A 144,179-nucleotide genomic window follows, 5' to 3' on the forward strand; every position below is an offset into this window, starting at 1 on the left:
CTGTTGCTGTTTCTCAGAGGGAACTGCTGAACTGGAAAAGGCCCAGTACCGAAGGAACAGACTTTTAATTATATAGCTCGTCATCTCCTTTCTTCCAGGTACTTGGGTTGGTTAATGCCCTGAGCCCCACTGCAGGGAAAAGATGAGCCAGCAGGAACGGTCTGCTGATGAGAACTCTGTGCCGGAAGTGCATGGACATGGTTGACTGGGGTTAGATCAAGAGTGGGGAAGGAAAGGCAAGCCTTGCTTCCAGTCACCAGTGTCAGTGGAGCCAAGAAACCAGGATGAGATTCTATGATGAGAAAAGAGAAAAATGTCACAGCAATAAAAGTTGTACTGGTTTCTGTTACCAGAGGCCTACGTTGAAACATAATTAATACAGAAATACTAAACAGCAAACAAGACGAAGAATAACCTGTAAAATACTCACTTCTATTACTAATGGTGGAATTTTTATAAATCAGAGGCTTTCATACATATAAACTTTCATATAATTATTAAAATGTTGAACCGTTTTTTAATATTAATTTTTAACCATTAAAATAGACCATTACTCCAAAGGATCATGAAAAAGTTAGATACATAATGACACAGAAAGATGCACTGCTGAATAAACAAGCGACATGTATGTGATCACCTTCAATTTTTGTATATAAAATCTTTGTATAGAGTAAGGTGCAATTTGTATAAGAGCACACATATTGATATAAAGGTAACTTCCTGGGAAGATGCATAGAAAAGCTTTGCAATGTCTATCATCAGTTATTAGAACCAGTGGTTGGAGGAAATAAGATTTTAACTTTTTGTATCATGACCTTCTGTACCTTTTTATTGTTTCTATGCAGATATAGTACTTTTTAAAAATTTTCACTGGAGTGTAGTTGATGTACAGTATTGTGTTAGTTTCAGGTATACAGCAAAGTGAATCTGTTATACATATATCCACTCTTTTTTAAGATTCTTTTCCTAAACAGGCCATTGCAAAATATTGAGCAGACTTCCCTGTGCGATACAGTAGGTCCTTAACAGTTGTCTATTTTATATGTCGTAGTGTGTATATGGAGAAGGCAATGGCACCCACTCCAGTACTCTTGCCTGGAAAATCCCATGAACTGAGGAGCCTGGTGGGCTGCAGTTCATGGGGTCACTAAGAGTCAGACATGACTGAGCGACTTCACTTTCATGCATTGGAGAAGGAAATGGCAACCCACTCCAGTCCTCTTGCCTGGAGAATCCCTTGGATGGAGGAGCCTGGTAGGCTACAGTACATAGGGTCACAAAGAGTCAGACATGACTGAAGCAACTTAACACACATACGTGCACACAGTACTCCGTGATATATATATATATAATCTGTGAGATATACATATATATATATATATATCACATCTTCTTTATCCATTCCTTTGTTGATGGACATTTAGGTTGCTTCCATGTCCTGACTATTATAAACAGTGCTGCAGTGAATATTGGAGTGCATTTGTCTTTTCAAATTATGGAGAAAAAAAGTCTCTTCAATAAGTGATGCTGGGAAAGCTGAATAGCCACATGTAAAAAAGTGAAATTAGGACACTCCTTAACACCAGACACAAAAATAAACTCTAAATGGATTAAAAACTTAAATGTAAGGTTCTTAGAGAAAAATATAGGCAGAACAATCTTTGACATAAATTGCAGCAAGATTCTCTTTGACTCACCTCCTAGTGTAATGAAAATAAAAAGAAAATAACCAAATGAGACCTAATTAAGCTTAAAAGCTTTTGTACAGCAAAGGAAATCATAAGCAAAATGAAGACAATCCCAAGAATGGGAGAAAATATTTGCAAACAAAGCAACTGACAAGGAATTAGTCTCCAAATGTACAAACAGCTCATTCAGCTCAATATCCAAAAAACAAACAGCCCCATCAAAAAATGGGCAGAATATCTAAATACGCATAAGAAGATGTATAGATGGCCAAAAAGCACATGAAAATTGCTCAATATCACTAATTACTAGAGAAATACAAATCAAAACTACAATGAGGTACCACTTCACACGGTCAGAATGGCCATTCTCAAAGTATGCAGATGTAATATTTTTGTAACTTGTTAAAAAGACTTTTTGTTATCTCTCAACCTGTCTTCTTCTGAACAACAGTTGTGTCTCAGTCCAGAGCGTGCTGCAGTGCAGTGGGCTATACCTTAGACTTTGCAAGTAAAAGGGAGAGAATATAGCACTGTTGTGATGGAAAATGAGGGAAGTCCACCTAGACCAAAGATATGAGGAGAAGTGAGGGATGAGGACTCCTGCCAACTATTCTCTCTGAATTCACCCTGTAGCCTTCATGGCCCCATTTGCCAGTAAATTACAATGCTTTATATTCTGATTATCTTATACTCACCTGAGTGTAAAGGAAACCTTGCCAATGGTTGTTTGGCCCCCAAATAATACAGAGCACATGACGTTTAGGAAAAGGGAACCTCCCAGCCATGAGGGCCCCCAAAGGGGTTATAGGCTTTTGTGAGCACTTCCCCATTGTCACTGCTGTTGACAAAGGAGCAGAGCAGTCAGGTCACAAGAAGATTGTCCTGTGTTCTTGGAAACAATCTATTACTGCACTCCGGTCTGGATGGCCAAACTGAGAAGAACCAGCTACAGACGAAAAGGAGGCGCTTGGGGAATGCTTAGCCTGCCTGGAGTCAACATAAACTATTTGAGATCAATCTAATGCATGAAAAATAAATAAGCAAAAACGTAATATGTGGGCTTTCCAAAGTGTCAGCTGAAATGACTCACATTTTCAGCTAATAAAAATAAATGTGTTGGGTAAGTTAAACATTAAGCTATTGTAAGCATTGTTCCCAAAGCTTTTCCAGTGATGGGAAGATACGTAATTGGGTTGGAGATAAAGAGGAAAGAAACCTTTGGGGGTTGTTCTCCTGTTTGTGCATTGTTTTTCAGAGCTTTGGTGTTTTGCCAGATTTTTTCTACCAGGGAATTAAGCCTTCTGTTTTTGGATCCTGTCGTGGAGCATCATGTGCTTTATTTTCAATGATTCCTTATACATTTTACTTGATACTCATATGCTTCTTTCATCTGCATGGCTCAGAGCTCAGTTGTTTGTTTCTTCATGAAGTTCCAGGTGCTCAGTGCTCGGTAATCACAGAGTAATCACCCCTCCCATGATTTTCGCTAATACAGTCACTCCGTGCTTATAGAGAGAATGCAGAATTCTTATGAGCAAAGAGAAAAGTAAGTTCTGGATGACATGTTATTTGATGTGGTTCTGGATCAATGGAAAAAAGAGATTCAATAATTCGAATTCCTAAAGCAGTGACATTCAGATTTCCTTTTAATTTGCAAATTAACTGTAAGTTTAGTTACATGAAAAAGATATTTTGAATAGCAAAAGAAACACTTTCTGAAGTTACTTGTTTGTACCAAATTCGTTGCAATATTTATTGTGCCATCGAAATTTATAAACAAAAAATGCAAACACACATACATATATATTTGAATATATATGCATTTATATATAATGTATATATACATTATATAAATATGTATGCTATATATAAAATATATATGTAATACTTGAACTTCATAAATGGAAAGAAATTAAAAGAGAATTTAAAGTGATGCATCCTGCTGATGTTATAATAATTTAAAACTTTTAGATAAATGAACTCATCACCTATATTTGGAATATGTATAATTAAATAAAATACATTTTATTCCTGAGGAAACTTATGAACACCAGATTCAGCTCTCATGTTATGCTTCTGGAGTCAGGTTAAAATAAAAAGTAACTGGTCTTACCTTGGCCACAGTCCACACTTATAGACTTTTTAAATAAAAATAGATTTACCATTAATACGTCAAAGATTCAGCTACTTTGAGGTTTGAAACATATTTTAAAGGCCATTTAGTAAAAACTTTCTTTTTCTATATCAGGAAACCTCTAAGCTCTTTGCTTTGTTGGGGAACAATGAAAATTTTAAGTCTCAGCCTTTTAAGAAGTAATAATTAGTAAAGTCATGAATTATTGTTCTCAGAAGCCCTGGAAGATTTAAAATTCTCTTGAAGCCAGAGCTAAATATACTTTCCTCTCTCACCCACCCAGAGATGGTTGAAACCTTGTGCTTAAGTTCAATGTGTCTATTTCTAAACAGCATTTAGAAGCCTCTCAATTCTGTGCTGAAGTTTCTAGTCTGTGTTTGGTTACATACTGAATATTAATGATACAAAAGGAAATAGGGGAGAATGAGAGCTGCAGATTCAATTGTCTGAATACCACACTTTTTATCTTTTCTTAATTGAAAAAGCAAAGAACAAAGTCAGCTATGGGAACAGTATAGTGTATTGTACCATTAGTTGTACCAATTCTTTAGTCAGATTGCCTATTTCTCACCATTTAGTAGAGGAGTGACATTGAACAGGTCACTTAATTTTTTGAGCTACAGTTTTCTCACTTATCAAATGGGGAAAATACAGATAAATACACTCCAGTGCTACAAAGACAAAAATATCACCTGCCTCGCAGGTTTGTTGTGAACAGCAAATGGCTTAACCCAAGTCTGATGCTTCGGGCAGTGAAAGCCTCTAAAGTAACAAAACTTCTAGTGTCCACCTTACAGAAATGCAGTGTGTCCAACTGGTAGCAAATGTGCAGTGAAAAGAATTGAAACCTGGCAGTCTGATGATCGGATCAACCTTGGCGGTTTTCTGCTTGGTAAGTAACCTGGGGTTTCCAATACCCCACTTTATAATCATGACAACAGTGCCTGGCCCACTTTCCTCAGCTAAGGTGCCAGGGGAATCAAAGGAGACCTATTTGAAAGCATCTCACAAACTTTAAAGACCGGTCCAACTTTGCTCTTTACTGTTCGAGATCAGTGAGTGAATAAGCTCCAGACAAGTGGGAGCTTTGAATGACAAGTAACAATCTGATCATCGTTTGCTGTGTCTACCTTTCACCTTTCAAATTCTATTATTTTCTCATTTGCTAAAAATAATATCCAAACCTAACTAAAAGATAAATAATGTACGGATTTTCTAACAAATATGAGTTTAAAATAATGAAAATGAAGCAAATTATCCATTTATATGGAGCATAAGCTGTTTTTCTTGAATGAGTGTTTTATTAGAAACAAAAAAAGTTGAAATTATCCTATGCTGATGTGATAAAATCTTTCCCATTCTCATTCAGTTTGGTTCAGACTCTCAGTCGTGTCTGATGGTTGTCAAAAGGGAGGGACAGAGGAGAAGGATGGATTGAGAGTTTGGGGTTAGCAGATGCAAGCTGTTATATATAGAATGAATAAGCAAGGTCCTACTGTATAGCACAGTTCAGTTCAGTCAATCAATCATGTCCGACTCTTTGTGACTCCATGGACTGCCACATGCCAGGCTTCCCTGCCCATCACCAACTTCCAGAGCTTGCTCAAATTCAAGTCCATCAAGTTGGTGGTGCCATCCAACCATCTCATCCTCTGTTGTCCCCTTCTCTTCTTGCCTTCAATCTTTCCAAGCATCAGGGTCTTTTCCAATAAGTCAGCTTTTTACATCAGATGGCCAAAGTACTGGAGCTTCAGCTTTAGCATCAGTCCTTCCACTGAATATTTAGGACTGATTTCCTTTGGGATTGACTGGTTTCATCTCCTTGCTGTCCAAGGGACTCTCAACAGTCTTCTCCAACACCACAGTTCAAAAGCATCAATTCTTCAGCACTCAGCTTTCTTTATAATCCAGCTCTCACATCCATACATGACTACTGGAAAGACCATAGTTTTGGCTTTTGTTTTAATTGTTTGTTTTATATTAGAGTATAGCCAATGTGGTGTTGGAGAAGACTGTTGAGAGTTCCTTGGACTGCAAGGAGATCCAATCAGTCCATTCTGAAGGAGATCAGCCCTGGATTTCTTTGGAAGGAATGATGCTAAAGCTGAAACTCCAGTACTTTGGCCACCTCATGCGAAGAGTTGACTCCTTGGAAAAGACTCTGATGCTGGGAGGGATTGGGGGCAGAGGAGAAGGGGACAACAGAGGATGAGATGGCTGGATGGCATCACTGACTTGATGGACGTGAGTCTGAGTGAACTCTGGGAGTTGGTGATGGACAGGGAGGCCTGGCGTGCTGCGATTCATGGTGTCGCAAAGAGTCAGACACGACTGAGCAACTGAACTGAACTGAACTCATAGCCAATTAACAATGTTGTGATAGTTTCAGGTGGACAGCAAAGGGACTCAGCCATACATATACATGTATGCTTTCTCCCCTAAAACTTCCTTCCCATTCAGGCTGCCATGTAACATTGAGCAGAGTTCCCTGGGCTAGGTAGGTCCTTATTGGTTATCCATTTTAGATATAGCAGTGTGTACATGTCCATCCCAAACCCTCTAATTATCCCTTCCCCCATCCTTCCCCCATAATTTTCACTGGCTTTTGAAGCAAAATAATTGCACTGAATGTACTCTGTAGTATGTCCCTCAAACATATGTATTTATTAAAATGGCATTTAGAATGCATTTTAAAGGATCCTTCCTCCACATGATAAAAAATATCAAGCCAAAACGTAGAAACAAAAAGCCCTAAACTGGTTTAACCAGATTCAAAGGGCCCTTAGTGGTGCTTCACTTGAGAAGCATCAATACCCCTATTGAAAAAACTGGAGTGTGAAACAATATTTGTTCCACTGAAATGAGTCTAATGCTCTTTAGTTTAAAAAAACAAATGCTTTACCTTTAAATAGCCTTTGCAGTTGACCAAGTACTTTCACTCGCATTACTTCCTGTTCTTGATCTTGTGATCTGTAAGGTTTTGGTTTGCTCATTTTGGATGTGAGAACCTGAGGCCTGAGGAGAGAGGGGCTCACAAGCTGATGAGGGGCAACCCTTGACCACAGTCCATTCCTTATGATGTAGCTCTCTTCCATCATGTGTCTAAAGAACTAGCAGGTGGTGTTTATTATATTATCTGATAGAGTAGATAAGAATCCAAAGAGATGTCACCTGTAGCATCTGCTGCACTGTGGGGAAGAGGCCACTGCCTGCCCCACCTCCCCCCACAACTTGATAGTTGTGTGGTGGTGGTGGTGGTGGTTTAGTTGCTAAGTCACGTCTGACTCTTGTGACCCCATGAACTGTAGCCCACCAGGCTCCTCTATCCATGGGATTCTCCAGGCAAAACACCGGAGTGGGTTGGCATTTCCTTCTCCATGATAGCTGTGTACATTGGGGCAATTCACACCATTTTCCTTCATTTTTCTTGTCTGTAAAATGAAGACTTTATAAATAGTAATTCTATATTAATACCTTCTGTAAGATTTTGATCCAGATGTTCAAGCTGGTTTTAGAAAAGGCAGAGGAACCAGAGATCAAATTGCCAACATCTGCTGGATCATCGAAAAAGCAAGAGAGTTCCAGAAAAACATCTATTTCTGCTTTATTGACTATGCCAAAGCCCTCAACTGTGTGGATCACAACAAACTGTGGAAAATTCTGAAAGAGATAGGAATACCAGACCACCTGACCTGCCTCTTGAGAAACCTATATGAAGATCAGGAAGCAACAGTTAGAACTGGACATAGAACAACAGACTGGTTCCAAATAGGAAAAGGAGTACGTCAAGGCTGTATATTGTCACCCTGCTTATTTAGCTTCTATGCAGAGCACATCATGAGAAATGCTGGGCTGGGTGAAGCACAAGCTGGAATCAAGATTGCCGGGAAAAATATCAAAAACCTCAGATATGCAGAGGACACCACCCTTATGGCAGAAAGTGAAGAAGAACTAAAGAGCCTCTTGGTGAAAGTGAAAGAGGAGAGTGAAAAAGTTGGCTTAAAAATCAACATTCAGAAAACTAAGATCATGGCATCTGGTCCTATCACTTCATGGCAAATAGATGGGGAAACAATGGAAATAGTGGCTCACTTTATTTTGGGGGGGCTTCAAAATCACTGCAGATGGTGACTGCAGCCATGAAATTAAAAGACACTTACTCATTGGAAGGAAAGTTATGACCAACCTAGACAGCATATGAAAAAGCAGAGACATTACTTTGCCAACAAAGGTCCATCTAGTCAAAGCTATGGTTTTTCCAGTAGTCATGTATAGATGTGAGAGTTGGACTGTGAAGAAGGCTGAGCACCGAAGAATTGATGCTTTTGAACTGTGGTGTTGGAGAAGACTCTTGAGAGTCCCTTGGACTGCAAGGAGATCCAACCAGTCCATCTTAAGGGAAGTCAGTCCTGAATATTCATTGGAAGGACTGATGTTGTAGCTGAAACTCCAATACTCTGGCCACCTGATGTGAAAAACTGACTCATTTGAAAACACCCTGATGCTGGGAATGATTGAAGGTGGGAGAAGGGGACGACAGAGGATGAGACAGTTGGATGGCATCACCGACTCAATGGACATGAGTTTGAGTAAACTCTGGGATTTGGTGATGTATAGGGAGGCCTGGTGTGCTGCAGTCCATTGGGTTGCAAAGAGTCAGACATGACTGAGTGACTGAACTGAATTGAAGATTTTGATAAGGATTGAATGAGTCAACATATATGCATGTATTTTAGATATAGTACAATTTAATTACACATTGGAATTGCTGTCTTTTTTACATGATTCTGTGACAGGCTGGGACCTGGGACCCGGGATCCTTCACTGCAGTGCTTGCACCTGGACAAATATCTCCCAGAACAACAAAATACAAAGAAACATTAAGGGACTGAAAATAACTGCCTGCATGCAGCAGTTGGGACAAATTATGGACAAAAGATACATTAAGACCAAAACCAAACTTTCACTTCTGAAGAGCAAAGAGCAAATGCAGGGTGCTATGCATGCCCTCTGCACTCAATACCACAAACGAAGTGGGGAGACCACTAAGCCACCCCGCCAGTCCCACCCATGAACACACTCCTACTCTCATCCCATATAAGGAACCATCCCGCCTGGCACCAGCCCCAGGAGTAAGCAAAGGAACCTGTTACTTGTTCTCACTCCCTCTTGCTGCAACATGGGCCCCCATAAAGCCTTGCCTGAATTTCTTGTCTGACCTCTGATCAATTTCTAGTGATTAAAAAAGCCAGGTGGCGCTAGTGGTAAAGAACATGCCTGCCAATGCAGGAGACATAAGAGACATGGGTTCAATCCCTAGGTCAGGAATATCCCCTGGAGGAGGGCATGGCAACCACTCCAGTATTCTTGCCTGGGAAACCCCATAGACAGAGGAGCCTGATAGGCTACCACGCATAGGGTCAAAGAGTTGAACACAGCTGAAGCGACAGCACACACATGAAGCTAAGAACTTTGGTCAGTAACAATTTTCTGTCTGAATTACATGAATTTTGAACATTCTTCTTGTAAGAAGATGCCATGAAGGGGATGAGAGAATGGGATTCATAGAGCTTCTGGCCTTTGGTCTTACTGTGGACAGCTTACTAAACCTCTCAAAGTAAGACAGTCATGGAGAGGAAATGTATAATGTATGTAAAGATATATTTTGGTGCTTGACACAGGTAAATACTCCCTGAATGTGAACTTCATGATCCATTTAAGGAATGTCTTTCTACATATGTAATGTAAACACTCCATGTCCACATGTGCTGTATTTGAGATAAAGCTTACATCCCACGCTGGCATTGTAGAAAACTGGCATTATAGAAAAAGCCATGGTTTCCGCATCCTTCCCCTTATTGTCAATCCAGCCGCGCAGATAGGAGCCAACATAAGCAGAATGAAGCAGCTTTAGCCTGATGCCAATCTATTATCCTAAGTGAATGAAATTCAAGCCACCCTGGGGTATGTTTTTATGTACTATCCACCAAAATAATGGGCATTCACTTTATCAAGCTGCTTTGTTTCTTTCTTCTTGGACGTTGTTGCTTTCATTTTCATCCCTGCCAAGAAACCAATTAAAAAAAAAGACCGCAAACAATTGGCCATACTTTCCAAGGCTGTGCAAACTACATTTTTGGCTTGCTACAGAAGTCTGTGGTTTTTCCAATCTAATCTAGGTAAAGATGATTTTAGAGAAATCAAGAGTTTTCTCACATTAAAAAAAAAAATGGCATAGTAGTGTGGACTGTGAGGTGGGGAGTCCTGGGTTATGATGTGGTCCTTCCTGCATCTGCAGCATCTGGTGTGCTGTGGGGGAAAGACCACTGTCTCTCTGTTTTCCCCCACTCCAAGGCATCTGTGTCCTCATCCCCAGAGCCTGGGAATATGTCATCTTACCTGACCACAGGGGCTTCGCACACTAAGTCAAGAATACTGATATGGGGAGAGGACCCCAGATTTTCTGAGTGGGTCCAGTGTCTTCTAAGCAGAGGCAGGGGGGATCAGAGGCAGGGAAGCTGGGAGAGCAGAAGCAGAGGTCAAAGGTGTTGATGGCAGTCCTGTCGCCTGGTATATCTGTCTCTTCCCCCTGTTGGCTGTGCTCTGTGTGGTTCACACACATCCCACTGATGTACCTGATACAAGATATAGGACCCCCCACTTCAGTGGACAACCACACCCTTCTCTGAAGGAAGGGTGTTTCCCCAGGATTATAATGGATCTTGGTCTGTGCATCTCAAAATGCTGCACTACAAGCCACAGAAGTTATGCTGACTTAAAAGGAAAAGAAACATAGGAATATTGGATAACCCACAGAATCATGAGGAACACTGTGAAAATGGCAGAGGAGATGCAATTTATGTGTGAGTGAGTGAGTGAGTGAAAGCCGCTCAGTCGTGTCCGACACTTTGTGACTCCGTGGACTGTAGCCCACCAGGCTCTCCTCCGTTCATGAGATTCTCAAGGCAAGAATACTGGAGTGGGTTGCATTCCCTTCTCCAGGGCAATTTATGTGTAATTCTACTCATTTCCTCCAAGAAAAGTGACCCAAAAGAGTTAGTTGTGTTGCATCGGTTACATAAGTATGTGGATTTGGTGGGGGGAGGGGGTGACTTCTTTCAAGACATACCCTTATTTAATATTGGGGTCTCTTTGTGTTGCTAAGTACATTACAGCATCTACAGTATTTTCCTGCCTATCTTTCTACAGTTAGAAACCCTCCTTCCATCACCATCAAAATCCTTGTCTGTTTCCCAACACTAATTTTTTTTTCTTTTTTTCTCATCACATTTGAACATCAGGAATATGTAAAGGGAGGTGGTTCATCCCAGGAGTTGAGAATGTGGTCTGAGAATAAGCCAGCAGTGAACCTCGGAGGCTGGGAAAAAAGAAGAGGAGAATCAGATGAAACTCTTCATCTTAGAGGCAGAGAAAAAACCCAAAGGAAATGAGTCACATTTCAGAGATGAGCCTGGGAATACAAATCAAAACTGTGATTTATCACGGATTATGCTGAAGATACTGATTGTACAACTGAGCACAAATGCAGGAAAACCCCAGCGGGCCCCTGGGCTGGCATTTCTAGACTGATTCTCCTTCTTCATTTTTGGTTTGTGGCTGAGTGGCCTCTCTATGGCACAGATTCTTAGTGACTGTCATTTTCTCTTCCTGATGGTGCATGGTCCACCATGGACAATCTATTTCATTTGCTCTAGACTCAGGGGGCTGGAGCAGGAATATCAACTCTCTAACCTATCTAGCCTGGGAGATGGGCCCAGGAAGCTTGAGGTTCTTTTCACTTCTGTGAGTGTGGCTGTGGTCCAAGAAGTAGGGAGCTGTGGGTTTCAACGCTTACCTAGCAATCCACACGGCTGTAGCAGTGTCTGCAGTTAGCAGACTCTGCCATCCAGTGGGGAAACATTAACAGAGTTACCCAGCCTTTCGAAGGGGACTAGAGTAGGCTCCTGGAATTGAAAACTCTGATTAAAACCCCTTGAGGCATTTTTTTACAGTGCAGCTTTCTGGGCCTTGACCCTATCATTCTAATTGATGAGTCTGTGGTGGTTTGCAAGAATCTGCAACTTTAACAAGCACCCCCTTCCTCCACTGATTCTACAAAAGGGGTCCACGTTCAGACACCCCTGTCCAGTCCCCAGGGTAAGTCACATGCTCAGCCCTCCCGGCTCCCCTCCCTTGCTGTCCAGGTTGGAAAATGAACAACAGGAACTCCAGGTGGAAAACTTCAAGAGGTTCTCAAAGCAGACTGCAGTAGCTACAAGGAAGTTCTGCACAGATGACGTCCAGCCCTGGCAGTAATGAGCTTCTGTTAGCAGTCCCTTGGCAGTGTTCTTAGTGCACTTAGTCCCTGCTCTTAGTGCAAAATCCATCTGGGAAGACGCCGCCTTCCATGTGCAGCTGGCAGGTGGGAAGCCCCCAGCAGGCAAGCCCTGATTGTCCAGAGCATCTGGTTACGAGAGACCGCACCCCTCCGGGGTCCCTTTACAACCTGTACTGCAGCAGATGGACGTGACTGTACACAGCCTGTCCGTGAGAGATGTTTCCTGCCTTTGCAAGGTGATGACAAGCTCTTTGTTTGGTCATGTTCTCCCGAGGGTGCCCTACCCCCAAACTGGGAACCACCAGGCTTATAATAGATGTGTTTCATCTCTCCCTAGAGGGTTCTGGGCTCTGGTCCAGTAGGTTCCAGAGATGATGGACACAGTCCAGAGAGCACCATCTGTGGTTGTCCTAACTCGGAAGAGGCAAAGGGACATCCGACTCCCTTTGGGGAGGATCTGGTGGGTTTTGCCACATCATGATTCTCCCCCACTGTCTCCTGCTCCCAAGGTTACACTGCTTCTGGCAGCATGGATGATGAGCCTGATCTGGGCAAATCACTCAATTTCCTGGTTCTTTGGAACTTCCAGATACTATGTGGTGCGGGGTGTGGACAGGTACTGCCTGGTACCCTGGGGGGCCACAGTGAATGCTTGTGCCAGAGCTCACACTGATTACCCAAGGACCCCGCTTCTTCCTAATGTCTCTTGCAGTGAGGCTGGCCACATCCTGGAGTTCCAGCCCCATAAGAGATGTGCTCACCTCCCAGCCTGGACATAACCCACCTCACGGACTTTCCCATTTTCATTCCCATCTCCTCGATGGGAGGAGGGGACCCTCTCCCCAGGGTACATCATGGAGGAGACAGCTTTGTCTGTCAGGCCCTGAATGACTGGTTATGTGAGAAATAAATTGCTCATGTGGGCACCAAAACTCAGAGTCTGTTTGAGGATTAGCTATGTTAACACAGTACCAGCTGGCAGCCTTGCAAATGGCTCACCCTAGTGATGCCACTATTTTCTGTGCCATATACAGCCTTCCCAGGGCAGGAAGCTGAAGAAACTATTTTCCCTATACCCTGTCCATCCAAACGGAGTGGACCTGTGCTTTGCCCTCTTGTTAGGAATCCAGATTACAAACAAGATGGCTACTCCTTCTGTAAACAGAAAGCAAAGGTGTGAGTTGGAACTTTGTCTGGTCTTACAGTCATCAAGTAGATTACTCACAGTAATCAAGCTCTTGATACAAGTACCTGAGAACTGAACTCAGGGCTGTTAGAGCCTGTACTTCAGCTAGTTTTAGGATGCAAAGTGGCCACCACCATGTCATCTCCAAGAGAGATACATGCAGCTATCTCCGACCAGTATTATAGCAGAATTGTATCAAAGAAAACCTCACACGCTGGTAAAGCTCAAAATTCTCCAAGCCAGGCTTCAGCAATACGTGAACTGTGAACTTCCAGATGTTCAAGCTGGTTTTAGAAAAGGCAGAGGAACCAGAGATCAAATTGCCAACATCCGCTGGATCATCGAAAAAGCAAGAGAGTTCCAGAAAAACATCTATTTCTGCTTTATTGACTATGCCAAGCATTCAACTGTGTGGATCACAATAAACTGTGGAAAATTCTGAGAGATGGGAATACCAGACCACCTGACCTGCCTCTTGGGAAACCTATATGCAGGTCAGGAAGCAACAGTTAGAACTGGACATGGAACAACAGACTGGTTCCAAATAGGAAAAGGAGTATGTCATATTGTCACCCTGCTTATTTAACTTATATGCAGAGGACATCATGAGAAACGCTGGGCTGGAAGAAGAACAAGCTAGAATTCAGATTGCCAGGAGAAATGTCAATAACCTCAGATATGCAGATGACACCACCCTTATGGCAGAAAGTGAAGAAAAACTAAAAGGCCTCATGATGAAAGTGAAAGAGGAGAGTGAAAAAATTAGCTTAAAGCTCAACATTCAGAAAATGAAGATCATGGCATCTGGTCCCATCACTTCATGGCAAATAGATGGGGAAACAGTGGAAACAGTGTCAGACTTTATTTTGGGGGGGCTCCAAAATCACTGCAGATGGTGATTGCAGCCATAGAATTAAAAGACGCTTACTCTTTGGAAGAAAAGTTATGACCAACCTAGGTAGCATATTAAAAACAGAGACATTACTTTGCCAACAAAGGTCTGTCTAGTCAAGGCTATGGTTTTTCCAGTAGTCACGTATGGATGTGAGAGTTGGACTGTGAAGAAAGCTGAGAGCCAAAGAATTGATGCTTTTGAACTGTGGTGTTGGAGAAGACTCTTGAGAGTCCCTTGGACTGCAAGGAGATCCAACCAGTCCATTCTAAAGATCAGTCCTGGGTGTTCTTTGGAAGGACTGATGCTAAAGCTGAAACTCTAATACTTCGGCCACCTTGCGTGAAGAGTTGACTCATTGGAAAGGACTCTGATGCTGGGAGGGATTGTGGGAAGGAGGAGAAGGGGATGACAGAGGATGAGATGGTTGGATGGCATCATCGACTCGATGGACATGAGTTTGAGTGAACTCCGGGAGTTGGTGATGGACAGGGAGGTCTGGTGTGCTGCAGTTCATGGGGTTGCAAAGAGTCAGACATGACTGAGCGACTGAACTGAACTGAACTGAAACCTCACTTTATAGAACCTGTGTTCTTGACAACTACACACAGTTGTCAAGACCATGAATCAAGTCATATTTAGATGTAACAAGGGAAGAAATTTAATGCAAAAGTCCTATAGTTCATGGTAGGAATGCATTATATTTCATTGTCTTGAGAACTGAGTGTAGTTGTCAAGAACACAGGTTCTGTAAAGTGAGGTTTTCTTTGATACAATTCTGCCATAGTACTGGCCACAGATAGCTGTGTGTGTCTCTCTTGCAGATATAAGAGATGTGAGATCCCCTGGAGTAGAAAATGGCAATCCACTTCAGTATTCTTGCCTGGAAAATTCCATGGACAGAGGAGCCTGGTGGGCTACAGTCCATGGGGTCACAAAGAGTTGACTCTGACTGAGCGACTGAACACACACATACACAATATGGGAGTCTCTAGAGGAAGACTTTTGACACAGTGAACAATCCTTTTATCATAATTTTCATAGAGCAGGTTTTGCTATACTAAAGAGGTATTCAAGAATCACAGCTCTAAAACCCACAGAGCTGAAGTGATGAGGCAGTTTGGGTAGGTTTGTTACCCAGTCTGAGCTCATACTGTTGGTCACATGACAGGCCAATAAATCAAGAGACAAATTGTTGCAGTGAGGAATAGTGACTTTATTTGGAAAGCCAGCAAACCCAAGGAGGTGGTGGACTCATGTCCTAAGAAACATCTTAACCTAAGTTAGAATTCAGGCTTCTTTTATACTAAAATGGTAGGGGGTGTGGTTGGTTGTTGCAAACTTCTTGGTGTGGGAATCCCTTATTCTTGCAGCTGTTCCCTCTAGGTCAGATCACAGTGTTCCTGTAAACCTCCAACAATACAAATGCTATTCTTTGTTTTGCAACATTTAAAATAAAAGGGAGTGTTGGGAAATGCAGTGGACTGGTGAAGATTTATCAGCACAAATGATACTGTTGTGACTCAGGGACCGACATTCTTTGATGGGACAGTGATGCCAAATGTACCGAAATTCCCTAGTGATAGCTTTGCTCTAGATTATTATGCAAAATAGAAATAAAATAGTCTGATTTTTTAAAGTTAGCATCCTATGCTAACCACATCCACCTTGCAAACCAACAAGTTAGCCTGCTGCCGTCTCAAGAATGCTGATGGAAGACATGAGACTCCTGGGATAGTGGTGAGGACCACAGGTTCCTCACATCAATAGCAGTAGCCAGAGTGGCCAGTTACCCAAGTCCCAATTCTCACAGGGGGATACAAGGAGGGCCACACCATGGCTGTGCATGTAGTAAGCTGACTTACACGCAAGAGTCCTGGAGCTGAATCCTTTCTGCTAGATGGTCGGCATGCCTCCCTTTGCTTCAGAGGGAGGTGCTGTCTCTATTTCTAAGGCAGCTAACCATGTATACATCCCTGGAAAGACAGTGTGGACCAAAGGTAGTCAGAGACTCTGGTCATGAGATGGGCACAAATATGAGGGGACATAGAGAATTGCCTCCCAACAAAATCTACCCGTAGTTCTACACTATCCTGGCATTTGGTTTATTTTACAAATGTAGCACTTGGATTAATCTGATTGAAAACTGTGCCCTAATCTTTTCAGTTTGGCTTAAGCTTCAAGTTCATCTCAGTCATGTGCCCCCATGGACTGTAGCCCACCAGTCTCCTCTGTCCATGGGATTTCTCAGGCAAGAATATTGAAGTGGTTTGCCCTTTCCTCCTCCAGGGGATCTTCCCAACCCAGGGATCAAACCAGGGTCTCCTGCCTTGGTAGGCAAATTGTTTACCATCTGACTCCAAGTGGCAGTGAAACCACCCTGCAGGATTGACCCTAACCATGCCTGACCCCCAGGACTCTGGACCCAGCCAGCATTACAAGTCCATCAACCACCAGGCCTGTCTTACAGAGCCCAGCCCTCTTCAAACTGGTCCTGTTAGTGATGGCTCAGTCTCCACCACGACCTCAAGGAGAAAATCCAGGCAATTTTATCATCATTCCTAAGGTCCCTGAACACTGAGCTGAGTCTGAGTGCAGTGTCTTCAGGACCTGGGTGGTGTCTCTGACTTCAGCAGCCAAAGGCATCCATTCTGCACAAGAAAAGGCTAAGGAGCCACTACAGGAGAGAGTGGGAAGACAGGCAGTTGTGCAGGAGTTGCAGGAGCTGGAGCCAGGCCCTGCGGTGCTGATGGAATCAGTCAGTTTAAGGGAAACAGTGATTAGATCACAGTCAGGGTTGTCTGGCAGGAAATGGCAGGCCCAAGAATCAATACAATTTAAGGCATTTAAAACAGTTTGGAGGGCTGCACACACGGGGCCTGTTCCTTCATGAGAAAGGTTCTGGCATCTCTGGTGGACAAAGACCAAGAATATTCTTCCTCTGCTGATCTGTGGTCAAGGTGGCCCCTCCCTAGGGACCAGGATCATGGCCCCCTTCTACCATCATGAACCTATGACCTATTTCAATAGCTATGACTTCAGCCTTTTCCCAGTTCTCTCCTAATTTAGCCCATACCATTCATCTGGAAAACTCAGGTACAGGAAGGACAAAGGTATGTTTTTTAATAAAACTTAGAGACATGAGTTCTATTCCCCACTCAGGCCTGGGTGAGCCACTGAGCAGGGAATGGACCAGAAGATGCTCCACCAAAAGCTCTTCATCCCTGTGATCTGGAACCTGTCACTCTGGCAAGGGGACCCAAGCAGCTGAACCAAAGCTAAAATTGAACTTTCTAGGCCTTCTTGTTAATATCTGGGCTGCCAACAGATTGAAGTATAATAGATTGACAATGCTGTGTTAGTTTCAGCATTGCGTGTGTACAGCGCAGTGATTCAGATACATACACACATATATTCCTTTTTCAGATTGTTTTCCCTTGTAGTTTACTGCGGAATACTGAGTATAGTTCCCTGTGCTATACAGTTCAGTTCAGTTCAGTCGCTCAGTTGTGTCCGACTCTTTGCGACCCCATGAATCGCAGCAAGCCAGGCCTCCCTGTCCATCACCAGCTCCCAGAGTTCACTCAGACTCACGTCCATCGAGTCCATGATGCCATCCAGCCATCTCATCCTCTGTCGTCCCCTTCTCCTCCTGCCCTCAATCTCTCCTAGCATCAGAGTCTTTTCCAATGAGTCAACTCTTCGCATGAGGTGGCCAAAGTACTGGAGCTTCAGCTTTAGCATCATTCCTTCCAAAGAAATCCCAGGGCTGATCTCCTTCAGAATGGACTGGTTGGATCTCCTTGCAGTCCAAGGGACTCTCAAGAGTCTTCTCCAACACCACACACAGTAGGTCCTTATTATTTATCTATTTACATACAGTAGTGTGTATCTGCTAATCCCAATCTCCTAATTTATCCCTCCCCAACCCCCTTTCCCCTTTGGTAACCACAGATCTGTTCTCTAGATCTGTGAGTCCGTTTCTGTTTCATAGGTAAGTTCATTTGTGTCATATTTGAGAATCCATATATAAGTGATATCATATGATATTTGTCATTCTCTTCCTGACTTACTTCACTTAGTATGATAATCTCTTGGTCCATCCATGTTGCCATAAATGACATTATTTCATTCTTTTTGTGGCTGAGTAATATCCCATTGTATAAATATGCCATCTCTTCTTTATTCATTCATTTGTCTATGGACATTTAGGTGGCTTCCATGTCTTGGCTATTGTAAACCATGCTGCTGTGAACATTGGGATGCAGATGCATATATATTTTTGGAGTATGGTCTTCTCCAGATATATGCCCAGGAGTGGGATTATATGGTAGCTCTACTTTTAGTTATTCTTTTCATCCTATTCATTACCCAGGAAGCAGCCCAGAGGAGGTGATTACTTTCTTTAACCAACTGAAGTCAGTAACATACTTCTTTATTAAGGTGTGTAAATCAGGAGAGGTGATGGGGGTGGAGCCAACAGAAATTTTAGTCTATTTTTGAGAAGCCCGCTCCCATGGTCTGCAGTCCTAGGTGTTTGTGGGTGACAGGAAGCATGGAAAGTCAGCTAAATAACTTGACCATTAGCACAATTCTGCAATAAAACTACACCATTGTTAGATTATAAATGTTCCCCAAGCCTGAAAACAGAATATAGCTTCTTTTCAAGGGCTATAATAACATGACTTCAGTGAGCTGATCTGCTTGGAACTTCAGGATCATGACCTAAAAAGTTGTCAGCACTGGTGGTGTCAAAGTCTGATGTGGCCTGTCTGCCAGGACTGGGGGAGGGGTGATGCTCTGAGCCAGTAGGCAGTCTCACCAGGAGACACGTGGGTCTACCTTTGGCAGGAGTCCCAAGCCTAGTAGGTGGGGGGAATCTCTGAATCTGAGCTGTGCTGGGGCCTGACCTACAATAGCGACTGTGTTGTGTTCAGTACAATGACACATCCAAGTGGTAATGGTGGGAATCTGAGTGATCCAGACTCATTCATCCCCAGGAGTCCTGTCACTGTCCTTGGAAAGCAGGTCCTTAGTGTAGGCATTTACACGAACATCAACAATTCATTTCCACAGTCAGGAAACAACATCATGATTCATTTCCACAGTCAGGACCCCAAATAAAGGAGCCTTTAGCCTGTGGGTGTATAGTTTTTGAAGGACATAGGACATTAGTATAACCCAAGAATAAGCAAAAATAGAGTAGGACCCTGGGTTTCAGCTCGGCCAATCTGTCAGCAAACCAGGCCCAGACAAGTTAGAGGTCTCTGTGCACCAAGGGCTCCGCTGAGCCAGTAGCTTTGGGGGGAATAATGATGCCCCCAATTCTACAGCTGCTGCCTTTTCCTGTGAAGCTGAGATGATGCAGGGTTAGGCAACTGCATTCTTAAACCGTTTCCACTTACTGAGTGAGGCTGTGGGTGCTTCCCACCTCGTTAATCATTGAGACTGAGTCAGGCTGTCCCCAGATGGAAGAGCAGGCTGGAGACACCAGCACAGTCCTTCTGGTCAGGCATTCGGTTTTGACCAAAGCCTCAGAACAGCCAGTTAGGCTAGACGGTGGCGGGGTAAGGAGGGTGGTGGGAGAAGGCGTTCATCACTGTGAGGGAGGTGACAGGTCTAAACCCCAAGAGGGACCTCTGGTGAAGGCTGATTCCCTCTGCCAGGGGCTCTAGTCACCAAAATGATCAGCCCAGAGTACTGCAGCCTGAAGACTTCAGCTCCTGGGGTCATGGGTGCCTGTTTGGTCAGGAGCATCTCCTCAACACCAGGAATCAAGGAAGTGGGAAAACAGAAAGGTCACTTCCAAGTGGACACTCAGTTGTAACAACAGTAGTGAATTAGCCTGCTGCTGCTGCTGCTAAGTCGCTTCAGTCGTGTCCGACTCTGTGTGACCCCATAGACGGCAGCCCACCAGGCTCCCCTGTCCCTGGGATTCTCCAGGCAAGAACATTGGAGTGGGTTGCCATTTCCTTCCCCAATGCATGAAAGTGAAAAGTGAAAGTAAAGTTGCTCAGTCATGCCTGACTCTTAGTGACTCCATGGACTGCAGCCTACCAGGCTCCTCCGTCCATGGGATGTGGATTAGCCTAAAAGGTCCCAAACACATTGCTTCCCTTGTCCACTATGCGCGCGTGTGTGTGCTAAATCGCTCTCATGTCCAACTCTTTGCGACCCTATGGGCTTAGCCCGTCAGGCTCCTCTGGTCATGGGATTTTCCAGGCAAGAATACTGGAGTGGGTTGCCATGCTCTCCTCCAGGGGATCTTCCCGACCCAGGGATCAAACCTATATCTCCCATATCTCCTGCATTGGCAGGCGGGTTCTTTACCACTAGCGCCACCTAGCCTAAATCCCATTAATGTAATTCACATGCCCCATCTCACCAGGGAATGAGCTAGGATGTGACTTGTAAACATAACATTTCAGTTCCCTCCTCCCTTCCCACTCCTCCTACCCAATATTCAGGTGAGTGCTCATGACCTGTGATCCCATCCCAGACAGAGAGACCTTGACCTCATCCCTGTCTTTCTCCTTAAAGCCGCTGAGGCCTGAGTAGGAGTGGTCAGGAAACGCAGGGTAGGGGGCAGGTGAGCACACTCCACTGGCTAAGTGAGGAGCCTTCACATTTAATTTGGAGGCAGCTCATGGCTCAGCAAAGTGAACGTCCAATGTTGGGGCCCAACACCCTGGGGCAGAAGTTGGGGTCCTTGAACTCACACTGTCCATCTCAGCCTGGGGACCGTGGGCTTGGCAGCCTTTGCAACATTGAATTCCAGCTGGGGGTGTGGGGCTCACTCACTCCAGCTGATGAGAGCACCACTTGCAAAGCAGCAACTTCTTTTTAAGGAGATTAATCTAGGGCACGTGTTGCCCTGTTTCCAAGAAAATGTCCTTAAATTCTTGCCCAGCTGACATGTGAGGCCTAGAGTGTCTTCCAGGGTGTGAGTGTCCCTTCCATCACTTGTCGGTGTCAGTCTCTCCAGTCACATTAATCAGCACTGTAACCCAATTGAGGGCCCAAAAGGTTCAAACACACGACCAAGGCCACTTGAGTTTTCTGGGGCTGCTGCCAAAACAAGTATCCAGGTGCTTAACAGCAGAGATTTACTGTCTCCCAGCCCAGGAGATGAGAAGTCCAAGACCAAGGTGTCAGCAGCTTGGTTCCTGCTGACAGCTGTGAGAACTACCTGTTCCCGTGCCTCTCACATAGCCTCTGTGATTCTGGCAATAATCTGTAGTCTTTGACTTGTAAAAGCATCACTTCAATCTCTGCTTTCATACTCATATGGGTTCTCCTAGTGTCTCTCTGTCCAGATTTCTCCTTTCTCTAAGAACACCAGTCCTGTTGGATTAGGGGTCTAGTCTATCTGCCCCATGTGACCTCATCACAGCTAGTTACACCTGCTCTGACCCTATTCCCAAATAGGGACCAGGGACTTCAACATATGGATTTTGGGAGGACACAGTTCACCCCACAGCAATGCCTTCTCGGTGGTTTCCATGCGAGTTTGTGTGGTTTCCATGAGATTTCTCAGGGAAATCTCCCCCAAAGAACCAAGCTCACTTGTGGCAGCCAGGACTACTGAAAAATTTCATCGAAACCCTGATTGCCATTTCTGCAAAGATCTGAGGTTCAAGTGAAAGTCTGTCAGGAGAGCTAAGCCTAGGAGTTCCCAGGAGTTGCATTCTTCCCTAACAGGCACGATGCTTCCAACATAGCACAGGCACCTCACAAGTGAACTAGCCAGTATTTCAGGGATTCATCTGGTTTCCGCTCACAGGGCATGTGGATGGTCTTCCTTTGTGTTGAGTGTGAACGTCCATTTCCATGAATGTGGTCTGAAGAGGCTGGAACCTTGCTCTAGTCCAGCACTGTTCTTAGTACTGGTTATGGTGACCATGTGGATTTGAGCTGGCAGCCTGACTGGGGAGAAAGTTCCCACCCAGAGGACTGTTGCAACAACCAAGTCACTGTTGAGACAACTGAACTTGAACCTCCTGCCTGGTACTTGACATGAAACTCCCCATGAGCCTTCCTCACTAGCTGACAAAACAAACGCTTATCACCTTGTGGGACATACAACTTGGTCACCATCATTGCTACCACATCCCACGGACTCTCCCTTCAACCCCATTGAGCAGCCCATAAGACCCTCATCTACCCTCTTCCAGGAAGCCACATTTTCCATCAGCCTAACTGCCAAACTGTCAAGACTACAAAGAGTGAGATTTTACTCTACTTGTGAGTTAACAGGTTAAACTGCCATAGTTTCATGAATTCTGGAAGAAGACACATGCATTCTCTGGGTCAGGGACAGAAGACTTCATGGCTCACAGCGATGCCAGCAGACAAAGAGAATCAGAGTGTCTTGTACTGGCTTCCTGCCCCCAACCCCATTTCCACAAGACAATGTGATCTCTGCATACAGTGGTTTGAGTTATAGGACAGAAACCGCAGCTTAGGAACACAAATGTTTTATAATGGGTAGTAACTGTGCCTGCCTTTTGCTCTGCAGGAAGGCATTATTGCTATTTTCTAAGGCGCTTGTTGTGCAAACATCCTTGAAAAGGTCATGTAGAATGAAGGCAGTCAGTCCTATTTCTCTACAAAATGCAAGAGAGTGATGGAAAAACATCTAGCGGCATGCGGCCAGGACAAACTGACCCAGAGCTGGTGTTACTAACCGTTACATTGCACTTGAATAAGCTGAGCATAGTTCTAGTCTTAAATTTAAGGTTTTTCTCTTTAAAAAAATATTTTATTTGTGACTTGAAAAACTTGAATATGAGTTTTGTCAGAAATAGGAGTTTTACATACCTAAAGAAATATATTTCAGTCATACTAGTAGTATGGGGGGGGGGTTCCTCTGTCTGAAATGGCAAGACCCACAAGAAAACAAAAGTATTAAATGTTGTTTTTGCTTAAATCGACAGTTCATTTTCTTTTTAAACAGAACTCATTTAACATTTTAAGATTTTTATTTAACACTTTTATTACAATATTTATGTGGCAGCAATATTTAACAAGCTTCTGAGACACAGGATAAATTTCTGATAGATTTTGCAACTCTGCCAGAAGTAGAACTCAAAATAAATGCGTTATTTAAAACAACTGTGAAAGTAATAATAAAAGAAGTGTTGTTAGTATTAAGGAGGTTTTCAGTGCAAGGCTCAGTGGCTCTCCTATTTCACATAGAGGAACAATGAAAAGAAATACTTAATCCTGAAAAAAATTGCTAGATACTTAGAGCAATGCAGTTACCAAAAGCTTGAGAAAATACACTGAGAGATATGTTTAATATTTGCTAAGAAGAAAACTTTAGTTGCTCATATGTGAAGCCCCACGAATCATTCCACAGAACCAGGAGTGAAAGAACTTATTCCCTTTGTACTTCACAAATCAACTGGTCACATCTAAGCCAAAATTCACAGACTTCTTCTGATTCTTCATTCTCCTCTCATTCCAAATAGGACTTGCTGTTTCCTCCCTTCTAGGTAACAAGTTCTTGGTCTGAGGGTCTCTGCTACCCCACTGGGGTGGCCCAGGAGTAGATTCCAAGGAATCCCCAAACCTCTGGAAATTCATATCAGTCTTGGGGCATAAGAGCATGCGCATATGCTTGGGAGGGTGATGGTCTTATCTTCTATCTTTTATCCAGTTCTCAAAGTGATCTGCGACTCAAAGTGGAGACCCACCAGTCTGTTTTAACAGTTTCCAGAGTAAAATATAAAGACAATTCACTAGGGTAAGTGAAGAAAATACTATAATTTCTATTTATTTTCATGCTCTCTTAAAGATAAGCTTCTTACTATATTGTAGTATATCAGATTGAGAACAGCATATTATATTAATCATAAATAATAATACATATATGATAACATGTATTTGATGGATTCATAACATATTGTCAGTTTACTAAAAATTTTATTACTACTAATGGTGTGCAGAATCCAGAAGGTTGGAGAACACTGCTTGAAATTAGTGGTTATCAAGCTGTGTCATAGGATTCTGCAGGGCATCTTTAACTTACATGTGGGAGGAGGTGAAGAAACAGAACATTCTCAAATACTAATATATTTTTATCCACTTCAATTTTCCAAGATACAATTTATTTGGGGAAGCAGGCAGCTCACTGTGATTGAACAACTTCACCAGCTACCAGTGCTTCCAGAGGCACAGAATTTCTTGAGTGTCATCTCTGTGACTTCCCAAAAGCCTTCAGCTTTACCTTCTTCTTGGGTATGTAATGTGTTGGAGTGTCCAACTTCTACAACAGCATCTTTGTTTTGCTTTGCTTTGTTTTAGTTTCCCCCAAGACTACCTCACTGCTCTTTCTTCAGTACAGATGGGTTTGGCAACATTTCAGACTAAACAAACATCTTAGCTGCCAGTTTTAAGATTTGGGCATTATGCAAAGTCCTTTTTTGCCAAATGATTTTCTTCCCAATCTATAAGGTTTAGTTGCAATTTAATATTTTCACATGAAATACTTGAAAAAAACTGAAAGGCAGCAGACCTTTATCGCAAATCTTCTACCAAAATTTCTGAGATTAAGTCCTAGACCTGCAACTTAAATGTCATCCCAATTTCTATCCCATCTTCCTGACACTAAATTTATTATGATGAAAAAGAATTTGCATTGATAAAAAAAGAAGACTGGCTTTTAGGATATCTTTTTTTTTTCTCTCTCTTTTGCTTAGGTTTGTGTTTTTTTAAAAAAAATTTGGAATCTATGGATTTATGAAACCTATTTTTTGCAGGCACTGAATGCAAGAAGAATAGTTTTAGAGGTAAGAGTGTGTGGATTGTGTGAGCTGGTCAAAACAGATGCATGTGTGACAGGTCAAGGGCAAAGCTGCTTCAGGAGAAATATAGGTGGCACGAAAATGTAGAATGTTGCAAGAGTGCACGTCACCAAGTCAGTGCACATCACCAACACCATAAAAGAAGTATTTAAAGGGAGCCATACTTCGCCTACAATCTGGAACCAAACACGCAAAGAGCAGAAGGAAACTGAAGGCAACCGGCCTGCAAAGGGCTAATCACTTCCAGAAGCTGCCTGCCTCTCACACTGGGAGGGATCCTCCCCCTTCTCAGGAGAGAACAGTTTTCCCAGGATTGGAGCCGAATTCCAACAGAGACTGTACACTGCGACACTATAAAGTCTGCTGAATAAAGCAAGCTGTCCCTGCTTTTAGCCTGTGTTTAGACCCAGGGGATTGCACTTCCCTAGCATCTCTGCAGCAGTCTCTGCAGGTTTGGTTTTGCAGGAGATGATAAGTCCTTCTTGACAGGCTTTGCAAGGCCTCTGGCCAGACTCCCCCCATCCACCGCCCTCCCCCTTCACGTGCGCCACATCTGTCATCCTTTACCCTGCGAACCCTCCTTTACCTAACTGTCCCCGAGGGAAACGCACCCAGGCCCACAATCAGACACACAAGCTCCTTGTTTCATGGTTCAGGGAAGGGCAGTGCCCTGTGACGCCACCCTGACAAATACCCCTGAGAGTCCTTTCCTCTGAGGAATAAATAACAACTTATCCAGGTAAAACCCACGCACTTACAGCCAGGATAATCCACTAACCCATTCTCTTTGGGATGGTTACCTGTCACTTTAGCAGAGACGTGAACATGTCTTTCGAGCATTACATAGCCTAGACAGCATTCAGGCTTTGCTCTAGTACTCTCAGGGTGGGGATGGGGGCGTGCGTGCCCCACAGTCACTCCTCCCTTCATTCCCCCTTACCTTGCCCAGCAGCCTACCCTGTGTCCACAACTGCTCCTTACCTCACCATAGCTGCCCCGGAGGGTCTGGCCAAGTCACGGATGGGTAATTTGGAGAAAAGGTTAGTAGTGAAAAAATAAAAAACTACTGGAGCAACCATTTCTTCTTTCCCACCAAAGGGTGTGAAGGACAAGTGAGCGTGACATGAAATTTCCAGGCCAGGCATCCCAGCTTTGTGTCCATACTTATTGTCCTGCATCATTTTCTTCTGAGATACAGATGGATGCTCATTTAGTCATCTGCACAGGTAAATTCCATCCTCATCCACGCTGCTCTTGGCATGCTTGCACAGACTCACATCTCAGCATCACATTCCTTCCTTTTGCGCTTGAAGTGGTTTGAAAACTGTTGGGGAGGGAGGCAGAAGCCAACGGTCTGCTTGTTTTGCTTCTTTCTTTCCTTTTTAAGCCATTTTGAACAAAGGGCTCCATGGAAATGAATAATAACTAATGATAACAATGATTAACAATCATAGTCACTCTGACAAATGGCCTTTCTGTCCTTTTTCTCCTCCCCCCACCACCGCTCATTCCAGGCATCTGAGGATGCAGAGTGCATCCTGCACCCCAAGCCTCTGTGTCTGTGTGCACAGGTACACTTGCCTGGCAGTCCTTCCCCTTGGCCTGATGAGCTACTTCCTCGAAGACTAAGACCCTTCTGCAGGCACTCCACCTTCAGGTTCCACGGCATTTTGTGATTATCTTTCTTACGTTCACCTTCCAATTTTCTTTCTTAATAAAAGAGGCCTTACTTAGAATTCCAAAAACAGCATTATATGTTTCTGGCACATAGTAGTCATTCAGTAAAAGATGAACAAACACATGAAATGAGTTTCTTCAGTGCTAGGTCAAAAACTTTGTATTTTCTTACGAAGTCCAGATGGAAGTAGAAAGAGAAGGGAAAACGGGAACAGATCTTTGAACTCTATGCATTTCACTTTGCAGATATCTCTGGGAGACTTCAAGGGAACTCTATGCTCACTTGAGAACTATATGTGACAAGTCAATTTATTCTGCGTACTGGACTCAAAATAATGGGACAAGAAGTCATGGGAACAACAGAACAGAAGAACAGCTTCTGGAATTCTCAGGAGGAATAGGCATCTGGGGACTCAAATTGTATTACAGAACAGCTGACTTGGCGGTAAGATTCAGCCCTCAACCCTGTCAGAGACCTTCTGTGTCCACTCTTTCTCCATTCTCAACTCCACGCCAGTCTCAAGCCTCTGTCTTGGTCCTTCAGTTTCCTTGTGAACTTACCCTCAGGCTCTGTCCCTGGGCACCTTCAGTGACCCAGACCTGAATGTGTCTCTGACAAGTACATACTCTAGAATTGATAAGGCAGAGATGAGAAAGGGATTCCTCCAAGTGTTTAGCATCCAAGTTGCAGATTTTGAGTGCATTCCATCATGGAAATGTTGTGCGTCCATCTGGCTACGTAGCATCCCATAGTTAAGAAGCCTTTGCTAGGTAATCTATAACAAGTGATTGAATATTTTTGAGAAAACATATTTTAATAACTTTTTCTTTGGATAAAACATCAAACTTATGGAAAGATTGCAGGAATAGTACAAGGAATTCCCATGTAGCTTTCACTCAGATTGCTTACATTTCCCTCAGATTGTTTCCAACAGAGTCTGGTCAACAGAAAATGCTGGTCATAGCAAATACCCTCATCCAACAACACAAGAGACAACTCTATACCTGGACATCACCAGATGGTAAATACCGCAATCAGATTGAGTATATTCTTTGCAGCCAAAGATGAAGAAGCTCTGTAACAGTCAGCAAAGACAAGAAAGACCTTGGGCTGTTTGTGGCTCAGATCATGAGCTCCATATTGCAAAATTCAGTCATAAACTGAAGAAAGTAGGGAAAACCACTAGGCCATTCAGGTATGACCTAAATCAAATTCTTTATGATGATACAGTGGAGGTGATGAATAGATACAAGAGATTAGACCTGGTAGACAGAGTACCTAAAGAACTGTGGATGGAAGTTCGTAACGTTGTAGAGGAGGCAGTGACCAAAATCATCCCAAAGAAAAGGAAATGCAAGCAGACAAAGTGGTTGTCTGAGGATTCTTTACAAAAATAGCCAAGGAAACAAGAGAAGCAAATAGCAAGGGAGAAAGGGAAAGATATTCCCAACTGAATGCAGAGTTTCAGAGGATAGCAAGGAGAGATAAGAAGGCCTATTTAAATGAACAATGCAAAGAAATAGAGGAAAACAATAGAGTAGGAAAGACTAGAGATCTCTTCAAGAAAATTAGAGATATCAAGGAAACATTTCATGCAAGGATGGGCACAATAAAAGACAGAAACAGTAAGGACCTAACAGAAGCATAAGAGATTAAGAAGAGGTAGCAAAAATACACAGGAAAACTATGCAAAAAAAAAAAAAAAAAAGATCTTAATGACTCAGATAACCATGATGGTGGGATCACTCACCTAGAGTCAGACATCCTGGAGTGTGAAGTCAAGTGGGACTTAGGAAGTAATAGTACGAACAAAGCTAGTAGAGGTGATGGAATTCCAGCTGAACGTTTCAAATCCTAAAAGACGTTGCTGTGAAAATGCTGCGCTCAATATGTCAGTAAATTTGGAAAACTCAGCAGTAGCCACAGGACTGGAAAAGGTCAGTTCTCATTCCAATCCCAAAGAAAGGCAATGCCAAAGAATGTTCAAAGCTATGATGGTGAAGCTGAAGCTGAAGCTCCAATACTTTGGCCACCTGATGCAATAAGCCAACTCATTGGAAAAGACCCTACTGCTGGGAAAGATTGAAGGCAAAAGGAGAAGAGGGCAGCAGAGGATGAGATGATTGGAGAGCATCACTGACTCAATGAACATGAATTTGAGCAAATTCCAGGAGATAATGGAGGACAGAGGAACGTGGCATGTTGCAGTCCATGGGGCTGTAAAGAGTTGGACATGACTTTGCGACTGAACAACAGATTGTTTATATTTTCCTTCGCTGGTTCTGTGTGTGTACATGTATTTATACACACACAGAGAGAATATTTTTTGAATTCCAATTAACTTACAACTTTTGGAACGTAAATTATTAGCAAATTTGGGTCTGCTTAAACAGATGATAAATAACACACATTTTATGCTTTTTAATTTTCCTTAATTTCTAATATTTTCCTTGTAATAAGGGCTCAGTTCCAGAAAGAAAAATATATTTAAGTCTTTATTTTACTTTTAAATTCTTTTATTAATTTCATATACTTGAAAGATTATAACTATATTTTTCCAAGTCCTGTGGTAGTCCCCAATAATAGGATTGGCATTTAATGAGCCACATCAGTGCTTCAAGACACAGGATCATTATTGAGTAAATAATAATTATTGTAATATATATAGTAATACACAGGGATGCTAAGAGACCTATCAGAAATTACTGGTATTCCTGAGGTCACCATGGACTAGCCTGGGGACCAATGGATGTAATTTTTAAATTTTTAAGCTGAATTACTTCTCAGATCCACAAATAAGAGTTTGCTCTATCTATAACTCTGCTAATAGTGACTTAAACACTTTTATGTTCCTCTTCTCTAGCTTTGAAGCTGTATTCATTTAAAAATCAGATCTTATCTCCAACCAAACTCTGTATGTTATTTAGTTCAGCAGAGATCTTAGACTAACATAACTAAAAATAAAAGTTTATGTTCCAGAAAAATGTTTTGAAAGTTCCAGAATGAAATCACAGCATCATTTTCTTCATCGACATTAACATTCCCTTTAAAAATATCATTGAGTTATTTCACTAGAATAAAATATTCACAGATGTGTACTTAAGACAAAAGCTTGATTCTGAGGACATATATACACACCAAAGTGCTCAACACAAATACTTAAAAATAAGCTATCAGCAAAAAGAACAAGTCTTATTTCCGACTTCTGAACTTAGATTTTCCTAATGCAACTTTCTGTGGCTCAGCCTGGCAATGGAGGGTGTCTGCTGAAATAGGTCCAAGTTACTCCTGTGTGTGTAAGCACTTCACTTCTGACTTCAGGGCTCGCTTCCTGAATGCTGCCTTTACTCCATGTTGCTTCAGTTAAAGTAAATCATAATGATATTATTGCATTTTAATATAGGCCATAACCCTCTTTTACCCTGAAGATGACACAAAAATGAATTAATAGAAATGAAATTGCTATTATGAATTAAAAGAGCCTTTACCATGTATAGACTTTTACAAATGTCAAAAAAGGAAATACTTATTTTTATGACATATTATGTTGCAGAGAATATTTTTATAAAATCATCTTGATATTTACAGGAGAACTACTTTAGATTCATATTGCATCTAACCCATAATGGCTTATTTTCTTTAAGAAAAGGAAAGAGAAAAAAGTGCAACAGGAAAAAAAAAACAAAACCTCAGTCTATCTTATTATATAGGCTAACTGTTAAATGAGGAAACATAACAAAATGTACAGTTGAAAGGTTCAAAGAACTTATGGTTTCAAGACTATCGTTTCTATTCAAAAAGCATTTTTAAGGCAATCAACACTACCACAAGCACTTTGATAACCAGGGCATTCAGCCAGGGCAGAGTACGCAGACAGCTCACCAGGTGGTACAGGTCACTACATTACCTGATTTATGTACAAGGTGCTGAGTTCTGAGTACAGGTAATAAGTGATTCTTATATAACAGAAATATCCCCTCAAAGTCACTTTTTGAGGTTTCTTTGTTTTTCACTGAAAAATTGAATATTGAAGTGAATACATTTTTGTCATGTTAAGTGGAAGAAAAAGTAGATGGTGACTTGGCTCCTGAAATGTTAGTACTGATCCTCAGCTCACCACCATGCCAGTGTGCTCTCAGAGGGTCCACTCACGTTCCAAGGAGTCAAACCCCAAAGGCTAACCATCAGGTGTGTGTTTGGTTAATCTATTCCTGAGGCTTTGCCTAAAAAATTGGCATTGGCTTCCTCAACATCTCTTTTCTGGAACCATGGCTTTGAAGTTGTTCCTTGCTGATACGCTTCCAGAAAATGACAGATCCCAGGAATGTCACTAGGAAAGTTTGGTGGAAGTTCTTCCCTTGATCGAGGTGTAAACACAAAACCAGGACAGTCCTTGAGTAATCTGGAAAGATTAAAAGGCAGATATTGATCATAAAACTCAACATTGACGTAACTGTCTAGTCAAGAAAAGGCAACATAACTAAGGGAACATTCCTGAGAATGTTGATAAACCCACCATCTTCAGTGTGATTGACAGAAAAATCCTAATGATATTTACAAACACATTGTTCTTCACAGAAGAACAATGAAGAATCAATTCACAATAACAGAAAGTTCCACCAGATAAAAGATTTCACTCATATTGGGAAAAATTACTATAAAATATTTTTGTAAAGATATCATCCATAATCTATACAACAGTGCAATTCATAGTAGTGGAAAAAACCCAAATGATGCAAAGTCTAATAATATAAGAAAATAATATTACAGAACTGAAGGAGTTGAAAGATATAAGACACTATATCCATTCATTTTGTAAATATTACCGAGAAATAATCATGGGCAAGAACTTTTGAAAGAAAAGTTCTATATAATATATACACACACATATATATATATGAAAGTGAAAGTCGCTCAGTTGTGTCCACCTCTTTGTGATCCCATGAACTATACAGTTCATGGAATTTTCCAAGCCAGAATAGTGGAGCAGGTAGCTGTTCCCTTCTCCAGGGGATCTTCCCAACCCAAGAATCGAACCAGGATCTCCTGCATTGCAGGCAGATTCTTTACCAGCTTAGCTACCAGGGAAGCCCTATCTATCTATCTATCTATCTATCTATATATATATATATATATATGTATACATACAGACATACAGACATACAGACATACAGACATACATACACACACATATAATGCGAGAATGGGGCTTTCCCAGGGACTCAGTGGTAAAGAATCTGCCTGCAATGCAGGAGATGCAGGTTCAGTCCTTGGTCTGGGAAGATCCCTTGGAGGAGGGCATGACAACCCACTCCAGTATTCCTGCCAGAAATACTCCATGGAGAGAGGAGCCTGGTGGCCTACGGTCCACGGAGTCACAAAGAGTCAGGCACAACCAAAGCAACTGAGTGCACACACAAAATGGGGAAATAACTTTGGGATCTCTTTGGATAAAGTTTTTATGAATTCTAGGTTAGTAGGACTAAAGTGCGGTTTAGTTGCATACATGGATACTCTACTTACTATCTGATATTTGCAATATGTTTTCTTCTTAAATTCTTAAGAATTAAATTTCCTCTTAAATTCAGATGTTCTACCAGCTTTTATTATTTGCTTCATTGGTCCATGAGGATAAACTTATTTTAAATTCTAATCACACTGATTAAGTTACTGGCTCCTCTTCCCATTTGCTTCCCGAGGTCTCTGTCAAATGTAAACTTAATAAGCATCTCTCTGATCTATTATTCAGGCCATGGATGAGAACAAGCTCTAAACCAGCTTCTACAGAAAATTACTCATATCTTCCCTTCCACTCCCTAGCTTGCAATGGGACATCTAAATGAAAAGAGTGATGATATCATGCTAAAGTTCAGAACTGTGATGCTCTATATGTACTGAGGAAACTGCTATATAGACATGAAGATCTCAAGGATTACAGACCTCAGACAGAATACACAAGAGTGTTCAATTAACTAATTTTATAAGCGTATCAATAAATATCTGGTCTGCAAAAGAATAAAACAAGTGAAATGATGTTTTAGTCATGGATTTGTAAATATTTCAAGTACCTATTATTTATAAGGCATAGTAGTTGGTAATATATAGTGAAACATTACAGAATTCCACAGTATTGAAAGTGTAAGCTTCAAAGTGTGGTAGATCTAAGTTTGAATAACAGCAAAGATGTCAGATTTCTAGCCTTTGAAAAGGAACTATAATAATACACAGGGCTTCCCTCGTGGCTCAAATGGTAAAGAATTCGCCTGCAATGCAGGAGACCTGGGTTCAGTCCCTGGGTTGAGAAGATCCCCTGGAGATGGAACCCCATCTCTAGCTTCCTCTCTCCCATCCTTTGGAGAAGGGCATGGCAACCCACTCCAGTATTCCTGCCTGGATAATTCCATGGACAGAGGAGCCTGGCAGGCTACCATCCATGGGGTTGCAAAGAGTCAAACACGACTGAGTGACTAACACTTTCACTTTCACTTTCATAATAATACAGGTCTCTTAGGACAGTTATGAAGATTAAATAAATTGTTTAAACAAGATTCACTAATCATCAATTGGATGTCACATAACACCTGCCATATTGGTAACAATAAATTTGATAATATCAGGCATTGGGAAATAGAAACCTTCAGACACAATGGAACACAGATGGGTTTGGACAGCTGAGTGATGCTGTGTAAAGCTGAAACTGAGTAATGAAGCTCACGATCTGGGAATATCATTCATAGGTATGTTATCTAGAGACATGTATATAAGTATATTTATCAAATCACTTTGCATAATAATGAAAAACTGGCTATCCTGAAATTAACCATGGAGAGAAAACAGAGTGGCTTACTTATATCCTAGAATACATATTATATCACAGTGACATGTTAGATTTATCTCTGACCTGCCTGGGAGAACCAACTGTTAGATACTCAGGAATCTGCAAGCCAATTAAACCATGGATAGGCTGAAACCAGCCACAGTGTAGTGTTTATACTTTAGAAATGGTAAATGCTAGAAGTCAGGGAGTATCTACTTCACTCCCCAAGCTGGTTGACCAGCTTACCACTGCATTTGGAATACTTTAACTAAGTGAACTAGATTTATATGAACTGGATTTACATTTTATCAAGAAAAAAAATCTCAAAAACATAATATTGAATGGATTCAAGGCAAGTGGCCAAAGAATATGGACAGGTTGAGTGGGAGTCTATTTTTCTCTGGTTTTATTTTTGTATCTGGCGCATTTAGAAGTGGCTTTAAAGCAAATCATTAGAACGTATTAAGAGCCTTTCTTAAGATCACACAGCTGGTAAGCCCTGTACTGGGGACCCATAAGACATGTCTTCTGACTACAAATCCCATGCTTTTTGAAGAAACTTACAGATAAACACAGTGTCATGGAATTAGAAATGTTCATTAAATCATCTTTTTTAAAAGATCCAGACTTATAAGAAAAACAGGTTGGAAATATAAAGCCATTTAGACAAAAACTTGAGGGGAGAAAGATCCAGGATTAGCAGCAACAGTCCCAGGGCGGATGCTCACATGCAGAAGGCGGTTTTCTTACTCCCCCAGACTGGACACCATGTCCTCCAAGCGGCTGCATCAACTCTCTTAATTCCGTCATCTGCCTTTTACACTCCTTGTTCCCTCATGGAATCCAAGTCCTGCTTCCGTGTCACCTCAGGAGTTCCTAGGTCAACCTTTCCACCCACAGGGGTGGCTCCATTATGCCCCATCTGCCAGTTTTGTCTGTAATGATCTTGGATCATCACACACCCTTCTCGTCAATCCACTGAACCAAAACTCAAACAATACCAAACCTAGTCTCTGTGAGTTCTCTGCACTTCCGTAAAAACAAATAAAAATGCAGAATATTGTCCCCGAGAATAAAACTCCGCATGACATTTAAAAGAAAGGAATGTATAACTGCTATTACATTGCTACTTTCTAAATTACTGATTAGAATTTGGAAACAGAAGTTTGAAGGTAGTGGATATTTTGGGCTGTGGGGATGTAGTCTGCATCCTAACTGTACATGTTTCATAAATATTTCAAGGAAGGTAAGCTTCCTAATATTATTGTGTTGAGAAATACCATTCCAGGATTTAACATTCGATCATTAAAACTCTGCAAAGAAACAATCACCTTTTATATCTGCATAAATTCTCATAAAATCTACCCTTGTCCTGAACTTAACCATTTCAGGCACAGGGATGAGCTGAGATGACCACGCGAGGCTATGTCCAGGGCAGGTGAGGAATGTGTCCCTGAAGAGGAGACATCTGACTTAAGGTCAGATCACGAGAAGGAGGAAAACAGGAGATGACCCAGGAGAGAAAGGGAAAGCAGTCATCCTCCATTCAGGAATCAGTTTAGCAAGTCTGATGGATAAAAATGAGGCTGGGGTTGCAGGATCCATGAAATGAGAAAGTGGAAGAAAATGAGGTGGTAAGAGCTGATGTGACTATGACCAGAGATACCACTTGAGTCTGTGGTTACGAGTCTGATTTTACCCTGGTGGCAGTGGAGGACACTGGAGGGCTTGTAGGGCAGGGATGACAGATCTGCTTATGCTTTAGGAAGAGAACTTGGCTCTTGTGTGGAGGATGAGCCAAGGAGGAGGTACACGAGATACAAGAGTGAGGGTGATGCTGGGCTGGGGTGGTAGCACTGGAGGAGGTGAGAAAGGCTATGTGCAGGACACACATGTGGAGGCAGGGCTGGGGCATGATGGGGAGAAGGGACGGATCACCAGGTCCCTGGTTTGAGTAACTAGGTAGACACTGCTGCTCTTTAAAGAGACTGATGGAGTTTCGCTGGGTGGAAAGTAGATTTTATCCACATGGAAAGTAGAATTGGAAATCAGTTGTTCTAATATGATCACATTAGCCATCTAATAGGTCAATTAGTCATCCGAGGAGAAATACAGGACAGAGTTATATGAGTCTAGCTCAGTGGAGAATCATGAGTCAGGCTAGAGATAAAAGTGGTAAACCATAAAATTTTGGAAAAGTGAGAATACAGACATGGCCCTGGGCAGGACAATTTTCCAAAGTTTGGTGGTTTTGAGACAGCCTGGGACCTGGGGATCCTTTGCTGCAATGCTTGCACCTGGACAAACTTCTCCTCCAGCAACGAAACACAAAGAAACTGTGGGAGTGGAAATAATTATGTGCATAAGCAGCTGGAGCAAATTTTGGACCAAAAAATACAAAAAGACTAAAAACCCAACTGCCACTTCTGAGGAGCAAAAGCAGGGGATTGGAAGCAAAAGTAGGGTACTGCACAGGCCCCCGCACTCAACACCACCAGAGGGATGGGGAATCCACCTAAGCCACCCCTTCAGCCAGACCCCTGGACACACCTTACCCTCACCCCATCAAAGCAACTAGCTTATCCTCCACTCCAGGAGCAAGCAAGGGAAACTTGTTGTTACTTGTTCTCACTCCCTCCTGCTGCAGCAGGGGCCCCAATAAAGCCTTGCCTAAACTTTCTATCTGGCCTCTAGTCAGTTTCTACTGATTAAGGATGCCAATAACCTGGCGGGGAACGGTTTTGTGGAGACAGCAGCAACCAAGACAAGGAGAAGGCGCAGCCACAAGGGAACCTGGTGAATCCATTGTCACAAAAGCCTGAAGAAGAAGATATTCAAAACATCCTGAGATGGTGAGGAAGTAAGGCGAGAGAACTGACCCTGAGTTTAGCAAGAGGTGCCCATGACCCTGCTGGGATCCACTGGAGTGGCCTGTGAGGGACAAACACTGACCAGAGTGAGCTGAAGAGCAAGGGAGGCCCTGAGCATAGACGACCTGTGTGCAGAGTTTTTCTGGAAAAGGAGCAGGAACACAAGGAGACAGCAGAGATAGTATTGGAAACAAAACAAAGACGTTACCTTTAAAGAGGTAAGTAAACAGATATGGCTGTATTTTAATGGGAAGAATCATTTCATTGGAGGAACTGATCATAGAGAAGGCTGATATTTTCAAAAGAAAATGTTTGAAAGGACAGCAAATCCGGAGCAGGGCTGTCGGTCCCCAGGACAAGAACCACACACAGTTAAGGGTGCCAGGGAGCCAGGTGCACTGGATCTGAGCATGAAGCTGGCGTGGTTCTTAGCAGGTTTCAACCTTTCTTGTGCAAAACAAAGCAAGGTTTTCAACTTAGAATCAGGGCTGGAAAGGAAAGTTGTTTGGAGTAGAAAGAAGATGTAATGAAACCATCTTAGCAGTTCACTTGTTTAGATCTGGAAAACCTTTTTGTTCTTCAAGGATTTCCATTATAATTTGATTTTTCAAAGCAGATAAAATGTATACACACCTGGCACATGAATTAAGGGCATTCTTTTCAGGGACCATGCCCATCAGCTTGTGTGGTCTCTGTAACTCTGGTCAGTGTTAGAATACCTTCCAAGCCCGTGAGAAGGAATACATTATTACCCTTTGCTTAAAGGGTAGTAATGGGGGAGACAGGATATACATTGAGGATGTCAGCCAGGCTACAGGTATCTCAGGAGGGTCATTCCCATAGACTAACAAGTAGTTTAAAAACAGTTAAAATGAGGATGACACAATTATGGCTTTTCTCTAATATTATCTAAGCAAGAAAATGTTACAAAGAATGAGACAAATCAATGAACAAAAATGACAAGAGTACATTTCAGGTGCTCAGTGGGGTCATACCTGTAAGTGGTTGGGCTGACGTTGATTTTCCGGGGGACACTGCACGATTCAAATTTGTTAGCCAGGGTGACATTGTTTCCAAAAAGGCAGTAGCGAGGCATTTTAACTCCAACAACTCCAGCAAAAACTGACCCAGAATGCAGCCCAATGCGCATCTGAAAGCGAAAAGTCAGTCAGTGTTCTCGCCACTGGAAAACCACTCCTGCTTGTCAGTGCTGTTTGTGGACCTGTTGAAATTATTATACTCTTCGCTCTTCCCACACCTCCTCCTTCCTCCAAACCTCCAGCTGATGCTCCTCTACTCCTCCCTTCCAAGGAAGAACCACTAGTGGGCCATCAGTCACCCCTCTTCGCTTCTCCATGGATGCACTTGGGTTTATCACACAATGTGTATTTCACCCGTCTTTCCAATCTGAATCAAAGCCCCCCACGAACCTACCGCAGTCGCCACGGTGACCAGACGAAGTCTCTGCAGGCTATGTGAACCTGCTCTGTCCACTGGGTGAGAGAGACAGGACTTCTGGAGCCCAGAAGCTGTTTCCCAAAACATGGTCACTTCTCAGGATATAAAGTGTGGGTGTTTAGGTATTTTGCTCACAAGAACTTTATGCCAGACACTACCTCACTATTCAAATGACCAACCCGGGGAGACAAAGGATTGTAATATTGAAGCAGAAAATGACAGAGGAAGCAGAAAGCTGGCATTGCTGAGCCTGGATCGCAGCGACGATAAACACTTCAGTCAACAACATCTGGATCCATGGAAAATAAGAGTCGTGCCGTATCCGGGTACAAGAGGCAGTCAGCATACACTGAGGTGAATGTTTAGGAATTCTGAAAGCTATCAATAATTTGGAGAGCAGTTAAGACAATGTTTTAAACTGGGATCTTTTAGACTGAAAACTGGCTGATCTTAGAGGAGGCACAGATTTTTAAATCACTGCTACAATGAAGCAAGTGAGAGTAAGGATGTTTAAGATGATAATCAGACACCATGTTTGCTATTTTCAAATTCTATGTTCAGTTGACCATTTAAAACAAGTTCCATTAGATCCCTGTATTGTACACAGAGGCTAAGGACTTAGTCACTTAGAATACAGGAGACTCCAGTAATTTAGTAATTTAGTAATTTAGAATACAGGAGACTCCAGACTTCCCAAGTTTTATGGCTAATTTCAGACCTCTTCTAGAAACTTCTGAGAATCATTTGTTAAACCATGTATTCTACAACATTTTTAAACAAAAGCACTACATCATAAATCAGGGGATTTGTACTAGAAACTAAAATTCTGCTAATAGCTGGCAGTCTGACTTTTTTAATCGAAGTATACTTGACTTACGTTATTATTTTCAGATGTACAATATAATTGTTCAAGATTTTACAGATCATGCCCCACACAAAGTTATTATAGAATGTTAGCTCCTTTTCCTGCACTGTACATTACATCCTGTAACTTATTTCATGCCTAGTGGTCTGCATCTCTGACCCCCACTCCCTGCCCTCTCCCTCTACCTGCTTCTCACTGGTGACCACTGGCTTGTTCTCTGCGTCTGGTTGTCTGACTTTCTCTAAATCTCCACATTTCCCTTGAACTCTTTCCTCACCTAAAAAATTCAAGATTGGATTACTTTTAAAGCCTCTTCTTCATCAGTTTTACTTTAAGCACAAAAACAAATTTCTATTGCATCCGGCTCTTTCTTCCTTAGGAGAATATGGTTCTATACATAAACAATTAACAAAGAACAATTTAAACAAACCAAGAAAAGGTGACAAAAGGCTACCTTCTGCTTATAAATACCAGGCATATTTTCATAAGTTTTTATTTTCTTTGGGCACTCTTCTCACTAAACCAGTTTCTCCCTTGTACCTAGTTATTCTAGCTTTTAATAGGACAAGCTCATTATAGGACAAGAAACACACAGCTTCAAATCCAGTAGAGTCTTGACTGCCCTTGTCTATCACTGAATTGTGGATTCCTCAACAATGTGGTTCATGTAACTATACGTTACATATACTATATATATACTAAGCAAAATGTTTAAGTCACAACTGCTCCCGTGACACACATTAGTGTTTTTTTCTCACTACTAAAAACAGTCTGCACTTTTGGTAATTCATGAGTAACCCCTAAGGCCATCAGAAGTTTCCTAGGTCAGTACAAATAAAAAGGCATGTTTAAACTTGAATTTATAGGTCAGTAAAACTTGCCTGGAGAATCCCAGGGACAGAGGAGCCTGATGGGCTACTGTCTATGGGGTCACTCAGAGTCAGACATGACTGAAGCGACTTAGCAGCAGCAGCAGCAGCAAAGCTAAATTATTATCACCTGGGTAACCATCTTTGAAATTAGCTATAAAAAATTCTTACAATTGCAATACTGTAAAAGTACATTTCTACAAATGTCAAAAATCATGGCATTAAACCCCTTCCCCAAACATACACATCTTAATTATAGAACCCATTTAAGTGGAGATCACTGGGTTTATTATTAATCCGGATATTTTATGTATTCACTTTGATGCCATGAGATTCCTCATCAAAAAAACGAAACAAAATATAATTATTTTCTAAAAAATTATAGAAATTAACCATCTGGAAAATTCAGACACTGTGATGCTTTTAAAACACTGCGGAGAATTGTTTCACACTCTTCCTGTTGTGACCTGGCATCTATGTCTTCTCCCTTCTGGGCAGGCTTAAGGTTGGTTTGACCAATACAATGGACGTGTCACCATGTATCTCTTAAGCCCAAGGTATAAAAGGCCACGCAGCAGATACCGACTTTGTTCAGTGGACACCCACCCCCAGGAAAGAAGTGTGACTATCCCAAGGCTGTCCAGACAGAGCAGGACGTGTAAGCACTGGGCTGACAATCTCAGCTTGGGTCCACCCTCTGCCATGCCCAACCATAACCAGGCAGGTGAGGCATCTTGAAATGGTGCTCTGGTTCAAGTGATGTAATCCCAGCTACTCTGCATGCCCTCAACCACTGAGATTTCCCAGTGGAGGCACCAGATACTGTGTGAAATGACAAGGTATTCGTGCTACGCCTCATCCAAATTCCACTGCACAGAATCAATGCATCACAAAAGCTCTGTGGTTTTACACCACTAACTTTAGGGAAGCATGTCACACATCAGTATATAACTAGGACAACCATTCTCTTAAAAAATAGTTGTGAAGGCTTACACATACAGCTTCTATTAATATTAACATTGGAGAGAAAAAGAAAGTGAAAGTTAATGGCTCAGTCATGTCTGACTCTTTGTGACACCATGGACTGTAGCCTGCCAGGCTCCTCTGTCCTTCACATTCTCCAGGCACGATGCTGGAGTGGGTAGCCGTTCCCTTCTCCAGAGGATCTTTCCAACTGAGGGACTGAACCTGGGTCTCCTGCATTGCAGGCAGGTTCTTTATGGTATAAGCAAGAGCTCTGGCTAAACTTCTTTTTCTTCCTTCTCTCTGTATTTTATACCATGCCAGATAGGATTCCATATTATTTCAAAGGCCCATTTCTGAAGGTCATCAATTGAGGACTGTTCTATAAAAGTTAAGTGACTGATTCACTTCAAGTGGGACAAATAAAGATATCTGTTCATGTGTTATCTATTAAATCTAAGCCAGGCACGTGAATTTTATTTTATCATCTGCAATAAGATATTATTATTCTGGGATCTGGCTTATTTAGAAATTTTGGAATTTTATGTGTCCCGGAAAATATTACTAGATTACCAGTCCACATTCATTTGGGTTAAATTCCTCCCCTGCCAGGCTCAGAAAACCCAAACCTACATTTTTCAAACTCCCTTGAAGTTTCTAGATGTACTGAGGTTTTGGTGAATCAGACGCCCTTGCATGAGCTCTGGGAACCTGGATTTCTGCCTACAACTTCCCTTGTGAGCACAGCAGAAGCCCGCGTGCTCCCTCTCCCAGGCTGAGCAGGGAGCGCGGTTTCCAGTCGTTCAATCTGTGAGAGTCATGATGCAGTATTTCCACGTTGCTGATGCAATTACAGTGGGTGCAACTCTGCTGTGCAGCCAGTAGTGGAGACAGCTACTTTCTGAGCACAATGGTTTCCTGCCTGGCTGTGGCTGTGTGGTTCTAGAACCAGCTTCCAGATCACAGAGGAAGCCATGGTTCTGAGGCATGGCTTTAGGATCCACTCTTGGAGAGCTCAAGTCATGGATGGCTTTCTTGGTCCTAGTGATCTGTAAGCCACTTACAGATCTGCTGCTGCTTCAACGAGCTGGAGATCTACTCTATGCAACTAAACCCTGATGGATGTACCATTCTACTGAAAACTAACTGTAGGGAAAAAGCTAATTAGCCAAGCTGGTGGTAGCGGTCAGGCTCTCTCACCCCATGGCCTCTCACTCTGGCCCCATGTGTTGTAAATACGTGGTTATGTAACAGCTGAGCTAACTTATAGCACTGTGCATGCATCTCATAATGTACCCACTTGGGCATGGGCCACTTCTGTTCTGTAAACATATAGAAGTTCCACCTGAAAAACCCTTGAGGCTGCATTACGGCTACGGTTATGGCTGCGTCCACTGGGTCAACCATGAGAAAATACAGCTTATCTGCTGCTACGGCTGCTGTGCCAGTCAGGAGAGAATAAACATGTCTGCAGTTCCTACAGCTCCTTGCCTTTTCTTCCAGCTTTCCCGCTGGCACCTTGCCTACCCTGGGTTCAGAGAACAGTGAGATACAGCAAGACTAACTAACCAGCATTTACTCTCACGACATCTCCTGAACAACACATAAACAGCCTCACCTTGATGGGTTCTCCGTGGGGAGACACGACTTCATGAGAGAGCTCCATCATCTTGAGGGCCATGAGCGCGATCTGAACAGCGTGGGTGTCACTCTCTTTGTGTAAACCCCCAGCCACACAGTACGCATCGCCAATCGTCTCCACCTATGCACAACAGATTCTCCACATTACAAAAAAAAAAAAAACAAAAAAACAAAAAACAAAAGCCCAAGAAGCACCACAGTGTACATCATAGAGCAGAAATTACATCATTAAGCAGAAATCTCACCTTCATGGGCCAATGGAACATCAGAGTCAATCACAGACTCTTGGAAAAGGTTTTTCTTTCCAGGAAACTCACAAGGTTTCTAAGCTGAGAGGTAGCACCCTGCTGTGAATAGTGTCAGGAGGGGTGTCTGCTCCCAGACTTGCCACTGATTCCCCCGCATCATTGCACCTCTTTCTTCCTGCACCATGTAAAATGGACTTTGTAGAAGCAACTGACGTACTTTGAATCTATTATAATATGTTTGAGATATTGGGTGATATAGTCTCTCAGCATAAAATACAGTGCTTTGAACAAAGTCACTATTGAATCAAGGTCCTATGAATACATTTAAGGTTAAAACTGACATTGCAACTTTTCAAAGAACTTTTGGTGCTGCCATAGCAATGATAAACTGTCTACATGAATATTAACCATAAAGTACAGAGACTAAGATGTCAAGTAGGAGGCAGAGACAATGGTGATTGGAAAGCTATCGGAAATCAATCTCTTCTGTGAATTTCATGTATTGATCAGTTATTATCATTGTCATGATTGCTGTTGTTACGAGTGATTTTCATTTGTCATGCTGAATATAGAAAGCTAACAGTTCATTTAAATCCACAAATAAGCTACCAAACTGTAATAGGTGCATTTTTCTCCTCCAAATTCTTATTATAACCTAGATCATATCACTGTTCTGATCCAAAGCTGGCAATCTGGAGGGCTGAAGGTGGGAGAGAAGAGAAAGGGGGACAGCATCAGCAATTGCTTATTTCACTCAGAATAAATGCCAGAGCCCTTAAGCTGCCCCAAAGTTCTTGTCCTGCCTTTCTGCTGCCCCTGATCCTAATCCTTCTCCTTATTCTCTTTCTTGCTCACTTTGTCCCAAGCTGCTGGCCTCCTGTTTTCCCTCAAACATAGCAAACGTTTGTTATTCCTTTGTCTGAATCAGTATTCCTGCAGGTGACCACTAGGCACGTCCTTGGTTTCCTCAGGCTTTGCTAAAACTCACCTTGCAAGGAAGGTGATTCCGGCCACTTCTGTGAAATCCCCTCACCTGGCTCTCCTGCACCTGCTCTATTTCCTTCCAGAGAGAGCACACCAACTGGGGTGCTGTGAATTCATGCTTTTGTTGTCTGTTTTCCTGGTGGAAAGCAAGCTCCCTGAGTCTGCTGTCTCATCAACTCCTCCACCACTGGGGCCCAGGATATTCACCAGTGAGCGAGCATGGCACCCGACAGCATCACCTCGGCCACGCACACGGAGATGCACTCAGCCTAGGGGCTAACCTGTCACAGGGCTCAAAGAGCTACTCAGTAGGGGTAGAGGCCCCTCAGCTCTGCTGGCAAGCGTGGCATGCCATCCCCGGTGTCACAGGGAGTCTATCCTGTCCTCTGTCTGTGTGTCCCACCCTTGCCCTCTCCTTGCTCTGGGACGCTTATCACAGGGACTGGACTCCACCCCCCACCACACTGGCAAACTCTGGAGGACCAGTAAGGATATGCTAAACCACTAGATAAATAATCAAACAAGCAGGAAAATGACCAAAAGAATGAAAGAGAGGAAATGAAACCGAATGGGGTCCTGGTCCAATTGGGGACTGGGATAAACAAGCCATGCTGTTCCCCAGAAGCCAGCCAGGCACAGGTGAGCCAGTGATGGAACACGCTCTGTATCGTAAGTGTATTCTGAGGGGAGGCCCCCTCCCCGTTTATTCACAGCATCTCCAGTGTTTCCACACAGCGTCGATGTGAACAGCAGGTGAAACGAGGACACAGACTCACTGGCTGGGACAGCAGCTGGGTCCCCAGGGGACTCTGCGCCCCATCCTCGCCATGAGGAGTACGGTTCTAAACGCTAGAGAGGAGTGACATTTTTAAACATTTCAGCAGGGAGCACCGTGCAGCAGTGGGTGGCTTCTGGGAGCCGCTGGGCAGTTTGCAGAGGAGAGCGAGACCTCCTCACAGTTCTGAGAGGAGACCTTCTCAAGACATCAGCTGTCTACAAATAAATACACTGAATTCCACAAGAGGCCATCAGGCTTAACCTAACTGAAGCCAATTATTTTATCTGTAATTATACATGGACCTCTTTTTTCCCAAGGGAAACACAGCTCTGTCTGGAATTTCCTGTTAGAAATGTTTTAAAGAGAAAGTTTCACCATGAGCATCTAGACTGGAACCAAGCAGGGCTTACGTTGTCCCATAAATACTTTTTGTTTCCTCTTTAATCATTTATTTATTTCATGTTAGGTTAAGCTCTGAAATGTCAGGTTTTTTATGTGGCAAATTAAAGCATGATTCAAGCCACATAAATGAGAAGCATGCTTTATTCTTCAAGCCAATGCTGAGAACTATGTAAAAAACATTAAATCAGTAAGAAAATGTTTTACTTCTAAAGAAACAGGCAGAATCTATTCATTGATTCTCTTATTAACAATGCGTGCTAAGTCACTTCAGTCTAGTCCAACTCTGTGCGACCCCATGGACTGTAGCCCGCCAGGCTCCTCTGTCTATGGGATTCTCCAGGCAAGAATACTAGAGTGAGTTGCCATTTCCTCCTCCAGAGGATCTTCCCAACCCAGGGATCAAACCTGCATCTCTTATGTCTCCTGCATTGGCAAGCAGGTTCTTTACCACTAGCGCCATCTGGGAAGCCCCTTAATAACAATAGTTACATTACAAATAGTTTATTATGTTTCAGGGACAATCTCTGTGCATCCCCAGAGCCTAGAATAATGCCTGGTACCCTTCAGGCACTCAGTAAACCCTGCTAACTGATGAATAACAGATATTTTTTTTACCGTAATCTTTATAAGAGCTCCGTTCATGAAGATTACAGGACATAAAGCATGTTATTCATGCATATAAACTCTGTGAATGGATATTATATCCTCTGTTTCAGAAATGGGAAAGATTGTTTAACTTTCTCTGCTTACAAAGCAAACAAGGCAGAAAACGAGATTTGAAGATAGGCCATCTCCTGCCCTTGGTCACCAGACAAGCAGTTGGGTTTCTATTCCCTGGCCGTTAAAAGCATCCTGTTACTCTATACTGAATGAATCTGTTGTAAGACAATTCATGTAATCCTCTTGCTTCTTTACTTTTGCAGATGGAAAGGCTACATCCTCCCTCTTTGAAACATCTCAGGCTTAACAGTCCGTCTTGGTATTTCCCTGGTGGTCTACTGGCTATGACTCCAAGTTCCCAATCCAGGGGGCTCAGGTTCAATCCCTGATCAGGGAACTAGATCCCGAATGCTGCAAATAAGATCCAGAGCAGCCAAAAAAAAAAAAAAAAAATCAATACTTAAAAAAAAAAAAAAAAACAGAAAACAAACCCCAAACCAATTCATCTCAGTTTTCACAGTCCAAGTGTCAGGCTCACTGACTAAAATGTCACCTTTCTGAGGGTCTGGCAGCCCACTCCCTTGCTGTCACCCTGCATTCTGTGAAAAGACACAGTGGCTGTCCTTTCTGGAATAATCATCTCTGAGCAGATTCAGAGCCAGAAGACACCCATACAACGAAGGCAAGATGCCTGCTCCCAGGACAGGCTCCTGGCCCACTGCCCAACGTTCCCCGTCCAAGGCCTGGCCCCCTACCTTGTAGACATCCAGTTCTCCACACTGCCGGTCAAAGCGGGTGTAGAGTGCATTGAGCATGGTGATGACCTGCAGCGGGGAGCACTGGGAACAGATGGCCGTGAACCCCACGATGTCCGAGAAGAGCATGGTGACATTGCCAAAGCGCTTGGCCTGTACGGCATGGCCCTGCCACAGCTGCCGCGCCACCTCGCTGGGGAAAATGGAACAGAGTAGGTCCACCGTCTTCCGCTTCTCCTCCTCCAGGGCCTGGTGGGCCTGCTCCAGCGTGGCCTTCAGCTTGCCCAGCCTCTTCTTCAGGCCGTCCTGGGCCCTGGCCTGCTCCCCGATCAGCACCACATCCCGCAGTGCGTTGTGGATGGGGATGTCAGAGAGGTACAGCCCTCGGCCCGTGAAGTCTTCCAGTCTGTCCACGCAGGGCGAGCCCAGGAACAGGATGGAGCTGGACTCCACCATGTAGATCATCTGGCCTTTGAGGTCCATCACCTGTGTAAAAGGAGGACCAAGCTTTGTGGCTTATTCACGTTCCCAACAGACAAAAAGTGAGGAAACAGGTACAGTGATAATCCTTTTTTTTTTTAAACAAGTCACCACCTTGCAGGATCTTAGTCCCGCCACCCCACCTTTGTCTTTAAACTTGAGCTCTTTCTACTTGTTGACGAAAACAATAGGCTCTCTTATGGTCTCAATTTACTATGAGCTCTAAAATGCATGCATACATCTGGTGAATATACTGGAGAATTGTTGCTGTTCAGCTGCTAAGCCGTGTCCAACTCTTTGTGACCCCCTGGACTGCAGCACACCAGGCTTCCTTGTCCTCTACTGTCTCCTAGAGTTTGGTCAAACTCACGTCTACTGAGTTGGTGATGCCTTCCAACCATCTCATCCTCTGTTGCCCCCTTCTTCTCCTGCCCTAAATATTTCCCAGGATCATAGGTTACACAGAAATCATGATTTTTCAATCAACAACACCCCAAATTCTTGCTTCAAGGCTTTCTCACTGCGTGCCACACTGATGCTTCTGCTCCAACATTCTCTCAGCAGCAGCTATCAGCAGAAGGGTGCACAGGACCCCTGGGCGAGGGGGCTTCACATGTTCATTCCGGGTCACAAGCTCACGTGGGTGAAGGAGACAGATATGTACATATGTGTTAACGAAACAGAGCCACAAAAGCAGCCTGGACGTCCTTCAACAGTGAATGGTTAACCAAAGTACAGGACGACCACACAATGGGATATGACATGGCCTTATCCCATCATGAAAGAGACCAGTGTCTAATGACATGGAAGGACACACAAAGATATCATTTACTGATAAAAAAAGAACTGTAACAAGTAGCTTTTTTGTTTTAAACAAAAATGTACATAATGTTTTTGATTTTGCAATGGACATCTTAAAGTAGCACCTTTTTAAAAACATTTAGTTGTACTGTGTTTATGATAAAAAGTAATAAAGCTGTTTCCATCTGGGAGGACAGATAGTTTGTCTTCTGGGTTAACTTGTCCAGAAGAGAGGTGCATTGTGAGCCTTTCTATGAGGTCAGCTATACTACTGACTGTGGTTTTCAAACTTCTTTTCTCAATCATGCACGGTTCTGTACTATGAGATGAGAGCAGAACACTTTCCCCCACATTTTCCAACAGTTAATCAAACAAGTTATTGATTTTTTCCAAATCTATTAAATATTGACTTAAGAATCCATTTAGTTGCCTCCTCTAAGAAACAAGTCATTTTGTTTCTTTGTTGTATAATTCTTCTTATTATCCAAATTAAGTCAGCTATTTCATGATGATCGAAGCCATATTTTTATGTAAGTATTTTTGTAATTCAGCTATAAAATACTCCATAAATATTTTCCAGGTGACGCTAGTGGTAAAAAACCAACCTACCAACACAGGAGATGTAAGAGACGTGGGTTCCATCCCTGGGTCGGGAAGATCCCGTTGGAGGAGGGCACGGCAACCCACTCCAGTACTCTCGCTTGGAGAATCTCATGGAGAGAGGAGCCTGGCAGGGTACAGTCTATAGGGTTGCAAAGAGTCGGACACGACTGAAATGACTTAGCACAGGAAAGCACACAAAGATTTTAAAATGTAGACTGCATTCAAAAATATTTGTGAAGTAATGCCTTAAGTGAGCAAGCAAATGAATGCACAAAGAATCTTGTTTTAACCCTTCCAAGTATTTTGGAATTATTTTAAACAGAAATATTTTATTAAAAATTCTGGGGACTTCCCTGGCAGTCCAGTGGTTAAGACTCGGCAAATTTGACCCCTGGTCAGGGAACTAAGATCCCACATTCCCTTCACACAAAAAGCCAAAAAACAAAAGGTAGAAGCAACACTGTAACAAATTCAATAAAGACTTTAAAAATGGTCCACATTAAAAAATGTTTAAAATATTCTGAAGTGATACAGTATATTTTTACATTTTTCACACCCAGTCTTTAAAAGTGAAATTATTGATTCCATATCACAACAGGACAACTGTTCTTCTTACCCTGGAAGATTTCTTCGCGGAGTTGTCCCACCTCCTCACTCGCACCAGGAACTGCATGTTTAGCATGGTCATAATGCCGCTGAACGTCTGGCTGATTTTGGGGGTCAGGATCTCAAAGTACTCGTCAAAATGAGGCTTCCCTTGCACGTCTCTCCTGCTCATCAGCCGCCTGATGCCATGGCCGAGCTGCAGGATGCTCATATCTCTGTCCAGCATAAAGTGGAAAGGGAAGGTCTTGCAGAAGAGCGAGGCGGGGATGACCAGCGAGGACACGGGTTTCCCAGGGGGCGGGTGCGGCCGGGCGCTCCTGACGTGGACGGAGTAGAGTTCGCAGGGCTGGTCCACGAACTCACGGCAGTCCTGGTGGAAGCGAGACGGCGTCGAGGAAACCTCCACTTCTGTCTCATACAGTATGCGAGCAGCTGCCTTAATGATGCCAGGGAGAATCAGGGAAGTGATCCTCTTGGGGAAGAAATAGTAAACATATAAGACATCGGGATCTTTATCCAGGCATAGGATGGACGCGTCCTCAAACCTGCCCTTCTTTTCTGCTTCTTGACAGTGGCTGCTCTGTTTCAGGAGGGTGCTGAAGCTATTTAAAAAATCTTTCAGGGTTCCTCCAACCACACCTAGGATGTATTCATCTTCTTCATAACATATTTTAAAAAGCTCCTCACCAAGAGATTCTTTGATGATCTCCACTGGAACTCCTGAAAGCACAGAACACATCTTCTGCCGTATCATATGCATCATCTTGGCAGATCTGTATTTTACCTTATCTGACAATTTAGCTTGCTTTATATCTGCTAATAAGAGTTCCAACCAAAATTAATCATTTTTGTTCAAATTATCTGCATAAATTCATTTCTAAAATTCAAGTAACTCCAAATATAAACCCAAATTGGTTAATTATGAAAGAATGATCAATTGAGTATAAGATATGACATTTTATCACCCTGAAACTTAACTATAAAAGAGCAATTGGAATCACAGGGTTAAGTCTCTTTCAAAAGAAGTTTTCCCACCTTGTTAACATCAGAAACAGTGGCACATGTTGTGAAGGGGTACTAGCTAGCCCCCTTGGAATATAAGCATCAGATATAGAATTAATTTATATCACTAGCGGTAAAATTCAATTTTGTCATTTTTCCTGAGGTGATATAAAGTAATATATTATAATAGTAGTAAATATTATTATTTTTTGAGCAAAATAGCATTCTTGTTGTTTAATGTTACCTGAATGAAAATGTGTTGGGAATTTATCATTTACTTTCCACAACTTTTCCTTCACTAGTCTCCTTTATTCTTTAAACTCTTTGTAGCACATTCTTCTCATCTATAACTTAGGAGAAAGATGGATGCCCTGTTCACAGCACTTCTGTGGTGTTTGTGGGCCATGTTAGAATTGTGCCTGACCCAGAGAGAGGGTTCAGTGCAAGTCAGCCATCAGCAGCAGCAGCAGAAGCAAAGTCTTCAAATCTTCTACTTCAAAAAAAACCTCACCAGTTGGTCCATGTACTCAAACTTTGAAAGGGACAGTATGACAAAGTCACTCATCTGCTTGATTCTTCCAAACTAAGTATTAATATGTGAGCACTGCTCATACATTTCTCATAATTACTTTCAACCTTTAAAAAATTACTTATGTTACTATGTTGAGTAGAACTTTTCATGCATAAATGAAGGACACTTAGTTACTAAGTTCAAGACCAAAGCATATGAATGTCTATGAATCAGCCTGCCAGGTAGCTTTACCTGCTTCTCAGCAAATAAACATTGTAAGAAGAAATGTTTGAGGTCAAACAAAGGTATAAGTATGAAAAAGAGTTATTCTTTACATTAACAAAAAAACATGGTATTTAACATTTCACATTGGATGTTACCAACAAATAAACATGAATATTTTTAAGAAAATATTAGTTCTCCAGGTAAATATTTTCTAGGAATAGAAAATTTTACTTTACAGGTAAAATAGTTCTATAAGCAAATTATTTTCTAATTTCATATACTTAATTCTATTACCTGCTGCAATTGCTTGGTCTGCAATTATTTTTTCGAAGTCTTCTCTTTCCAAAGATTTCCTGAAATTATTTCAACATCTTAAATTATAAACTGACAAATGAATGCTAAAATTTCAGATTATAACATACAGAAATGATGACAAAAAATAATTTAAATTACCTTCTCTGTAGAGGCAAATCTTGACTGTCGAGTTTAAAGGAAAGGAGCAGTGACATGTACAAACCAAATCAATGTTGGAAAACCCCCAAATATACATGACCTAGACTATTTCATCACTTTTCATAAAGTATATCTACCTTTGAAACTAACTTCATATAAGCTAATAGTACAGAGGTTTGTACTGGCAGAAAACCCAATGGTACAAAATGGCCAAGGATGATAATAAATCAGGATGGGCTTTTCTGATAAACCAGCTAAGAAGAAAAACCTACCTACTGATGGATTTCACTTCTAAGTAAGTCCTTATTTATTTTCTAAAGCAAATAAACAGTATATGCTACTTTTAGGTTTTAGGTTCTATATATTTAACTATCAGGCATCATCACATTAAACTTTTATCCTTCATCTAATATAAAATTTATTCCTTATTCAATTACTGAACTGGTTTAAGTAACACATAAGTTTATAATATACTTATATATTAATAATAATTAACATAATTTAATATATGATTAATTATATATGATAACAGCATACATTTTGACTGATAGAAAGTTGTTGTAATTTCAGCTGGACAACTTGTTGATTCATGTTTGCTTAATTGTTTTTTTGATGATTTCTGACAGTGGTAACTGATTAAAATCAAATTTGCAAAACTACTAAAGCATATTAAAAGATATCCAAGTTATTTTGTGGTTCAGTTTGCTATTAGACAAGCCAAGATCACAAATAGGCATAAGTTGAAAATACTATATCAAACAGATTTCAATAAAGCATGATACATGTAGAGAAATTTCAAAAGAAAAAATTCTTGACAAGGAAAATCACCCCACTGGCTACTTGATCACATAGAGGCATACTGCTTATAACATGGGACAACGGACTGTTCAAAATTGGGAAACAAGTATGTCAAGGCTGTACGTTGTCACCCTGCTTATTTAACTTATGTGTAGAGTACAACATGTGAAATGCTGGGCTGGATGAATCACAAGCTGGAATCAAGATTGCTGGGAGAAATATCAACAACCTCCAATATGCAAATGATACCACTCCATGGTGGAAAGTAAAGAGGAACTAAAGAGCCTCTTGATTAGGGTGAAAGAGGAAAGTGAAAAATCTGGCTTAAAACTCAACATTCAAAAAACTAATATCATAACATCTAGTTCCATCACTTCATGGCAAATAGATGGGGGAAAAGTGAAAACAATGGCAAATTTTATTTTCTTGGGCTCCAAAATCACTGCAGATAGTGAATGCAGCCATGAAATTAAAAGATGCTTGCTCCTTGAAAGAAAAGTCATGACAAACCTAGACAACATGCTAAAAAGCAGAGACATCACTTTGCCGACAAAGATCCATATGGTCAAAGCTATGGTTTTTCCAGTAGTCATGTTTGGATATGAGAGTTTCACCATAAAGAAGGCTGAGCACCAAAGAATTAATGCATTCAAATTGTGGTGCTGGAGAAGATTCTTGAGAGTCCCTTGGACTACAAGGAGATCAAACCAGTCAATCCTAAAGGAAAGCAACCTTAGATATTCATTGGAAGGACTGATGCTGAAGTTGAAGCTCCAATACTTTGGCCACTTGATGCAAAGAGCCAACTCATTGGAATAAGACTCTGATGCTGGGAAAGATTGAGGGCAGGAGGAGAAGGTGGGCAACAGAGGATGAGATGGTTGGATGGCATCACCGACTCAATGGACATGAGTTTGAGCAAAGTCTGGGAGATAGTGAGGGAGAGGGAAGCCTGGAGTGCTTCAGTCCATGGGGTCACAGAGAGTTGGATATGACTTAGCAACCGAACAACAACAGTCAGAAATATATTCTTATCTAAATAACTTGGAGATCAGGCTATGATATTACACCTAGTTTGAATTAGATACCCTCAACCCCTTGTAATATACTATATTAGTCGGTCTTCAGATTTGTTCCTTCTTCTCATTTAAGCAATTTCTTTTTTTTTTTTTTTTGAAGAATTAACCCAAAGCTGCTCAGAGGATTCTTCTGCCAATTCCCAGCAAAGCTTAGCTAAATCAAACATCACACAGTGCCATTCAAAATAAGTTCCCTAACTTTACCTTCAAAAAATTTAAAAATAAGGTATATGTCTGCATGTGCACCAGCAAATGTAAGTGTGTTATACACACAGGCACACATACACCAGCCATGAATTCACACATGATGTAATCAAAAGGTCCTAGGAAAAGATAAAAGCAAAAGCTCAAAACCAACCCCAAAGGGTATCATAATGACTGTATAAAACTCATTCACTTAAAAATGGTGGTGGGTATGCTGTATGACTCAGGGAACTCAAATCAGGGCTCTGTAACAACTTAAAGGGGTGGGATAGGGAGGAAGATGGTTCAAGATGGAGGGGACATACGTATACCTATGGCTAATACATGTTGTTTGGCAGAAACCAACACAATTCTGTAAAGCAGTTATTCTTCAATTTAAAGATAAATAAATTTAAAATTTTAAAAATGGTGGTGGGTGGGGAAGTGAAGTTCCCTTCAGCAGTCAGCATACTGACCTCAGTAGAAATGGCAGCTGACCTGTCAGAAAGATGGGGGAAAAGGCCCAGCATAGCCAAGAACTAAAGAAACAAAGCAGAGAAAAGCCATTTGGCAGTATCAGCAGGCAGTCTCATAAGAGAAAAAGTCCCTCTTCTTATTTCAACAGTGGTATAATCATTAGGACAGTTTAACAGTATGATCAGCTCTTTAAGAAGTCAAAGAAGAGGTTAAAAGATTTTTCAAAATTTCAAATAAAATCATTTTTTTAAGTTTTGAGTTTTTTTTTTTTTTTTTTTAAGAGTTCCATATCTGGGAACACATCCTAATTGAATATCAGCATTGAGCTTAGGCATATTTCAGGACACCAAGCCCTGGGAATAAATTCTGAGTCAACTGGCTGCCAAGGCCTCAGGCAGACAGACACAGTAGCACAGCTCCAGGACTTGCTGGCTATCTTATCAGCCGGACTGAGAATTAAGGTCAGAGGCTTCTGGAATGCTGTCCATATCACTCTGCAAACACAGCTTCTGTCAGACACACAGATTCACACTCTCTTTTTGGACCTGTCTCTGACCCCTTCTTGGCTTGCCTGCTGCCTGCAGCCTGGGACCAGTTAGTCAGCGAGTGAAATTAAGCCCAGAAAACGCACAGAGCAGATGATCTCCTCCTGAGCAGCAGACAGATGGATGAATGTATAAAATATTCCCGACAAGGGTACTGGTTTGCAAAAGTTGCAAATTCAATTCTGAAATCTGAACGCAAGTGTTTATTGTAGTATTTACACAGCAAATAATCCTTCAATTTCCGGGAAACCAAAACAAAGCCAAATCAAGTTGTCCACCAGCAGTAAATGTGCCAAGATGTATTTGTAAAATGAACTCTAAAAACCAGGGTTTGTTTGGGTTTTTTCAATTCACCTTATATATGAAACTGCTACAGAAAGCTTTCTTAAAGAAAGTTTCAAAGACAGAGTAGAAGAGAAAGTATGAATGGAACAGGTATTTGAATATCAGTATAATCAGTATAACCAAGCTAGTTAGGAAAATACCAAAACACACCTCCCTAAGGACTGATCCAGCTGCTGCCCCACTCCTGAGTTGCCCACCTCTTGCTCCCACATCCTTCCCTCCTGATGCGGGAGCTAAAAATTTAACCTGTGCAATATTGTAAAGTAATCAATTTTAAAAAACGGTGGCTCAGGCTGGGGCAAAGGGACAGGCAGGCTGCACTGGGACCTAGCCCCAGATTCTTGGCACTGTTCTTCAAGCAGGAGTTTGCTCTGATCTATGCCTTAACTTTGTTAAGTATTTCAGAAATTACACCCTAGCAGAAAAGAATAGGCCTTTTGGGAGTTTACAAAATGGAGAAGCACAGAGTAATAGGGTTAAAATCATGGGCTCTGAAAACCCAGGCTTGAAACTCCATTCTGCCATTTCCTAAACAGCTATAAAATTCTAGACATTTTATAGAAACCTGAGCTTAGTGACATATGAAATGTGAAAAATGAACACACTTCCTTTCAGATTCGTGGCAGCTAAACTGCTTAGCCCAGTTCCTGGCATAGCAAAGTGATTCATATATGCAAGACACCACTAAGCGCTGGTTATTAGTAGCTGTGTCAGTGATCGTAACAGGAGATTCATGCAACTGAAATGATTCAATTTACCTGTCTTCCTTTATTTTGTGTTTTGCCAATGTTCTCTGAAGGGCAAGGTTCAGACGCTCAAACTGAAAATTGAAAAGAAAAAGTTTTAAACACTCACTTAAATAATCATTTTCTTGAAGATACGTACTTCACAAAAATTTCTTTTGAGTGCTTGTCAGGAAGTAGCAGAAGCATTGCTACTTTAATGACAAGCGTGGTTGAACTACCCCTGGGGAAAAGAGGACTGATTTTCAACGGCTCTCACATTTGGGAAGAAGCCAAGCACTCAGACTGACTTGAATCTGGATGTGGGCTGTGTCCCTGGTGGGTGGCTCCGACAGCCACCAAGCTGGAATCACACAAGAGACTCAGTTTGGTGAAGTCAGGCACCCCTTCCTCCAGGTCAGGAAATCCCTTGAATGTGCAGCCAGGATGTCAGTCTCAACGGGGCTCAAGCCAGGAGACCCTCATTCCTTCCACAGACCCATTGCAGCCCCCTACCCCGCGCTGAGATCCTCCACCCTCCCACAATCTCACATTCTGCTCATGTATCATTTGTCTCTTCCTGCTTTAGAAACTCCGAGCATCTGTCTCTTCCCTTTCTCTTATCCCTTAAATCCAATCTGTCACCGAGTTCAGTTGATTACTGATTGAAACAAATCTTGGATTTCCCCAAACTTGTACTCATTTCTTTTCCTTGAACAAACAATCTTCATAAAATACTTACAGTGTACTTCTCTTTTACTGATTTCTGAGTATCTCATGAATCTTCCTAGATTGCAAAATACTTGTATGTAAGCCTGCATAGTTTTAAATATTGGTTGACAATTAATATCTCTTAGCAGCTTGCTCTCCCTAACCAGTTAATAAGTGGAAAGTAAATCATTGGTAACTTCTTTACATTCCATAAAAAAAAAAAATTCTATGTATCTGCATGTGTATACAGCCGCCTTCTGTAGTTTATCCAGAGGACAGTGGAGAATTCTCTGGCTTTGTCCCAAGTTGTGAAATTCCTTTTTCCTTAAGAACTATTTATATCCCTCTTGGACTTTCCACTGATCAAGTAAGACAGTAAAGTTAAGCAAAATCGACCAAGCTTCTGTTTTAATGAAATTATGAAAAGAACTTTCAGTTTCTAAAGAGCATATATTAATAGAACTTAAATGTGAAATTTCTTGAAAGACAATACAAGTGCTGAAAAGAAATAAAATAGAACTTAAATTTACCCATATAACAATTTTTCTGATGGTTTAGATAAGGTGAGAGAGAAAGAAGGGCTGGAGGGTGCCGGGCCAGCAGGCAGATTCTGAGCAAGGGCCCAGCACCCTGTGGCAAAGGGTGATTGCCTGGCAGGCAGAGAGCAGGTTTAGGAAAGGAAATGCAACCATGTTCTTTTAAATCAGGGAAGGAAGAAGGAAACGTTAGACTTGAGACCCTAAAGGAGGCAGGAGCGGACAGCCTAGTGTGCTTAAGAAGGCTTCAATATCTTAAGGGCATTTTTTTGTTGTTTTTTTCTTATTCTTATGTATTGCTTTTTATTTCTACAGGTTATATTCTTTTAAGTGGAATCCTTAAAATCTATGGATTTTCAGTAGCTCAATTTTCAGTAGCTCTTTCGAGATCAATTTCATAAAAGTTTGTAGCCATTGGCACTCCCATCAGTTATATATAAGACTGCCAGGATCAGCTTCACCCCATCAAGGGTCTTTGACTTCACAGAGAGTGACTCTGGAATCACAAACACCAGCAAGTCTTTGCGGATGAAAACCCATGAAACTCTGGGTTGCGGGGAGTTTTGTCCTTCTCTAAAACCTATTCAGACAGAAAGTGCATGCGTGCGTGCTCAGTCGCATCTGACTCTTTGCGACCCGACGGACTGTAGCCGGGCAGGTTCCTCTGTCCATGAGATTTCCCAAGAAAGAATACTGGAGTGCGTTGCCACCTCCTCCTCCAGGGGATCTTCCCCACCCAGGGATAGAAGCTGTGTCTCCCACAACTCTCGCGATGGCAGGCAGATTTTTTACAACCGAGCCACCTAGAAGAGGGGTCATCAGTGGCATGATGGCCACCGCCTGCACAGAAGATCTTGATTGTCCTTCAAGCATTTGCATCCTGACATTTTTTTTTCTTTATTTTCTGTCTTCTCCGCTAGAACAGAGACTCCAAAAGGGCAAGGAAGATCTGTTTAGCTCACCACCGCATGTCAGGCACCTAGAAAATACCTGGTCACAGGAGATGCTACCTCCATACTGATGGAATGAAGGAAGAAAGGAGCGAAGGCACATCATCTCCCTTGCCAGCCGTTCCAAGTCCTGAAGGCTTAGTCTGTGACATCCGCATCAGTGAAGCAATGCAACCCAGTACAGAGATGCTACCAGTGCAGCTTGCTCAAAAACACAATTTATATTATTTCCAAGTTAAAATAATTCAAATTACATTTGCCTATGTATGGCTCTGACCAGGAACTTGGGATGGGCAACAAGGAAAGAAAATCCATCCATTTCTGCCCCTGAAGACTTTCTCCTTCCTCACCTCGAGTACTGGTGGAAATACCACCATCCTCTCTCCTCTTGACCTTTTGGTTAAACACTAGCTCATGTTTTTACCATTCTCAGTCTGTATTCTTCCTGGTCTTTCATTTCCTTCCCACTGCCACCAGGAGCTTCTTTTTCTTGTCCTTTCCTCCTAACATATATGCTGTCATTGTAAGAAAGGACAAATGGTCCCTCTCTCATTGCTGGAGTTCCTAGAACAGGTGTCTTCCTGACTTTCTATGCTGAATCAGAACTTAGGACCCACTGTAGAGCTTAGGGCCCTCTACTCATATTCTGCAATAGCCTATAAGGGGAAAGAATCTGAAAAAAGAATGAATATGAGTATATGTATAACTGACTCACTTTTCTATACCATCTGAAACTAGCACAACATTGTAAGTCAACTCTACTCCAATAAAACTTTTTTAAAAAAAGAATTTGCTTTTTTTAAGTAAAAAGTTCTGAAGTCCTAGCCAAGCTGTAGCAGCATACGTTAGTGATACTACAGCTTAACAGGCTTTGGTGTCTGCTTTCATCATACACCATTGCTGCTCTGGAAAACTGTTATAAATTCAAAACAAGACAAAACAAAACCCACAAGTTTTTCAGACAAAACATTTATTGGTAAAGGCTGCCGGTGCCTAGAGCTTCCTACCTTGGCGCTAAGGCTTCTCGAACACATCCTGAGCCTACACCCTGAGACGATGCAGATCACAAGAAAGTCAGGAGCAGGACTCAACTTCCCTGAGATCTCACGCCTTATGACACAGAATCAACGACTGCAGGATGCCCCTGGAGGATACCAGTATATTAACGCTTCAGCCACAACTGCCGCTTGATCCAGTATTGCTGGGAACACTCTGAACGGAATTTCATAGGTCTGGTTTATGGATTAGTTGCTATTTCAGATGATTTTTAACTTTTCTGCATTTTTTCTTTTTGCCTAGAGGCTACATTAAGAAAGTTTATTTTTATGTAAGAGCAAAGAAAAGTCATTGAAAGGTTTTAAGTCTGGCAGGACCTGGGATGGGATGTTTTCTATAGTTCTTCATGTTCTTCTAGACCAAGGAAATTTTAGCTCATAAGGATAATGGAATACTACTTCTTTTTTCCTTCTTGCAACCCAATATTCCACAACACATTCAGAGACTTCAGGAGTTCCTTCAGATCCCTTTAATCTCACAAGGTGTTTGATTTGGGATAATATCCTTCATATAAGCGTGTGCTGCTGTGTGTTGTGCTGTTGCTGCAGCCACGTGTCTGACTCTTTGCGACCCTATGAACTGCAGCCCATCAGGCTCCTCTGTCCATGGGATTCTCCAGGCAAGAACACTAGAGTGGGTTAGCCATGTTCTCCTCCAGGGGATCTTCCCAACCCAGGGATCGAACCCGCATCTGTTATGTGTCCTGCACTGGCAGGTGGGTTCTCTATCACTAGTGCCACCTGAGAAGCCCTCATATAAGCAAATGTGACTCGATTTAGTTCAGGAAATGGGTTCTGATTTGCTACAACTATAGCTAAGATCATGATGCAGTTATTTTAAAAACACTCTGCTTGAGGAGCTTACAGGATTATTGGGGAGAATTTCCATGAAAAATCAGCTAATAATATAATAGAAGAGCAACAGATTATGAATGAGGTGCAGAGACCTTTCCATCTCCCCTAGTTATCTTAAAGCAAGTGATCTAAATTTTATGTGTCTTAATTTCTTCAAACAAATGAAAAGTTTGCACTGGATGAGCTATAAGACCTTTGTAACCTATGATTCCACAACTCTGGAATGCCATCTCCCACTCTAAATCTGCTAAGGATAATGAACTATAATACTTGTCCCCCATAAAACATAACTGGAGTTTACATCTAATTATCAAAAACAAGAATGAGCATGCCATCAAATGTTATCTGGAGTCTCTTCTTTGGGGCTACCGATGGGACTGAAACTGAACAGTAGGCTAAGCATTAAATCTGTCCACTTAAAAAAGATCAGTTTTTTAAAAAGCCCTATTTAATCAAAGACATCTCGATGTTTGAATAGTTGATGAAGTAATCTAGTTTGGTTGCTATTCAGCATGAATGTATCCAGCCCTGGGATGTTCACTAAAATGTGAATGAAAATGGCCTCAGTTGTGGGAAAGAGTCCTGGTTCTTCAGGTCAAGGGCAGCCCTCTTGCCTCCTGGAACTCCTCAGCCTGGCTTTCTCTATTCCATGACAGCACACTCAAAGCTATGAGCCCACAAACAACCAACACAGATTATCCTAAATAAGGGAAAATAAGAACGCATATATTTGATATTCTGAATGTTTTTAAAAGAGATTCCAATATGTGCATGACTTCCATTGTAGGAATTCAGAATTTATCAAACAAAATAATGAAGCCAACAGGGTAATGACAGGACCTGGGGAAAGCATGGCCGCTCTCCAGCTTCCCAGCCTCACCATCTGCTCATCCATGTGCTCTGCCCTTGGAAATGAGGGTGCCAACCACTTCCCAGATTGACACCAACCAACTGCCTGGGAAGAGTTGCATCCCTCATCCTAGCCAATGCTGGCCGCTGGTGACTGGAGCAGGGAGACAGTAATTAAATATTTCCATCTCAAAGGCCACTAGCCAGTCTACTACTGTGCTTATCTTATATTTGAAATAAGTTCCCTCAACTTCCTGCCAATTCTAATTTATCCATTCTTCAAGCTTCAAGTCTCTTCTTTGCCAGTTGAGCCCATATTGCTGGCAGCAGTAATTGCTATATCCTTCAAAAGCTGTGTGACTTTGCCCAAGTCACTTAGCCTCTCAGGTCCTTCTTGGGAATGAAACAAGGTTACCTCTGAAGTTCCTTCCAGTCCTAAAAGTCAGCAGCCTGTGGTCCTTCAGTGTTTCTCACAAGGCAAAGGGTTGGTGTGGAGTCAATTAAAAATCATCAATAAATTATGAGAGCCAGAATCTGATTTTTTCAATGCCCAATCTTCTAGGCTAAGTGAATCTGCATAAAACTGTGAATACTAACAGAAGGAGGAAGACACGCCATGAAGACTTTCAGCGGCTCTTCTCTTAGGCCCATGGGGTGAGGAGCTCTCCACATGCCCTGTCTATTCCAAACATAGTTTACCTAATTAGCTCTATGGCCTGTCCCCAGCGTTCTGTTTTCTCTTTTTCCCCCAGTTTTATTGAGAAATAATTGACATACATCACTGTTTAAGTTTACGCATACAGCATGACACCTTGATTTATATATAGTGTGAAATGATGGCCCCAATCGGCTCAGCTAACATCCATCTTCTCATACAGATGCAGCACAAAGAAAAGAAAGGAAAACAAAAAACTTTCTCTTTGTGATGAGAACCCAGAGGATGTACCTGGTAACTTTCCTACACACCACACAGGATGGCAGGGTCACCATGAGTTACACCCATGGTACTCATTTATCTTATCTTCCAGCATCTCTGGACCACCTTCCTCTAATCCCCTTCCCTACCCTCTGCCTCTGGGGACCATATGTATGATCTCTTTTTCTATGAGTTGTTATTTTTTAATAATCCACATATGAGACCATACAGTGTTTGTCCTTCCTGAATCCCTTTAAGGGTGGTGCTCCAGATTCCAAAACAGCATTAGGCTGTGCACCCCACAGGCCAAGACATGTCCAAACTGATGACAGGGGTGTCATGAACAGGCCTGTGACCCTGACCAACCCAGCAGAATAAGGAGGAGGGGGGGGTCTTCCCACCTCAGCAAGTTGGCAGGAACAGATGATGCTCTTAGGAACTAGATGAGGGAAACCCAGCAGAGAATAAGTTATTCTCCAAGGAACTTAGCTCTAAACAAATAGCTAATGAATCCATAAAAAAAAAAAAAAAATAGCTTGCCATCCATAAGTAACTAATGGGTCCTGGTGGGTGGTGAGAGCTGTGGATTAGTTCACCTAATGCTTGTGCAGAGCTTCCCTGGTGGCTCAGTGGGTAAAGCATCTGCCTCCAATGTGGGAGACCTGGGTTCGATCCCTGGGTTGGGAAGATCCCCTGGAGAAAGAAATGGCACTCCACTCCAGTACTCTTGCCTGGAAAATCCCATGGACTGAGAAGCCTGGTAGGCTATAGTCCGTGGGGTCGCAAAGAGTCGGACACGACTGAGCGACTTCACTTCACTTCACTTCACTTCACTTCAATGCTTGTGCAAACTCTAGGGACCCAGGACTGTGAGCATGTCTATTTTCAGATAAGGATGCTGAGGCCAAGAGGATGAAACAGCTGCTCAAAGTCATAAAGCTTGTCAGAGTGCAGGATGCTTTGGAAAAGAATGCAAGACTAAACATTTTAAGATTAAACACAATTTAAGAAAATGATTGCTTTTTAAAAATGTTTTTAAACGTTTTCAGAAAATTGTCAAATTGTCTACATCTACTATAGCCTTGAAAGTGAGAAAGCGAGTGTTCACATTTTCCTTAGGAAAACACCCTATTACCATTTTCAAAATGTCAGTAAGATCTTGAAAGGGCAGGCACTCACCTCTGGGAAAATCAGTTTGCAAATACTCTCTGCCAAAGTGTGAAGATAGACTCGGCTGCGGCTGGTCTTCCTCCGGGGAAGCCTTCCAGGCGGGTTCTTGTCAGGGACACCTGGACAGACGCTCGGCTGCCCTGGGGTAGCTGCTGGCCCACTCCCTGTGGCTTCCCCCAAGGGCTCTCTGGGGACCTGCCCCGGGGCCAGCAGGGAGAAGGGGCAGTCCCCTGTGATCTGCAGGTCCTTCAGCTTCGCGCAGAACATGGTGATCGCTCCTGGGCTTGGTTCTTCTTACCAGGATGGACACACAGAAGCCACTAGTGGACCAGAGATGCTGGTGACCAGGGAGTCCAGGGGCTGCAGAAGGTCAGAGGAGAAAGAGGAGTGACTCCGTATTTCTATGGAAAGAGAAAAATACAGGTATGAGAAAGTGAAGACCATACAGTCCTATGTCATTTTCAAGTAAAAAAAAGAAAATCTGGTGCAAATGTCCATTATAAAATGGATGGAACATTTAGTAAAGATCTTATTTTCTATGTGTGCATTCTAGTATACTAGAAAAATACTTGCTTTTAGTATTTTAATATTTTTCAAATGGAATATAATTTTCTCCAAAATGTCTTTAGCACAAACTACTGATTCCCATTTTTATAGCCCATTTGGTCTAATTTGATTCCACAAGGGTGAAATATTGTGGTTTTATGACAGAAGCTGGGTCTCAAACTATGTCATATCACTGCTCATACTACTAAATTCTCATTAGTCTGTATTTTCTAAAAAATCAGAATGGCATGCATAATGTCTCCTAAACATACCCAAAGAAAAGATATTTATAGTATGGTGCCCAAGTATACGTTATTAGATCTGCAACATTGTCTTTTACATGAAAAAAATTAATTGAAATGATTATTGCCAAAGAGACTTATCTCTATAAATAGTAAAATATGTTTAAAATATCACCAAAATGAAAAACAAATAATATTTTTTAAAAAGACTCCTGATTCCTAAGAATAGGCCATTGGATTTACTGGAGACTTTGAATCCAAATCCAGATGACACTGGAGTAATCCAAGAAGGCCTCTCTTCCTAGGAGTCCCCAAAGTTAGGAGCATGACCCTTCTGGCCAATTTTCCCCTGCACTTTTATTTTTGTTGATATTGTAATGGAGTCTTCACACAATTCACAACCCATGTCTCATTAGTTAACTTTTCAGTGGAACCATCTGGTTGTAAATTCAGCTTGTCAGCAATACAATGATGTTGATTAACTGGATCCACCAAGTATTTCCATACTTGGAAAATCAAAAAAGAGGGGAAAAGAACACATGGTCTGGTACAGTGCTAAGAGCCCTGTATTTACATTTAAGCTTCACAGCAACCACTTGAAATAGGTATTCTTATCACCAGTGGGTCAGAGGCTCAACGTTTGTGTCATCTTTGATTTGAAATGCTAAAAGTGCAAGAGCTATGGTTCAAACATAGGTCCATCTGATTCCATAGCCAATGGGTTTCAATTAACTCAAATTCATATATTACCAAATTACACTTGTTTCTAAACAATCGGGCTTAGTTTATACACTGGAATTAATTTATCTTGAAGATATGGTTTATAAGTTTACATTAGAAAGCAAACAAGAATGTAATTATCCTGCTCGCTGGCTGGTGGTACTTGAATCATCCAGGATAAAGGATTATAGTTCAGTCTTTGGAATTGGAGTTCAATTACTTTGTGTCTTTTCTATGCACCTCTGTGCTCTCAGTATGTTTCTAATGTATATAACATCAGCTTATAATTTGTCACAGATAAATTACTGATAGGCTTAGAACAATGGACAATTCATTTTCCAAACTGGGACAAACAAGGAAGCTGAATTCACACCTGACAGCCCCTGGGGTGTTGCTGGGTTACCAGGTTTGGGGAAGATGATGGATGCTGACACGCCAGAAGAAACTGCTGGAACTCTGTTTCTTTTTATTTTTTAATTTTTATTTTATATTGGAGTACAGTTGATTTACAGTGTTGTGTTAGTTTCAGGTGTACAGCAAAATAGTTCAGTTTTACATATGCATGTATCTATTCTTTTTCAGATTCTTTTCCCTTAGGGTGTATCTTTTTTTTAATTTTATTTTTTTAATTGAAGCATAGATGCTTTACAGAATTTTGTTGTTTTTTGTCAAATCTCAACATGAATCAGCTATAGGTATACATTTAATCCAAACTCCTAATTTATCCCTCCCCCTTTACCCCTTGGTAACCATAAGTTTGTTTTCTATGTCTGTGAGTCTGTTTCTGTTTTGTAAATAAGTTCATTTGTGTCATTTTCAAAGATTTCACCTACGTGACTCTGTTTCTTAAAGTCAAACCCCAAATCTGTGTTCATACATAATTTATGAATCTTTAGGAAGGTACAAAGGGAGATCCTTTCAGCATTAAGGAGCAGAAACCATATTCTGCCAGCAGAGAAGAGGGCACGGTCTGTCTCAGAGGCTGCTGGGTGCCTAGAGGTGATCTGGTGATAGAGGACCGGTTCCTGGATTCTGAAAGACCTGCAGATCTATAGCTCTCCTCCAAGATCTGTTTAAGATTCAGTTCTACAAGTAGCTGTTTCTTAGTCTTTAATGTTTCTCAACAACACTATTGAGCATGCATGCTAAGTCCTGTCCGAGTCTTTGTGACCCTATGGACTGTAGCCTGCCAGGCTTCTTTGTCTTTGAGATTCTCCAGCCAAGAATACTGGAGTCGATTGCCATTTCTTACTTGAGGGGATCTTCCTGTCTAGGGATCAAACCCACGTCTCATATGTTTCCTGCATTGGCAGGAGCGCCACCTATTACTATTTATTAACTCCTGTCCTCTGGCGTGGTGTAGATCAGGGGTCCAACCTCCCCATAAAGGCAGAGTGGGTCACTTCAGCATGTGGTCAATGCCTCAACTCTGCCACTGCAGCAGATACACAGAGGAGAGAGCATGGACATGGTCCCATGAAAACAGGCTGCGCAGGCCATAGTACTGACTCGTGTTTGCAAAAAGCTAAGCAAATTAGATGAAGCATTTTAATACAAATATAATTTTAACCATGGGGTTAGAGTTACTTCCTCATCACCTCTTCCCACTCCCAAAATAGAGAACCTCTCTGTATTCGGTTTTGCACAACTTGAAAGTAATTAAGAAGAGTCTAGTAGATAATTCTGAAAAAATATTTATTAATAAAAATCAAAATGCCATTATTTTATGTGAATTTTTAGGAAGAAAAATTGTATTAATTGAATTTCATAGTTTCAGTTACATAAAAATATGATACAATAACTAGAAAAGAGGGCACTTTAAAAAAAGGCCATAAAAATAGAAGATTATACGTTGGAGCTGATGCAGATCTGGAATTTCTTCCTAAAATCAGTTATTCTGGTACATATTATAATTTTAGTATTGAACCACAGGATTCCAATATAATGTAGTTTATGAAAATTCTTCCATTATGCTTAATCTTCTATTTAAATTGGATTTCAACCCTTGTTCTCAAACCCAATATTTTATCCTCTTCTCTTTAATCTCATTAGAGCAGGACACAACTGACCAGTCAGACTTCCTGGAAATTCTTTTTTCTCCAAGATGACACAGTGCTCTAATTTCCAGCCAATGTGCCTAACATGTTTGTTGTGTTTTTTTTTTTAATTAAAGTAAAAACAGCAACAGGAAACAAACTCTGCCTACTTCAAGATCAGTTAAGTGTTTAGTCTCATTAAATCACATATGTATCAACAAACTAATTAGCATCCCTCGTCTGTGCAGCTGATGAAATTACACTACGAACAGATGCAGCCGATGCCAACACCTTGGAAACTCGTGTTTGTCAGTCATTTGCCAGGTTGCCAGGAAGAGAGACTATGCTCTTCAAGGGAACCGGCGATGATTCTTTCGTATAACATCAGCAGCAACTTCAGAAATGGTTGGGTCAGTTCCTGAATGCAGAACAGAGCTGGGTGTAGATGTGGTAGTGACATGGGAGGGAAAAAACAAGTGAATTGAAGTGATAAATTTGGTGACAAGGCCTTGGCAGGCAGTGGGAGAGATATTCTCAGAAATTCACAGAGGTATTTGCCATCCCCCAGGCTGATGATTAAACAGCCTCCAAATCGACTGAATGCTTTCTCCCTTTACTGGTAAGTGATTAATTCCTCTAGAGTGACAATAAAGACTCATCTATTGACCTCATCGGAGAAGGCAATGGCACCTCACTCCAGTTCTCTTGCCTGGAAAATCCCATGGACGGAGGAGCCTGGTAGGGTGCAGTCCATGGGGTCGCGAAGAGTTAGACATGACTGAGCAAATTCACTTTCACTTTTTACTTTCATGCATTGGAGAAGGAAATGGCAACCCACTCCAGTGTTCTTGCCTGAAGAATCCCAGGGATGGGGGAATCTGGCGGGCTTCCATCTATGGGGTCGCACAGAGTCGGACACGACTGAAGCGACTTAGCAGCAGCAGCAGCAGCACTGACCTCATATCAATAACCAGGATGCAAAAACAGTATATCTATGTATATGCATAACTGTTCACTGGCTGTACACCTGAAACTAACACAGCATTATAAATCAACTATACTCCAATATAAAAAATTTTAAAGTAACCAGGATGCATTGCTGTGTAGTTAATGAGATACTCCATCGTTAATCTCTAAGGAAAGAATTAAGCACAAACCCTTGTTTTCCACATGTGGAAATCCTGGGGAGGGGGGATAGGAAAGCACCTCATACGTACTCTCTCACACAGAAAGCCTGTTTTACAATAGCAGGTCACATGCCAGGCTTAGCACCCAGCCATACCGAAATCTGTGATTCAAGAAATATGTATTTTAAGATTAAATTCCAAAGTCCACATTTAGAAGAGTAGCTGAAAGAAGAGAGAACTTCAAAACAAACTCCATCCATAGGGATAAAGTGTGCATGCCCCACCCAAATTGTAACAATCATCTTCATAAACAAATGTCAAGAAGGCAGCTTAACATTCAGAACATCAAACGTTTTCATTCCTCCAAAGCTGAAAAATTGTTCAATAAAATTTCAAAAATCAGGCCTTGAAGATGTGTTTCTTTTCACTTGGCAGGAAGCAATATTTACAGAACAGTCCCCTGGGACAGACCAGGGAAGCTGGACAAAGTAGTAGAAAAACTGTGCCTCCCTGAGTGGAGGGAAAGGGCAAGGGAGGGCTGGCTTCCTTCATGACGCCCCTGCTCCCAGCTCCAATGCCAGCTCTGCTTCTTTTTGCAGTCACAGCCCCGTGCAGCACTCAGCCCGTTTACACAAGATGTATTCTTTCACCGACCAGGCTCTGGCTTTGCTTTCACCGTGTCACCCAAACCTCCTTGCTAAATTCAGCCATGAGCTCCTGAAAGTTAAAGCTCCAAACACACCTGAACTTCCCCTGGCATTTTGCTTTTCGTAAGCTCCATTCCCACAGATTCTCTGATGCACTGGCTTGCATCTTGCTTCCTGCTTCATCCCTTCATTTGCTCACATTCCAGTCTACTCAACAAGCATTTATGAGTGGCCTACTGTATGTGGGACATTCTTCCAGGTGCAAGGGCAGAGCCATGGGCAAAAGTCATCATAGTCAGGCGGAGCTTACAATCTAACAGGAAGATTAGACTATTTTTAATTTTTTACTCCTAACTTATCCCCCCTCCCATCCTTTTTCCCCTTTGGCAGTGATAAGTCTGTTCTCTATGTCTGTGAGTCTGTTTCTGCTTTGCAAATAAGTTCATGTGTATCATATTGTAGGTTCCACATATAAGTGATATCATATGGTATTTGTCTTTCTCTGACTTACTTCACTTAGTATCATAATATCTAGGTCCATCCATGTTGCTGCAAATGAAATTATCTCATTCCTTTTTATGGCCAAGTAATATGCCATTGTATAAAAGCACATTTCTTTTATCCATTCTTTGGTTGATGGACATTTAGGTTGTTTCCATGTCCTGGCTATTGTAAAGAGTGCTGCTGTGAATAACTGGGAGGCATGATCTTTTTGAATTATGGTTTTCCCCAGATATATGCCCAGAAGTGGGGTTACTAGATCATATGGTACTTCTATTTTTAGTTTTTAAAGGAAGCATCTCTACACTGTTCATAGTGGCTGTCCATAGTGGCTGTCCATAGTGGCTGTCCCAGTTGAAATTCCTAGCAACAGTGTAAGAGGATTCCTTTAGGAAAACTACTTCTGACACGCAGCTCCACGTGTGACGTGTGCTATCAAAGGGGGTGCACAGTGCACTCCAAGAGTGACACCAGGGATCCCAATCCAGCCCCAGGAGGAAGAGACAACCAAGCTGAATGGTGACCGTGAGCTGAGAAAGCCAGCCCCAGAGAAAACAGCAAGTATGCTTGGAGGCGAGGACAGACCAGGGCACATGCCAGGAAATGAACGGGCCCAGCCTGGCTAGAGCATGCGGCCAGCAAGAACCTGGGGAGGGTGATGCAGATGAGCCAGCGGAGGTCAGGACGTACAGATTGGGGGGCGTGTAAACCATGCTACCTAAGCCACCACTCTCTTCTAAAGGCTGGGTGACTAAGAAGTGAGAATACCATTGTATTTTCAAGAGATTATCTGAAATGCAGGATGAGGGACAGGTCGGAGTTGGACAGGCGGCTGATCTGGGTTGGGTCAGAGAGTGGCCCTGCGGATAAAAAGCAGATCAATCCCGAAGCATCTCCGAGAGAGAACCCACAGGCTTCGTCTCCTAGTGGGACGTGAGGCTGAAGGAAAGGGAGCCCACAGGCTCCCGACTCACCTTATCAATAAACCATAGCCCAGGGGAGGCCAGGATCCAGAAGAGCACCCTTTAAATTTGTCCACAGCTCACTTTCCAAGACCAGGTTATTCAGTCATAACCAAGCCCAGATGTGGGGTTTGCAATATTACATGACCATTCATGGGGACTGGGCTGCTCCAATTCTCCTCTGAAGCCTTCTTTAAGGCAGCAGCTCCTCCTTATTCCAAAGCCCAGACATGGGCAAGCCGACAGCAGTTCAGATTCCAGGCCGGCTACTGATCTCCACAGTGCAAGGCAGTTTCAGCTCTCTGCACAAGCGGAAGATGCTTAATTTAAATTTTTGTTACTAAGAGCCCATGCTGGTCACCCTCCACAGAACAAGGAAGTTACCTCTAAAGGTCATGGCAACCTCAGTCCTGGGGACCCAAAACACAAGGAACTCTCTCCTTTTCCTGAAAATAACTGCCTTGCTAAAGCTACAGCACCGGACACAAATGCTTAACACACTACGTTAATTCTTTCTTAAAAAATAAGGTGGGCGTGATCCATACCTTTCTTAGATTCAGCAGGCAATTCAGTGACAACTTTGAAATAAGAGTAATGTTGATACTTTAGAGCTGGGAGATTTTAACTTTAAGAATTATCACTTTTTGATTCTCAATTTTTATAGCAAACTGTTACAGGATGCTTTATGACTAATTAAAGAGCAAAACTTTGGGAACTATAAATTCTAAATATCTGTGCTTTTAAACCTCTCTACCAGGATTATCACTGAAATCTGAGTACATACAGTTAGTATCTCCTCAAATTAAATATCATTCCCTCTTAATGGCAGGTCACAAGGAAATCAGATAAATGTTTCAATATTTTGTTCCAGAAATATGTGGAATACTTTCCAGCTCTTCCTAGAATCCACATCACATTTATACTGCTCAAATAGTTTCTTACAATGACTTCATCTTTTTATGAATATATTTACGGAAAATATGGTGATTCTTCTGCAGAGTTACAAGAGACAAGTGATTCCTTTTTATCCTATAAAAAGCCATTTCGTTTTCATCTACTTGCAGATAAATACTGTGTATTTCTGTGATGTGGTTTGGCTCATATTCACTAATGGAAGATAATGTCAGTGTAAAATAGGGGTCACCTAGACCCCCATTCACCCCTGCAAGTCCGCTCAGCTCAGCATGAATACAAGCCCTGTCTTGTTACAGTTTCCTTGTTTACTTCCCTTTCTCAATAACTCATCAGGCTCTTTACTTTCCTATAGTTCCTTCCCGTCAAGCTACCTCTTCCCCTTAAACCAGTCCTATAATTACTGTAGTGTGGTATTCATCAGAATTCAGCTTGTCTTTTTAACTAAGCTTGTATGTTTGTTAGGACTGTTATAGCTTTAGCTAGTGCCGTAAGTGTTGATTGGTTTCACTTCAACACGTTTTCTTCCCATAAGTCCGTTTATTTTTAGTGCATAATTTTGCAGCACACAGAGATTTTTAGGAACACTTGTATCATGTTGTATGAGAAATGCCTGTATTTCAACAGTGTTTGATTGAAATTTACAAGTAAGGTGAAATCCTACTTAATTACTTAGGGAAAAAAACAATAAAGTCACATTCTCTAAGACTATATATAGATTTCATTACTATTTAGGTAGTAAACACTGATGAAACTTTCAAAACGGACCAGGTGTGTGGACCCAAGTCAGGTTCCAGGACCAAAGGCTGAGTTAGGTTCTGGCACCAAAGGCTGTGTGTTTACCTCTTGACTCTACCCTTTATCAATTCTGTGATTTTAGTCAAATTCCTAAGCTAATTCACCCCAACTCTCTCCATATGGAAATAGGAATCCTAATAACTATTTCCTTCATGTGCTGTGAAGTCAACCATCCCAATTACTTCTCAGCAATAGAGTGATATTGAATCATTTTCTTCACTTCACTGAGCTTCTGTCACCTTGCCCCAAAAATGATGAGGAAACAGGGGTATATGAATGATTAGGGAAAAGTTACGCAAAGGCATTCCACAGAACAGTCAGGCTCACAGAAGTAACTAAATAAATGATTGACAAATGTATTCTATCTTCTCAGAAAGACAGGTAATATGTTAAACCTATGCCACTTTTAATCATCACTTTTCAAAGCCAAGTAAACTCATTTATAGCAGATGCTTGCTGCTGCTGCTGCTACTAAGTCGCTTCAGTCGTGTCCGACCCTGTGCGACCCCACAGACGGCAGTCCACCAGGATCCCCCCTCCCTGGGATTCTCCAGGCAAGAACGCTGGAGTGGGTTGCCATTTCCTCCTCCAATGCATGAAAGTGAAAAGTGAAAGTGAAGTCGCTCAGTCGTGTCCAACTCTTAGCAACCCCATGGACTGCAGCCTACCAGGCTCCTCCGTCCATGGGATTTTCCAGGCAAGAGTACTGGAGTGGGGTGCCATTGCCTTCTTCATAGCAGGTACTTAGTGTACCACAAATACAGAAAACATTCTCCACTTGAAGAACATTACAGCATACCAAGAAAGTCGTATCTATGTCAATAGTTAGGGTTCTGTTTATTGAATTACAACATAATGGAGTATACAGCATAACCCAGAGCATTAAGATTCTATTTTGGTTTCATCTTATGTAATTCTATTAACTAATAAGTTGCATGCCAAATTTCTTTAATAAAATATTAGAATAAACATTGAAGAACTATGCTAGATTTTAAATCTCTTTTTCCACTCATTAAACCAAACTTGTTATATCAATCAAGCAAATCTTATGTCATTGCAGTGCATACTACTTTCAATAAATCCAAATTATTTCCAATGTGGAACATTTTAAAATTAAAACCAAGCTAAAACAGGAATCCCATGGTATCTGATTTTCTTTTCCTAGAATGCTAGATTGACAAATGGTTCATGTTTATTATACAAAGAATCTTACTATACAAAAGAATCTTATTATACAAAGTCCATCTCCGGCTTTTGCTTTTATAAGTTTACCTGTTCTTCTCAAAATTGATTCAGTGGTAACCCTTTTATCTATTTACCTCTCAAAGTTTGTTTATTTTGTAGAAAGGTTTAGGTGATGAGGAGGGAGAGGTGAGACACTTAGCAAAATGTTTAAGATACTTGTGAAATCAAGATAAGCCACCCAACATCTGACTAAAATGGGTTTCTGAGAAGAGTAAAGTCAGTTCTGGTATTGACTGTCACATCTGTGGAGCATCTGATTTAATATTTTGAACAATGAGGAGGCATCCAAGTGACTTCTTGATGGGAAAGAAGAGTGACCTCATGAGCATGGATTCACTCTACAGTGGAAAAAGTCAAATTATCTGAGCTGTAACCTATCACATTTGGAAGGAAGATTCTGGAAGAAGACACAATAGTGAGTCTTGATTCTTCTAGTCCAGCCCTTGGAACTTTTACCAAGATCCTTGAGAAAAAAGGACCACAAACTAACAGTCATAAAAACCTAAGACTTGTACGCTCTGCTGGAGACGGAACCTTCTCCAGCCTAACCAAGAACAAATTAATCAAGACATATAGGCCTGGCCACGTGGAAACCAGCAAAGAGCAAAACAAGGAGACCAGGAAGAAATGCATCATGACAGAGGTGTGGGTGGTGGAGGAGATGCTGGTCCTGGAATAGTGCAAGGGTCAGAGGAAGGTAAACCAGCCCCGAGGAAGACCCGGAAACTCAGGGGGCTGGCAGACCATGGCCTGTGGGTCAAATCCAGCTTGATGCCTGTTTTTGTCCAGCCCTTGTGCTGAGAATGGTCTTCATATGCTGAAGTGAAGGAAAACCAAAAGAATATTTCATGATAAATGAGCACAACATGAAATTCAAATTTCCATGTCCATAAATACAGTCTCACTGGAACACGGCCATGTTGTGCCATAATAAGAAATATATATCTGGTCTCTGCCCACTCTTGCTCTTTTCTGTTTCCTGGCACACAGCTCCCAAAACCCTCGGAATCTCCAGAGTGATGGTCTTTTTTTAATGCTAATGAGGTAGCTGGTGGCCAGGGCCCCTGGGTCGCTTAGGACACAGCAAGCAACCTGGGATTAGAGGGTTGGAACTTTACATCCCACCCAGATCTCTGGCGGGTAGGGGAAGGAGAGGCTGAAGTTTGAGTTAATCACTAATAGCCAATGCTTTTTCTTTTTTTGCGCTTTTATTTTTTGATTAATTTTTATTGGGGTATAGTTGCTTTACAATGCTGTGTTAGTTTCTGCTGTACAGCAAAGTGAATCAGCCATATCTATACGTACATCCTCCATTTTTGGATTTGCTTCCCATTTTGGTCACCACAGAGCACTGAGTTCCCCACGCTATACAGTAGGTTCCCATTTGTTATCTATTCTATACACAGTAGTGTGCATATGTCAATCTCAATCTCCCAGTTCATCCCACCCACCCCTACCCCTTGGTATCCACGTGTGTCTCTCTTTGTGCTTTGCAAACAGGTTGATTTGTACCATTGTTCTAGATCCCATGTTTAAGTAATATTACATCGCATTTGTTTTACTCTGATTTATTTCACTCTGTGTGGGTCTCTAAGTCCATCCATGTCTCTGCAAATGATGACCAATGATTTAACCATCATGCCTACATAATGAAGCCTCCATAGAAAACCCCAACTGTGGTGGCAAGCTCCTGGGCTGGGGAACATGTGGAGGTGCTAGGAGGGTGGGGCGCCCAGAGCCCATGAAGTTCCAGGTCCTTCCCCACACCTTCCCTGTGTGTCTCTTCCATCTGACTGTTCTTGAATTGTATCCTTTTATAATAAATGCGTATACAGTAAGCAAGCTATTTTCCTGAATTCTGTGAGCGCATCTAGCTATTATAGAACACAAAGAGGGGAGATGTGAGGACCTTTCATTCATGGTTAGTTGGTCAGAAGCACCAGAGGCATGAATGTGAGATTAGGATCTGAAGCTGGGGCAGTCTTGTGGGACTGTGCCCTCAACCTAAGGGATCTAACACTAACTCTAGGGATATGGTCTCAGAACTGAATTAAACTGTAGGACACCCAGCTGGTGTCACAATTTCTGGGGAGAGGAAACACACACATTCAGTGTTGGAAGTGAAGTACTGATAATACAGGGGAAACAGGGGTTTTCATGTTTACAAGTTCATTCATTTATACATGGCCTAAGGCTGCAACTTTGGAACAACAGTGGCAGAACCAAGTAACTGCAAGAGACCCCCAAGGCCACCAAAGCCTACACTATTTACTGTCTGATCATTTATAGAATCAGTTTGCTGATCTTATAAAACACCATATAAATTGTCTCCTTGAATCATCACTACCATCCTATGGGGAGTGTGCGTTTATATCTTTTACATAAAAGGAATCTAAAACAGATTATTTATCCTTGATCATTGCTAGTGAGTGGCAGAAACAGGAAGTGAACCCAGGCCCATCTGATTATAAACCCAATGTGCTAGGGTGCCTTTGATAAATGGGGAACCTTTTCTATATCACAGGGGTTATTCCTCAAATTCCTCCACCAGTACATACAGTACATACAGTCTCCACCAGTACATACCCGCCATTGGGCCTCTAGACTGAAGGAATGAAGCCGGGACATCCCAGAAATGCAAGTGTGAGATCCCCTCTCAGGGCCCCGTGAACTCTCATGAGACCCCCTTGTGCAAAATTTTACTCTTATCTCTATGGTTTGGGGAAGCAAGTAGAGTCAGAAGACAACTAGAAAGTCTGTGGGTGTCTCTGACACACTCAAGGGGTCTTTATAGTAAAGCAGAGGAATAAATTATGGGAAAGTATATTTTTCTGAGAAATTTTCCTTTAAAATCCTAAGGAAAAGACTAAAAAAAGGTGAAAAAATAGAGGTGGATTGAAGTAACACTGACACAAAAGAGAGGTTTTGAGTAAGACTCCCTCCCCTTCCCTACCATTCAACCAGGGCTCTGTCCTGGCAACACTGGAGGAGAGTCTCTCTGGTAGGTCCACGGGGCACAGGCCACCGACTGTTTAGAGGCCACTGGGCAGGAAGGGGCCTTCTCAAGTGTTCTGTTCAGCTCTTTTTTAGTCTTGAGACAGAAAACAGTCTTTTGTCATTAACACTGACACGCAATGCTTGAAGCTTATGCTGGAACCAGGTCAGCCAAAGAAATGCAGCAAATTCCAACCGAAATTCAATTCTTTCTGAATTTTTACATTATGATTGAAAGTGTTAGACAGCTCAGCTGTGTCTGACTCTTTGAGACCCCATGGACTATCACCCACCAGGCTCATCCGTCCATGGGATTCTCCAGGCAAGAATACTGGAGTGGCTTGCCATGCCCTCCTCCAGGAGATCTTCCCGACCCAGGGATCAAACCCGGGTCTCCTGCATTGCAGGGAGATTCTCTGTGACCATCTGAGCCACATTGGTTCAAAAGAAATCATTACCAGAAATGACACTTGGCTTCTGAGCATGGGTTGGCAGGTATATATCTGGATACTGCAAAGGACATGTTGAGAGAGTGAGTCCTTTTCCATTAAATCCAAAACCACAACAACATTGTTCTAAGGCCTTCTCATCTCTAACTGCCTGCAAACAGGGAAAGTTCCAAGAAACTTTCCTGTTCACAGTGAACCCAAACAATGCTTCTCCTTCATTTCTGTATCGTTTACACAAAGACACAGCATTTACATAACACGAGCTCAGAGCCTGAAGAGACATTAGAGATTATTTACTGCAATCCTTCCCACTCACAGATGGCAGAACTGAAATCCAGATTCTTGTGACTTGGCCCAAACCCAAAGCTGCTGAGGGTCAGAGGTTACTCTTAAAGGGAAGCTATTTGACCTGGAGTCCAGAGTTCACTCCCATGCACTCTGATCGCCTCCTCAACTGAAAGGCTGGGAAGCCCCCGCTTTCTGTGGGCCCCCCACCACAGCTGCAAAGGCTTCAAGAACTTCACACTTGGTACTCTGAGCTCAAGTTTCACACCTGAAAGTTACTGTACACGCTACACTTCGTCTTCATACCACACCAATATGAACGCACACTATAAAACTGTTTTGGCATCTACAGCTTCTAAAACATTTCCCCAGGCTCTTTTTCATGATTTTCTCATCACCTTTTGCACTTTCTCAAGAAGCTATCTTTAGTCTTTCTTTAATTCTCCAAACATATTTTCTAAATAGCCTGACTTATTCATTACCCTGTCTCTGCCACTTAATTGAAAGTTAAGTATGTTTCCAGCCTTAATCTAACAAGCCAGTGCAGGTCACAATTTATCCAGCTGTAGGCTTCTAGTAAGTTATTTTATGCTGAAATTAAAAGACAAGACTATCAGCTTGGAGTCATCTGGTATAAACATGGAAGGGATATAGAGGTATTAAGTCCTTATTATATGGGTGACTCCATCTTTTCCCTTTATTTTCCCTAGGTCCTTCTGGACATGCAACTCAAACACAAATATGTAACAACTGGAGAAGAAATTATTTTGAAAATGTTTTCCTATATATTTTCCTTTCCTATTTTATTGTTTTGTATGAGCTGTCCTATTCATTTTTATTATATTTGTCAATTATCTTCCTTTTCCGTTTTATTATTTAATGTCTACCTTTTGGGGAAGGGAAAAAAATCTCACTGCACATAGAAATGCATGAAGTTCACTAAGGTCATTTGAAACTGACGAGAGATTGGACGTGAAGTCCTGAGCAGAAGGGCATGCTGCGGAAGGACAGTGTGGGTGAACGGAGGGGATACAGGAAGTTGTGGGGAGTGCAGGAAAGGACGGTGCCAGAGATAGTCCAAAATTAAAGTTGGCATCAGTGGCAACTGACTAGGTCCGAGGAGCAGGATGACTCAAGTTCTGCCTGGGAGGATGATGTGCCATGAATAGAAACTGGCAGCAGAAGCCAGGTTGAGAGAAGGATGGTCCACTGTGTTTTGTACACATGGATCGTGAACTGTTAAGTGGGACATATGGATAGAGATACATCTAAAAATTCAAGTCTTTAATTAAATAGCGTAAAACAGATTAAAGATATGAATCTGTGGTTCTCCACACACAGGAAGTCATTCAAATCAGGACTTTAACTCAAACTGTTCAATGTTAAAGGGCAACAAAAGAAATAGAGAAGAGCCAAATGGAAGATTCTAGGGAATATTCATACTTAAGGGTGTTATGGTTCAGATGGAGAAGCAGAAATAAGAAAAGTGTGCTGAGAAGGAAAAAGAAGAGGGCACTATACAAAAAGAGGTGTTGAGTGTCTGAAGACAGTCACAGTATGGTGGTCAGACAGGCTGCCATAACACAGCACCATACTGGGTAACTGGGTGGCCTGAGCAATATTAACACATTTTCTCAGGTTCTACACATGTGAGACCAACGTCATGGCGTGAGTATGGATGAGTTTTGGTGAAAGCTGTCTTTTTGGCTTGCAGATGCCTACCTTCTCACAGTGCCTTCACAAGAAGGGGAGAGAAAGAGAGACAGAGAGAATGATAATTCTTGGGTGTCTCTTGTCTCTATCACAAGTTACTGTAACAGGGAAGAACACATCTGACTCCATATTGGAACTGCTTCTTTTTCTCTACCCTTTGTGTTCTATTGCTTTTGCTACAAATGAATTACTAAAGAGATGGAAGTGTACAGTAGCTGGAATATCTATTCTAGTAGCTGGAAGTGTACAAAATGGACTCTCTCTGGGAACAATGCTTCCCATGCCTGAGCATTAAGTTAAAATACCTTTGTTCAACTCACAAGAAACATTCTGAGGAGGCCCACATGTGAATGGCTGCAAGAAAGAAAAAGTTACCCATCTTCTCCAGGGTCTGGCTGGAACCACAAAATATTTGGAATAATTTATTAATCGTGTCCAACTCTTTGCAACCCCATGAATCACAGCACGCGAGGCCTCCCTGTCCATCACCAACTCCCGGAGTTCACTCAGACTCACGGCCATCGAGTCAGTGATGCCATCCAGCCATCTCATCCTCTGTCGTCTCCTTCTTCTCCTGCCCCCAATCCCTCCCAGCATCAGAGTCTTTTCCAATGAGTCAACTCTTCGCATGAGGTGGCCAAAGGACTGGAGTTTCAGCTTTAGCATCATTCCTTCCAAAGAAATCCCAGGACTGATCTCCTTCAGAATGGACTGGTTGGATCTCCTTGCAGTCCATGAAATAGTCGCATCACTTCATGGCAAATAGATGGAGAAACAATGGAAACAGTGACAGACTTTATTTTTTTGGGCTCCAAAATCACTGTGGATGGTGACTGCAGCCATGAAATTAAAAGACACTTGTTTCTTGGAAGAAAAGCTATGACAAATTCAGACAGTGTATTAAAAAACAGAGACATTACTTTGCCAACAAAGGTCCATATAGTCAAAGCTATGGTTTTTCTAGTAATCATGTATGGATATGAGAGTTAGACCACAAAGAAGGCTGAGCACCAAAGAATTGATGCTTTCAAACTGTGGTGTTGGAGAAGACTCTTGAGAGTCCCTTGGACAGCAAGGAGATCAAACCAAACAATCCTAAAGGAAACCAATCCTGAATATTCATTGGAAGGACTGATGATGAAGCTGAAGCTCCAATACTTTGGCCACAGACTTATTCTATTCTATTAGAATAGACCTTGATGCTTGAAAAGATTGAAGGCAGGAAGAGAAGGGGATGACAAGAGGATGAGATGGTTGGATGGCATCATGGACTCAATGGACACATTGGAGCAAACTCCAGGAGATGGTGAAAGATAGGGAAACCTGGCATGCTGCAACCCATGAGGTCGCAAACAGTAGGACATGACTAAGCAACTGAATAACAACAACAACAACAAAAATCACGCTTTATACCTTACTGCCTCACCTCCCTTTCTTTGCTTTACGAAAGAAACTAGAATCCAAACCCAGGGAAGATGGTTCTTTGAATCCACCATCTTCTTGATGTGGTCGCTTTCTGAATAAAGCCAATATTCCTCGTCCCAACAACTCATCACTGGATTTATTGGCCTGTCATGCAGCAAGCTGTATGAGCTTGTACTCCCACACTATGATTTCACCTAAACCTAATACTAACCAATAAACATCTCTTTATGTCAATAATATTAGTCATGAGACAAAAACCCATTAGAATGTATAAAATTTAAAAGTGACAATGTAAAGATTTTATGATGATACGAAATAACTGGAATTTTTCATAAACTGCTGGTGGGAATGAAAAAATGAACAACCACTTTGGAAAGTAGTTTGGTTGTTTCTGAAAATGCTGACATAACCTATCATGCTGCTGCTGCTGCTGCTAAGTCGCTTCAGTCGTGTCCGACTCTGTGCGACCCCATAGATGGCAGCCCGTCAGGCTCCCTCTTTCCTGGGATTCTCCAGGCAAGAACACTGGAGTGGGTTGCCATTTCCTTCTTCAATCATACCACCCAGCTATTCCATTTCTAGGTAATTACTCATGAGGAAGGTAAATATATATACAAACAAAGGCTTGAACACAGATATTCATGAAGCAGCTTTACTTGCAATAGTCAAACACTGGAAACAATTGAGATGTCTTGAAGCACGGGAGTGAATGAAAAAGATGCTGAATAGCCATACAGTGAAAAGGACTACTATCCAGAAGACACATACAACAAAGATAAATCTCAAAACCATTATGTGAGTGAATGGGACTGCACACATGCGTCCACACTGAAATATTACTTTGTATAAAATCTAAGCCCTGCAAGCAAACCTATACCTACAGACAATGATTTCCTGCAAATAGAGGACAGGGTGCTGATTGGAAAAGGACACAGGAGAAATGACAGAAGTGATTTTTATCTGGATTGTGGTGGTGGTTTCATGCGTGTGTACAGCTGTCAAATCTTATCTAATTGTTGTCTGTTTTTTTGTATTTGAGGTTGTTTGTATTAATATATGTTGTACCTTAGCCAAGTTTAAGGGAAAAAAACTCAGTGGAGGACTACAAGAAACCTAAATGAACTAAATTCCAAAGTAAATAGACAAGAAGCCCCAGGAGAGATGAGACCTGTGCTATTTTCATCCCAGAAGAAGTAGTGGAAGATGCAAAATCTCCCAAAGGTCAGAGGCTTTTTATCAGACTTTTAGCAGCTGCAGGAGAGACCAGAACACCAAGAACCCCTCAGCTAAGATGCATATGTGGTATATGACACACACACCTGATATATGACGTGAGGAGAGGAAGAAAAAAGTGACCCACAACCAAGAGAAAACAGTCAACAGAAAGAGACCAAAAAACGGCCCAGATGTTGTTATCAGACAGAACTTTAAAACAATCATGAGAAATATACATTAGAATCCAGTGGTATAGTTGAATAGCAGCCATAAGAGGGGTTTCCATTAAGAAACAGAATGCAAAGAAAAAGAAACAATTGGAAATGCTAAAAATCACAGAAATAAAGAATTCCATTTAACATCAAAGGAAAGGATCAGTGAACATGAAGTCAAGTTAACAGAAATAACTCCAACAAAGCCACAAAGAGAACAAAGAGTGATCAAATAGATCTGAAATCTGTAAGACAACATCTAAAGGCCTAACATATATGCATTTAGAGTCCAGAAAAAAAAGAGAGGAAATGGAAGTAGAAAAAAATTTGAACAAATAATGGCTGGAAACATTCCTTATTTAATGATAGTATCAAACACAGATCCAAGAAGTTCATTAAAACCCACACATGATAAACACAAAGAAAACTACACCTAGACATAATGGTATCAGCCCTCTGAAATTCAAAGATAAAAAGAAAACTTTAAAAAAAAATATCCAGAGGTTAAAAAAGAAACAGAGAGGAAATGATATGATCTGAACTTACTTTTCACTAAAGCAATAAAGACTAGCAGATAGTGCAACAAAAATGTATGGGCTGAAAGAAGAAAAAACTCTTTACCTTAAGTTGTAAATCCAACAAAATATTCTTTAAGAGTTACTATGAAAACAATTTCCTGAACATCACAGTCATAACTTTAGACTGGTGAAGAATTTAATGATACTTTTATTTTAATTAAACAATATTTCTATCATTTGTATTAAATGTATTAATTTTTCTTGTCTTATGTATTTTATTTGGAAGTTCATAAACCATCAAAATCCAACTCTAAAGCTCATTATGCTACAGAGTCTAATCTGACTATTTTAAAAACAAACACTATTGATTATATGCAAGCCATCAGAAACACTTATATGTAAGTAGTTAAGGTGGTAAACATAGTTTTTAAAAGATGCTTGGCTAAAAAGACTGGTTCCACCACTAATTTGATGTATGATATTTAGGCAAATTACTTTTCTGCTCTTGACTTTGCTTCCGCATCTTAAATTAAATGATGAGGGTAGAACAATTCCTGAGGGGTTCAAGAAGGGTAATTCGGTTTTACCAGTGCTTGGAATATAGTATGTACTTAATGAATGTTGACTATTATTCCCTGAAATTAGGTTTACATCTTTCTAGCCCCTTGATGTTTCTTTGTTCAAGGCTTGGTTACCAAAGCAGTAGTTGTCAAAGTGTGCAAAGTTCTGCACACCCTGGGGGAAGTCTCAAGAGTCACTCACAGAACATGCACAGCTGCCTTCATGCCAGCGCTCAGATACCCTGTGTCCTTCTCATTCTCTCCCAAGGGCACTGTGCAGCTTCCTGGAAGTCACATGACAGCTGCAATGCCATCATTCTACAACTAATGAAATGCCGCCTGTGTAGACTTTTCTAGGGTAGGAGCTTTAAGGTTTGAATGTTATAAATGTATGTATTTGGGGGAGGTAAACTTGGTTTGTTCTCAGAACTTCTACTGTGCTCCTTCTCCCTATCATTGGCTGTACTTGCTCTGATCTCTGTTAACTTCATTATTGTCCAATAAATCATTATTCTGAAATTCCCGAGTTGTTCTTACACCTACATGTAAACACAAGAAGTAACCACTCTTGTGGGTTTTGTTTTGCAGTGATGTTAAATTATAGTAACTTTTCTTAATTTGAAATTTTCAGCTTAACAGTTATTATTCTAAAATTTAATAATATTCATTCTAATTTAAAGAATAATTTATTTATAGTTTTCCTCTATTTAAGGACAGATTTTTGGCTTGAAAAGAGAGAACTGGAAAACTTCCTCAACCCACAGCTGCACCATGTACATCTACCATGGTTGTTGGACAGCTTCCCAATACTTCAAGTTTTCTTGATGAGATCATGGTGATATTAATTAATGTGATTATTCTCCTATTCTATAATAAAGTGTAGTTTGTCAACATCTGGAAGATCTGCAAAACAAGGGACCAGAATTTTCCAGTGACCATGATGTTCCAAACTCATGCAGGAATAAAGGCTCCATTCACAGAAGGATGGATTTTAATGGCTTCAGATCCCATATGACAAGCAACCTTTATGAAATGATCACTCCTCAAATTTCAAAATTTTTATACCAAAAGAGTATCTATAGCTGTATTAAGACACATGAAACCACTCCTCTCTTATCAGTTGTGCTTCAGGGTAAGGCTGGATTTTTTCATACACTTCAACTGGAACAACCTGAATGTGTTAAATATTGAAAATATATTCCTTTTTAGTTCAAACAATTATATACTGATTGTGAGTTATTTTACCAAATGCATAGTTACTGCTCACAGATGAAAAACTTGAAGTCTCACTAACTGTGTGGCTATACCACCACTGTACCCTCATCTTACACTCACTCTCCATCGACCAAGGATGCACGCTTCTCTCCAATCCTGGACGAGACTCTAACTTTCCTCTTAAAGCTCATATTCTGCCCTGGAATTCATCACAAGTGCCTTCTTTGTGTTCAGTCATTCAGTTGTGTCCAACTCTTTGTGGCCCTATGGACTGTAGCCCACCAGGCTCCTCTGTCCATAGGATTTTCCAAGCAAGAATACTGGAGTGGTTGCCTTTTCCTACTCTAGGGGATCTTCCAGACCCAGGGAACAAACCTGCTTCTCTTGCATCTCCTGCTTTGGCAGGCAGATTCTTTACTACTGAGCCCCCTGGGGAGCCCATGCTTTCTTTAAGACCTTTCTTTATAATTATTCTACCTACATAATATCTTTAATCTTTCTGTCTCTCTGAACTCCTGGATTTACCCATCCATCGAACCATTCATTTATTCATTTGTTCATACATCCTGCAAGTTATTTATTAAGCACCTATTATTGCATTCTAAAGGACGAGGTTTCAGGAATTAAAAACAAAACCAAACGAAAACAAGCCAACACTAGATCATAAAGGAGAGTCTCATGTAGGAGTATGGACAGAATAAAAACACAAATTTAGTGAAGTGTGCTCTATTATGAGGTGTTCTGTGCCATGGGGACACAGAAAAGCCTGTTTTAACCCAGACACAGTACTTTGGTAAGTGCTTCCTCAAATAAATGACTTAAGATGAGCCTTGTTGAGTAAGTAAGAACAACAAAGCATAGGAAACAAGAAAAAGGATTCCAAGGAGCAGAAAAATTTGTGCAAAGGAAAAAGGCAAGACAAGAAAGAGTCTGGTGACAAACTGCAGCTAAGACAATATAGCTGTAACACAAATTCAAGTAGGAACATGATTGAAACATGGGACTAGAGTTAGTCGTAAACTGTGCTGTCAGATTATCCACTTGATGCTCTGAGTGCCACAGGGTTTCTACACCACTTAAAAGGGTGTGTGACACCTAGCATGCAGCAAAAATTCTTGGTACTCACGCAATGACCAGTGTTTTTTATCAAGGACAGCTACTGCAAAAAAAAAAAAAAAAAAAGCCAAATGCCATTTTACTGGGTGTAAAACACATTGACAGCACCCCAGCTCCCAACATCTACCATGCACTGAAACAGAGCCAATATTAAGACAAGAAGAACTAAACAGATTTTACTTGGTTTGATTTAGATAGATAATCAAAGCAGGTGAGCAAAAATGTTCTAGCCACCTCCAGTTAGGACATTCCTTCGCCAGCAAAGAAGAAAACTAATAGGGAAGAAAGATATAGAACAGTTACCCTGTGTCCACTCCAAAGGAATGGATCAATCCAAAAGAGTTGACCGTGGGGCAGGACCAATAGTAGAGAAACTTTTGTAGAGTGTGACCTTATGACACCTGTGATAGCCAGCCTTCTTGTTCCTGGACAAGCCGTCAGGTGAGTTGTAGGGATAATCCAGCCTAAGTAAAATAAACTAGGACAGAGGTGGAGAGAGATAGTGACTTCAGCTAGGATGGCCTGCTACCCTCAGACTCTATCCTAAACTATCACACCTTGCTCCAGTGGGAAAATTCTTTAGCATAAGATGACACAGTAAGAGCTTAAGAACATTATTCTAAACAGTCCCCACAAAAAAGACCCAGAAATAGAGGCTGTGGCATATTAAACTGTTATTTGCTGTGGAGATAAACAAAGAATGTTAATTATCATTAGTGACTGCAAATATTTTAAGACATTGAAAAAAATGAATTTTTCCCCAGAATTTTCATGGGGAGGACTGCCTTTTGCTGATCACACTTGGAAACATACAGTGCTAATCCAGCATAAAAATCTGTTGCCTCAAATCTTGACACATCAAGTCTCAATAGTGTTAGTATATTTATCCAAGTGTCTTCCACATTACATTTGTAATCCATGGTGAAGAATTAACTGAGATGGCTGGATGGCATCACCGACTCGATGGACGTGAGTTTGAGTGAACTCCAGGAGTTGGTGATGGACAGGGAGGCCTGGCGTGCTGCCATTCATGGGATTGTAGAGTCGGACACGACTTAGCGACTGAACTGAACTGAACTGAAGCTTTATATTCACAAACACATCACTTAAAAGTTCATATTATACTAATGAAACAGTGAAATTGTGTCCCATGTTTACTTAATCATATGAGCTACATATCATTTAACTACTTATAATTGAGCATATCTAAAGTTGCAAAATGGTTGAAAATTGAGAATAAGGAGCTAACAATTCCAGTGCATACATATAAAATTAGACTAGTAACACAACAAAGCTAATAAAAATACACAGCACTAGAACTTTGCTGGTGGTCCAGGGGTTAAGAATCCGCCTTGCAATGCAGGGCACACAGGTTTGATCCCTTGTTGGGAAATGAGGAACCCCCATACTAAGCCCATGCGCCAAAGTTAGAGAGTCTGTGCACTGCAACAAAAGATACGATGCAGCCAAGTAAGTAAACAAATCTTTTTAAAAGACAGAGTATTAAAGTTCTAAGCTTTGTCAACCTCATGGATGGAAACACCCGGTGCAAGGTGAGGAGCCACCCAATTTCCTTGTTACGTCTAGAGATGCATTCCAAACTCTGAAGTGTTCAAACTGATATATGAAAGTCTAATTAAAAGTGGTGTCTAAGCCACACAGCCCTTCCTCAAAACTTTAAAAAAAAACCCAAAATGGTTTCACATAACCTAAGAAAGAAAGGTTCAGTGTCTATCCTGATCTTGTAACCTAACCCCATTTTACTGTAAATCTTTTTACCAATATTCTCCAACACTCACTGCTCCCAGCTGCCCATTTCACATCATACAACTTCAATCGAATGTTCATGATTTCTGGAGCACTTCTATTACATGTCTGTGAACAGAATGGGAACTAACCTGAGATGGTAACTCCTCCCACTGTAGACAGTTCAGGAAGCCATTGCAGCAGAGGATGAGACAGAGAAACACAAACGCCATATGACATTGTTTATACGGGAGATCTAAAAATGGTGCAAATGAACTTGTTTACAAAACAGAAACAGACCCGCAGACATAGAAAGCAAACTTATGGCTACCAAAGGGGAAAGGGAGGGAGAGATAAATCAGGAGTTTGGGATGAACATAAACACACTATTATATATAAAATAGATAAACAAGGACCTACTGTATAGCACAGGGAACTATACTCAATATTTTGTAATAATGTATAAGGGTGAAGAATGTGAAGAGAATAGATATATGTGTATGTATATGTATAACCGATTCGCTTTCCTGTATACCTAAAACTAACACACCATGTAAATCAACTATAGTCTAATAAATAAATTATTGCAGAGAATAATGATAGGATGGGGAGTGAACAGGGAGGTGCAGAGAAACATAACAAGCTCTTGCAGATGTGGAAGAGCAACTAAGGTTCTGGGAAGCAGAGCCCAGACTGAGATGTAAAGGCTGAGTAGGTACCAGCCCCCCTGAAACCCAGAGAGGGGCAGGGAATCTAGAAAAGGATGGGATATCATCCTGTTTCCTGCAAAGGGGCACTACAGAGCTGCAGGGTGTGAAGAACTGCCTATGCAGTTCTCCGCCCATAAATGGTTTCACACATTCACATTCACAGCCTCACACACCCTCTCACACTCACACACCTACAATGCCACACACCCGCTCACCCACACACCCTCTCACCCTAACATACTCTCACCCTCATATATCCTCACACACACACACATACCTTCACACACTCTCATCCACACATACCTCACACACTCACACACACTTGCACACCTCTCACACCTACACACTCAGCTGCATCCTGCATGGCCCCTTCCTTTCGTCTGCCTCCGACGCTCTCCATCCTCCCATATATTTATACTCCACAGGTCCTCCAACATCCAGCAACCTCATCCTGCTGTAAAGCCTCCCCTAAGCACCAGCCCTTGCCCAGAAAGCCTTCTTCAGCACCTCCCTCCTGTGGGACTATGGCTTCTGAGGTTCTTGAGAACTCACACAGCTGCAGCACAAATATCAGTCTCCCGGTTGAGTGCTGCTGTGTAATTCTGGGACTGTTCTGGTGCTGGTATCTTCCACGGACTTTAACTTCTGGCAAGCAGGACTGTCATAAACTTAGCATCCTCCTCAGTGACATACATCAGTGACATACATACTCCATAATACACTTCATCGTGGGGTACAAAAGAGTGGCTAACCTCTGAAAAGTGTGTCCTAAAACATAAAGTAAGCTGAAGCTTTTGAAAAATCATGTGTTTTGAAAAATCACAAATTCAAAATATGTTCTTTCAATTCTCATTCTTATTGCCAGATACAGAAGTGCTAACCGTGTTCTTTAGCTGTGGGAAGAGCACACTGATTACTGGTGGCAAAGATATTCAAACGATGCTACCTGACTGGACAGGCAGCACTACCAGATGCTGGTATAGTCTCATCTCAGCTCTTCAAGAAAATAGCATGATCTTGGCAAAAGCAAGACAAAAACCTAAGTAACAAATTTAAGGTCCAAGCAAGAGTATGAAGTTAAATATTCCAAAAGAGTTTAAATCCATTAATTTGGAAAAATCTCACCACAAAGTACTGAGAGCATGTGTGGATGGATGTGTACAGTTAAAATCATCTTTTAAAACATTATGATGAAGGAAGGGTTGATAGAGAGCAAGGAATCTGGCCATGGTCTCAATTCTCAAAACACAGAAGGTGGATTCCACCAACTTTATAGTCAAGAGCACTTGACACTGATTCCAGGCTCTACTCCCACGAGATTCTCAACATTATGGTCTGTACACACTCAAAATGTGAAGCATCGTTACCTACCAGCTAGGGAGACACAGGAACCCATCATTACAGAGGAGCCTAGGATTATTTCCTTCTGTTTTTACAGGTTTACTTGATAGCTAGTCTGCAGAAAGTGGAAATGCATACCAGCAAGGAATCTGATCAAGTCTGTCACAGAATATACCCACTCGGGCCACACAAAGGAATGTAAACTCTGAGGAATGAGTTACTTGACCATAACACAACATGAACAGCCTTCTAAAGATGGCTGATTAATTCAGGGACTCGTGAGGGGAGGCATCTGGGGTTAAATGTTCTGCCCATTCTCCATTCTGTACAGGTATTGGAAGAACGTATTAATTGATCCTGATTAAATCTGCTGATGCCTCTAAATGAAGAATAGCTAGCCTGTCTCATTGAATTAAAATCTGAAAATATCCTGACCCTCTGGAACAATAGGCTAACTAAAGGTAAAGATTATATTTAGCTGCAGTAAGTATTTTTTAAAGTCCCACATTTAGTGGCTAAACGTGCAAACTGAGGAAAAGAAGTATACTTGCAGAGGAGAATGCAAAACGATGCCTAATTAAACAGTGTAGTATGGATGCAAAACATACAGTGGAATAGAGGGCAGATTTGATTTTAGGATGATTTACCATATGGTATTCAGAGGAGATTAATTATGTTAGTCCTTTCCTCTTGCTTCAGCTCTCAGGACCACACTTTCAGAAAAACAGGAATGTATCCAAAAGAGAAATTCCCTAATGATAATAAGATACTCAAACTATGCCCATTAAGGGTGAGTTGAAGAAAATGAACATTACCATAGAGATCTCATGTCCGATTCTTTGTGACCCCATGGACTATACAATCCATGGAATGCTCCAGGCCAGAATACTGTTCCCTTCTCTAGGGGATCTTCCCAACCCAGGTCTCCCACATTGCAGGTGGATTCTTTTGCCATCTGAGCCACCAGGGAAGCCCAGGAATACTGGAGTGGGTAGCCTATCCCTTCTCCAGCAGATCTTCCTGGCCCATGAATTGAACCAGGGTCTTCTGCATTGCAGGCGGATTCTTTACCAACTGAGTTATCAGAGAAGCCATACATGTCTCAAATATTATATATAAAAGCTTTCTGTATAAGTACTCCAAAAGGTAAAAATTTGGATATGAATATCATAAAGGCAAATAGTATTGCTCAATATAAGAAAAGAATTATTATGCTCAGAACAGGTCACATAAAGGAATGCCTTCCACATTCAAGATAAATTTTGATAAGTAGCTTACTAAATCAATCTTAATATTCACCTTGAATTTGGAAATAAGGTCACCTGCTAAGAATGGAAAAACTAAAGATAATTTGGACTGGAAAACTCTGCCACATGTCTCATGGAGAAATTGATAGGAATTATCCAAGAAAGAATAAAATAACTGCCTGGAGCTATTAACCACCCCTGAAGCTGAAGTTGGAGGGAATCAGAAGCTAAGAGGTTTAGCAGCAAGAGAGCAGAGGGATGGAGCACAGCTGACATTTCTTGCCAAAATCATTGCACTGAGTAAAGACAGGAAAACCTGAGAAAATTGGAAATGGCTAAGGAGTAGTCACCAGAGAGGAGGGTATAAGTGGTTTTGAGTAAAGGGGTTTATCAGAAGGACAAGGGGTTGAGGTCAGAAAAAGAATCTGAAATGCTCAGCTTCTTCAGCTGGGCAGAAAGGCCCAGTGAGGTGGACTGCAGTCCTGTGGATCCAATGCTTAGATGTTGAATTAAGTTATAGGCGATTACAGTTGGTCAAAGTATAGAAAACAAATCCTTTGTTAGTGTAGATTCCCCAGGCAAGTGGAATGTTCAGGAAGTCAATAAGCACAGATCATGGGGAGAGGGTAAATGGTGTAAACTTAGAAAGACAAAAGGTAGCTGGACAGTGGTGGATGAGCGGTTACAAGCAGCTCTGAACCAGCAGCAAGCCCCACGGGAAAAAAGCACAGCAGTGTTCTTTCCTGCAGGCTTCTCACAAAACAGATGCTAATCCAGAGACAGTATTCCCAAACCAAATACCCACAGCACCAAGGCATCAAAAAACCTGAATCGATAACTATGAAGAAGAAAAAATTATTATGAAGATAACACAATTAAGCTTATTAGGCACCCACCATGTGCCAGGCATCTTGAATCCAAGGATGAATAGCCTGAGGGTGATTTGAGTTTGGTAGTGATGAAGATATATGAACAGGTATTTTTTTAATTGGAGTATAGTTTATTTGCAAAGCTGTCTCCACTTCAGGTGTATAGCACAGTGATCAGTTACACACACACACACACACACACACACACACACACATAGGTATATTCCTTTTCAGACTCTTTTCCCATTATAATTTATTACAAAACATTGAGTATAATTCCCTGTGCTATACAGTAGGTCCCCATTGTTTACCTACTTTATATATATATATATATATAATATAATATATAATATATTATATTATATATATAGTAGTTTTGTATGTTAATCCTAAACTCTAATTTATCCTTTCCCTTCTCTGCTTTGGTAACCATAAGTTTGTTTTCTGTGTCTGCGGGCCTATTTCTGGTTTGTAAATAAGTTCCTTTGTACCAGTTTTTTAGATTTCATATATAAGTGACATCATATGATAAATGTCTTTCTCTGTCTGGGTTACCTGTCTGAATGGGTATTTTTGATGTAAGGCAGGCAGCATAGCGAAAGGGCAAGCAGAATTACGTCAGACCTGGAAAAAATTCAGAATGAAGAAGCTTTCCCTGGTCTGCCCAGACCCCTTTCCAGGAGTGCTCGCTCCCAAAGCCATTGTCTTCTTTGGGCTTCTTACTAATTCCTACTGTGGTGAGAAGGAGGAGGTGGTGAGTGAATTAACTTGAGTTGCCTTTGATTTTCTGCAAGGGAGGTTTTATTTTAAAAATAATAATAAGATTATTAACAAAGAATTCCAGGAAAGCAACTACAAGCAGTTGATAATCACATTTGTGTGTGGGGGTGGGGGGCAGGGGGGTGGGGTATGCCCACAAGGGTATATGGCCCAGAGTCCCTCCAGTTTTATAACCTATTACTGCTGGTGGTGACTGGCCTAAAACCCCTCACTCCTAGCAAATACTTCTGTTCATACTCTATAAGCCTCAAGGCTATAGGAAGCACAAGCCTATTGGCCTACACTCAGGGGACAGAGAAATAAACTAGGTCAGACACTTCCAAACTGTTTGAGAAAAACAGAAGAAGCATATGTAAGTCAGGAAAGCCAAAAAATTACTCTAGTGTCAAATGAGTCAACTAGTCTATGAGTGGCTAAATTTATTCATCTAAAGACCTAAAATTGCCAAAAAACTCTTCTTGTATCAAGAGGGAGAGACCGAACCAAAACTACTGCCCAGCCACCTAACAAATGCTTACTGAAAACATCTAGATGGCTAGAGATGAAAAACCAGTTAAATTACTGATATTTTAGAAATAAAAATGTTTCCACAAATATGCAAAAAGTAATAAATAGTAACATTTAACAAAAGTTGCTTGGGTAAATATTTATAATTAAGTGGTATAAAAATCAATGACATAAAAGTTTTATTTCCTAGCAAATAAAAGGAAGCTAAGCAACTTCCTGGCAAATCTGACATTCATAATGGAAATAACGATTTGAATTCACTTACTTCTTTACTTATTAATCCAATATTGGATTAAATCCAATTTTAATTAATGCAATTAATTCCAATTAATTAATCCAATTTTAATTCAATCTTGATTAATTTAAAGTTTTTCAAAATAATGTCTTAACATAAGATCATAGTTATAAGAGACATGAGGACCAAGCCTTGTGAAGCCGCATCTCCTTCTATGTTCTCAAGAATGACAAAAAGGTGCCTTGAACATGTTATTTTATACCCAGGTACCTTGTAGCAGACCTTTAAGGTGCTTCTTATATTCATACATTACAAAACATTATACCATGCATAAGTACTTTCCATTATATTTATGTTGGATTTCAATGAGAGAAAAATAAAATTCCTTTTTCCTCTGTCATGTACTGAAAAAAAGATCTTACAGCACAAGAAGCAGCAGAAGGTAGCCACCTATTAATTACAAATTTCTATTAAATAAAGTTAAGCTACTTACATTTCCTAACAGATACACTTTAAAACATACAAGTGGGTCTGTTTTATGTGAGATGCTTAATTACTGTAACAATATTTAATTATTCTAGAATTTTCCTACACAGGCTTTATGCAAAAAGCCTGCTATTTTGACATGAAAAGAATAGTTTATTTAACTCTGTGGTTTTTATTTTTCTATTGGGCCAAAAATCATTTTAAATTATCTGAGAACCCTGGATTATCTCCCTTAAAATGCAGTGACCGAAATGTTTAAGTAAAATTTCTAGACCCCTGGAAGCAATCCACAAACCAAGCTGTGTAATAACTGAACAGAGTGCAGACTACACCAGCAAATGCCTAATGCCTAAATCACCAAATGCCTAATAAAGTTTGCATGGCTTTTTGACAAATTAAGATTTGCTTTGACATTTTAGACATTCATATTTTTGTTATATTGTTGCCATTATTTACTTTTACCACTCTTCATAATATAGTACCGGAAATGACAACTCCTTAAGAAACAAAAACAAAAGCCGTTTTAGGAAAAGCAACAGATTAGTATTACACTATGAACCAAGATATAAAAATTTACATCCATCACTTGAAGACTCCAACGCTTACCCATGTGTCATCAGAGGATCAAAGATGTTCCTCCTAAGAGCAGTTCTAGTGAAGAGGTAAACATTTAATAAAATCACCATCATGCAACAGACTCTGATACGTTATAAATGAAGCTCTAATTTAGAACTATGTTTTATGACCTGTTCTTAAAATTCCGAAGGAGTTCAGTATTTTGGAAACCAGGATGCACTAGTCACAATTAAGCGACACGTTCAACCTTCTGGTTTTCTTCGGAAGATACACACTGTTCACCAAGTGTAAAAGGAAGGCACAATCCTGTGAAGTGAGGGAGCAAAAGAAGACGCAGGGAATCCATAGCCTGAAACCACGTGACCACAGTGCAAAGCAGCCTCCACACAAGTGCCCCCGCGAGGCTGCTCAGCCCATCCAAGACGGGCTCCGGGCACAGAGACGCAGACCCCTGCTCACTGCTCCCCCAAATCACAGTGGGAATCACACACCCCATGCAGCAATTAACACACGCGCGAGCGGGCACCCCGACACAGACACGCGCGCTCACAAACACACGCGAACACACACCCCGACACACATGCACAGACACACACGCGCGCAAGCACATTCACTCCTCGGTAGAGCCCCGGCAGCCTCCGTGGAAGTTTGAGGGCGGCCCCGCTAAGCTATACCGGATTGCCGCCGCCCGCCCCGTAGGAGCGCGAACCGAGCACCGGCGCAGCGCGGCCTCCCTCTGCGGGCTCCGACCCCCCGGCGCCCGGGCCGTGGGAGAGCATCGTCCAGCTCCCCGCGTTCTCACGCCAGGGCCCCTGGAGCGCAGCCGCCAGTTCGGCGCGGCTCGGCGCCCACCCACAGCTGGCCTTCCGCCCTCGGCCGCCGCGGGTCCCTCGGGCCCTGAGCTGCCCCGGGCGCCGTCTTCTTTGCGCCCTCGCTCCTCCCTGGCGTGGGAACCCGGCCGGCCCCAGGGCTGGACAGCTGGGAGCTCAGGAAGTCTTCCCGGAGGGGAGGGGGATAGGCCTGGGCAGGGGGCCGCGGAGAGGGCCGCTCCCCTGGCAGCCCTGACCCGCGCGGGCACACGGCGACCACTTACTCGGCTGCGTCCCAGACCTCGGGGCTGCGTTCTGGGATCGCCGGTAGCTCCCGGGCGCACCTAGCAGATCCGCGCTGCCAACGCAGAAGGCGAGGGGGCGGCAGGGGTGGGGGATGAGGGGGCGGTGGGCGGGAGAGGAGACCCGGCGGCGGCACCTGCGGGTCCCTGCACCGGTTTCCCCACAGCCAGCGCTTACTCGGCTCCTGCTCAACAGGCGCGGCAGGCGCAAAGCGCTGCAGACCCGGTTCCCGCGCTGCGCCCACGCTCAGCCAGCTCCAGCCTGGGTCTCTCCCAGCGTCTCCATCTCTTTCTCTCTCTCTCTCCCCCCGCCCCAAGGATCCCTTACAGCCTCTCCCTGCTGCCTTTGACTTCTTTTTGGAACCCCTCCCCTTCCCTGCAACGAAAGACTGAAAAAGAAAGTAGAGGCTGAAACGCACCATGGTGAGGTCACTCGAGGCCTCTGTCGGCTCGCGGCGCGCCCTCCTCGCAGGAGTCGGTCGGTCGCCTTGGGTTGGGGTGGGAGGGTTCCCCAAGGCGACTCCCTGCTTTTTGCCCGGAGTCTAGCAGCCGGAGTGGAGAAAAACTGCAGTGAAACCAGATCGTGGAAAATCAGCTCGGTACTGAGTCCCACCCACCACGACGACCCGACTAGGGCCGGGGAACTGAGTCCTCCAGCCGCCCAATCGCTTTCCCAGCAGTTCCTGTGTGGTGACAGACACCAGGGGACGGGGACAAACGAGGGGAAAGGAAAAAGAGGGAGGGAACGCAAGGAAAATTTGGCCCACTTAAAAATATATATTTTCTGCTGTGCACTGGGCCGGAAAAACTGTAGTTCTCCGTAGTTAGAAACTCCAGCATTTCTGCTGGAAATTGGTGTCTGCGTGGATGGAAGACTCCAGCATTTCTGCTGGAAATCGATGTCTGCGTGGATGGTTTTCGTGCCCTGGTTCTCAGGTTAACGCCAATCTACTGCTTTGTAAATGCAGTTCTACGGTTGCAGAGTATTTACATCTTTCCAGTAAGGTCCTGATTCTGCTTGGTTTGGTACATTTAGCTCTGTTTGGTGGGTGTGCAGGGTGTGTGTGTGTATGTATTCCAGCACAGAAAAATAAAGTCTTATATAAATGTTTTTAGTCACCTTTCTGACTAAAAAAAACTCATTATGCTGTTTCATTTTGAATTCATAATTAATCATGATTATTATGCGATCTTTCTTCAAACCCAGGAACTCTGAGATAGATTGTTTATGGTTATCTCCAGTTGTTATATTAATATTTCTCCCCAAACTTACCCACCTAGTCCATCCGTTTTAGACGCATCTCCCAACCTTGACAACTATGCTGTTCTCATGGCAAACATCAGTCAACTAAGAAGACATTTAAATTAGAAAAAATGCATTTAACTAAAATTTGTCTTAGTATTGGGGGAAAGTCCAGACTGTAAGTTTGTGTTTTTTGGTTCTGCTGTCTCTGAAACCTTCTATTTCTCTGCTTGCAACACTTGATAATCTCTTGGGTCAAAATAGCTTTTATCCTCAGAGTACTTAGAATTTAAGACCTAGGAGGAAACATAAGAAGTACCCAGTAACACGTAGTTGAAAGGGGAGCTCATGCTATTTTAGGAAAGATAAAGTTAATGATTTGAAAACTCAGGAAGAAGAGAGAGCTTCTGACAGGAGAAATACTTTGCAACAGAACACTATTAGAGATAGGACCTACAGGGTAGGTCATATTCGAGAAAAGATAAACTAAAGAAAGTTTTGTCTTTTGTGTTTTTCAGGCAGAGGCAAACTTGTGAATGAAGGCCTGGAGGTGGGAAGACAGGACCCCGATGTTCAAAAAGAGAACAATGAACACACTGGCCAGAACGGCCATCATTTAAAAAGTCTATAAAAATTAGATGCTGGAGAGGGTGTAAAGAAAAGGGAATCCTCCTACACTGTTGGTGGGAATATAAATTGGTAGAGCCACTTTGAAGAACAAACTCCATATGGAGTTTCCCTAAAAAACTAAAAATAGAACTACTATATGATCCAGCTATTCCATTCCTGGGCATATATCCAAACAAAACTATAATTCAAAAAGATACGTGCACCCCAGTGTTCATTGCAGCACTGTTTACAATAGCCAAGACAGGGAAACAACCTAGATGTTCTAGATGAGTGGATAAAGAAGATGTGGTACATATATACAATAGGATATTACTCACCATAAAAAAGAATGAAATAATGCCATCTGCAGCAACATGGAGGCAACTAGCGATTATCATACTAGGTGAAGTAAGTCAAACAGAGAAAGATAAATACCATATGATAGCACTTATATGTAGAATCTAGAATATGACACAAATGAACTTATCTGTAAAACACAAACAGACTCAAGGACATAGAAAACAGACTTGTGATTGCCAAAGGCGGGGGAGAGGGAAAGGATGGACTAGGAGTTGGGGATTAGCAAGCATATACAAACTATTACATGTATAATGGATAAACAACAAGGTCCAACTCTTTAGCACAGGGAACTATATTCAGTATCCTGTGATAAACCATCATGGAAAATAATATGAAAAAAATATAATATTATATATATATATATATGAAAAAAGTCAAAGTGTTAGTTGCTCAGTTGTGTCCAACATTTTGTGACTCTGTGGACTGTAGCTGGCCAGGCTCCTCTGTCTGAGGAATTCTCTAGACAACACCAAAGTGGATTACCATTCCCTTCTCCAGGGGATCTTCTCCAGGTCTCCCACATTGCAGGCAGATTCTTTACCATCTGAGCCACTATGTACATATAACACTGAATCACTTTGCTGTATAGCAGAAATTAACACAAAATTGTAAACCAACTTCAATTGAAAAAAATTTTTTTAATAAGAAGGAAGTGGTGCCATTTCCAGAGTACACCAAAAAGAAAGAAAGTATAGGCAAATGAGGTGGAAGAATAAGTTGAATCCAAATGGTCTCATTTGTCCACCTCTAGTTGTCATACATTGTAGGGTTGTATAAAACCTGGTTTTCTTGTTGTTTGTTATCTTCTACTGGCGTTACTTTTCTCAACATGCCTTCATCTTGGATTCAGTTCAGTTCAGTTGCTCAGTCGTATCCAACTCTTTGCAACCCCATGGACTGCAGCATGCCAGGCTTCCCTGTCCATCACCAACTCCCGAGCTTGCTCAAACTCCATCGAGTCGGTGATGCCATCCAACCATCTCATCCTCTGTCATACCCTTCTTCTCCTGCCTTCAATCTTTCCCAGAACCAGGGTCTTTTCCAATGAGTCAGTTCTTTGCATCAGGTGGCCAAAGATTGGAGTTTCAGCTTTAGCATCAGTCCTTCCAATGAATATTCAGGACTGATTTCCTTTAGGATTGCCTGGTTTAATCTCCTTGCAGTCCAAGGGACTCTCAAGAGTCTTTTCCAACACCACAGTTCAAAAGCTTCAATTCTTCAGCACTCAGCTTTCTTTATAGTCCAACTCTCACATCCATACATGAATACTGGAAAAACCATAGCTTTGACTAGAAGGACCTTTATTTGCAAAGCAATGCCTCTGTATCTTGGATTATGACTTGCTTAACTCATTCACTCATGCCTTTACCATCTTAAGACACAAACACTTTAGGAAGGACTACATTTACCTCAGTCCTTTCTACCAGGACCTACTCAGCTTCACCAAGGTTAGCTCTCAGCTAGACAGTGTCCTGTGCAGGCAGTTCCTCAGACATTCTAGATTCAGTTCCAGGCCACCAAAATAAAGCAAATATCACTATAAAGAGAGTCACATGAATTTTTTTCCTAATGTATATAAAATATGATGCTGTTAAAGTGCTGCACTCAGTATGCTAGCAAATTTGAAATATTCAGCAGTTGCCACAGGACTGGAAAATGTCAGTGTTCATTCCAATCCCAGAGAAAAACAATGCCAAAGAATGTTCAAATTACTGTACAGTTGCACTCATTTCACATGCCAGCAAGATTATGCTCAAAATCCCTCAAGCTAGGCTTCAGCAGTACATGAACCAAGAACTTCCAAATAAATATAAAAGCTGGATTTAGAAAAGGCAGAGGAACCAGAGATCAAATTACCAATATCTGTTGGATCATAGAAAAAGGAAAATAATTTTTTTTTAAATCTACTTCTGCTTCATTGACTAAGCTAAATCCCTTGACTGTGTAGATAACAATAAACTGTGGAATATTCTTAAAGAGATGGGACTGCCAGACCACCTTCCCTAATAGCTCAGTTGCTAAAGAATCTGCCTGCAATGCAGGAGACTCCAGTTCGATTCCTGGGTTGGGAAGATCAGCTGGAGAAGGGATAGGCTACCCACTCCAGTATTCTGGCTGGGAGAATTCTACGGACTGTATAGTCCCTGGGGTCACAGAGAGTCGGACACAACTGAGTGACTTTCACTTTCACTTTACCTGCCTCCTGATAAAACCTGTATACGGATTAAGAAGCAACAGTTAGAACCAGACACAGAACAACTGGCTGGTTCCAAACTGGGGAAGGAGTATGTCAAGGCTGTATATTATCATCCTGCTTATTTAATTATATGCAAAGTACATATAATGTACTTTGAAAAGTGAAATGCTGGGTTGGATGAATCACAAGCTGGAATCAAGTTTGCCCAGAGAAATTTCAACAACCTCAGATATGCAGATGATACCATTTTAACAGCAGAAAGTGAAGAGGAACTAAAGAGCCTCTTGATGAAGGTGAAAGAGGAGAGTGAAAAAGCTGGCCTAAAACTCAACATTCAAAAAATGAAAATCGTGACATCCAGTTCCATCACTTTATGGCAAATAGATAGGGAAACAATGGAAACAATGACAGACTTTATTTTCTTGGTCTCCAAAATCACTGCAAATGGTGACCACAGCCATGAAAATTAAAAGATGCTTGCTTCTTGGAAGAAAAGCTATGACAAATTTAGACAGTGTATTAAAAAGTAGAGACATCATTTTGCCAACAAATGTTCTTATAGTCAAAGCTATGGTTTTTCCACTAGTCATGTAGGGACGTGAGAGTTGGACCATAAAGAAGGTTGAGCACTGAAGAACTGATGCTTTCAAATTGTGGTGCTGGAGAAGACTCTCGAGAGTCCCTTGGACTGCAAGATCAAACCAGCCAATCCTAAAGGAAGTCAATCCTGAATATTTATAGGAAGCTGAAGCTGAAGCTCCAATACTTTGGCCACCTGATGCAAAGAGCCGACTTACAGGAAAAGATCCTGATGCTGGAAAAGACTGAGGGCAAAAGGAGAAGGGGGCGTCAAAGGATGAGATGGTTGGATGGTATCACTGACTCAGTGAACGTGAATTTGAGCAAACTCAGGGAGATCATGAAGAACAGGGAAGCCTGGCATGCTGCATTTCACGGGGTTACAGAGAGTTGGACACAACTGAGTGACTGAACAACAGTGCATATAAGTGCTAGGTGTACACTACGCAGTAATCTACGAAGTGTGCAATAGCAATGTGTCTAAACACAATGTATCTGCCTTGACTAAAAAAATGCTTTGTCGCTAAAAAATGCCAACCATCAGTCAGTCTTCTGCAAATCTTAGTAGTAAAATCAAAGATCACTAAGGGACTTCCCTGGCAGCCCAGCTGTTAAGACTTCTTCCAGTGCAGGGGGTAGGGGTTCCATCCTTAGCCAGGGAGCTTTGGGACCAAAATCCCACATGCTTTAGGGCCAAAAGACCAAAACATAAATCAGAAGCAATGTTGTAACAAATTCAATAAAGATTTTCAAAATGGTTCACATAAAAAATATCTTTTAAAAAATCACCATAACAAATAAAATAATCAGGAAAATCTTTGAAATCACCAAAATGTGACATAGACATGAAACGAGTAAATACTGTTGGGGAAATGGCTCAGATGGACTTGCCTGATGCAGAGTTGTCACAAACCTTCAAGTTGTAGAAAAAAAGGCAGTAAAGGGAAGTGTAACAAAAGGAAGTCTGCTTGTGGTCCCTATCCTCTTTGTGGCCCTATTCTCTGCGGGTTGTGTGAAAAAGCAAAAGGTACAGGAACCACGGAAGGGTGATGAAAGACATTCTCTAATCTGAATGACTGATATGCCCTGGAAACTTACCAAAAATTCCTTGATGTTAAGGAAGACATCTTTTCAGCCTAAGTGCCCAGAAATGAACATGAATTGCAGTAGGGATTCAGTAAAATGATCCTTAAGTGGATAAATGAACACCTGAATATTTCATCATCTTTGAGATCAGTTCTTTCTTATAGATGATGTGTAGTTTAAAACCTACTTGTTTTCACTTTATTGAGCACAGGAAAGTCATCATGACAACTTCATCAAAATAGTAACAAGGGCAAGTATTCGATTTAAAACAACTTCCCTGTAACTTTGTCTCTCAGGCAGAAAAGATCAAAATTTTCTTCTCAAGGTGCTTTGTTTCCCCTGTTTGCACAATTGGCAACAGCACACAAGCATTCAACTGTGTATTCTTTTCACACTCGCAAATGACAATGACAGAGATGCCGTCTAACTCCTTGCTACTCAGAGTGTGGTCTGTGAATCAGCAGCCACACCATGACCTGTGATCTTGTCAGAAATACAGGCTTCAGGGGCTTCCCTGGTGATCCAGAGGCTAAGGCTCCACTCCGTCAATGAAGGGGCCTAGGTTCAATCCCTGGCCAGGGAACTAGATCCCATATGGCACAGCTAAGACTCAATGCAGCCAAATAAATAAATGAATAAATAAATACTCAAAAATAGACAAAATAAAACTTGGCTCAAACAAACAAACAAACAAAAAGAAATATAGTCCCCAGGCCTCACTCCAAACCTGAATCAGAACTTTTATTGAACAAATCCTAGTTAACTCATATGCATATTACAGTTTTGGAAGCATTGGTCTGCAGTCAGCTCATTAAGTGTGCTCGACCTGGAAATGGGTTTCATGAATCTGTTTAAACCTGGGCATTTTTATAACCAATGTCTTTCCTTTTTATCTGGGACATTTTTCAGTTCAAATTAAGAGACTGAAGAAATTCATCTCTTTGGCTTCTTGGTCTAGTTCACAAACCAGAACCACAAGTTCACAAAGCGAGGGAGATTTAGAGAAAAGCAGGTGGGGGCAAGAGGGAGAAATGTGAGGAAACTGGATACTAGGGCACATGTACTTTTTAAAAATATTTCAGAAGCAGAACTTCTCTTTATTTTTTAGCAAGCAAAGCACTGGCTGTACTGTTTATCAAGGTAAATTGTCGAACTTCATTATATGTTTTTTTCTCTCTATTATTCTTCTTTCCTCCTTAAGGTCCTTTACCTTCAATTTGTTTGAAATGCACCTGGTTAGATACCAGGTAACTTGTGATGGTTGGGACCATGTTAGCATCCATGTCACTTTTGCAATGTGAGGTTTTAATTAAGGAAAGTGGAAGAGCATGAGGTCAGAGTCCCTAAGTTTCTGGCCCTGTTATAGACATTCAGGAAGCAACGTGGGTTTGGGGATTCCAAAAGTTAAAAAATGAAGTGTTGATCTCTCAGTTGCGTCCGATTCTTTATGACCCCATGGTCTGTAGAATTCTGTCTATGGAATTCTCCAGGCTAAGATACTGGAGTGGGTTGTCATTTCCTACTCCAGGGGATCTTCAAAGGTGATAGAAATATAGTTCATTCTACTTTTTCAAAACAATGGTGTTTGTAAGCATTAGAGTGATCTGGTCAGCAGAATAATGCACCCCATACCTGCCACTCTGGTCTTGGCCCCAAAACACCACCTCCTGATCCCTGAACCCTGTGAATAGATTATGGCACTTGGCAAGGGGGAGTTTTGTTGCTGTTGTTCAGTCGCTAAGTCATGTCCAACTCTTGTGAACCCATGGACTGCAGCCTGCCAGGCTCCCTTGTCCTTCACTAGCTCCCCAATTTGCTCAGATTCATGTCCATTATGTAGGAGATGCTATCTAACCATCTCATCCTCTGCCGCCCCCTTCTCCCTAAGGTTGCACATAGAATTAGGATTGTAACCAACTGACCTTGAGATGGGAAGATCACACACAAGTGTCCTTACAAATGAAAGATGGAGGCAAATGTGTCAGTGTCCTCATCAGAAAGAGTCAGAGGGAAGCAGTGTGAGAAAGTCTTGACCAGAATGACTGGCTTTGCAGGTGGAGAGGAGTGAGTAGCCAAGAGATGTGTCCAGCCTCTGGACAAGGATGAGGCTGGAAAACCCTTTCTCCCCAAGAGCCTCCAGAGAAGCAGCAGCCACATACGCACTTTGATTCTAGCCCAGTGAGACCCGTTTCAGACTTCTGACTTCCAGAAATATTAGGTAATACATGCCCATTCTTTTCGGAGAAGGCAATGGCACCCCACTCCAGTATTCTTGCCTGGAAAATCTCATGGATGGAGGAGCCTGGTAGGCTGCAGTCCATGGGGTCGCTAAGAGTCGGACACGACTGAGCAACTTCACTTTCACTTTTCACTTTCATGCATTGGAGAAGAAAATGGTAACCCACTCCAGTATTCTTGCCTGGAGAACCCCAGGGACGGGGGATCCTTGTGGGCTGCCGTCTATGGGGTCGCACAGAGTTGGACACGACTGAAGCAACACGACTGAAGCAGCAGCCCATTCTTTTAAATAACTAGGTTTGTGGCTTTTCATTATAGCAGCAACAGGAAACTAATACCGAATTGGGATCCTGCTGTAACAAATCCCCCAAATGTAAAGTAGCTTTGGAGTGGAGCAAAACTGGAAGAATTTTGTGGAGAATGATTTTTTAAAAAGCCTAGGTTGCTTGGAATGTCTTGAGAAGTGGAATATTACCTGGAATGTCAGTAAACAAAGGTTGTCACAGGACTCAGTGATTGCAGTCACCATAGCTGGTGAGCCCAGAGGAAAGCGCAGGATGCAGGCCCCAGATAGCTGAGGTGCCCCAGACAGCTCACTGAATGATTTCAGTGAAGCCAGGCTCTTGCATCTTCCCATACATAGAAAAGCACTAAATCCCTTAACTTGGGATATCTGGTTTTCTTTCATTAGCAATAATCTTTTGATGTTCAGACTACCTGCCCTTTCTTGCCAAACCTCTATATAACCTGGTTCCTCCCCTCGCCTCCTCAGAGATGTTCTCTCGGGGTTTCTTGAGATGCTGCTTCCCGGGCTCAAGTCCTAAAAATTTCTGTTGAATATAGTATAGCTCTGTCCTAGGCTGTGAATATTTTTAAGCTTACATTACTGTTAGTAAACATATGACTGTTAACTCTGCTAGTGAGGAGTCAGAAGCAGGGCAGAGAAAGCCTCCATAATCTGAGAGAATTCCTAACACATCATGAATAGTCTGCTGGCAAAAGTACTGCCAGGGAAGGCACAGATGGAAATGAACCCGTTACCAGAAAATGGAGGAAAGGAAATCCTTATACAGTGGCAGACAGCAGCAGCATTGTCGTCTGCAGTTTATGTGGCAACGATGAATGTGGATATTCACCAAAGGCAATTTCTAAGCAATGTGTTGAAGAAACAGGCTGGTTTCTTCTTGCTGCTTATCAGAAAATGTGAAAGGAAAGAGACAACTTGAAGGAAGAAGCATTAAGCAGAAAGGAACCAGGACTTGGTGATTTGGGAAATCCTCAGCTTATCCAGATGCCACGCCATTCTCTTCTAGGTAAACAGTGATGTCCTCGTACTTTGGCAATCCTGAGAGGTTTTGTTCATTCTCATATTTGAAAAATCTGCTAAATGTATTAACACAACAGATCCCTGTATTTTAATTTTATGTCCCAGAGTATTAATTATATTGACTCTTTTAGCCCTGATATCATTACATAACACTGCTATTCATAAATTGTTTGTGCTCCAAAAGGAGGCCAAAATGTTCTTTTATGGATCTCAACATATTTAATGCTGCTTTTAAAATGCTTCCCTCACAGGAATAACTTACCACTGCTCTGGCTTCAGGAAACTGAGAGGAAAACATAAGATAGAAAGAGTAACAGAAAAAGGTCCTAAGATAAATGGGCTAATGGATACTGCAAAATAAATTTTGCAAACTAGTTCAAAAGTATTTATTGAGCGTAACTATGTTGGATCGCAGAGTCAGACATGACTAAGCGACTAAGCACAGCACATGTTATGTAAAGATATTTGTAAAAAATATGTAAAAGATATTTCATATGAGCAAACTTGTTTAAAAAGAACAGTTCAGTCACACAAAGATATGTTGTCCGTCAAGAAAAAAAAAGAGTCCACAGCTAAGGTAAAGCTTTTATTCTAACTTAGTTTAAAAATACACTTAGGGAAATTACAGTGGTTAAGACTCTGCCCTTTCACTGCCAAGAGACTGGGTTCGATCCCTGGTTGGAGAACTAAGATCCCACATGCTGCATGATGTGGCCACATAAATTAAAAAAAAAAATTTAATACACTTAGTTTTCCATGTTGCTCTTTCTTCCCCAGCTTAGTCCCTCACACCACACCATGCTCTTACAAGTCTTCAAGGTTTCCCAAAGTTGATCATGTGACGACAGACTATTTTCTGAGTCCTTGACTTTAGTCTTTTTTAAATAGAAAAATGAAACCAGCTGCCAACAAAAAGGTTACTTGAGTTCCTTATAGTAACCCCAAATAGGAAACAACTCAAATGCCCAGTAACAAATGGGTGGATGAGCAACTTATCAGTTCAGTTCAGTTCAGTCGCTCAGTCGTGTCCAACTCTTTGCGATCCCATGAATCGCAGCACGCCAGGCCTCCCTGTCCATCACCAACTCCCGGAGTTCATTCAGACTCACGGCCATCAAGTCCGTGATGCCATCCAGCCATCTCATCCTCGGTCGTCCCCTTCTCCTCCTGCCCCCAATCCCTCCCAGCATCAGAGTCTTTTCCAATGAGTCAACTCTTCACATGAGGTGTCCAAACTACTGGAGTTTCAGCTTTAGCATCATTCCTTCCAAAGAAATCCCAGGGCTGATCTCCTTCAGAATGGACTGGTTGGATCTCCTTGCAGTCCAAGGGACTCTCAAGAGTCTTCTCCAACACCACAGTTCAAAAGCATCTTATAGTACATCCATAAATGAAACACAGCTCAGTAGCAGAAAAGAAACGACTAATCTAGACAGCAACACAGATGAATCACAGAAATGATGCTGAGGAAAAAAAGAAGAAAAACAGGCAAAAAAGAGTACACATGTCATGTTTCCATTGATATGAAATTCTAGGAAAGGTAAAAGCAATCTATAGAGACAGAGAGCAGACCCTGGTTGCCTAGACCCAGGGTTTGGAATTACCAGTAAAGGGGCAGAAGGTACTTTCTGGCTGATGGAAATGTTCCATATCATGATTGTGGTGGGGATGATGAGGGTGTATGTATTTATCAAAATTCATCGAATTTTGCACTAAAAATGGGTGTTTTATTGTAGGTACAGGTGGTGCTAGTAGTAAAGAAACTAGTTGCCAGTGCAGGAGATGTAAGAGATGTGGGTTCAGTCTCTGAGTCTGGAAGATTTCCCCGGAGGAGGACACAGCAACCCACTCCAGCATTCTTGCCTGGAGAATCCCATGGACAGAGGAGCATGGGTGGCTACCGTCCCTAGGGTCACAAAGAATTGCGCATGACTGAAGTCACTTAGCATGCACGCATACTTATTTCAATAAAGCTGGCTTTAAAATGAGAGCTGAAAACAACATCAACAACTTTCAAAGTTATTTAAAGAGGGATGAATGAATTATTTTCTGAGGTTGTAAATGTTAATTGTCAGGAAAGAATCATAGTAGATTGCACTGTAGGGTGTAATTATATATTAGACACTGTTCCAAGCACTCTATCTGTTAGGTCATTCCTTTCCTCCAGGAATCCTTTGAGGTGAGTACTATTATTATATCTGCTTTACATACAAGAAAATTGAAGTATAGGGAAATTAACCAATTTCCCCTAAATCCATAGGTAGCAAGTGTCAAAAGCAGGGCTCAGACTCAAGTGGCCTAGTTCTAAAACCAGAGTGTGAATCCTTCTGCCCATCTTGCAAAGAGCTTGCTAATTGTGCCCAGCACAGGCTGATGAAATCTGATTCTCTGGGTACTTGCAGGTCCCAGGAACCTACACTTTAACAAGCACCTATAGATCATTCTGATGTTGAGGGTCACAATCAGAAACACTGAATATTTCATGGTAGTAAAGATGTCTTAGTGAAGAAGTCCCTTGGTGGGTACACATTCCTAACACTGTTATGCAATAGGATTTTCAACATTGGCACTTCAAACTGTTTATTATACTCCCTTAATTTCCTTGACTCTAGTTTAAGCTGCATGTGAGCAGTGGAGACATCTTTAACAAGCTTTATGTCCTAATGGAACAGTTAACTAAATTGATGTAATAATGAGTTTCCATTTATTTATGCACTTATAGAATGAAAGAGAGGAGACACTGATTCAGACACAGAGGGAAGAAAGAAAGGAAGGAAGGGAGGGAGGGAGGGAGGGAGGAAGGAGAGAAAGGAAGATTCATTGGAAGTATATTAATAAAGCTGCTTATACTAATAAAGCTGCTTATAAAAGAAAATATTAAGGCAATCACACTCAGGTAATCTTATCCCAGTTATTTAAATGTTACCAAAATTTGACTTGTCCCAGCTTCCTTTCATGGCAAGGCATATTTGAAAATAAGCCTTTGACAAAAAGCTGAAAATTCCTTAGCATCTGCCATATCTGGTCAGTGGTCTTTGAAAAAAACCCCAGAACTCCTACAGGTGAAGCATCTTCCTTACCAGGCTGAGCATCTCCCGATTTCAGGGCGTCCTGCAAAGCTGAATTGAAATAGAGCTTTAAAAAAATCACAGCCTTAAAAGAATAACTCTTTTAGAGGAATGCATTTAATCCAAATGAGGAGAGGTTTTATATGTAAATATGAATACAGGAGAATCTTTGAGCCCTTCAGTTTTTTTAATTTATTTATTTTTAATTGAAGGATAATTGCTTTAGGGTATTGTATTGGTTTCTGCCAAGCATCAACATGAATCAGCCGTAGGTATACATATGTCCCCTCCCTCCTTACAACTCCCTCCCGATTCCCTCTCCATCCCACCCCTCTAGGTTGTCACAGAGCCCTGGTTTGAGTTCCCTGAGTCATACAGCAAATTCCCATTGGCTGTCCATTTTACATATGGTAATGTATATGTTTCCATGCCACTCTCTCCATTCATTCCATCCTCTCCTCCCCACCTCACCCCACATCCATAAGTCTCTTCTCTAAGTCCGCATCTCCATTTGAGCCCTTAAGTTTTAAGAGGAACATTCCAAACCTATATGACATACTGACCTACAGGAAAGAGAGCCATCTATGTAGAAAAACATGTTTTCAACATTGTTTTTTGGTAAAAGGAACAAAAGGAATATTCTAGTCAGTAACATGCCCTGTATCCTTTCAAATATTGTAACATAAAACTTTCTCTGCTTTCACAGTATGGAGATGCCTTTTAAAACTAGGACTAAAACTATCATATGACCCAGAAATCCCACTCCTAGGCATATACCTTGAGGAACACAATAGCTAGGACATGGAAGCAACCTAGAAGTCCATCAACAGATGAGTGGATAAAGAAGCTGTGGTACATATACACGATGGAGTATTATTCAGCCATGAAAAGGACCACATTTGAGTCAGTTCTGATGAGGTGAATGAACCTAGAGCCTGTTATACAGAGTGAAGTAAGTCAGAAAGAGAAAATAGCATACACTAACACATACATATGGCATCTAGAAAGATGGTACTGATGAACCTATTTGCAGAGCAGCAGTGGAGACACAGACATAGAGAACAGACTTATGGATATGGGTTAGGGGAAGAAAGGAGAGGGTGGGGCAAATGGACAGAATAACATGAAAACATACACACTACCATATGTAAAACAGATGGCCAGTGGGAATTTGCTGTATGACTCAGGGAACTCTAACCAGGACTCTGTGACAACCTAAAGGGGTGGGATGGGGAGGAAGGTGGGAGGGAGGTTAAAGAGGGAGGGGACATATGTATACCTATGGCTGATTCAAGTTGATGTTTGGCAGAAACCAACACAATATTGTAAAGCAATTATCCTTCAATTAAAAATAAATTTAATTAAAAAATTTTTTAAACTTTTTTTGCTTCCTATATTTTATTTTATAATTTAGAACCACAAAATATGGCATGACAAAAATAATATGCTTCTCCCTGAACAGTCTCATGGGAGTATGCCTTGATCATTATTCCAACACAAGAGCCTCACCCTGAGGATGTATTGAACCAGTGAGCTGATGAGTTTATGCCAGAAATATCTAAGGAATGGATATCACTGTTGCTTTTGGTTTTCACTTTACTTGCAAAGACAAGATGTTTCCTTTGAGTCTCACTCATAAATGTTTGCTTCTTCTTCTGGGAAACAAGAAAGACATAGATCTCAAAGCTACAAAAGGCATCCAAGGATACTAAGATGCTCTTAAGGGATCATCTTGCTGGATGGGGCCCAAAGGCATATCTTGAGCCCTGGTTCAAAACAAGAAAATGATCTGAGTTTCAGAGTAAAGAGAGCTCTGTTTTGACATAAAGAAAAGGCGGATTATGCAGAGGCAGACTTGTTGAAATCTCATTTTATGAAAATGACAGTTATGGCTGCTGCCCTTATATTTATAAAATACAGTGTTTAAACAGTTGACAATATTACCTATGGGAAGTAGTGTCTTACCAGATTCTTCTTCCTTTCTAGAGGATCTATTTTGGTCTGATTATAGGAATAATGCAAGCAATAAAAAGGGCCTCCCCTTTCCAACACGGGAGCAGACATGCAGAGAAGCCCTCCCTGGTAGAGAACCGCTGATGACGCTGAGTAAAATTAAAATGGGATTTTAGGGTTTAAGCAGGCTAGATGTTTAGAAAGGGTAACAAGCTAAAGCAAGGAATAGAGAGGGGGAAAAAGGGCCTCAGTGGTAGCAAGCACAGTAGCAGGATTTCCTGGGAGCTCATCACCTGAAGCTGTCGGCAAGGGCCTGGGAGCTCGGTCGGGGGACAAGACAGAACCAGCGCAGATAGGAAGTGATGCCACAATAGAAGTCTTGTACGGTGGGGGTGCATTTTCTCCTCAGTGTTGCCTCAGAACCTAGAGAAGACAGTCTCTCCTGAGTTTTCCTGATCTGAAGCCTGCAAGTCCACGGTTTCAGCTCAGAAATTCATGCATATTCAGTGGCTTGAAACTCCGCAGGTGGAACCTTGAATTTAAAAGTGATCCTGTGTTGAGAAGACTGCAGGAGCCTGGCAGAAGCAAACACAAATTCTCTCCGGAATAAAAAGTGTTCCCTCAGAATCACCCATTCATTAAAATATTTTAGTAGAAAAACAATCACACAGCAGGCACTGTTCTAGAAACTGGAGACTTAACAATGTGTAAAACAAAGACCTTTGTTGTCATGGTGCTTCCACAATGAGGGACAATTAAAATTATTAACAAAAAATGTAGGTCGTCAGATGGTGGTGTGTAGTGTGAGAAAAATAAAGCAGAGAAAGGTGATGGACACAGGGTGGAGAGGTGGGAGGGAAGAGAAGTCACTGTCTAACCAATGTCATCACTTTAATATCTCAGGTATAAAATATATGTTTTATTATGAACACTATGTCAGATTGTTTCATTTCAGGAAAACAGAAATCTCCTGATGCATTTTAGACAGAGCTGTATGAAGACCTTGGTGAGGAGTGTGGGGATCAGAGGAAGGTGCTGGTGATGCCAGCTGCCTGCACGTGGGGGGCATAAGTCCCTCTGTGTCTGCTGCTGCCCAGGGGACCAGAGATGCTCCTTCTCTCTGCTGGCTAAACCTCCAGTGAACTCAGAATCCAATCTCAAGCCCGTTGAAAAAGGATTCTGAGATCCGTAGTTTCTAAGTTCCCTTCTTGTCGTGCTAAAGAGATGGTAGCAAAGGGCAGGACTGATGACAAACCATCTGGCGTAACAACATAGCTTGAAACATTATTGCAAACACCACACCAGTATGTTTTGGGCCTTTTCCCACATACAATATATTTTATAGGATATTGACTTTGCTCATCTAAGTTGTAAAGAAGTCCACCAGTTCTGAGTTTGGCCATAGAGAGATGGTATTAGAAAAAGAGCAGGTTGCAGAAGAACACGGTGGGGAAGTGAGTGAGAGGAAAGACAGCTCTGGGGGGGTCCCCTTTGGGCTGATTGGTAGACTAAGAAACCTCCAGACATTGAGAGTGATAGGCACATTAGTTCACCAATTACATTAGTTCAATCAATTACATCTCATATTTATTAATTAAGTTCACATATTTAAACATATAGTCTACCGTTTCATGAGGCAACAAATGCCACTTAAAGGTAATGCTTCAATTAATTAGTTAATTATTTCACTTGATTCAATAATATTTTAGTCGCCTAGTAACCCAACTGCTGTGAATTTTAAGAGGTATTATCTAATTATAGTCCCTCCTGGAGTTCACAGTCTATGGGCTGAAAAGACATTGAAAAATAATTGCAAAATAGATATACAGAATGTAATAGAAATACTTGGACGGTGTGTAGGAACCCACAGAGGGACATGAGTCATTTCAGAGAGTTGATAAGATTAATTTGGGATTTCCAGGTTGCCTAATAATTTTCTGTGGAAGTTAAATTATAATTCCAATTTTATGGACTAGGAAATTGCAGCTCAGAGAGGTTGGGTAACCTTGTAGAGTCATGTGGCACCCAGCACAGTGCCTGACACAGAACAGGGCTCCCAGATATTTGCTGAGCAGGTGGCTGGGTGAGAGGTGACTTGGTGTCGAGAGAAATGAAGATGAAGATATCATTGCATTCTCTGGTGTTTTCTAAGGTAGATATTATCAAATTTCAGAAAATAAAGAGCTTAGTGCTTGATTCAGATTCCTTTTTTGACTCATGATGTTCTTTAAAAGAAAAAGAAGTAAACTTCTTATTGTAATAACAACCAACCAAACAATACTGACAGTGAAAACACACACACAGACACACACACACACAGAAACTGCTTAAAGGGTCACACATAATTGTTAGATAATTATAACAAAGGGAATCAGGAAGACAAGAAAAAAGCTTATAAGAAAGTTCACATCTATATTCATATTCTTTAATAATGGTTTTATATTATCTTTACTAATTCAACAAACGCTATAAAGAATACCCAAGTACTTTGTATCTGCTCTTGTTGTGCATTTTTAATCTAATCTAAGATTGAAAGATATAAGAATCTTCTAAGACTGATGGCTTTTGCATGACAATAATTTTAGCCTAGAAGCCATATCCAAGCACTTTTAATAAGTTAGTTATCAAGTCAAGTTAATTATTTTCATCATAGTGCAGCAGCAGGAACCTTGTTATATTTACTTATGTGCTTTCTCTCTTCCTTTCTGCACATTAGGATTGTAATCTTTGGGGAGTTAAAATGAGTAAATTAAAGTAACTAGAAATGTGATATACTAGAACATTGTTGCTAGATGGGAAAACAGAATCATAACGGTAAAGTTGCTGTGTCTCAATTTTCCTTTCTTCATGCAAGGTGAGACTGGTGCATAGATTGGGCTAATTTTAAAGATGTTAGGCACTGTCAGCTAAAATATGGAAATAATTTACAAGGAAAAATAATTTAACATATTTGATATAAACTTAAGTATGGGAAAGTAGTAAAATAAGGCAGGCATCATTAGTAGACGAAAAATCTTGGCTGCATCAAGTTACTCGAAAACTGAGACTTGGTGACTGATCCTAGGCTGACAGAATGATTTATTGTCTAAACTACATCATTTATGAGAAGGGAGAGTGTGCTAATAATAATGATGTTGGGAGAGCAAGCATGGAACAAGAATTCCTCCTGGCAAATTGTCTCTGACTGTTTCGTTCTCCATCAAGACCGCTCCTCCTGCACCCTCCACCCTCCTGCACTCACACATGTGTTCTCAGTAAAAAGAACTGTACTGAACACAGAGCCTCCGCTCACCTCACCCATAGGCTCTTCTGCACTGTCGGTTGCTGCACATCTTTTCTCAATGTGTTTTCCCTCAAGTTTTATCATGAGGGGCCTCTATTCCTCTTTACAAGGTCAGAGTCATGATGTGCAGTGGGAACAGTGGTCTCTGAAGAGCAGACTTTTGTGTGTTTGGAGCCATAATTGTGGGTCAGTGAAAGGAGAGAGAGACATTGAGAGGATATAGGACTTTTCCCTAATATTAAGGAAGAGAAGTTATCAATACCAGTCATTTCTATAGATATCAGGGAAGCAATAACAAAGAACATGAGCAACTAACACGGCCGTGTGCTTGAGTAAGTGGAACAGCAGCCACAGTCCTGGTGAATCACATGCAGCAGATTAACTGTTAACATATGATCAGTGTTTCCAGTTTACATGTTTTACTTGATTGTAATTTTTCCTTTTGTTGAGTCAGTAGTATTTGTTGATGTTTAGTCTCTAAGTCGTGTCCAACTCTTTTGTGACCCCATGGACTGTAGCCTGACAGGCTCCTCTGTCCATAGGATTTCCCAGGCAAGAATACTGGAATACTGGAGTGGGTCACCATTTCCTCTTCCAGGGGATCTTCCTGACTCAGGGATCGAGACCATGTCTCATGTATTGGCAGGCAGATTCCTTACCGTTGAGCCACCAGGGAAGCTTCAGTAGTAAGATTGCTCTAATTTGGAATGCTGCAGGCTATTACCTTTCTCAGAAGCTCATTAGCTTCCAATAAATAATTTGTGCTTGAAGTGAGTTTTCAGAAAACTCTTAATTTTCCTTGTGAGCCCTTATTTACACCTATTTTATGGTTATCAGCTTGACATGCAGCAGTCACACCATTTGTTGAGGAGATTCTGTTTGCAGATTATAAGCTTTCTAATATCTCTTTCTAAGCTTCCCTTCCATATGGGGTGTGGGTGAGGCTAGCTCATCTCTTTCATTCTTGCTGTTATAACCTGAGATCATATTAATGTCATAGGGAGCTCAGAGGGTGGGATAAAATTTAGAAAAGAATCTTCTCTTTCACTTCTTCCATATGTGATAGAAATATTCTTCCATAAACTTAAGGATGGGGTCATCCATTAAGTAGAAATTAAAATTCTAAATTCAAATACTTACTTTTGTATAACTTAACCCTGATTAAAGTTAGGTTGAGAAAAAAGGGTAAAACTCCAGAAACAGACACTTTCAGCACTTGTGCTAGTTCTCTGAGCACAAGTAAAGAAAGCACGGGGTAAACATCGCCTTTTGTTTAGGCTAGAAAATATTTCTATATCTGTGTGCATAAAACAAGTTTAATTTATACTTATTCCATATTTTATGTCAATAACCTATTTTATTTTAATCCTATTTCCTAAAAGAGGCAAAGAACATTCCTATTATGTGAATTTCTTTTCAGTATTTTCAAGGGCTTTGAGCTACACCACTTAAGTCCTTTTCGCTATCTTCATTCTTTCACTCTTTCTTTTTTTTTTTTCTGCCATTCTGATAGAATGAGTTCCATTGCCCTGTCTTCCAGTTCACTGGCCCTTCCTTCTGTTTTACCTGCTTTGCTGTTGAGCCCTCTACTGCGTTTTCCAGTTCAAATATTGTATTCTCCAGCTCTGTGCCTTCAAGTTGGTATTTTCCTTTGTTGTCTATCTCTTTGCTGAAGTTCTCACTTTGTTCACCCATTGTTCTCCTGAACTTGGTGACAATCTTTGTAACATTTATATTGTACTCTTTTATTTTTCATTTGAGACATAATTGACATGTAGCAGTATATTAGTTTCAGGTGTACAACATAATGCTTTTGTTTTCAAACTTTAAACGTTTTATTTTGTATTGGGGTATATTCAATTAACAATGTTGTGGTAGTTTCAGATGAACGGTGAAGAAACTCAATCATACATATTCATGTATTCATTTTCCCACAAGCCCCCTTCCCATCCAAGCTGGCACATAACATTGAGTAGAGTTCCATGTGTTATACAATAGATCCTTCTTGATTTTCCATTTTGAATATACCAGTGTGTACATGACTTCCCCAAACTCCCTAACTGTCCCGTCCCCTCAGGCAACCATAAGTTCACTTTCTAAGTCTGTGAGTCTCTTTCTGTTTTGTAAGTAAGACCATTTGTATCATTTCTTTTTAGATTCCACGTATAAGAGATGTCATACAATATGTCTCCTCTAGCTGACTTATTTCACTCAGTACAACACTCTCTAGGTCCATCTATGTTGCTGCAAATTGTATTATTTTATTCTTTTTAATGAGTGAGTAATATTCTACTGTATATATGTACAACATCTTCTTTATCCAGTCCTCTGTCGATGGATATTTAGGTTACTTCCATGTCTTGGCTATTGTAAATAGTGCTGCAATGAATACTAGGATGCATGTAAGCTTTCAGATCATGTTTTTCTCTGGATATATGCCCAGGAGTGAAATTGCAGGGTTATATTTTATGCTGTGAAAGTGCTGCACTCAATATGCCAGCAAATTTGGAAAACTCAGCAGTGGCCATAGGACTGGAAAAGGTCAGTTTTCATTCCAATCCCAAAGAAAGGCAATGCCAAAGAATGCTCAAACTACTGCACAATTGCACTCATCTCACATGCTAGTAAAGTAGCACTCAAAATTCTCCAAGCCAGGCTTCAGCAATATGTGAACTGTGAACTTCCTGATGTTCAAGCTGGTTTTAGAAAAGGCAGAGCAACCAGAGATCAAATTGCCAACATCCACTGGATCATGGAAAAAGCAAGAGAGTTCCAGAAAAACATCTATTTCTGCTTTCTTGACTATGCCAAAGCCTTTGACTGTGTGGATCACAATCAACTGTGGACAATTTTCAAAGAGATGGGAATACCAGACCACCTGACCTGCCTCTTGAGATATCTGTATGCAGGTCAGGAAGCAACAGTTAGAACTGGTCATGAAACAACAGACTGGTTCCAAATAGGAAAAGGAGTACATCAAGGCTGTATATTGTCACCCTGCTTATTTAAATTCTATGCAGAGTACATCATGAGAAACGCTGGACTGGAAGAAACACAAGCTGGAATCAAGATTGCCGGGAGAAATATCAATAACCTCAGATATGCAGATGACACCACCCTTATGGCAGAAAGTGAAGAGGAGCTAAAAAGCCTCTTGATGAAAGTGAAAGAAGAGAGTGAACAAGTTGGTTTAAAGCTCAACCAACATTCAGAAAATGAAGATCATAGCATCTGGTCCCATCACTTCATGGGAAATAGATGGGGAAACAGTGGAAACAGTGTCAGACTTTATTTTTGAGGCTCCAAAATCACTGCAAATGGTGATTGCAGCCATGAAATTAAAGACACTTACTCCTTGGAAGAAAAATTATGACCAACCTAGATAGCATATTGAAAAGCAGAGACATTACTTTGCCGACTAAGGTCCTTCTAGTCAAGGCTATGGTTTTTCCTGTGGTCATGTATGGATGTGAGAGTTGGACTGGGAAGAAGGCTGAGTGCTGAAGAATTGATGCTTTTGAAGCGTGGTGTTGGAGAAGACTCTTGAGAGTCCCTTGGACTGCAAGGAGATCCAACCAGTCCATTCTGAAGGAGATCAGCCCTAGGATTTCTTTGGAAGGAATGATGCTAAAGCTGAAACTCCAGTACTCTGGCCACCTTATGTGAAGAGTTGACTCATTGGAAAAGACTCTGAGGCTGAGAGGGATTGGGGGCAGGAGGATAAGGGGACAACAGAAGATGAGATGGCTGGATGGCATCACTGACTTGATGGATGTGAGTCTGAGTGAATTCCGGGAGATGGTGATGGACAGGGAGGCCTGGCGTGCTGCAATTCATGGGGTCACAGAGTCGGACACTATTGAGCAAGTGAACTGAACTGATGGTAGCTCTATTTTTAGTTTTTTAAGGAACCTCCATATTGTTCTCCATAGTGGCTGTATCAATTTATACAACATAATATTTTTATAATAATATTTGATATTTGTATATATCTCGAGAGTATCACCACAAGAACTCTAGTTAACATGAATCACCTCACAGTTACACATTTTTTCTTGTGTTGAGAACTTTTAAATCTTACTCTCTTGAAAGTGAAAGTGAAGTCACTCGGTCATGTCTGACTCTTTGAGACCCCATGGACTGTAGCCTACCAGGTTCCTCTGTCCATGGGATTTTCCAGGCAATAGTACTGGAGTGGATTGCCATTTCCTTCTCCAGGGGATATTCCCAACCCAGGGATCGAACCCAGTTCTCTCACATTGTAGACAGACACTTAACCATCTGAGCCACCAGGGAAGTCCCACTCTCTTGGCACCTTTCAAATACAAAAGACAGAATTACTAACTATAGTAACTCTGCAATACATTGTGACATTCATTTTGTAAATACTAGACGTTTGCACCTTTTGAACAATTTATCAGGTAAATCACTTATCTCCACTTCAGTAATGTCTTTTTCTGAGGTTTTATCTGTTCTTTCATTTGAAATATATTCCTCTGTTTCTTCATTTTCCTTCACTCTCTGTGTTGAATGTAATTTTTTTAAAAAAGTTTACGTGTTCACTTATAGTTATAAACCATGTTTGTCATAAGAAGTAAATATACTCACCTGTTTACTCTCTTAATATTCTTTTGTAGAGTGAAATTTTATTTTTAAATACTTTTATTTTTAAAAACAGTTTTATATTTATAGAAAAATTCAAATTAGAACACAGAGTTTCTATATACTCCACATTCAGTTTCTCCTATGATTTTACATCTTACATTAATATCATACATTTGATATAATTAATAAGCCAATTATGGAATCAGTGACAGGCTTTATTTTCTTAGGCTCTAAAATCACTGTGGACAGTGACTGCAGCCATGAAATTAAAAAAGATGCTCCTTGGAAGAAAAGCTATGACAAACCTAGACTGTGCATTGAAAAGCAGAGACATCACTTTGCCAACAAAGATTCCTCTCATCAAAGCTATGGTTTTTCCGGTAGTCATGTATGGATGTGCGAGTTGGACCATAAAAAAGGCTGAACGCTGAAAATTTGACACTTTCAAAACATGAAAAAAAATAAAAATAAAAATAAATGACAGCAAAAAAAATAATAATAATAAAATAAAATCCAATTCAGTGTGACTACTGAGATTGTAGTTAAAAATAACTACAACTAACTGAAACTTATGATTATGTGGTTTTATTTCAAGTAAAATGAGCAATAATAAAAAAATTTAATTTGTAAAATTATAAAAAAAAAAAAAACAAAAAAAAAAACTGTGGTGCTGGAGAAGACTCTTGAGCGTCCCTTGGACAGCAAAGAGATCAAAGCAGTCAAAAACCCCAAAGGAAATCAAGCCTGAATATTCATTGGAAGGACTGATGCTGAAGCTCCAATACTTTGGCCACCTGATGCAAAGAGCCAATTCACTGGAAAAGACCCTGATGCTGGGAAAGATTGAAGGCAGGAGGATAAGGGGATGACAGAGGATGGGATGGTTGTATGGGCATCACCAACTCAATGGATATGATTTTGAGCAAACTTTGGGAGATAGTGAAGGACAGGGAAGGCTGGCATGCTATAGTTCACGGGATTGCAAAGAGTGGGACATGACTGAACAACAACAATGGTAAGTCAACATTGATAAATTATTATGTAATTCCATAGTGTGTTCATATTCCCTTAGTTTTTATATCTTATTTTTTCCCCAGTATCCCATCACTCAGCCTCTTCCTTTCCATACTATACACTTTAGTCTGTAGTTTTCCTTTTTTGTAACGTCTACCTGGTTTTAATATTACGTTAATATTGGCTTCATAGGATGAATTAGGAGATGTTCCTTCTCCTCCTATTTTCTGAAAAAGTTATATAGAATATTATCACTTATTCCTTAAATGTTTGGTACAAATCACTAGTGAAACCATCAGGGCCTGCTGATTTATTTTCTCAAAAGTTATTCATTTTTTAATTTGATTTATTTGATACCTATAAGTCTATTCAGCTCATCTATTTTTCCTTGTGTGAATTTTGGTAATTTGTCTTTCAAGGAATTTCACCTAAGTTATCACCTAATTTATGGGCATAGAATTGTTCATAACATTCTTTTATCACTCTTTAATGTCCATGAAAGCAATAATGATAGCCCTTCTCTCATTTCTGATGTGTGTAATATGTGTCTTCTCCATTCTTTTATTTATTAGACTGACTGAGAGATTGATCAATTTTCTTTATATTTTCAAATGACCAGCTTTTGATTTGATTTTCTCTACTTTCCCTCCTTTCAAGTTCATTGCAATATGCACTACTTTTTGATATTCACTTTCTTACGCTTGTCAAAATCCACCCTAGATACTTGATAGTTTTCCTCATGCTGAAGTCGGCTTGCTCTTAGATTAATTCAGCTGCTGCAGTTTTCTGTTGATTGGTGTTACCATGGTATTTCTTTTCCTCATTACTTTGTTTTTAGCATCAATTTTTTATATTTAAAGTGGGTTTCTCATAGATAATGTATAATTGAGTCTTTTTTAATCCACTATACAATCTGTGTGTTATATCTATACAATTTATACTTAAGGTGTTTATTGATATAGTTGGATTAATATCCACCAAATTTGTAACTGTTTTCTATTCATTGCATGCATTCATTGTTCCTTTCCTTCTCCTGTTTTCTGTCTTCTCTGGCTTAATGAACATTTTTACATGACTTCATTTTATCTCTTATCTTAGTGCATCAGTTATACTTGCCTTTATAAAAATGAGTGCTGTCCTAAAGGTTTTTTTTGTTTGTTTTACTACTTTTAAAGTAATCTATTATCCTTCAAATAATACTACACTGATTCATATGTGGTGTAGGTAACTTATAACAAAATATTTCCAATTCTCCTTCCCATCTCTATGACATTATATCATTCATGTCACTTACATTATACATGTTATAAATACTCAATATATCCTACTATAGTTCCTTTAAAAAGCAGTGCTATTTTAAATAAATTAAACTAAGAAAAAGAAAAAATGTTTATTCTTTCTCCAGTGAGGGTTGGACTGTGAAGAAAGCTGAGCGCCAAAGAATTGATGCTTTTGAACTGTGGTGTTGGAGAAGACTCTTGAGAGTCCCTTGGACTGCAAGGAGATCCAACCAGTCCATTCTAAAGGAGATCGGCCCTGGGTGTTCTTTGGAAGGAATGATGCTAAAGGTGAAACTCCAGTCCTTTGGCCACCTCATGCTAAGAGTTGACTGATTGGAAAAGACTCTGATGCTGGGAGGGATTGGGGGCAGGAGGAAAGGGGGACAACAGAGGATGAGATGGCTGGATGGCATCACCGACTCGATAGACATGTTTGAGTGAACTCCGGGAGATGGTGATGGACAGGGAGGCCTGGTGTGCTGTGATTCATGGGGTCGCAAAGAGTGGAACATGATTGAGCGACTGAACTGAACTGAACTGAACTGAAGTTTCTGACCTTAGAATTTTCTTTCTTTCTGAAAAATTTCTTTTCACATTTTTTACTGGCCAGGTCTGTTTGCAGTGGATATCTTCAGTTTGTGTTTGTCCTTTTTCCTTCACTTACAAAAGTTAATTTTGCTGGATGTATAATTCTAGCTTAGAGGATTTTGTTTTTCTTTTAACATGTTATCTTGCTCCTGTTTCTTCTTGCAGTTTCTCATGAGAAGTGCAATGTGATTCCTACCCTATTCTTTTTCAGAGAGCATTCCCTCCCTTCCTCCAATGTCTTTAAGATTTTTTCTTTTTCTTTGTATTTTTGTGGCTTGAGTATTATGTGTCTAAGTGGCACCTTTTTGGAATTTCTTCTGCTTGGTGTTCTCCAAACTTTCTGTATCAGTGCTTTAGTGTCTGTCATTAATTTTAGGAAGTTCTCCCCCATTATTACTTATATATTTATTCTGTTCTGCTCTCTTTTTTTCTCCTTCTGGTATTTCAATTATACATATGTTTTACATTCTTAAATTTCCCCATAGTTCTTAAGTATTCTATTCTTTTTGTTGTTGTTGTTCTTCCTTTGTCTTTGCATTTTGGCTTTAAAGATCCCACTGATATATCTTCATATTTCCTGATTCGTTCCTTGACTGAGTCATATTCTACTAAAAAAAAATAAATCAATCAAAAGCATTCATTTCTGTTGTACTTTTTTTGACTTCTACAATTTCTTTTTAAAAAAATCTTTACTGGAGTATGATTGATTGCAATGTTGTGCTATATACAGTATACTAGTATGTGCTAGTATACTTTCAGGTGTATAGCAGTGTGAATCAATTATATGTATGCATATATCAACTCTTTTTCTAATTCTTTTCCCATATAGGTCATTACAGAGCACTGAGTTGAGTTCCCTGCACTATACAGCAGGTCTTTATTAGTTATCTATTTTATATATAGTAGTGTGTATATGTCAAGATTTCCCAGGTGGCTCATTGGTAAGGAATTCACCTGCCAATGTGGGAAACCACAGGAGACATGGTTTAGATCCCTGGGTCAGGAAGATCCCTGGGAGGAGGAGATGGCAACCCACTCCAGTATTCTTGCTTGAAAAATCCCATGGACAAAGGAGCCTGGAGGGCTACAGTCCATGGGGTCACCAGAGCCAGACATGACGGAGCAAGCACATGTGTATACGTCAACCCCAGTCTCCCAATTTATCCCTCTCCCTGCTTATCCCTGCTTACCCTTGGTGACCACAGATGTTTTCTACATCCTTGCCTCTATTTCTGTTTTGTAGATAAGTTAATTTGTATCCCTTTTTGACTCTGTCTTAGAGTTCCCATCTTTCTGCTTACATTACCCATCTGTTCTTACACATTGTCCTCTCTTCATTAGAGACCCAAACTTACTAATTTTACTTACTTTAAATTCCTTGCCTGATGATTCCAACATCTGCGTCATATCTGAGTCTGCTTCTGATGCTTCGTTTGTTTCTTCAGGTCATGTCTCTTCTTGCCTTTGGCATGCCTTGTAATTTTCTGGAGAAAGATGGACATTTCGTATTGACCAGTAGAAATAGAAAGAAATAGGCCTTTAATCTGAGAAGTTTTGTTATGAGAAGCATTGGGAAGCATTTCTTGATGTTTACTTGAGCTGTAGGGGCAAGAGGCTTCAAATTCCTTCAGTGTTCTTGTTTTTATCTCTTGATTCTGGGCTTCAGAGAGAGTTTGCATTTTGCAGCAAATTTCAGCTATACAAGAGCCCTGTTGGTTTTGTGGTAACATGGAGAGGAGGAGTGCTCTATGACCTCAGGTCCAGGAAGATCCCACATGCTGTGGAACAACTAAGTCCATGTGCTGTAACTACTGAGGCTGTGCAACACAACTGCTGAAGCCTGTGATTCCTACAGCCCATGCTCTGCAACAAAAGAAGCCACTGCAATGAGAAGCCCAGGCACTGCAGCTAGAGAGTAGTTTCTGCTTGCCACAACTAGAGAAAGCTCACGTGCAGCAACAAAGACCCAGCACAGCCAAAATTAATTAATTAGTTACTTAAAAAAGAAAATAGACATATTTTTTTAATGCATGTCTCCATAATATACTACTGCTGTCTTATCTGAAAAAATAAACATGTCAAAAGTTGCATAATTTCAGTTACTTGTAGTATTTTCTGTACTCTCAGAAATTCTGGTTTAGACTATAAGTTACATGGGAAGACTCAGGCAGCTACAGTTTGACTTGGATAAGTGTTTGACTTCAAGGCCGTCATTTCATCTATAGAGACTCACTATTATCGTTACAAGATTCAGATATTTGATAAACATAAAATCATGTTCTTACATTACCAGCAAATGGTATTTCCTATCAATAATTAAATTATGCTTATCTGTCTTGTGTACAAACTGCAAATATTCCCATCAAGTTGATGAGAATGTGGTTTGACCTCTGTTTCTCTAGATGAAGCAAATCTGTTTCTGTGATGAGGAATTTTCTTGGATTTATATTAAATTCCTTTTATTCCTAGGTGGGAATAGATGTTAACAATAATAATTTTCTTAGAAGTTGTGGAAAAGGAAACATCTGACTTCCTCTGTTTATAACAGAAATTTCCTATGCCCCACATTAAAAGGGCCAGCAGTTCAGAGCACTTTTCTTTCTCAGAAGAAAATTTTTATAACTGTCAAGTTAGATATATCAAAAGAATAGCAAAGATGAAAAGTGGACACTAAGGGTTTTTCCCTTAAGTCTTACTCTTAAAAAAGCTAAGATTATTTTTCTTTGGATTGCTTGAGACTATGGAAGAGAAGGTGCAATGGAAAATGAATAAAACATCTGGTTGAGAATTTCATGCTGAGGTTCAGATATGGGGGATATCACAGAAATAAACACAAGAGGGTAGGGAGGTGTTCTCAAAGAAGACCTTTTCAGATGGATTTAATAATACTTTTATTTATTAAATAGAGTCTAGCTACATATTAACAAAATACCGTGGTGAGCAAAACAGTTTAAGATTTTGCCCACAGCCCCATAGTCAGAAACAAGCCAAGTGCTATAAAAGGAAAGCACAGAGAAATATGAGAACCTGATCTTTGCAGGTGCAGGTGAGAGGGGAGATGTGGTCAGAGGGAGTGAAGCTGGGGTTGAGATATGGAGGGTGCATGGGAGCTGGATGGAGTGTCAGGGAAGGAAGAGGGTTTCCTACAGAAGGAACAATATACGCAAGATCCCTGAGGACAGGAAACAGCAAGTCAGAAGGACTGAAAGCAGATGAGTGTAGCTGATGTGGAGACTGAAAGGAATAAAGAAGAGATTAGAATGAAGTAAAGAATAGATTTAAAAGACCAAGTAGAGAAATGGTGGCCTTGGCAATGCACGAGAACAAATTCCTCTGTCTCTGATCTGTGGTCCAGGGAGAGATCAGAGGCCACATTCTGTTTTCTGTGTATCCGTTCGGGACCCCTGCTGCACTGGACTCTCCTATACATCCATTCTCCCCAGGAGGCATCTCCAGCTCCGGGATGCAGGTAAATTGGCTCTGTTGTGAGCAAGCTCCAGCCTCAGCACCTTGCAGACCCTTCCATGGAGATTTTTTCTTACCCTTGAGATTAGAGAAGCCAAGAGTGGTCTTGGCACTGTCCTGGATCCCACCCCTCCCCTTGCCTGCTTTCACTCCCTCTCATGTGAGAGGTCTTCCCTTCCCATGCCCAAATGCTGAATGCAATTTGAGTTTTGTCTGTTTTGTTCACATGAATTTTTCGGACTTAGATACTTTATTGTAGTATTTTGTGTACACCTGTCTACTCCTGAGGCTTCCCTGGTGGCTCAGAAGGTAAAAGAATCTGCCTGCAATGCAGGAGACCCAGGTTCAATCCCTGGGTTGGGGAGATTCCCTGGAGAAGGGAATGGCTACCCACTTCAGTATTCTTGCTGGAGAATCCCATGGACAGAAGAGCCTGGGGAGCTACAGTTCATGGGGTCAGAAAGAGTAGGACACAACTGAGTGGCTTAGCATGCACATACTCCTTGACTATAAGTTCTCTGAGGTCTGAGCTTCCTTGACTGGTCTGAAATTGAGGGTCCAATTCATTCTTCAGAGTAAAGATGGTTTTCCTTTTCTGCCCCACACAGAGAATGATGTGCCCCAAGCCACTCATTGTCATGAGTCTAGCAGGAAGGAGGTTCAGACCAGAGAGAGTGCCAGCTCACAGGGCCTTAAGATGCTCACTCTGATGTCATTCTTCACCTCCTACTCAAGGAAACACTGCAATGCTATAGGGAGAAATTTGACTCTAGGATCTACTGCCATATATTTTTCACATTCTTGATTGCTCTGCTGAAAACTAAAATTTTGAAAACACTTCAAAACTGATCTTGACTCACAAACTATTACGTATAGAATGTATAAACAACAAGGAACTATTGCATGGCACAGGGAACTCTATTCAATACCCTGTAATAAACCATAATGGAAAAGAATGTGAAAAAGAATGTATACATATATGTATAACTGAATCACCTTGCTATACAGTAGAAATCAGCACAGCATTGTAAATCAACTATACATCAAAAAAATTTTTAATTTAAAAATTTTTTAAAAACTGGATCTTGACAAATCATGGCTTGAATAAAACTGAGGAAATCTTAACAAACTGAGGGACAATCTTGACATAAAGTCAAGAGTCATATCATGGTTATACTGTCTCTTTTTCTGTCATCAAAACTACTGATCAAAGCATTGATATCAAGCCTTTTTTTCAGGTGCTCAGAGCTGCTAAGTGTTGTCAAGTTGCAAGACCCCCAGACTCTCAGTCATATGTGCCCTTTAAATGTACATTTTACCTCAAGGTCACAGAGTCTCTGTGACTTCATGGGGGTATTATGTGACATGTCAGTACCAAGTTACTGGTCACTGCTTTGCCAATATTGGATTCCAGATGGTTCTAAGTTCATTCAGGAGATTAGTTTTCTATTATTTTTGATAACAATATTCTTTTTTGAAATTTTCTTTGTTTATTTTTGGCTGTACTACATAGGTTTTTCTCTAGTTGTGGCAAGCAGGGGTCGCTCCCTAGTTTCAGTGCGTGGGCTTCCCCTTGGAGAGGCTTCTATTGGGTTCTAGGGCACGTGGCTCAGTAGTGGCAGCTTCTGGGCTCCAGAGCACAGGCTCAGTAGTTGTGGTGCACAGGCTTACTTGATCTGTGGCATGTGGGATCTTTCTGGATCGGAGACTGAACCTGTGTCTCCTGCAGTGGCAGACAGATTCTTAACCACTGAGCCACCAGGGAAGCCCCTGATGAAAACGTTCTTGAGAGGAACTCAACTTGTCAACTGCGGTCTACTTGTCTATATCTGTGAACATATTAAAACTTTTACATTTTAAATAGCTCTTTGTTTAAATGGACTGACATTTCACTAGTTCTGTTGTCATCTAATAAAATCTTAACAACATATCATATAATTAACTTAGAAAACCTCAAATCATTGATTTCTGGTTCAAAGAGCAGGAATACTCATTTCCCCCCACCTCCCCATCAATATGCTTCAGTCATGGAAATTAGACCTCTTAGGCTCTCTGGTAATTATCAAGGCCACACAATAACAGCATAAGCCATTTTAATTCTCATTTGAGCATGTGGTTATTCAGGGGAGACTGACAATGCTGTGATGTAACCCATGAATTATGAGACTTTTTGAAGCAACAGAGTACTTTCTATGGTAGAAAATATGATTATCCAGTGTAAGTAGTATGACTAGTGATTTGTGCAGTCTTAAGTATATTTTAATGAGTATACAATCACAATTATACCCCAGCAAAAATACACAATAAAAATCAACAAATAGCAATTTATGTTATTTTTTTTTACATAAAGAACGTTTTATAATTAACCATCAAAGACTTATTAAGTTGATTCAAAGTGAGTTTTAAGTGTGGGCTGTCTACAAAGAGACATACTATGTGCTGATACCAGACACACTTCTGAAGACAATATTTTTGGATGTGTTTTTACCTGAACTGTATTTTTAAGATCTCTTTGTTGTGCTATAGACAATGATATATTATTGCATTTTCCTTGAGTGAGGTGAGTGAAGTCACTCAGTCGTGTCCGACTCTTTGCGACCCCATGGACTGTAGCCTACCAGGCGCCTCCCTCCATGGGATTCTCCAGGCAAGAGTACTGGAGTGAGTTGCCATTTCCTTCTCCAGGGGATGTTCCCGACCCAGGGATCAAACCCAGGTCTCCCACATTGCAGGCACCAGGGATTATTGCATTTTCCTTAGCACTTGGAAATTGATTTCATGCCATCAGGTAAGAACTGTGCACTACATTCAGTTAAGTTCAGTCGCTCAGTCATGTCTGACTCTTTGCGACCCCATGAATCGCAGCATGCCAGGCCTCCCTGTCCATCACCAACTCCCGGAGTTCACTCAGACTCACGTCCATCAAGTCAGAGATGCCATCATTAAAGTTGCCAAAAGCTCCCCACCAGGGGTACAGGGTAAAACTCATCAACTAGTTTTTTACAAGTCTCATAACAGTACCAAACCAAACAGATGAATGACTAAGATGAATCTGTTGAAGATTTGACTTAAAAAGGGGACAGATAGAAAATGTGGTCCAACAGATGGAATGTATAAAACAGGAACAGCTGCTTACTGTCACTTGTTTTCGTGAACAAATCTCCTTTCCTAGTCATTAAAACACTGTTTTTAAGGCCATGCACAAAGTTTGAAGTAACTATTTTGTCAACACACATCTGCATGATCTCAAGAGCTACATGGTGCAATTTTACAATGCAGTTAGGGGACTTTCATTTGGAAGAGCCCAATGGAATGTGAAAAAGGAAAATGCCTCTCAATAAGAGGCATAGGATGTGCTCTGGAAGAATAATGATAACTTTCCACATTAGTGCACAATAAATGTCCATTTTATTACTGCTTTACAAACAGTAATGAGAAGATTAGCTGAGGTTTGATAAAATAGACTGTAGTCATGGAAGTGATAAAACAAAAGTTTGCATAAGATTTAAAATCAACTTACTCTTTCCTTCCTAAATTCACAGTTTATTTGAAATGAGTGTAGGAATGATTGCTAAATAGTCATTAGTGATTAACAATTAGCAAATACTTCATCATTTTGGGATGGTAGCAAAGAGTGACAGAGATAGTAGTAGTAGGAGAGTCATAATTCATTATTCCATAAGTAGTGTTCAGTTCAGTTCAGTTCAGTTCAGTTGCTCAGTCGTGTCTGACTCTTTGCGACCCCATGAATCGCAGGACACCAGGCCTCCCTGTCCATCACCAACTCCCGGAGTTCACTCAGACTCGCATCCATCAAGTCAGTGATGCCATCCAGCCATCTCATCCTCTGTCGTCCCCTTCTTCTCCTGCCCTCAATCCCTCCCAGCATCAGAGTCTTTTCCAATCAGTCAACTCTTCGCATGAGGTGGCCAAAGGACTGGAGTTTCAGCTTTAGCATCATTCCTTCCAAAGAAATCCCAGGGCTGATCTCCTTCAGGATGGACTGGTTGGATCTCCTTGCAGTCCAAGGGACTCTCAAGAGTCTTGTCCAATACCACACTTCAAAAGCATCAATTCTTCGGTGCTCAGCCTTCTTCACAGTCCAACTCTCACATCCATACATGACCACTGGAAAACCATAGCCTTGACTAGATGGACCTTAGTCGGCAAAGTAATGTCTCTGCTTTTCAATATGCTATCTAGGTTGGTCATAACTTTCCTTCCAAGGAGTAAGCGTCTTTTAATTTCATGGCTGCAATCAACCATCTGCAGTGATTTTGGAGCCCCAAAAATAAAGTCTGACACTGTTTCCACTGTTTCCCCATCTATTTCCCATGAAGTGATGGGACTGGATGCCATGATCTTCGTTTTCTGAATGTTGAGCTTTAAGCCAACTTTTTCACTCTCCTCTTCTACTTTCATCAAGAGGCTTTTAGCTCCTCTTCACTCTCTGCCATAAGAGTGGTGTCATCTACATATCTGAGGTTATTGTTATTTCTCCCGGCAATCTTGATTCCAGCTTGTGCTTCTTCCAGCCCAGCATTTCTCATGAGGTACTCTGCATAGAAGTTAAATAAGCAGGGTGACAATATACAGCCTTGATGTACTCCTTTTCCTATTTGGAGCCAGTCTGTTGTGCCATGTCCAGGTCTAACTGCTGCTTCCTGGCCTGCATACAGATTTCTCAAGAGGCAGGTCAGGTGGTCTGATATTCATTCCCACCTCTTTCAGAATTTTCCACAGTTTATTATGATCCACACAGTCAAAAGCTTTGGCATACCTGTAAAAAGAAATAGGTAGTTGCCTATAGCTTTAATGCTTATAGCATAGGTTAAGTTCTATGGCAGATTTTTTATATTCAAAGATAAAATTTACATACATGATACATCTACTGTAGATAAAGTAGGATGAAATACCTTTGACTATTGGTATTTATCACCTGTGAAGACTGCTGGCCTCAGGGTGGCAAACAGGTAAGTGACTGGACGTGGCTTCCCAGAGCATTGTGTTGAGAAAAATTCTAAGGACTGACTGAGAACATATAAAATGCTAATGATGTTTGGGGTGAGTGTGGTGATTAATGGTCTGTATACCTAACATTTATTACCCCTCAGGCTTGTATATTATAGCTTAGAAACTGACTCAAGGACAAAACAAATTCTATTATGTATATGCACCAAGAGTGTTTTTAACATTTAACGCTTAAAGAAACTTAATTAAATGTGTAGTGAAGTTCTTTTTCTCTCTAAATTGTGATAGTTCTTGTGGCATATGATGAATTTTATCATGTTTTCACATTTGGAACACTTTTTGGTTGTGAAAATAAAAAAACTATAGTAAGCTGAAGCACAAGTTCCCACTCTTGACAGAGTCTTTAAAATAACACTTGACCTACAACTAAGAGTCCAAAATTTCCCATAACCTGCTTGGATAGAGGGCACTACAGTGATTTAAATGGGAGTTTACAAGAACAAAACACATAAGCAATGACAATGAAGGTTACTCTAATCTAAATAAATAAAAAGTGTTGGAAAGGGGATCATAATTACTGTTTGAAAATGTCAGTTACAGAAAACACATTCACTGGACTGTTGGCAGTAGAAACACTCTAATTCACATCTCTAGAGAAATCTTCTAGAATTAATCTTCTTTTAAGTATGTGGATATTCAAAGCTTCTGGTTAATACTGAGGGCTCCATAAAAAAGATCACTAAAAATATGGTGACATAATTGGAAAACTTAAATATTCTGCTACCATTTAAATGTATCTGCCTGAAGGGGAAAATATAAATATTAGGGTTGGGGTCAGGGCTACAGGCTAAATCATGTGTAAATAATAACAAACACCTCAAAAATGAGCAATGTGAAACAATAGCTATCTCAGTCCAACAAGATTTCTTAAAAGTGCTATTTTTCGTAAATTTCTATTTGAAAGGAGCTGACCCTTATCTGATAGTTTGTTTTCAAGAGAAGAATGAGTCATGTCAAAAATGTTGTCAATTTTGCTTTTATGAGATTTGGCAAAGGACTTTCAATTTCCTTCATATTTTATGAGATCTCAAAATAGATCTTGGAATTTCCCCTCCTCAGTTGAATGGTATAACGCCAACTTGTGTTTAAAAGGCACTTCAAGTTTCAAGGAGCTTTCACCTGTACTATGTAGCTTTCCCAGCCCCGACAAGCTCCTTCAGGAGGGAGCTGAGGTGTTAACACCCTTATTTCAGGATAAGAAAGTTCAGACACTGCTGATTAAGGTATTTCCCAAGTCAGTCCTCAAGAACATCAACCCTGAATGCTCACTGGAAGGACTGATGCTGAAGCTGAAGCTCCAATACTTTGGCCACCTGATGCGAAGAACCGACTCATTAGAAAAGATTCTGATATTGGAAAAGATTGAGGTCAAGAGGAGAAGGGGGCTACAGAGGATGAGATGGTTGGATGGCATCACTAACTCAATAGACATGAGTTTGAGCAAACTCTGGGAGTTAGTGAAGGACAGGGAAGCCTGATGTGCTGCAGTTCATAGGGTCTCAAAGAGTCAGACACAACTTATCAACTGAACAACACAGACACATGGTTGCTATGAGCAAAGCTGAAAATTGGAACCCAAGTTGCTTCATTTGTGGTTTAATTGTCCTTCTGATCATGCTATGTTGTGAACAGTGGGAAAACCTGTCCCAAAGTTTTCTTTGGGAATGAGAGCACTTCTTCTAAGACAGAGAAATAGAAGTCTGGAAAGTGTGTGTTTAATAAAGGGCTAGAAAATCTCAGCTGGAAAGGTGTTTGTGTTGTGCTGCCTTCTTCCATCCTTTCCCCTCTTTTTTCACACAGCATCTGGGTGACGCCAGCCATTCAGCTCAGTTTGAGCCTATATCCTGATTAACTCTGTACATCTCTAGCTCAGATTTCCCTTCTTCCATAACCTTAGACCTAAATATGTTCTGACTCTCTGATACCTTTGCTGGAATGGCTTCCAAGAGCCAGAATCAAAAGTCCCCAAATGGGATTTACCATCTTGTTCCCTAGCCTGACTCCGCTCTGTGTTTCTATGTCGGGCTTGAGACCACTCTTCTGGGAATTGAACAAAACTTGGCTGTCTCCTTTCATGTTCTGGTGTTAATCCCTCATATACAAGAATTCTCCAACCACTGCCGATTCAATTTTCCAAACACCCCTTAAATTCTATTATCTTTTTCCTACTGCCTTTTTTTTAAATTTATTTATTTTTTAAATTTTAAAATCATTAATTCTTACATGCATTCCCAAACATGAACCCCCTCCCACCTCCCTCCCCATAACATCTTTCTGGGTCATCCCCATGCACCAGCCCCAAGCATGCTGCATCCCGCGTCAGACACAGACTGGCGATTCAATTCACATGATAGTATACATGTTTGTAAATCTTCACCTGGCTTAATGTCCACACTTCCCTCAACCTGACTTCTCTCCAATCCAGTGTCCATAGTCCAATCAGCCAGCAAAGGCTCCCAGAGCTTTCGTGATGAAATCCTCTCTCTAAGGTGGCCTGTGGAGCCTATCTACGCCAGCTCTTGCCTTGTCACTTTCTACTTCACCATCGAAGATCACCAAGCACAGCAACCATTGAAGTCTGAGACGGCACCACTTCGGTGACCTGTCTGTCCCTTTGTTTACAACATTGATGGAAGGTCTCAGTCTTCTACTACCAAGTCCAGTTCATAGTGCAGTTTCCTGCCATGCCCTTTGGGAATTACCCACCCTGACCTTGTGGACTTGGCCACATGCTTTGCTTTGCCCAGTGAAATGTAAGCAGAAGTGGCACATCTCACTTGGGGATAATAGCTCTGTACTTCAACAGGATGTCTGCCTTCTGCCATAAGACAAGTGATGGCCCAGATGAAGGACCTGTCAACTCAGGTCTTGGAGAAAGAAGGTAGAGAGCAGATCAGAGCTGATACCAAATGGGATACTTGCCCTTCCCAAATCAGTAGAAATTGAATAAAGGCCAGACAAGAAATTTAGGCAAGGATTTATCGGGGGCCCTGCTGCATTCGGGAGAGCAAGAACAAGTAAAAGCTTCCCTTGCTCACTCCCCAAGAGGGGGCAAACTGGTTCCTTACATGGGGTGAGGGTAGGGGTTTGTCCAGGGTTCAGGTGGGAGGAATGGCTTAGTGCAGACAGCTTGTGTCAGTTCAGTTCAGTCACTCAGTCATGTCCAACTCTTTGTGACCACATGAATCGCAGCACGCCAGGCCTCCCTGTCCATCACCAACTCCCAGAGTTCACTCAGACTCACAGCCATCAAGTCAGTGATGCCATCCAGCCATCTCATCCTCTGTCATCCCCTTCTTCTCCTGCCCCCAATCCCTTCCAGCATCAGAGTCTTTTCCAATCAGTCAAATCTTTGCGTGAGGTGGCCAAAGTACTGGAGTTTCAGCTTTAGCATCATTCCTTCCAAAAGAAATCCCAGGGCTGATCTCCTTCAAAATAGACTGGTTGGATCTCCTTGTAGTCCAAGGGACTCTCAAGAGTCTTCTCCAACACCACAGTTCAAAAGCATCAATTCTTCGGCGCTCTGCCTTCTTCCCAGTCCAACTCTCACATCCATACATGACTACTGGAAAAACCATAGCCTTGACTAGACGGACCTTAGTTGGCATTGATGTCTCTGCTTTTGAATATACTATCTAGGTTGGTCATAACTTTTCTTCCAAGGAGTAAGCGTCTTTTAATTTCATGGCTGCATCACCAGCTGCAGTGATTTTGGAGCCCCAAAAAATAAAGTCTGACACTGTTTCCATTGCTTCTCCATCTATTTCCCACGAAGTCATGGGACCAGATGCCATGATCTTCGTTTTCTGAATGTTGAGCTTTAAGCCAACTTTTCCACTTTCCTCTTTCACTTTCATCAAGAGGCTTTTAGTTCCTCTTCACTTTCTGCCATAAGTGTGGTATCATCTGCATATCTGAGGTTATTGATATTTCTCCCGGCAATCTTGATTCCAGCTTGTGTATCTTCCAGTCCAGCGTTTCTCATGATGTACTCTGCATAGAAGTTAAATAAGCAGGGTGACAATACACAGCCTTGATGTACTCCTTTTCCTATTTGGAGCCAGTCTGTTGTGCCATGTCCAGTTCTAACTGTTGCTTCCTGACCTGCATACAGATTTCTGAAGAGGCAGGTCAGGTGGTCTGGGATTCCCATCTCTTTCAGAATTGTCCACAGTTTATTGTGATCCACACATTCAAAGGCTGTGGCATAGTCAATAAAGCAGAAATAGATGTTTTCTGGAACTCTCTTGCTTTTTCCATGATCCAGCGGATGTCGGCAATTTGATCTCTGGTTCCTCTGCCTTTCCTAAAACCAGCTTGAACATCTGGAAGATCACGATTCACGTATTGCTGAAGCCTGGCTTGGAGAATTTTGAGCATTACTATACTAGCATGTGAGATGAGTGCAATTGTGCGGTAGTTTGAGCATTCTTTGGCATTGCCTTTCTTTGGGATTGGAATGAAAACTGACCTTTTCCAGTCCTGTGGCCACTGCTGAGTCTTCCAAATTTGCTGGCATATTGAGTGCAGCACTTTCACAGCATCATCTTTCAGGATTTGAAACAGCTCCACTGGAATTCCATCACCTCCACTAGCTTTGTTTGTAGTGATGCTTTCTAAGGCCCACTTGACTTCACATTGCAGGATGTCTGGCTCTAGATTAGTGATCACACCATTGTGATTATCTTGGTCATGAAGCTCTTTTTGTACAGTTCTTCTGTGTATTCTTGCCACCTCTTCTTAATATCTTCTGCTTCTGTTACGTCCAGACCATTTCTGTCCTTTATCGAGCCCATCTTTGCATGAAATGTTCCCTTGGTATCTCTAACTTTCTTGAAGAGATCTCTAGTCTTTCCCATTCTGTTCTTTTCCTCTATTTCTTTGCATTGATCGCTGAAGAAGGTTTTCTTATCTCTTCTTGCTATTCTCTGGAAGTCTGCATTCAGATGCTTATATCTTTCCTTTTCTCCTTTGCTTTTTGCCTCTCTTCTTTCCACAGCTATTTGTAAGGCCTCCCCAGATAGCCATTTTGCTTTTTTGCATTTCTTTTCCATAGGGATGGTCTTGATCCCTGTCTCCTGTACAATGTCACAAACCTCATTCCATAGTTCATCAAGCACTCTATCTATCAGATCTAGGCCCTTAAATCTATTTCTCACTTCCACTGTATAATCATAAGGGATTTGATTTAGGTCATACCTGAATGGTCTAGTGGTTTTCCCTACTTTCTTCAATTTGAGTCTGAATTTGGTAATAAGGAGTTCATGATCTGAGCCACAGTCAGCTCCTGGTCTTGTTTTTGTTGGCTGTATAGAGCTTCTCCATATTTGGCTCAAAGAATATAATCAATCTGATTTGGGTGTTGACCATCTGGTGATGTCCATGTGTAGAGTCTTCTCTTGTGTTGTTGGAAGAGGGTGTTTGCTATGACCAGTGCATTTTCTTGGCAAAACTCTATTAGTCTTTGCCATGCTTCATTCTGTATTCCAAGGCCAAATTTGCCTGTTACTCCAGGTGCTTCTTGACTTCCTACTTTTGCATTCCAGTCCCCTATAATGAAAAGGACAGCTTTTTGGGGTGCTAGTTCTAAAAGGTCTTATAGGTCTTCATAAAACCGTTCAACTTCAGCTTCTTCAGTGTTACTGGTTGGGGCATAGACTTGGATTACTGTGATATTGAATGGTTTGCCTTGGAAATGAACAGAGATCATTCTGTCATTTTTGAGATTGCATCCAAGTACTGCATTTCAGACTCTTTTGTTGACCATGAAGGCTACTCCATTTCTTCTGAGGGATTCCTGCCCGCAGTAGTAGATATAATGGTCATCTGAGTTAAATTCACCCATTCCAGTCCATTTTAGTTTGCTGATTCCTAGAATGTCGACGTTCACTCTTGCCATCTCTTATTTGACCACTTCCAATTTGCCTTGATTCATAGACCTGACATTCCAGGTTCCTATGCAATATTGCTCTTTACGGTATCGGACCTTGCTTCTATCACCAGTCACATCCACAGCTGGGTATTGTTTTTGTTTTGGCTCCATCCCTTCATTCTTTCTGGAGTTATTTCTCCACTGATCTCCAGTAGCATATTGGGCACCTACTGACCTGGGGAGTTCCTCTTTCAGTATCCTATCATTTTGCCTTTTCCTACTGTTCATGGGGTTCTGAAGGCAAGACTACTGAAGTGGTTTGCCATTCCCTTCTCCAGTGGACCACATTCTGTCAGACCTCTCCACCATGACCCATCCATCCCAACCTCCTCCTTTTCTCCAGGCTCTTCAGAAGCAGATGTTGGATATTTTTGGTCTTTCTGTATGTTGCTGTCCATAATTTGCCCCAACTGCCCATGACAGTTATTTTTAGGCCCTTATAGTTTCTCTGTATTTTGTGGCTTGAGGAGATGTTTGTCCAGGTGCAAGCACTGCAGTAAAGTGTCCCAGGTCCCAGCCTGTCTCAGAGTTGCAGCCAACCCACGAGGGGCACATAAACCACTGAGATCTACAGGTCTCTTTTGTTCTGTCAGCATGATTTAGCCTTCTTTCACTGAAGCATGTTTCTGCAAGAGTCTTCTTCTTGCCTCATCTAACTCATTGTCTCATCTGAAGTGTCATTCTCTTCAAAATTGATTTCTCACTCCTCGACTGGGTGCACCTTTTGTGTTTCTATAGCACTTCCCGTAATAGTAGCATTCAGTGCATTGCAATGATTTGGCCATTGTCTGTATCCCCTCCTGGATGGTAGGCCCTGTGAGCCCAGGGCTCCTTTCTTTTTTTTTTAATACTTAATTTTTATTTCTTAGGACCTAGAGCATCAATTTTACACCATAGTTAGGTTGTATGAATGAATGAGAAATAAATAAATGGAGGAAAAGTAGTCAAGAGTAAACTAGACCTGTGGATCTAGTTCTGTTTTGTATATAAGGTCATTTGTATCATTATGATTGCCAAAGGGTAAAAGGGGGAGGGAAAAATTGGGACCTTGGGATTAATATATACACACTACTAAATATAAAACAGAGAAGCAGCCAGGACCTACTGTGTAACACGGGGAACTCTACTCAATTGTACGTAATAACCAACAAGGGAAAAGAATCTGGAAAAAATAGATACATATGTATGTATAGCTGAGTCACTTTGCTGTATACCTAAAACTAACACTAAGGTGTAAACCAACTATAGTTCAATTTAAAATTAAAAAAAAAAAAACAAACAAAAACAGAAAAGAGTAAACCTGTTCTCACATGCAAATTTGGCGGAAGGTTTTCAGCTTCAGAGCTGCCTGAGCACAGTGGTGCTTGGGGATTTTTGCTGCAGTGACAGATGGAAAGCTAAGAGGAAAACCTGTCACCTTTGACCTCCAACCTATATTAGCTTCACTTTCTGTCCTCACACATTTGCAAAGAACAGAGCTGGGAGGAATGTTTTATTGGTAGATTATAGCCTCAGCTGCATCTTTGTCCCATGAGTCCCCTGAATGTGTTCGTTGTCATTGTGGTCATACCCAGGGACCACTCCACAGCCTGAAAAGGCAAGTTCATCCTCCTCCACCAACGTGAAGTGGGGGTGGGGGGGTCACCAAGTCTCAGGCAAACCTGCAGGAGCTTCCCAGAAGGCTTGGCAAGCCACAGTCTTTCTTAACTCATGTGGTGTACATGCTTTTTTATTAGTCTGCATGGTTTTTAACGAAGACGCTAAGCAGGATAATTTTAGTCTAGCATTGTGGTAATTTTAGTTTTACATTAAAATCATGGCACAGTTTGAGGTCCAGGTTTGTGTAATATGTTGCTGACTCTTTAGAAGCAACATATAGGCATCAGTAGGTTCTCAATAAATATTTATTTTCAATCTATACCCTCTTCTGTTACTTATATTTTTCCTTCATTATCAAATGTCTTGAAAACAATAACAGAACAATTTACATATATTTACATTCATTATATAATATCTCATTCATATTTTAGCCCATTGCTTTTTTATCTTTAACCTTTCATACTCCTTTCAAACTAGCATTCACACATAGACACAAAGAGACATTCACATGCACACACATACACACACACACACACAGAGACAGAGCCAGGTCAAAGATTTAGCCAGAGGACATGATCATCCTTTGACAAAATTCTCCTGAGAGAAAAGTTCTAGAATTTTTCTCTGCTTCATATATTGGGCTGGCCAAAAAGTTCGTTCGGGTTTCCCACAACATCTTGCAGAAAAACCGGAATGAATTTTTTGACCACCCCCAATATGTTTTTCTCCTGTCTGCCTAAGTCCTTTGTTTTTTTAATTATAGTATAGCTGGTTTACTAAGTTGTGTCAATTTCTGCTGTACAGTACAATGATTCAGCTATATAAACTTCTTAATATTCATTTCCATTATGATCTATCATAGGATATTGAGTATAGTTCCTTATGCTATACAGTAGGACCTTGTTGTTTATCCACTCTCTATGCAACATGAAACAGTTTACCACTGTTAGCCCCAAACTCCCACTCCACTCCTCACTGACCCCCTCCCCCTTGGCAACCACAAGTTTGTTCTCTGCTTCTGCAAGTCTGTTTCTGTTTCACAGATAAGTTCACCTGTGTCACATTTTAGACTCCACATAAAAGTGATTCCATATGGTATTTACCTTTCTCTGTCTGACTTACTTCATTTAGTGTGATAATCTCCAGTTGCGTCCATGTTGCTGCAAGTGGCCTTATTTCCTTCTTTTCTATGGCTGAGCAATATCCCATTGTACACATGCAGCACATCATTATTCATTTATCTGCCAATGGGCACTTAGGTTGTTTCCATGTCTTGGATGGATGCCCCAGCCCTTTAGATGGTTTAGATTTGTCTGGTGGTCTGGTTGGCTTTGACTCAGTCTTCCTAAGATGCTGTCCTGGGTTACCCCTCTCTCTGCACCACACCTAGTAGCCATGGACAAGAGATGTCCTATCTTATCCTTGACCAAGCCTCTCAGGTTCTGCAGCTGACCCCGGCTTAGCATCACAGGCCCTGATTTCTTAGGATGGGGACACTGGGGAATTGCATGCTTTCTAGCACCCCTCTAGTAACCTGAGCACTTCTCGAGGCCTGCTGAGGTCTCTACTTGACTCCAGGGCTCTCTCATAATCTAGCTTGAGGATTGCAACCTAGAAAACAGGGATTTCTGAAGAAAAGTCATGAAGTGTCAGGACTGGAAAGATCTCATGCTACACAGACTAATATCCCCATCTCAAGTTACTGAAAACCAACAGTGTTTAGTGGTTTACTGGAGCTAACTAGTACAAGGAGAACCAGTTCTCCCAAGTTTTATTGAGTGCTCTTTTACTTACATTATCTTATCTTTCCTTTTCTTCCCTTGCTTTTCTCCTTCCTTCCTTTCCTTCTCCTTTCCTTCCTTCTTTCTCCCCCTCTCTACTTCTTTCCTTCCCTCTCTCCTTTCTTCCCTCTTTCCTTCCTTCCCTCCCTCTTTCTTTCCCTTTTTTCTATTAACAGTGACTATTTCTCAAATAGGTTCTTAACCTCATTGGACTTACTATTGTTGACATTTTAAGTGAAACTTAGCAGGGGACCTGTTGCAAAGCCCAGGCTTTCTGCACACGAGGTCACTAATGGATAGTAAATTAAATAAACTGATATCTCAGATGGACAAGTTGGAAGAGTACATAGGAACCAGAACAGGAGTGTACTGAGAATTAAAAATAACTAACAGTTTTCAGCCTGGTAAAAGGCTAGCTGTACAGATGTCTTGGGATAATGTGGCATTAGGTTTCTTTGAAAAGAGGAGAGGAAAAAGTATGCATTTAAGTCTAAACATATTGAATTTGGGATGACAATAATTCATCCAAGTGGAAATATTTGTCAGGCAGTGGAGATTTTTTAAAAAGAGATGAGAAAAAGAAGAACTATTAGTGTTGATAAAAGATGTAGGCCAGGAGAATTTTGCTTTTATGTGAAGAGATGAGACTGACATCTTCCTGGAGAGGCTTGAAGGCTGAGCTATGCAAGGTGTCTGCTGTGTAGGCACAACAGCTCCAGCCACAAGGACATGTTCTCGTCATCTTCCCACAGCCCATGAGGCCCACACTGGCTGGAAACTATTTTTCTTAGGAAAAGAAATTAATAATCTGGGTTTTAACTCATTCGTTCTTTATTTACTTTTCTGTGGTACTTAATATTTTGGTGTGTTTCTGCAACTTCTAAGGTGGATTACGAGTAATATATATGAATGATTTATCTGTTTTTATCTTATCTTCTTATTTCGTTTTGTCCTTTGATCCCCTTCACCTTTTGTCCTACCCCACCCCTGCCTCTGGCCACCACCAATCTGTTCTCTGTATCTAGGACCTTGGGTTTGGTGTTGATTTTGTTTTGTTTGTTTTTAAATTCCACATGTAAGACAGATCTTATGATGCTGGTGCTTGTCTCTCTCTGTCTGGCTGACTTATTTCATTTAACATAAGGACCTCAGTGTTGTCACCAAGAGCAAGATTTCATTCTTTTTTATATCTGAATAATATTCCATTGTATGTATAAATGTACCACATCTTCTTTATCCATTCTCCATTGATGGACACTTAGGTTGCTTCCATGTCTTGGTTTTGGAAATAGTGCTGCAGTGAACATGGGGATGCATGTATCTTTTTGAGTTAGTATTTTCATTTTCTTCAGATAAATACCCAGAATTTGAATTGCTAAATCACATGGCAGTTCCATGTGCAATTGTTTGAGGAACCTTCATACTGTTTTCCATAGTGGCTCCACTAATTTACATTTCCAGCAACAGTGCATGAGAGTTACATTTTCTCCATATCCTGGCCAACACTTTTTATTTTTTGTCTTTTTGACAATAGCCATTCCAACATGTGTGAAGTGATATTTCATTGTAGTTTTGATTTGCATTTTCCTGATGATTAATGATGTAGAGCATCTTTTCATGTACCTGTTAGCCATTTCTCTGTTGGCCTTTGGGAAAAGGTCTATTCAGATCTCCTGCCCATTTTAAGATCAAATTGTTTGTTGCTATTGAGTTGTATGGGTTCTTTATGTCTTTTGGCTATTAGGCCCTAATCAGATATACGGTTTGCAAACATTTTCTGCCATGAAGTTGGCTGCCTTTTCATTCTGTTGTTTCCTCTGCAACCCCATTCATTTATTTTTGCTCTTGTTTCTTTTGATTTTGATGTCAGATTCAAAAACTTATTGTAAGGCTTATGTCAAGGAGCTTTCCTCCTATGTTTTCTTCTAGGAGTTTCATGATTTGGGGGCTTATATTCAGGTCTTTAATCCATTTTGAGTTAATTTCTGTGTATTGTATAAGATAGTGGCTTGAGTTTCATTCTTTTACAGGCAGCTGTCCCATTTTCTCAGCAAGATTTATTGAAGAAACTGTCCTTTCTCCACTGTATATTTCTTTATCATAAATTAATTGACCACTTATGAGTGGGTTTATTTCCAAGGTCTCTTTCTGTTCTGTTGATCTATGTGTCTTTTTTTAATGCCAATAACATACTATGTTAATTACTAAATATTTGTTAATTACTAAATTTGTTAATTTAGTAATTTGTTAAGTAATTAGTAATTTGTTAAGTAATTTAGTAATTTGTCTAGTAAACTTGTTAACTAATTTGTTAATTACTAAATATTTGGATATTTGGTTTTATCCTAATTTTATAATTATTTGTTCTATTTCTATGAAAAATGCTCTTGGAATTTTGATAACAATTGTATTGAGTCTGTAGATTGCTTTGATTAGTATGGACATTTTAACAGTATTAATTCTTTCAACCCATGAACACAAAATTTCTTTCCATTTATTTGTGTGTTCTTCAATTTCCTTCATTAATGTCTTAAAGTTTTCAATATAAATGTCTTTCACTTCCTGGTTAAATTTATTCCTAGGTATTTTGCTTTGCTTTTGTGGATGTAATTGTAAAGAGGAATGTTTTCCTTTTTTTCTCTTTTTGTTGTTCAGTTGCTCAGTTGTTTCCAACTCTTTACAACCCCATGAACTGCAACACACCAGGCTTCCCTCTACTTCACCATCTCCCAGAGCTTGCTCAAATTCATATCCATTGAGTCAGTGATGCCATCCAACCATCTTGTCCTCTGTCATCCCCTTCTTCTCCTGCCTTCAATTTTTCCCAGCTTCAGAGTCTTTTCCAATGAGTCAGCTCTTTGCATCAATACTTTGGTGGCCAAAGTATTAGAGCTTCAGCTTCAGCATCAGTCTTTCCAATGAATATTCAGGGTTGATTTCCTTTAGGATTGACTGATTTGATCTCCTTGCTGTCCAAGGGACTCTCAAGAGTCTTCTCCAATACCACAGTTCAAAGGCATCAATTCTTCAGTGCTCAGCCTTGTTTATGGTCCAACTCTCACATCCATACATGAATACTGGAAAAACCATAGCTTAACAGTGGCTCATCATATATGAAGTTTGCACTGTATGCCACATGCCTGCAAGCCCAGCCTTGAGACCAAAGAAAGTGTCTGGAGTCAGTGCCAGAGACATCAATGATTTAAAGGATGGGGAATCTTTCATGTGTGAAGCAAGGCCCTGGAGCAACACCCCATAGTGTGCTGCAGACACTGGGCAGGACAGAAAATGACTTCAGTCTTTGCTACTGGGGGAGAAGCAAGTACCCAGTTACAGGGGAAATTGACATCAGGTTGGCTGAGGGGTTTCCAGGGAAACAGCAGAACAAAATGCCCCTCACAGTCCCTCATGTTAAGGACCAACAGGGGAGGATGTTTCTCATTGATCCCCTATCATAGCGGATCAATAACTAGCTGGAGACCAAGGGTTGGGGGCAAGCACATAGACAGTTACTGATTGGGGCTCCATGATTTAAAGGGAAGGTCGGTCATATGAGTGGGTGGATATGGTGCATGGACTGGTCGGGCAGGAGATGCACAGAAATCAAGAGAGCAGTCCTCTTGGGTGGGCTGGCCATCCAATGACTTTACAGTGTGGAGGTACTGCTCTCTACACTTGCTTTATTAGGAGTCTTTATCATCAGTGTATGCTCAATTTTGTTCAATGCTTTTTCTGCATCTCTTGTAATGATCATGATTTTTTTCTCTGTTTTGTTAACTTGGTGCATCACATGACTGCTTTGCAGATCCATCCACCACTGTGTCTCTGGGATGAATTCTACTTGATCATGGCACACCACTTCTCTATCCTCCTGGATACAGATGGCCAGCACCAGTTTCTGTTGCAACAAAGCCCCTTGTCTGACACAAAGGGTGACATTATATTATTTCTGAGAGCCTAGCACTGGGGGTGGCAAGGATGAAGGAAGGGTATGTTTAAAGATGAAGAGTCTTTGATGATCTTGTAGGGGTCCGATTCAATGGTCTGTGGAAGGTTAGTTGTTTCATTCTAGAGGTCAAGGAATGAGTAGCTAGTGAATTAAAGAGGGGCATAATACAGACAAGTTTGAGAAATTTGTAAGCATAGTGGTCTTCAAATGTGGTTATGGAGAGGGAGTGCATATGTGAGTGATGGGGTTCAAACATCACTGTGAGAAAACCAAACACAGCAGAGTTGGGTTAGATCAACAGACACGTAACAGAGTGTTGGTGGAGTGGGTGACTGAGGTGGAAAAGGGAAGCATTACAGCCACTGAAACAAATAGAATAAGTTACAAACATTAAGTTATAATGTAATGGGTTTTTACTACTATCATCCTATCGTCTTCCTCATTTGTACAAACACCACAACTGAGATATTAATAAATTACATTTCATCAGGAAAAAAATTTTTTTTAATTCCATTAACTTACTGTTGAAATTACCCAAACATCAATGAAAGCAGGATAATTATTGCTTAAGAGGGTAATTTTTATCAGTTCTTTTAAAATGGTGAAACACATTTGACATCTAAAAACTCCCTACCTTGCATGAGGAAAATATTCCCACCTAGTGTATGAAAAGTATTATTTAATGTTCTGATTAGATCTCTTGACATATTTTAGCAGACCTCATTTATATTTCCATCAGAAATCATACTTTGGTCACATGGCAATATGATTAAATATAGAATAGCTTTAATTTTTTTCCATTGCTGTTACCATAGATAAACGAGCCATATCACGTGGGAGAGGGTAAGCAAATTTCACAGTTCTCAACAAATTTATAAAACATTGATTTTAGCATTTCCATAAAAAGACTTGTTTGCTTTTATGTTTCAAATATATTTTGAATTAATTTGAAGTAAGGAAACTCTAAAATCCAAGGAATATGAAAAAGAAAGTGATCAAATTGTAGAATCTAAAATAAAGCAAACCCTAAAAGGGGACATTAACTTTTTCAGCTAATTTCTTAACAAATAGGTCAACATACACGGACATGGACACAGAGTGGACTCCATGGCTTTATGGAGCCCCTAGTCTGTCTGATGGGCTCACCATTCTATCCCCAGTACATGTCAACTACTCAACAAATACTGATGAGCAAGGTAATAAATGAATGGATGATGGCATCTTAGAAAATAGCTTCATTATATGACTTATATAACTTATATGACTTATATAACTAGTTTCTATAGTTTCAACTAACTACAAGAAAATTCCAAGGATGGAATCAGTAGTAATCTCTTTATCTCTACAAAATTGTGAACTTTGTTTACTATACTGATTAACATAAAAAAGTCTCTGCATCTAGCATGCAATGCTCACCTTTTAGTAGGATGCTTTTGGCATTAAATTAGTATATATATAAATACTATCATGGAATACAGTCACAGAAAACTAACCAATCTGATCACATGGACCACAGCCTTGTCTGACTCAATGAAACTGTGAGCCATGCCGTGTAGGGACACCTGAGACAATGGGTCATGGTGGAGAGTTCTGATAAAATGTGGTCCACTGGAGAAGGGAATGGTAAACCACTTCAGTATTCCTGCGTTGAGAACCCCATGAACAGTATGAAAAGGCAAAAAGATAGGATGCTGGAAGATGAACTACCCAGATCGATAGGTCCCCAATATGCTACTGGAGATCAGTGGAGAATAAAGAGATGGAGCCAAAGCAAAAACAACACCCAGTTGTGGATGTGACTGGTAATGGAAGTAAAGTCTGATGCTGTAAAGAGCAATATTGCATAGCAACCTGGAATGTTAGGTCCATGAATCAAGGCAAATTGGAAGTGGTCAAACAGGAGATGTCAAGAGTGAATATCAACATTTTAGGAATCAGCGAACTAAAATGGACTGGAATGGGTGAATTTAACTCAGATGACCATTATATCTACTACTGTGGGCAAGAAGCCCTTAGAAGAAATGGAGTAGCCATCATAGTCAACAGAAGAGTCCAAAATGCAGTACTTGGAGGCAATCTCAAAAACAACACAATGATCTCTGTTCATTTCCAAGGCAAACCGTTCAATATCACAGTATTTCAACTCTATGCCCTGACCAGCAATGCTGAAGAAGCTGAAGTTGAATGGTTCTATTAAGACCTGCAAGACCTTCTAGAACTAATACCCAAAATAGATGTCCTTTTCAGTGAAAAGAAGAAGAAAGTCTTCTTCAGTGATCAATGCAAAGAAATAGAGGAAAACAATATAATGGGAAAGACTAGAGATATCTTCAAGAAAATTAGAGATACCAAGGGAATATTTCATGCAAAGATGGGCACAATAAAGGACAGAAATGGTATGGACTTAACAGAAGCAAAAGATATTAAGAAGAGGCGGCAAGAATACACAGAACTATACAAAAAGATCTTCATGACCCACATAACCATGATGGTGTGATTACCTATAGCCAAACATCCTGGAATGTGAAGTCAAGTGGGCCTTAGGAGGGATCACTGTGAACAAAGCTAGTGGAGGTGATGGAATTCCAGTTGAGCTATTTCAAATCCTAAAAGAAGATGCTGTTAAAGTGTTTCACTCAATATGCCAGAAGATTTGGAAAACTCAGCAGTGGCCACAGGACTGGAAAAGGCCAGTTTTCATTCCAATTCCAAAGAAAGGCAATGCCAAAGAATGCTCAAACTACTGCACAATTTCACTCCTCTCACACGCTAGCAAAGTAATACTCAAAATTCTCCAAGCCAGGCTTCACCAATATGTGAACTTCAGATGTTCAGGCTGTATTTAGGAAAGCGAGGGGAATCAGAGATCAAATTGCCAACATGGGTTGGATCACTGAAAAAGCAAGAGAACACTGGAAAAACATCTACTTCTTCTTTATTGACTATGCCAAAGCCTTTGACTGTGTGGATCACAACAAACTGAAAAATTCTGAAAGAGATGGGAATCCCAGACCATCTGACCTGCCTCTTGAGAAATCTGTATGCAGGTCAAGAAACAACAGTTAGAAGTGGACATGGAACAACAGACTGGTTCCAAATAGGAAAGGAGTACATCAAGGCTGTATATTGTCACCCTGTTTATTTAACTTATATTCAGAGTATATCATGAGAATCGCTGGACTGGATGAAGCGCAAGATTGCTGGGAGAAATATCAATAACTTCAGATATGCTGATGACACCACCCTTATGGCAGAAAGTGAATAAGAACTAAAAAGCCTCTTGATGAAAGTGAAAAAAGAGAGTGAAAAAGTTGGCTTAAAAATCAACATTCAGAAAACTAAGATCATGGCATCTGGTCCCATTATTTCATGGCAAATAGATGAGGAAACAATGGAAATAGTGAGACATTTTTGGGGGGCAGAGGCTCCAAAATCACTGCAGATGATGATTGTAGCCATGAAATTAAAAGATGCTTGCTCCTAGGAAGAAAAGCTGTGACCAACCTAGACAGCATATTAAAAAGCAAAGACATTGCTTTGCCAACAAATGTCCATCTAGTCAAAACTATGGTTTTTCCAGTAGTCATGTATGGATGTGAGAGTTGGACTATAAAGAAAGCTAAGTGCAGAAGAATTGATGCTTTTGAACTGTGTTGTTGGAGAAGACTCTTGAGAGTCCCTTGGACTGCAAGGAGATCCAACCAGTCCATCCTAAAGGAAATCATTGCTGACTATTCATTGGATGGACTGATGCTAAAGCTGAAACTCCAATACTTTGTTCACTGATGTGAAGAACTGACTCCTTGGAAAAGACCCTGATGCTGGGAAAGATAGAAGGCAGGAGAAGGAGATGACAGGATGAGATGGTTGGATACCATCACCAACATGATGGATATGAGTTTGAGTAGGCTCCAGGAGTTGGTGATGGACAGGGAAACCTGGTATGCTGTAGTCCATGGGGTTGCAAAGAGAAAGAAACAACTGAGTGACTGAACTGAACTGAACTGATATTATCATGGGCTTCCCTAGTAGCTCAGCTG

At 41.1% G+C, this 144,179-nt stretch overlaps 1 protein-coding gene across 16 annotated transcripts; it reads right to left on the bottom strand.

Moving 5' to 3' along the window:
- Positions 1–23,200: 23,200 nt before the first annotated feature.
- On the bottom strand, positions 23,201–93,556 carry GUCY1A1 (guanylate cyclase 1 soluble subunit alpha 1). Of its 16 annotated transcripts, none has more exons than XM_042234415.2 (10): positions 93,372–93,556; positions 85,243–85,346; positions 61,916–62,307; positions 54,901–54,962; positions 50,557–50,615; positions 48,535–49,244; positions 46,035–46,520; positions 42,185–42,328; positions 37,407–37,561; positions 23,201–31,126 (listed from the first exon to the last, which is right to left on the bottom strand). In XM_042234415.2, the coding sequence occupies exons 3-10, from the start codon at positions 62,171–62,173 to the stop codon at positions 30,925–30,927; spliced, it is 2,076 nt and encodes a 691-aa protein (XP_042090349.1). In that variant the 5' UTR covers positions 62,174–62,307; positions 85,243–85,346; positions 93,372–93,556; the 3' UTR covers positions 23,201–30,924. The 16 variants fall into 16 exon arrangements, with proteins under 16 accessions (XP_042090349.1, XP_060256698.1, XP_060256699.1 ...); XM_060400715.1 differs by having other exon boundaries at positions 68,700–85,346; XM_060400716.1 differs by lacking the exon at positions 93,372–93,556 and adding an exon at positions 92,935–93,216.
- Between the last annotated feature and the right edge of the window lie 50,623 nt (positions 93,557–144,179).

This window comes from Ovis aries, chromosome 17 (genome assembly GCF_016772045.2).
Source record: "Ovis aries strain OAR_USU_Benz2616 breed Rambouillet chromosome 17, ARS-UI_Ramb_v3.0, whole genome shotgun sequence".
In the NCBI taxonomy this organism is placed as follows: Eukaryota; Metazoa; Chordata; class Mammalia; order Artiodactyla; family Bovidae; genus Ovis; species Ovis aries.

Coding starts and splice junctions, on each gene's coding strand:
- GUCY1A1 (XM_060400713.1), bottom strand. CDS start 62,173: ATGTTCTGCGCGAAGCTGAAGGACCTGCAGATCACAGGGGACTGCCCC. Junction 46,521..48,534: donor CCGCGAAGAAATCTTCCAGG/GTAAGAAGAACA, acceptor CCTTTTACACAG/GTGATGGACCTCAAAGGCCA. Junction 37,562..42,184: donor CCCACGGAGAACCCATCAAG/GTGAGGCTGTTT, acceptor TTTCGCTTTCAG/ATGCGCATTGGGCTGCATTC.